This window comes from Mustelus asterias, chromosome 22, assembly GCF_964213995.1.
Source record: "Mustelus asterias chromosome 22, sMusAst1.hap1.1, whole genome shotgun sequence".
Taxonomy (NCBI): domain Eukaryota; kingdom Metazoa; phylum Chordata; class Chondrichthyes; order Carcharhiniformes; family Triakidae; genus Mustelus; species Mustelus asterias.
In genome coordinates, this window is record NC_135822.1 from 57,289,770 (window position 1) to 57,408,349 (window position 118,580).

At 48.4% G+C, this 118,580-nt stretch overlaps 1 protein-coding gene across 2 annotated transcripts; it reads right to left on the reverse strand.

Moving 5' to 3' along the window:
* Window positions 1-2,841: 2,841 nt before the first annotated feature.
* Window positions 2,842-87,391, reverse strand: LOC144510060 (phytanoyl-CoA hydroxylase-interacting protein-like). Of its 2 annotated transcripts, XM_078239287.1 has the most exons (6): window positions 87,327-87,391; window positions 67,844-67,929; window positions 35,413-35,580; window positions 19,780-19,954; window positions 17,676-17,793; window positions 2,842-14,411 (listed from the first exon to the last, which is right to left on the reverse strand). In XM_078239287.1, the coding sequence occupies exons 3-6, from the start codon at window positions 35,575-35,577 to the stop codon at window positions 13,874-13,876; spliced, it is 996 nt and encodes a 331-aa protein (XP_078095413.1). In that variant the 5' UTR covers window positions 35,578-35,580; window positions 67,844-67,929; window positions 87,327-87,391; the 3' UTR covers window positions 2,842-13,873. The 2 variants fall into 2 exon arrangements, with proteins under 2 accessions (XP_078095413.1, XP_078095415.1); XM_078239289.1 differs by lacking the exon at window positions 67,844-67,929 and having other exon boundaries at window positions 13,874-14,411; window positions 87,327-87,341.
* Window positions 87,392-118,580: the final 31,189 nt, after the last annotated feature.

Genomic DNA, 118,580 nt, shown 5'->3' on the forward strand with positions numbered 1-118,580 from the left:
GTTTGCGTGATGGATTGGGCTACATTCACAACCTTTTGTAGTTCCTTGCGGTCTTGGGCAGAGCAGGAGCCCATGCCAAGCTGTGATACAACCAGAAAGAATGCTTTCTATGGGGCATCTGTAAAAGTTGGTGAGAGCCACTTTATGAGTTTGACTGATCATTCTAAACTGGTTCTTACTGTAATTGTTAACGCACTCAGAATTGTTCAGTAAGTGCTGCCCAGTGCCGCCTCTCTATTCAGCAACATTCAAGTTGTGTACTACCAAGCGACTATTGTAAATAGCTGACCGTGTGGTCATACATGGTTTATTGAATTGTTGATTCTTCTACACTCTCTTAATGTGATTACCACTGGTTACCAACTCTTCCGACAGGTTCTCCTTATTTACTCTGATTCCGGGGATGGCGGGACTGATGTGTGAGGAGAGATTGACGAGGTTAGGATTGTTTTCCCTGGAGTTCAGACGAATGAGGGGGGAATCTCATAGAGACTTATAAAATTCTAACAGGACTAGACAGGGTAGATGCAGGGAGGATGTTCCCAATGGTGGGGGGAGTCCAGAACCAGGGGTCACAGTCTGAGGATTCGGGGTAGACCATTTAGGACAGAGGTGAGGAGACATTTCTTCACCCAAAGAGTGGTGAGCCTGTGGAATTCATTACCACAGGAAGTAGTTGATACCAAAACATTGAATGTATTCAAGAGGCAGCTAGAATCATAGAATCCTACAGTGCAGAAGGAGGCCATTTGGTCCATCAAGTCCACACCGACCACAATTCAACCCAGGCCCGATCTCCATAACCCCACGCATTTACCCTAACTTGTCCCCCTGACACTAAGGGGCAGTCTAACATGGCCAATCCACCTAATCAGCATATCTTTGGAGATATAGCACTTGGGGCAAATGGGATCAAAGGGAGGAAGCAGGATTAATTGGATGATCAGCCATGATTGTGGTGAATGGCGGAGCAGGCTCAAAGGGCCGAATGGCCTCCTCCTGCTCCTATCTTCTCTGCTCCTATGTTTTGAAACACTCTGAAATTTGAACACCTCTATCACATCCCCATATGCCCTTAACCTTCTCTGCTCCAAGGAGAACTACCCCAGCTCCTCTGGTCTTTCCACCGTAACCAAAGTCCTTCATCCTTGGTACCAGTCTAGTAAACCTCCCTGAGGCGAATGTTTCCAGGGTCCCGAACTGGCTCCACTTTATGAGTTTGGCTTAGACCATAAGACATAGGAGAAGAATTAGGCCACTCGGCCCATCGAGTCTGCTCCGCCATTCAATCATGGCTGATATTTTTCTCATCCCCATTCTCCTGCCTTTTCCCCATAACCCCTGATCCCCCTTATTAATCAAGAACCTATCTATCTCTGTCTTAAAGACACTCAGTGACCTGGCCTCCACAGCCTTCTGCGGCAAAGAGTTCCACAGATTCACCACTCTCTGGCTGAAGAAATTCCTCCTCATCTCTGTTTTAAAGGATTGTCCCTTTAGTCTGAGGTTGTGCCCTCTGGTTCTAGTTTTTCCTACTAGTGGAAACATCCTCTCCACATCCACTCTATCCAGGCCTCACAGTATTCTATAAGTTTCAATAAGATCCCACCCTCATCCTTTTAAACTCCAATGAGTACAGGCCCAGAGTCCTCAACCGTTCCTCATATGACAAGCTCTTCATTCCTGAGGTAATTCTTGTGAACCTCCTCTGGGCCCTTTCCAAGGCCTTAAATCTGGGGCCTAAAACTGCTCACAATACCCCAAATGGGGTCTGACCGGAGCCTTATACAGCCTCAGAAATACATCCCTGCTCTTGTATTCCAGCCCTCTCGACATGAATGCTAACATTGCATTTGCCTTCCATAAGAACTAGGAGCAGGAGTAGTCCATCTAACCCCTCAAGCCAGCTCCGCCATTCAATAAGATCATGGCTGATCTGATAGTGGGTTCAGTTCCACTTACCCATCCACTCCCCATAACCCTTAATTCCCTTAATGCTTAAAAATCTATCTGTGACTTAAACATATTTAACGAGGTAGCCTCTACTGCTTCATTGGGCAGAGAATTCCAGAGATTCACTACCCTCTGGGAAAAGAAGTTCCTCCTCAACTCTGTTCTAAATTGACTCCCCCGTATTTTGAGGCTATGCCCCCTAGTCCTTGTTTCCATTGTAAGTGGAAATAACCTCGCTGCTTCTACCCTGTCTAGCCCCTTCATTATCTTATATGTCTCTCTAAGATCTCCCCTCAACCTTCTAAACTCCAACGAGTACAGGCCCAGTCTACTCAATCTCTCCTAATAAGCGAACCCCCTCATCTCCGGAATCAACCTGGTGAACCTTCTCTGTACCCGCTCCAAAGCTAATATGTCCTTTCTTAAATAAGGGGACCAAAATTGTACACAGTACTCTAGGTGCAGCCTCACCAGTACCCTGTACAGTTGCAGCATGACCTCCCTGCTTTTATACTCCATCCCCTTCGCGGTAAAGGCCAACATTCCATTCTTGATCACCTGCTGCACCTGCAAACTGAGTTTTTGTGATTCATGCACAAGGACCCCCAGGTCCCTCTGCACGGTAGCATGTTGTAATTTTTCACCGTTTAAATAATAGTCCAAACTGCCGACTGAACCTGCAGACGACTTGGTCATCTCAAACCGGTTCTTCGTGTAATTGTGAACACACTCAGAATTGTTCAGCAAGTGCTGCCCAGTGCTGTCATCCTCTTTTCAGCAGCATTCAAGTTGTGTACCGCCAAGCGACTGTTGTAAATAGCTTACTGTGTGGTCATGGGTGGCTCCATCCGTGCACTGAGGGAAATGATGACCGCTGAGACACGGGGCCTTTGCTGAAGCTTTTATTGATTTGAAATTCACGTGCAGCACAAGCTTTTTCTCCGCTCGGTAATATTAGCTTGCATAGAAACACAGAACACGGATTTGCAACAGGCGGACAGATTCACCTGAACACAGCTTTAAATTTTCTTTTCATGCACGACAGAGCTGGTTAAACGTGAAGGACGGTTTGAAGCGAAAACTATCTTGCGTAATTGTGAAAGCTGCCTGTCGCTCCCGAGCGTCTCGATACGGCGCAGCGGCTTTGACACTAAAACATTGAACAGACTTCCCCTGCCTTTACCGGACCCTCCTGAACTCCCCACCCAGCCGGAGCCCACGGCAGGTTTGACTCCATTTGTCTCCTGATAAGAGGGGGAACGTGTGAATGGATTTTCTTTAAAAAGATGATATGGGACGTGAGCGTGGCCCAGCATTTGTTGATATCCATTCCAAATTGACCTTGAGACGGTGGCCGCCATCTTCTTGAACCGTCGCAGTCCTTGAGGTGCAGTCCTGTCAGGGAGGGAGTTTCAGGATTTTGACCCAGCGGACAGTGAAGGAACGGCCGCTATCTTTCCAAGGCAGGATGGTGTGTGGTGTGGCGCGGAGGGGAACTCGCAGTTCCCCGCGCGTTCTGCTGCCCTTGTCCTTCTTGGTCTAGAGTTTGCGGGTTTTGGAAGGTGCTGGAGGAGGAGGTTTGGTGAGTTGCTGCACTGCATCATGGGTATGGTACACACCGCTGCCACTGTGCATTTGATGGTGGAGGGAGTGAATGCTTGTGGATGGGGTGCCAATCAAGCGGGGATGCTTTGTCCTGGATGGTGTCGAGCTTTTTGAGTGTTGTTGGAGCCGCACCCATCCAGGCAAGTGGAGATACTCAAGGTCCAATGATATTTCAGGAGGGGCTTTGGAATTTGGGTTGCCAACTCTGATTGGACGTATTACTTGTCACATGGTCTCCCATTGGCCTATTCTCTCAACATTCTACTGTCCCAATGCCAATGGCTGATCCTTAACTTCAGTCATGCAGCCTATCACCCACACAACTAACAATAAAGATTAATCTGAGAAGTTATTTTTGAATAGTGTACCATTTTTTGACTGTCCTCATGTGTTTTACCCCCCCTCTCCTTCCTAGTTTTGCTCGGGACTGACCTGGAGTTTGGACTTTAATCCCTAGAAGCTCCGAGATAATCTTGGAGCGTTGACAACCTGATTTCACAGAATCCCTACAGTGCAGAAGGAGGCCATTCGCCCCATCGAGTCTGTACCGACCACAATCCCACCCAGGGCCCAGCCACATAACCACAAATATTTACCCACTAATTACCCTGACACTAGGGTCAATTATCATGGCTAATCCACCAAACCTGTACATCTTTGGACACTAAGGGACAATTTAGCACGGCCAATCCCCCTAACCTGCACATCTTTGGACACTGAGGGGCAATTTAGCATGGCCAATGCACCTAACCTGCACATGTTTGGACATTAAGGGGCAATTTAGCATGGCCAATCCACCACACCTGTACATCTTTGGACACTAAGGGACAATTTAGCATGGCCAATCCCCCTAACCCGCAGATCTTTGGACACTGAGGGGCAATTTAGCATGGCCAATGCACCTAACCTGCACATGTTTGGACATTAAGGGGCAATTTAGTATGGCCAATCCACCTAGCCTGCACATCTTTCGGACTATGGGAGGAAACTGGAGCACCCGGAGGAAACTCACGCAGACGCGGGGAGAACATGCAAACTCCACACAGACAGTGACCCGAGCCGGGTATCGAACCTGGGTCCCTGGCACTGTGAGGTAGCAGTGCTAACCACTGTGCCACCGTGCCGCCCCTATTGGGAGCACATCCAATAACTTTGCCTGGTCCTCAGACAGTGTGTGTGTGTGTGCTCTCTTTCATTCTCAAAATGTATTTGCGCTGCGCAAAGCCCAACGCTTTGCCCCCTTCCCTGTGCTGAATTCAAGATTCACATACCATCCCCCAGTCTATCTCACGCCCTCCGACCCGCCAATCTTCCTCTTAGCCACCTTAGGCTGTCACCTAATCATCGAATACTCGTCCCCCTCACTGTCTCACCTACTTCTCTCCAACCGGGGTTTCTGTTTCTCTGTGGTTATAAACTTGTGGAGGAAATCAGTTTTAAACTTCTCGATCTTGTTTTCCAATCCCTCCGTTGCCCCCTTATCCCTGTCTCCATAACCCTCCTCCAGCCCCTCAACCCTCCAAGATCTCTGCGCAGCTCCCATTCTGGCCTCTTTTATCTTCCCGCACTTCCTTCACTCCACCATTGATGGATGTTCCTTCAATTGCCCAGGCCCCAAGCCAATTGGGGCCCAGGCCCCAAGCCCCTCGGAACATAAATCCCTCAAACCTGCTCCGCCATTTAATACGATCATGGCTGATCTCATCTTGGCCTCAAATCCACTCCCCTGCCCGTTCACCACAGCCCTTCAAACCTTCACGACTTTTAAATCTCTCCATCTCTTCCTTAAATTTATTCAAAGCCCCGGCATCCACCATACTCTGGGGTAGTGAATTCCACAGACTCGTGACCCATTGAGAGAAGTAGTTTCCCCTCATCTCTGTTTTAAATCTGCCGCCCCTTGGTCCAAAAACTATGACCTCTTGTTCTAGATTGCCCCACTACAGGAAACATCCTCTCCACATCTACTTTGTCCAACCGCCTGAACACCTTGTGCACCTCAATTAGATCTCCTCTTATTCTTCTAAACTCCAGTCCAGTTTAGGCCGGACTGGAGTTTAGGCTCCAGTCCGGCCTAAACTGCTCAATCTCGCTTCGTAAAATCACTCATCATAGAATCCTTACAGCGCAGAAGGAGGCCATTCGGCCCTTCGAGTCTGCACCGACCACAATCCCACCCATCTTCATAACCCCATGCATTTACCCCAGCTAATCCCCTTGACACTAAGGGGCAACTTAGCACGGCCAATCCACCTAACCCACACATCTTTGGAGTGTGGGGGGAAACCGGAGCACCCGGAGGAAACCCCACGCGGACACGGGGGAGAATGTGCAGACTCCACACAGACAGTGACCTGAGCCGGGAATCGAACCCGGGTCCCTGGCGCTGTGAGGCAGCAGTGCTAACCCACTGTGCCACCGTGCCGCCCAGGAATCAATCAGGAATCAATCTAGTGAACCTCCTCTGAACCGTCTCCAATGCAACGACATCCCTCCTCAAGTAAGGGGACCAAAACTGTGCACAATATTCTAAATGCGGCAATCCCTACAGTCCTTCTGCACGATAGGGATTTTGTGATTCTGATTTGCTTTTTGTATTTTTCCCATCAAAATGGATAACCTCACACTCGCCCACGTTAAACTCCATCTGCCAAACTTTGCGTCATTCACAGCAACTTCATTGCGGTGTGAATGTGAGCCTACTTGTGACGAATAAATAAACTTTAAACTATCTCTAAGCCGCTCTGCCTCACTTCCCCCCCTTTAAGATAGCCCTTCGATCAGGCTTTCAGTTGCTTGTCCTAATTGTAGAAATGGAACAGCCCAGAAGGAGACCATTCGGCCCATTGTCATGTCTCCTTCTTTGCCTCTGTGGTCTTTTTCTTGTCTAGACAGTGCTCCTGTGAAGCACCTTGGCAAATTGTACTCCACTGGCAGCGCTATGCAAATACAAGTTGCCGTTAAACACTGTGACTTGGAAGGTTCGGATCAATGGACGTTAACCAGAGCAGTCCTTGTTTTCAAGACCAAATAGGTTTGTCCCACAGTGTTGGAAATTGCACAACTCCAAACAGACCATAATCCCATGGGGAGAGATTCAAAAGATTGGCATCCTAAAACCTAATCATCGAACATCTACAATAGAAGAAGGCCATTCGGTCCATCAAGCCTGCACTGGCAACAATCCCACCCATACCCTATCCCTGTAACCTCGCATATTTACCCTGCTTAGCTCCCTGACACTAAGGGGCAATTTAACATGGCCAATCCACCTAACCCGCACATCTTTGGACTGTGGGAGGAAATCGGAGCACCCGGAGGAAACCCACGCAGACACGGGGGAGAATGTGCAGACTCCACACAGTGACCCAAGCCAGGAATCGAACCCAGCTCCCTGGCGCTGTGAGGCAGCAGGGCTAACCACTGTGCCCACCATGCCATGCATGGAATACAGGCGCATGATTGGGGCTAAGCGCTCCATCCCTTCCCTGCACTGGGTGCGGAGCGAGCAGAGATGCAGAACAGCGGGAAAGGATGTGGAAAAGCATAAAACATTACAGACAAACAGCAGCTCAACAGGAGCGGAGTAAGGAACAAGGTGGCGGGGGGCCGGAGGGGGGGAGATAATGGGCAGGATTTTAAAGCCTCGCTCATCCCGGAAACTGTAAAATCTCGCCCGAGATCGACGGATCTTTCCATGGTCTGCCCCTCGCCCCTCATGGTGGGTGGGGCGGTAAAATTGTAGCCATACACACAGAGGGGAACTGGCCTCTGGTATACTTGGGTGGAGAGCAGGAGATGGTTAGGAGATGGTTACAATTGTACTGTTGAGACACTTTACAGCCAATGAAATATTCTGGAAAGTTAAGCACTGTTGTAATGAAGGAAATGGGGCAGCTAACTTTCTCACAGGAAGATCCCACAAACAGCAGTGTGAGACTCATAGAATCAGAGAAACTCAACAGTGTGCAGAAGGAGACCATTCGGCCCATCGAGTCTGCATCGACAACAATCCCACCCCAGGCTCTATCCCCACAACTCCGCAAATTTACCCCGCTAATCCCTCTAACCTACACATCTTTGAACACTAAGGGGCAATTTAGCATGGCCAATCCACCTAACCTGCACATCTTTGGACACTAAGGGGCAATTTAGCATGGCCAATCCACCTAACCTGCACATCTTTGGACACTAAGGGGCAATTTAGCACGGCCAATCAACCTAACCCGCACATCTTTTGACACTAAGGGTCAATTTAGCATGGCCAATCCATCTAACCTGCACATCTTTGGACACTAAGGGGCAATTTAGCATGGCCAATCCACCTAACCTGCACATCTTTGGACACTAAGGGGCAATTTAGCATGGCCAATCCACCTAACCTGCACATCTTTGGACACTAAGGGGCAATTTAGCATGGCCAATCCACCTAACCTGCACATCTTTGGACACCAAGGGGCAATTTAGCATGGCCAATCCACCTAACCTGCACATCTTTGGACACCAAGGGGCAATTTAGCATGGCCAATCAAACCTAACCCGCACATCTTTGGACACTAAGGGACAATTTAGCATAGCCAATCCACCTAACCTACACATCTTTGGACACTAAGGGACAATTTAGCATAGCCAATCCACCTAACCTACACATCTTTGGACACTAAGGGGCAATTTAGCATGGCAAATCCACCTAACCTGCACAGCTTTGGACACTAAGGGACAATTTAGCACGGCCAATCCACCTAACCTGCACATCTTTGGACACTAAGGGGCAATTTAGCATGGCCAATCCACCTAACCTGCACATCTTTGGACACTAAGGGGCAATTTAGCATGGCCAATCCACCTAACCTGCACATCTTTGGACACTAAGGGGCAATTTAGCATGGCCAATCCACTTAACCTGCACATCTTTCGGACTGTGGGAGGAAACCGGAGGAAACCCACGCAGACACGGGGGGGAAGGTGCAAACTCCGCACAGACATTTTTCCCGAGGCGGGAATCGAACCCGGATCCCTGGCACTGTGAGGCGGTAGTGCTAACCACTGTGCCACCGTGCCGCCCCAATGACCAGAAGACCCATCTGGTTTGGGTGATGTTGACTGAGGGATAAATATTGGCCAGGACACCCGGGGAGAACTCCCCTGCTTTTTATTTGTTGGGACATAGCGCCGTGGGATCCTTTCCAGCCACTGGTAATTTAACCTCCCATTCGAAAGGCAGTGCAACGCTCCTCAGTACTGCACAGGGAGTGTCAGCCCAGAAGGGGCTCAGCACGAGAAATTGGGGATCAAAGATGCACTGGGGGCCTGAAAATGGTGCTGTGGGACCAATTTCCATGTTTCTCTGAGTGCGGCCACCAGATGGCAGTGTCTGACAGGGGCCCTGTGCGCTGACCACAATTTTCACTGACGCCCTGTGGGATGAAGGTCCCTTGTACTGCCTCCCACCCCAACTGGTCCTGTCGCAGTGCCGCAGGGAGGTAGAATTCCTCACCCTCTCTCTCTCTCAGATACTCCTAAATTCACAAGCCTGGCACCACCTGATCACCTCCTGAGTTATTTTCATTTTTTACCCCACCCTCTCTAATTCTTTCACCCCATGCGCCCTGTGATTTCTAGGCTTCTCCCAGTTTAGGTGTTCGCCCTTTGACCTGCTGATCAACTCACTGCATTGGCTCAAAACGGGGGACAGAGGGTGACATCCCGAGACAACACAAAAGTCTTGTTTTCTATTCTTGGTGGCACAGTGGGTTAGCACTGCTGCCTCTCAGCGCTGGGGACCTGGGTTCGATTCCCGGCTCGGGTCACTGTCTGTGTGGCGTTTGCACGTTCTCCCCCCGTGTCTGCGTGGGTTTCCTCCGGGTGCTCCGGTTTCCTTCCACAGTCCAAAGATGTGCGGGTTAGGTGGATTGGCCATGCTAAATTGCCCCTTAGTGTCCCGGGATGCGTAGGTTAGAGGGATTAGCAGGGTAACTATGTGGGATTACGGGAATAGGATCTGGGTGGGATTGTGGTCAGTACAGACTCAGTGGGCCGAATGGCCTCTTTCTGCACTGAAGGAATTCTATGATTCTATTCTATGATTCTTGCCTGGGGAGTACTCAACACAATTGGTAGCAGAAACGGGGCAGTGTTTGTGTAGGAGTTCGGGGGGCTAGGGGGGTGGAGTAGGGGGGTGAGTAGGCCATTCAGCCCTTCAAACCAAATGCATGCAGTCATGTTCCTGCTATGAGGGCGTGCCCTCTACTGGGTGATTAAAGGGGTGGATAGAGAGAGGTTCTTGCCTCTCTGGTGGCTGGGGGGGCAATCCAGAATGGGGGGGAAAAAGGGGGGTGGTCAATCGCCTTAAAATCAAAGCAAGGTTGTTCAGGGGTCAAGAAGCACTTCTTCACACAAAGGGGCTTGGAAGTCTGGAACTCTCCTCTTCTCCCAGCCTACCCCACTCGGGGGGCGTCAAGTAAAAATTTCAGAATTGAGATCGAAGAGTGTTTGTCGGGCTGGAGTGTTAACACGATGTGGAGATGCCGGCGTTGGACTGGGGTAAACACAGTAAGAGTTTTAACAACACCAGGTTAAAGTCCAACAGGTTTATTTGGTAGCAAATGCCATTAGCTTTCGGAGCGCTGCTCCTTCGTCAGATGGAATGGATATCCACTCCATCTGACGAAGGAGCAGCGCTCCGAAAGCTAATGGTATTTGCTACCAGATAAACCTGTTTGACTTTAACCTGGTGTTGTTAAAACTCTTACTGGAGTTCTAACAACCAGGGGAACAAAAGCAGATTGACGGGATCAATCTTTTGGCTCAATCAAATAAACTAAATCAAATTAACTAAGGGAGAAATTAAAAGGGGCAGCTCCCAAATGGGCGGGAAACAAAAAAACTTCAAGCATCAAATTTAAATGTGATTAAAGGGGTCGATAATGGACTCCGGCCCCTGCGGTGCCCAGCGGGGCCCAGCGGGCACGGAAGGCACTGACACTGCCCTCGGACAGACACCGCGTGCGCCCTCTCCAGGGACGCCATGCATGTGGCCGCGGTAGAGGGACAGACAGTCAGGCCAGACGACCCCCTCGGTCGCCCACTGCCTGGACTTGTAGATGGCAAGCTTTGCCAGGCCCAGGAGCAGGCTCATGAGGTGGTCCTCCTTTCCCCCCTCCCCCACCACCACCCCGGGTGTCCATAGATCAGGAGCATGGGACTGAAGTGCAAACAAAACTTCAAGAAAAGGCTTTTGAGAAAACGGAAAAGGTTATGCACTCTATAACATTTAACACAGACATGGTCCACGGACTCCACAAAAGGGGCATGTCTCTCGGGAGCCCGTGAACCGCTGCAACCCTACTGTTGTACGGTACTGCTGCGTGCCCCAGCTTCCACCCCAGCTCCCCAAGATAGTGGGGAAGGGTCCCTCCCTAGAGGCAGGACAGAGGTCAGATCTGAGGCGATTGAATGGCAGAGCAGACTGGAGGGGTTGAATGGCCCTCCTCCTGTTCCTGTGATCCTCAGCACGGTCCCTCTTTACCCCGGTGTTGGGCTAGCCTCCCGCTGCTTTGCTACATTAGATGGCTGGGCACCTGGGCTGCAGTTAGTTTGCCTGCTGCTGAAGGTTCGTTGCGAGCCCCCAGTCACAAGTCAGACAAGCTAAAACGACCAAAAGAAAAAAAATGCTGGAATAAATCTCAGCAGGTCTGGCAGCTCCTGTGAGGAGGGAAGAGAGCTGACGTTTCGAGTCCGGATGACCCATCTCCTCACAGATGCTGCCAGACCTGCTGAGATTTTCCAGCATTTTTTTTTTCTTTTGGTTTCAGATTCCCGGCATCCGCAGTCATTTGCTTTTATCCCAAGCTAAAGGAACTGGCGACCTTCTGCGCCTCCGACAACCTAACGACAGCAACAACAACAACAACCTGCATTTGTACAGCGCCTCTCACAGAGTTTGAAACGCCCCCCTCCCCACCTCCAAAAGCAGACGATCGGAGTGGAGTTCGGAAACTGACTGCCCGAGCACAGATAGAGATGGGGATTCTCCATCCTTTTAGAGAGGAGAGGGAGGTGTAATGGGTTGCCTGTGAGATCGAGGGATGTGCCCACAGTCTAAAGCTGGAACACCTACACACTTTATCCATTTGAGGCCGGCCGGATCTCTCCTGCTCCAAAACCGCAGCAGCTCCGACGCGAACTTCCCAGAAGGAAAAGCCAGTTCAACTTGGGAATGAATGGTACCGGGTCTGAACTGGTCATGTATATCTCCAAACGGAGCCGGAGCTCGGAGCAGTGCCAGCCATTTCCCAGTTTTACTCCGCTTTTCCGCCTGGGTTGGATGAATCCCAGTGTTTCGGAGTTGGGAATCAGGAACAGGAGGAGGCCATTCAGCCCTGTGAGCCTGCTCTACCATCCAGTGAGACCCTGGCTGATCCAAACCTCGATTCCATTTTGCCTGCTTCAGTTCCATCTTCCCTGATTCCCTTGCCCAGTGAGAATCTATCCATCACAGTCGGGGAAGCTCCAATTGTGTCTATTTTTCGGGGTTGGGGGGGGCGAGGCGGGGGGGGGGGGGGGGGGGGGAACGAGGGGGGAGCTTTCCAGATTTCTATTCCCCCCTTTGTCCGACAATTAGTTTGAAACTTAATACAAAAACTGGGGATGAGTGTCAGGAAGGGACTGTTGTCAGAGGAGGAGTATGTCTCTGAGTGCGTCTGTGTGTGCGTGTCTGCGTGCATCTGCGTGTGTGTCTGCGTGCGTCTGTATGGGTACATGTGTCTACGTGTACGCATGTGTGCCTGCATGTATGTCTGTGTGTGCTTGTGTGTGTCCGCCTGTGTGCGTGTCTCTGTGTGTTTATGTCTGCATGTTTGTGTGTGTGTGTGTCTGCGTGTTTGTGTGTGTTTGCATGTGTCTGTGTGTTTGTGTATGCCTGCGTGTGCCTGCGTGTGTGTTTGTATGTGTCTGCATGCTTTTGTGTGTCTGCATGCTTGTGTGTGTCTGCATGCTTGTGTGTGTCTGCATGCTTGTGTGTGTGTGTCTGCATGTTTGTGTGTGTGTCTGCATGTTTGTGCGTGTTTGCATGTGTATATATATGTTGTTAAAAAGCACCCATGCATTAACCCCTGGCTGCGCACTTAATTACATGTGTGCAGACACAAATGTGCGCACACGCATGTTCTGCAAGGTTACACAATGCTGGCTGCTGAGAGAGTCTGATTAGAGAGGAAGCGGCGCCGTCCCTTTAAGCGGGTGTTGGCCCCTTTAAGAGGACTCGTAAGCGTTGCCAAGACATGAATCTCAAATTGGCAGCGGGAAGAATGCAGAGTTGCCAACCCTCCGGGAAACCCTCCCGGCAAACTCCTGGGAAAAGTCAGGGGGCAGCACCATAAATTGCACGTCTATTTTTCACCTTCTTAGAATACTGCGATCATAAAAGTGTTAAGGCTGGTGAAGGGGGCTCTTCAAACAGGGGAGAGAGAGGCAGTCGGGAGTTCATAGGACACACTAGGAACGCGTCCAACCAAAATTGGGCCCCCCCAAACCAGGCAGGATGAGTGTGAAGTGAAGGCCCCTCGGACTTGGCCATGGGGACACAATGGGGTGAGGGATGGTTGAAAACCGGTCGAATAGGTCTGAGACTGGAGGATCGCTTCGAGCCCCCATTTCACTAGTAGATGGGGAAACGAGGACCTTTGTGTTTCAGATGGGATTTCATTTGTGCTCGCCAGGTTTGCAAGGTGGCGTTTAATCACTGGTTAAGACAAAGAAAAAATGTGCGCAGAATGTGCGCAGAGAGAGAGAGAGAGAAAGAGAGAATCCACCCGCCCCTCTGATAGATTGTGCTCATCATCGTGTGCTCTGGAACGAATGGGGCTTCCACCCTGTGCAGGTCTAAGGGCCTCTCGCCTGTAAATGTGCTACATGGTCACTTTAAAACTGGCACCAAACACACAAAGCAGAGATGGGTTCGTTGATACGAATGGGAGCACGACGCCGTGTGTTACCTTAGCACCTCTGGATGTAGAAATTTCAAAGCTCCCCCACCCCCCCCCAACTTCCTGCCACCCAGTTGTCTCTGGATGCTTGTCGGCCTCCCATTTCTGGGTTGCAATGAATTAAAATATGTTTTGCAGGATGAGGGTCGGGGGGGGGAGTAATTCGTCCGACAGACTGAATACCCCTCCACTCACCCCCCTCCCCTTTGAAGGCTGTTTTATTCACAGTGGATCTGACACTGGTTTTGCCCCTCCCCAGATTGTACCCGATGATTAACCCTCCCTCCCCCCCCACCCCCCTACGTTGTTCCCCCCCCCCCCACTCCGTTCTAACGCCCAACACTGATGTTGCAGGTCTTGCAGCTGGGGTCCTTCTTGGCGTCGGCAGTGGAGAGGCTCATGAGCTGGTGCCCGCCAATCTCGCCGAGGGTGCCCAGAGCCAGGCTGAGCGGCTGGGTGTAGATCAGTTCCAAGATGAGGTCCTGGGCGTGGTGGAAGAGCAGCCGGCCCTCGGCGTCTTGGGTGCAGGTCAGGAAGGGGTTGTGGGCGCTGTCCAGCAGGGGGAGCCTCTCGCGGCAGAACAGGTCGCCGGCGGTGCCCTTGGGCGCCAGCACCAGGATGACGTAGTGGTAGGCCGTGTACATGCAGTAGAAGTCGGCAAAATAGAGGTTGGTGCCGGGGTTGAACAGCTGCTCGGCGTCCACCCGGAGCCGCAGCCGGCCGTACGGGGAGTCCATCTGCGGCTCGCCGGTGTTGAACTCGGTGTTGCAGCTGAAGAAAATCCCATGCAGCGTCCCGTTGACCGGGGAGCCATGGCTGCCACTGCTGTCCTTCAGGTAGGGCTGCATGACACCATTGTGGTGAGTCCTGCAACAACAAAGGATGAGGGTGAGCCAACCGCAATGCCCCCACAAAGCGATGGAAACCCAACACCTGCATAACAGATCGAGCATGGATCTACACTCCACTGCCCTGTCCCTCATCAAACAATCCCAGGACAGGTACAGGACACGGTTAGATACAGAGTAAAGCTCCCCCTACACTGTCCCCCATCAAACACTCCCAGGACAGGTACAGCACAGGGTTAGATACAGAGTAAAGCTCCCTCTACACTGTCCCCATCAAACACTCCCAGGACAGGTACAGCACGGGGTTAGATACAGAGTAAAGCTCCCTCTACACTGTCCCCATCAAACACTCCCAGGACAGGTACAGCACGGGGTTAGAAACAGAGTAAAGCTCCCTCTACACTGTCCCCATCAAACACTCCCAGGACAGGTACAGCACAGGGTTAGATACAGAGTAAAGCTCCCTCTACACTGTCCCCCATCAAACACTCCCAGGACAGGTACAGCACGGGGTTAGATACAGAGTAAAGCTCCCTCTACACTGTCCCCCATCAAACACTCCCAGGACAGGTACAGCACAGGGTTAGATACAGAGTAAAGCTCCCTCTACATGGTCAGATACAGAGTAAAACTGAGCATTTCCCCGCTGGGCAGCAGCAGGGGGTGAGGGAGCTGACCGCATGTTATCTGACCCTGGATGGGGATTGATGGGGATCGAATCGATTTTTTTGCATCCGTATTTACTGAGGAAACGGGCGTGGAGTCTACGGAAATAGGGCAAACAGGTAGGGAGGTCATGGAACCTTTACAGATTAAAGGGGAGGAGGTGCTCGCTGTCTTGAGGCAAATCAGAGTGGATAAATCCCCAGGACCGGACAGGGTATTCCCACGGACCTTGAGGGAAGCTAGTGTTGAACTTGCAGGGGCCCCGGCAGACATATTTAAAATGTCAGTATTCACGGGGGAGGTGCCGGATGATTGGAGGGTGGCTCATGTTGTTCCGTTGTTTAAAAAAGGTTCCAAAAGAAATCCGGGAAATTATAGGCCAGTAAGTTTGACGTCGGTGGTGGGCAAGTTATTGGAAGGCGTGATAAGGGATAGGATCTACAAATATTTGGATAGACAGGGACTTATTAGGGAGAGTCAACATGGCTTTGTGCGTGGTAGGTCATGTTTGACCAATCTGTTAGTTTTTCGAGGAGGTTACCAGGAAAGTGGAAGAAGGGAAGGCGGTGGATGTTGTCTACCTGGATTTCAGCAAGGCCTTTGACAAGGTCCCTCATGGGAGGTTAGTTAGGAAGGTTCAGTCGCTAGGTATACATGGAGAGGTAGTAAATTGGATTAGACATTGGCTCAATGGAAGAAGCCAGAGAGTGGTTGTGGAGGATTGCTTCTCTGAGTGGAGGCCTGTGACTAGTGGTGTGCCGCAGGGATCGGTGTTGGGTCCATTGTTGTTTGTCATCTATATCAATGATCTGGATGATAATGTGGTAAATTGGATCAGCAAGTTTGCTGATGATACAAAGATTGGAGGTGTACTGGACAGTGAGGAAAGTTTTCAAAGCTTGCAGAGGGATTTGGACCAACTCGAAAAATGGGCTGAAAAATGGCAAATGGAATTTAATGCAGACAAGTGTGAGATATTGCACATTGGAAGGACAAACCAAAGTAGAACGTACAGGGTAAATGGTAGGACTCTGAAGAGTGCAGTTGAACAGAGGGATCTGGGAATACAGGTACAGAATTCCCTAAAAGTGACGTCACAGGTGGATAGGGTCGTAAAGAGTGCCTTTGGTACATTGGCCTTTATAAATCGGAGTAACGAGTATAAAAGTTGGAGAGTTCTGGTAAGGTTATATAAGGCGTTGGTGAGGCCGAATTTGGAGTATTGTGTACAGTTTTGGTCACCTAGTTACAGGAAGGATGTAAATAAGGTTGAAAGAGTGCAGAGAAGGTTCACAAAGATGTTGCCGGGACCTGAGAAGCTGAGTTACAGAGAGAGATTGAATAGGTTGGGACTTTATTCCCTGGAGCGTAGAAGATTGAGGGGAGATTTGATAGAGGTGTATAAGATTTTGATGGGTATAGATAGAGTGAATGCAAGCAGGCTTTTTCCGCTGAGGTTAGGGGAGAAAAAAACCAGAGGGCGTGGGTTAAGGGTGAAAGGAGAAAAGTTTAAAGGGAATATTAGGGGGGGCTTCTTCACGCAGAGAGTGGTGGGAGTGTGGAATGAGCTGCCGGATAAAGTGGTAAATGCGGGGTCACTTTTAACATTTAAGAAAAACTTGGACGGGTTCATGGATGAGAGGGGTGTGGAGGGATATGGTCCAAGTGCAGGTCAGTGGGACTAGGCATAAAATGGTTCGGCACAGACAAGAAGGGCCAAAAGGCCTGTTTCTGAGCTGTAATTTTCTATGGTTCTATGGTATCAGACGCGGGGGAGGACGTATCAGGCGCAGGGAGGGTGTATCAGACACGGGGAGGATGTATCAGTCGCAGGGGAGGGTGTATCAGACGTGGGGGAGGGTGTATCAGACGCGGGGGAGGGTGTATCAGACGCAGGGGAGGGTGTATCAGACACGGGGAGGACGTATCAGTCACAGGGGAGGGTGTATCAGACGTGGGGGAGGGTGTATCAGACACGGGGAGGACGTATCAGTCGCAGGGGGGGGTGTATCAGACACGGGGAGGACGTATCAGTCACAGGGGAGGGTGTATCAGACGTGGGGGAGGGTGTATCAGACACGGGGAGGACGTATCAGTCGCAGGGGAGGGTGTATCAGACGTGGGGGAGGGTGTATCAGACGCGGGGGAGGGTGTATCAGACGTGGGGGAGGGTGTATCAGACACGGGGAGGACGTATCAGTCACAGGGGAGGGTGTATCAGACGTGGGGGAGGGTGTATCAGACGCGGGGGAGGGTGTATCAGTCGCAGGGGAGGGTGTATCAGACGTGGGGGAGGGTGTATCAGACGTGGGGGAGGGTGTATCAGTCACAGGGGAGGGTGTATCAGACGTGGGGGAGGGTGTATCAGACGTGGGGGAGGGTGTATCAGACACGGGGAGGACGTATCAGTCGCAGGGGAGGGTGTATCAGACGTGGGGGAGGGTGTATCAGACGCGGGGGAGGGTGTATCAGTCGCAGGGGAGGGTGTATCAGACACGGGGAGGATGTATCAGATGGGGGGAGGGTGTATCAGACGCGGGGAAGATGTAGACAGTATTGGAGAGGACGCGGGGTTGGGCTTTTAGCGTCAAGCAGGAATAGGCAGTAAATGCATCACCTGATGTATTCAAAGTAATTCTCCTGCTGATTTCGATAGAAGACGGAGAATCTCAGCATCCGTCCAGCAATCACTTCCGCCTTCTCCAGCAACTGCTTCAAGTGGGCAGTGGAATAATCTGGGAAACACATTCACAGCGACTTAGCTTCAACATCGGATACCATCCATGAGGAAATCTTGGAAAGTGTGAATATTCTCAGTATGTCTGGAAGAGTGTTAAAATCTGCAGAATATGTCTCAGAGTGTTTATGTTCACAGGATATCTCTTTGAGGCAGTTCGAAGAATCTCTTTGGGAGAGTGTTAATATTTACAGAATATCTCTGAGACATAATATTCTCAGGTTATCCCCGAGATAATATCAAGAGGTTCCACTCTGTCACCACTGGAGTGACTGCAGCTTAAGAGGAGCTGCTGACTTTGAACCAATGGTTCCCACAGCTCTCCGTCACCTCATGTCGAAGTTTATTTGTTAGTCACAAGTAAGGCTTACGTTAACACTGCAATGAAGTTACTGTGAAATTCCCCTAGTCGTCACACCCGTTCGGGTCAATGTATCTAACCAGCACGTCATTCAGACTGTGGGAGGAAACTGGAGCACCCGGAGGAAACCCACGCAGACACGGGGAGAACGTGCAAACTCCGCACAGACAGTGACCCAAGCCGGGAATCGAACCCGGGTCCCTGGCGTTGTGAGGCAGCAGTGTTAACCCACTGTGCCACCATGGTCTGTTGTGGAAAAATTGACGATTGGTTGCTGAGATTAGTTCACAACTCCATCATCAAACAGTCTCTTGGTGTTACAGATCAAGAACATCACTGAAAAAAGTGACACGCGTCGCAGAAGTTTTTTCTCTTGCACTCAACAGGACAACAGCAACAATGTGCAATTTCAAACAAAGAACAAAGAACAAAGAAAATTGCAGCACAGGAACAGGCCCTTCGGCCCTCCAAGCCTGCACCGACCATGCTGCCTGACTGAACTAAAACCCCCTACCCTTCTGGGGACCGTATCCCTCTATTCCCATCCTATTCATGTGTTTGTCAAGACGCCCCTTAAAACTCACTACCGTATCTGCTTCCACTGCCTCTCCTGGCAGTGAGTTCCAGGCACCCACCACCCTCTGTGTAAAAAACTTGCCTCTTATATCTCCTTTAAACATTGCCCCTCACACCTTAAACCTATGCCCCCTAGTAATTGACTCTTCCACCCGGGGAAAAAGCTTCTGACTATCCACTCTGTCCATGCACCTCAATCATCAAAACGATCGCAACAATTTATACTACAGAAGGAAAGGATGTTGATTGGTTGGTAGGCGACTCTGATCAGATGAGGCGTTGCCATGGAGAAAGCAACAGAGAACTATTGGCTCCCCAAACTCCCGGGTAACTCAAAAAAGGTGCAAGGTTTGAATATCTTCCCTTTATTTGCAGAGGATGGGTCTTTATTTATGAGTGTCGCTATCAGCGCACTCAGTATTGCCCAACAAGTGCTGCCCAATCATGGAATCACATCCAACAGTGGACATTTCGTTCCCCATTGCTTTCTCCTTAGCTAATCGGAGTCAAGTTGCCAGCCAATCGCTTCCCTTTTCTCCTGCCGTATAAATTGTTTAGTTTATTTAATTTATTTTATTATTGTCATGAGTCGGCTGACATTAACATTGCGATGAAATTACTGTGAAAATCCCCTAGTCGCCACACTCTGGCGCCTGTTCGGGTTACACTGAGGGAGAATTTAGCATCTAACCAGCGCGTCTTTCGGACTGTGGGAGGAAGCTGGAGCACCCGGAGGAAACCCACGCAGACACGGGGGGAGAATGTACAGACTCCACACAGACAGTGACCCGAGGCCAGGAATCGAACCCGGGTCCCTGGCGCTGTGAGGCAGCAGTGCTAACCCACTGTGTTGTGATTGTTTGAAATTTGCCATACTTGCATTTGTCCTGATGAGTGCGAGATACAAAACTTTGACAACACGTCCCTCTCTTCAGCAATATTCAGCCCCACTGCGACTCTCAGACAGCAGTCTAATTTATTTTTGGTCCGGCAGTTTTTCAGCTGCTGAATGAGTGTAGCAGTCCACGCTTGATTTTGCACGCTCACCTCCAGTACAGAATTCCACCACCTCACTCCAGTCGGACACCAGGTACTCTCCGTCACTCTGCTTGATGGCAATCTGGACAGCGACGCTGTACTCTGTGCGGGGGCTCAGGAACCAGTGCCCTCGCACCGTCATTGGCAGTGCCACAGCCTTGGCGACCAGCTTGGTAGGGACATCCTGAATAGACAAGAACATCGGAATGAGCTTCACTGACTGGTGTAGGCTTAAGCACATGTATATACAGAGGGTATATAATGATTTATGGGATTTTTAAAGATCAGAATCTAAGGGGTTGGATTACAAAGGGATTAGCATCATGTTCGTTCAGACTCTTGGGTTAAAACCCATCTAAGTGTCCCCCCAGGAAGAATATCTTGTATATAGAGGGGTTGATAGAATCATAGAATCCCTACAGTGCAGAGGGAGGCCATTCGGCCCATCAAGTCTGCACTGACAACAATCCCACCCAGGCCCTGTTCACATAACCCCACATATCCACCCTGCTAATCCCCCTGACGCTCGGGGGCAATTTAGCATGGCCAATCAACCTAACCCACACATCTTTGGATCGTGGAAGGAAACCGGAGCACTCGGAGGAAACCCACGCAGACACGGGGAGAAGGTGCAGACTCCACTCAGACAGTGACCCGAGGCCGGAATTGAACCCGGGTTCCTGGCGCTGTGGGGCAGCAGTGCTAACCACTGTGCCACCGTGTCGCCCATAAACTCAGAAGTTTAGGCTATGAGGACAAATAGATCAAATCAAATAGATTTGTATTCTCTTGAGTAGAGAAGGTTGAGGGTTTATTTATTTGTGTCCACAAGTAGGGTAGGCTTACATTATTTTGATTTGATTTATTATTGTCACATGTATTGGGATACAGTGAAAAGTATTGTTTGATTTATTGTCACATGTACTGGGATACAGTGAAAAGTATTGTTTCTTGTTCGCTATACAGACAAAGCATACCGTTCAGAGAGAAGGAAAGGAGAGAGTGCAGAATGTACTGTTACAGTCATAGCTCGGGTGTAGAGAAAGATCAACTTAATGCGAGGTAGGTCCATTCAAAAGTCTGATTGCAGCAGGGAAGAAGTACATTAACGCTGCAATGAAGTTACTGTGAAAATCCCCTATCGTCACACTCCGGTGCCTGTTTGGGTTACACTGAGGGAGAATTTAGCACCTAACCAGCACGCCTTTGGAGTGTGGAAGGAAACCGGAGCACCCGGAGGAAACCCATGCAGACATGGGGAGAACGTGCAGACTCCGCACAGACAGCGACCCCAAGCCGGGAATCGAACCCGGGTCCCTGGCGCTGTGAGGCAGCAGTGCTAACCCACTGTGCCACCAATCTAATCGAGGTGTTTAAAACAATAGGCCAGCTAAAGAGAACCTATCCATTGAGGGGAGCTCAGAAAAGAAAATTTGGAGCTAGGCCGTTCAAGACCGAGGTCAGGAAACAGTCCTTCATACAAAGGGGTCGTCGAAATCTCGAATTCTCTCTGCCCCCAGAAAAACTTTGGATGCTCGGGCCTAAAATCAAAACTGCTGAAAGAAATTCAAGGGGTTCTCCTCACGTCCATTTTCAATGTATAAAATCCTGAATCCCACTCGACATTGTTCAGGTGCTCCCCAGTCTATAGATACACCCCCCCACCCCCCACCCCCCCTCGATCTTCCTGACTTTCCCCTGCCTCGGGTCACATTCCCTTTCAGTTGTGGCCTCAGCAAATTATGTTGACGTTTTGTCTTGTTAGCTGGCACATCAGCCTGGACCCAGCCTTGCTTCATCGGGTCTGGGCCAAGATCCAGCAAGCCTGTCGCTGACCCGTGAAGGACTGTGTGATAGGCTCTTTGTGTGTGTGCGTATCTGTGTATGTGTCTCTGTGTATGCGTGTCTGTGTATGTGTGTGTGTATGTGTCTCTGTGTATGTGTGTGTGTGTATGTGTCTCTGTGTATGTGTGTGTATGTGTCTCTGTGTATGTGTGTGTATGTGTCTCTGTGTATGAGTGCCTTTGTGTGCGTGTGTGTGTATGTGTCTCTGTGTATGAGTGTCTGTGTATGCGTGTCTGTGTGTATGTGTGTGTGTATATGTGTCTCTGTGTATGTGTGTGTGTGTGTGTGTGTATGTGTCTCTGTGTATGAGTGTCTGTGTATGCGTGTCTGTGTGTATGTGTGTGTGTGTATGTGTCTCTGTGTATGAGTGTCTATGTGTGTGTATGTGTCTCTGTGTATGAGTGTCTGTGTATGCGTGTCTGTGTGTATGTGTGTGTGTATGTGTCTCTGTGTATGAGTGTCTATGTGTGTGCGTGTATGTGTCTCTGTGTATGCGTGTCTGTGTATGTGTGTGTGTGTGTATGTGTGTGTGTGTGTATGTGTCTCTGTGTATGTGTGTGTGTGTCTGTGTATGAATGTCTGTGTATGTGTGTGTGTCTCTGTGTATGAGTGTCTGTGTGTGTGTGCATGTGTGTATGTGTGTGTGTGTGCATGTGTGTATGTGTGTGTGTGTATGTGTCTCTGTGTATGAGTGTGTGTGTGTGTATGTGTCTCTGTGTATGAGTGTGTGTGTGTGTGTGTCTCTGTGTATGCGTGTCTGTGTATGTGTGTGTGTATGTGTCTCTGTGTATGAGTATCTGTGTGTGTGTCTCTGTGTATGCGTGTCTGTGTATGTGTGTGTGTATGTGTCTCTGTGTATGAGTGTCTTTGTGTGTGTGTGTATGTGTCTCTGTGTATGAGTGTGTGTGTGGGTGTGTCTCTGTGTATGTGTGTCTGTGTATGTGTGTGTGTATGTGTCTCTGTGTATGAGTATCTGTGTGTGTGTCTCTGTGTATGAGTGTCTTTGTGTGTGTGTGTATGTGTCTCTGTGTATGAGTGTCTGTGTCTCTGTGAATGTGTGTGTGTGTCTGTGCATGAATGTCTATGTGTGTGTTTATGTGTGTGTGTATGTGTGTCCGTGCATGAGTGTTTGTGCGTGTGTGTCTCTGTGTGTGTTTATGTGTCTCTATCTGTGCATGAATATCTGTGTGTTTGTGTCTGTGCATGAATGTCTGTCTTTGTGTCTGTCTGTCTGTGTGTCTGTCTGTCTATGTGTCTGTCTGTGTGTCTGTCTGTGTGTCTGTCTGTCTGTGTGTCTGTCTGTCTATGTGTCTGTCTGTGTGTCTGTCTGTCTATGTGTCTGTCTTTGTGTCTGTCTGTCTGTGTGTCTGTCTGTCTATGTGTCTGTCTGTGTGTCTGTCTGTCTATGTGTCTGTCTGTGTGTCTGTCTGTCTGTGTGTCTGTCTGTGTGTCTGTCTGTCTGTGTGTCTGTCTGTGTGTCTGTCTGTCTATGTGTCTGTCTTTGTGTCTGTCTGTCTGTGTGTCTGTCTGTCTATGTGTCTGTCTGTGTGTCTGTCTGTCTATGTGTCTGTCTGTGTGTCTGTCTGTCTGTGTGTCTGTCTGTCTGTGTGTCTGTCTGTGTGTCTGTCTGTCTGTGTGTCTGTCTGTGTGTCTGTCTGTCTATGTGTGGAAGTGTCGCAGCCAGGAGACTTTGAATTCCAATTACGCTCAGCAGAGCGTGCCTTTCCATTACAGCCTGAGCTCTGTTGCCAGTAGGATAATGGTCTCCTCACAGCCTCTTATTACTGCAGTTAAATAAGCACTCAGTCAACTCGAGGTGAGGGGACGCTGCCTCTGCTGTGACGCCTGAGCCAATAGCTGACGTCTGGGCCAGGGAAATAATGTCGGACACAGTGAACATTGCTAATGGGCTTCCACTCGCACTGTTTCTGTACCTGTAAAGATTCGATCACCTCACATTCCAACCAATATCTTGCAATTGTGTCTTTGCTTATATATATGCCCTGTTTGTGAATCAAATCCTGCACTCACCTGATGAAGGGGTAGCGCTCCGAAAGCTCGTGATTCCAAATAAACCTGTTGGACTTTAACCAGGTGTTGTGAGACTTCTTACTGTGCTTACCCCAGTCCAACACCGGCATCTCCACATCATATCACTGGAGGTGCTGTGAAATGTGATACTGGGCAGTGTTTGAGTCTGACTAATCATTTTTAGGTTCACCTTCTTTCAGGTTAGACTCAGGAAGACATTTTCTCAGTCGTCTCTCTCTCGAGGTGGGAACAAAGACACCATCGGTGATGCCGTGTGAGTCTGGCTGTGGGTATCTGGGGCTGTTAAACCTTCACCTGGTGGTATGAGTGTCTGAATGTTGAGTGTCTTGGGTTACAGGAAGATATAGACGAGATGGTCAAATGGACGGATAAGTGGCCGATGGAATTTAACCCTGAAAAGCGTGAGGTGATAGACTTTGGAAAGAGTAATTTGACAAGGAAGTATACAGTGAAAGGTCTGACACTGGGAAGTTCCAAAGAACAAAGGGACCTTGGCGAGTTTGTTCACAGATCTCTGAAGGTGGAAGGGCAGGTTAATAGGGTGGTGAAAAAGGCATATGACACACTCGCCTTTATCAATCGGGGTATAGATTACAAAAGCAGACAGGTCATGTTGGAGTTGTATAGAACTTTAGTGAGGCCACAGCTGGAGCACTGTGTGCAGTTCTGGTCGCCACATTATAGGAAGGATGTGATTGCACTGGAGGGGGTGCAGAGGAGATTCAGCAGGATGCTGCCTGGGACGGAGCATTTAATTTCTAAAGAGAAGTTGGATAGGTTTGGGTTGTTTTCTCTGGAGCAGAGAAGACTGAGGGGCGACCTGATTGAGGTGTACACGATTATGAGGGGCATGGACAGGATGGACAGGGAGCAGCTGTTCCCCTTAGTTGATGGGTCAGTTACGAGGGGACACAAGTTAATAGTGAGGGGTGGGAGGTTTAGGGGGGATTTGAGGAAAAACCTTTTTAACCCAGAGGGTGGTGACGATCTGGAATGCGCTGCCTGGGAGGGTGGTGGAGGCGGGATGCCTCACATCCTTTAAAAAGTACCTGGATGAGTACTTGGCACGTCATAACATTCAAGGCTATGGGCCAAGTGCTGGCAAGTGGGATTAGGTGGGCAGGTAAGGGCCTTCTATGCGTCAGTGCAGACTCGATGGGCCGAAGGGCCTCTTCTGCACTGTGGTATTCTGTGATTCTGTGAACTGTGGGTGTGTCACAGACAGTGATCCCCACATAAGGAGGGGAGCACCATAAATGGAAAAGACTTGGATTCAATGACAAATAAATTCAATTCGATGACTTGTTTCCACCTTGGTTTGTGTGTGCCGGCCATGCCACACAGTTGGCAGTACTCTGGCTCTGAATCACACAGTTTTGGGTTTCAGTCAACCTTCCAGGACTCGGACACTGCACTGTTGGAGATACAGGGGGGGGAATTTTCCCATTCCGCCCGTCACGGGAACAGTAGCGGGCGAGGGACGGACCACAGAAAGGTCTGTTGGCCTCGGGTGGGATTTTCCAGTTTTGGGGTGAGCGTGGCAGAAAAATCCCACCCACCTTTTGGACGAGACATGAAGAGGCCTCACCCTTGCCCGCACAGGTGGATTTGAAAGTTCCAGCGACACTATTTCGAAGAAGAGCGAGGGAGTTACACCTGGTGTCTTGGGCAATATTTATCCTAGAACCATAGAATCCCTACAATGCGGAAGGAGGCCATTCAGCCCCTTGAGCCTGCACCGACAACAATCCCACCCAGGCCTTATCCCTGTCACCCCACGTATTTATCCTGCTAATCCCCCTGACACTAAGGGGCAATTTAGCATGACCAATCCATCTAACCTGCACATCTTTGGACACTAAGGGACAATTTAGCATGGCCAATCCACCTAACCTACACATCATTGGACACTAAGGGGAATTTAGCATGGCCAATCCACCTAATCTGCACATCTTTGGACATTAAGGGACAATTTAGCATGGCCAATCCACCTAACCTACACATCTTTAGACACTAAGGGGCAATTTAGCATGGCCAATCCACCTAACCCGCACATCCTTGGACATTAAGGGACAATTTAGCATGGCCAATCCACCTAATCTGCACATCTTTGGACACTGAGGGGCAATTTAGCATGGCCAATCCACCTAATCTGCACATCTTTGGACACTAAGGGGCAATTTAGCATGGCCAATCCACCTAACCTGCACATCTTTGGACACTAAGGGACAATTTAGTGTGGCCAATCCACCTAACCAGCACATCTTTTGACACTAAGGGACAATTTAGCATGGCCAATCCCCCTAACCTACACATCTTTGGACACTAAGGGACAATTTAGCGTGGCCAATCCACCTAACCGGCACATTTTTGGACACTAAGGGACAATTTAGCATGGCCAATCCAACTAACCTGCACATCTTTGGACACTAAGGGACAATTTAGCGTGGCCAATCCACCTAACCAGCACATCTTTGGACACTAAGGGACAATTCAGCGTGGCCAATCCACCTAACCAGCACATCTTTGGACACTAAGGGACAATTCAGCATGGCCAATCCACCTAACCTGCACATCTTTGGACACTAAGGGACAATTCAGCATGGCCAATCCACCTAGCCCACACATTATCCCTCATCCAACATCACAAAGAGATAAGTTTGCTCTCGCTCTGAAATGCCACGATTGCAAGAATAGCAAAGATTCACGTGTTACTGAGCATGAGGCTATTCACTACGAGGGAATTGTGAGCAGAGATATTCTCTTATCTATCATACACAGTAATAAGCCAAGACTGGGTTCAGCCAGTTTCCAAGGCAACGGTTGCTTGTAGAGCCGGTTGCTGTTCAACTAGAATGCAGGTTGAGCCAAGGGAGGGGGTGTGGAGGGGGGTGGGGGGGGAATAGTTGTCAGAGATGACTTGGCTTTGATATCCGCCATAGCCTTCAACAGTTGTTACAAGCCAGGATATTAGAGAGATGCAGAGTGCACAGCTTTCCAACATAGCTGGAAAACAGCAAGTGTCACCTGTGATAACTCTACAGCAAGGACATATGTACGGTGGAACTGCACCGCTATAATGAAACCTATAGAATACATTGCTTCCCGGGGTGAGTTACAGGCTGGAATCTAATCAGTTTTGGCAGGAGGTGGGGTTAATATATAGAAGAACAATATCACGGGAATGGGTCACAGGGTGGAATCTAATCCAGGGGTTCAGGGTGGTTTATATATAGAATAACAGATACCCAGGAGTGAGTTACAGACTGGAATCTAATCGAGGGGTTCAGGGTGGTTTATATATAGAATAACAGACTCCCGGGAGTGAGTTACAGACTGGAATCTAATCGAGGGGTTCGGGGTGGTTTATATATAGAATAACAGACTCCCGGGAGTGAGTTACAGACTGGAATCTAATCGAGGGGTTCGGAGTGGTTTATATATAGAATAACGGATACCCGGGAGTGAGTTACAGACTGGAATCTAATCGAGGGGTTCGGGGTTGTTTATATATAGAATAACAGATACCCGGGAGTGAGTTACAGACTGGAATCTAATCGAGGGGTTCGGAGTGGTTTATATATGGAATAACAGATACCCGGGAGTGAGTTACAGTCTGGAATCTAATCGAGGGGTTCGGGGTGGTTTATATATAGAATAACAGATACCCGGGAGTGAGTTACAGACTGGAATCTAATCGAGGGGTTCGGGCTGGTTTATATATAGAATAACAGATACTTGGGAGTGAGTTACAGACTGGAATCTAATCGAGGGGTTCGGGCTGGTTTATATATAGAATAACAGATACTTGGGAGTGAGTTACAGACTGGAATCTAATCGAGGGGTTCGGGGTGGTTTATATATAGAATAACAGATACTTGGGAGTGAGTTACAGACTGGAATCTAATCGAGGGTTTCAGGGTGGTTTATATATAGAAATACAGATACTTGGGAGTGAGTTACAGACTGAAATCTAATCGAGGGGTTCGGGATGGTTTATAAATGGAATAACAGATACCAGGGAGTGAGTTACAGACTGGAATCTAATCGAGGGGTTCGGGCTGGTTTATATATAGAATAACAGATACTTGGGAGTGAGTTACAGACTGGAATCTAATCGAGGGGATCGGGGGGGGGTTTATATATAGAATAACAGATACCCGGGCATGAGTTACAGACTGGAATCTAATCGAGGGGTTCAGGGTGGTTAATATATAGAATAACAGATACCCGGGAGTGAGTTACAGACTGGAATCTAATCAAGGGGTTCTGGATGGTCTATAAATGGAATAACAGATACCGGGAGTGAGTTACCGACTGGAATCTAATCGAGGGGTTCAGGATGGTTTATAAATGGAATAACAGATACCCGGGAGTGAGTTACAGACTGGAATCTAATCAAGGGGTTCAGGATGGTTTATAAATGGAATAACAGATACCGGGAGTGAGTTACAGACTGGAATCTAATCGAGGGGTTCAGGATGGTTTATAAATGGAATAACAGATACCGGGAGTGAGTTACAGACTGGAATCTAATCGAGGGGTTCAGGATGGTTTATAAATGGAATAACAGATACCCGGGAGTGAGTTACAGACTGGAATCTAATCGAGGGGTTCAGGATGGTTTATAAATGGAATAACAGATACCCGGGAGTGAGTTACAGACTGGAATCTAATCGAGGGGTTCAGGATGGTTTATAAATGGAGTAACAGATACCCGGGAGTGAGTTACAGACTGGAATCTAATCGAGGGGTTCAGGATGGTTTATAAATGGAATAACAGATACCCGGGAGTGAGTTACAGACTGGAATCTAATCGAGGGGTTCAGGATGGTTTATAAATGGAATAACAGATACCCGGGAGTGAGTTACAGACTGGAATCTAATCGAGGGGTTCAGGATGGTTTATAAATGGAATAACAGATACCCGGGAGTGAGTTACAGACTGGAATCTAATCGAGGGGTTCAGGATGGTTTATAAATGGAATAACAGATACCCGGGAGTGAGTTACAGACTGGAATCTAATCGAGGGGTTCAGGATGGTTTATAAATGGAATAACAGATACCCGGGAGTGAGTTACGGACTGGAATGTAATCAAGAGGTTCAGGATGGTTTATAAATGGAATAACAGATAGCTGTAAGTGAATCAAAGGGTTTGAGGGGTTTATATATTTAAATCAAGGGGTTCAGGTCAGTTTACATAGAGAATAACAGATTGCTGGGTGTGAGCTGCAGTTTGGAATATAACCTCCTAACAGCTCCTTCATCACCTGTGCTGGGCTGTTGAAAAGAAGCTTCCCACGTGAATCGTGTGCGATTATGTAAGGAATCAATCTGTGTCAGTCAGACGCCCCCAGAGTGCAAATGATGGTAAGATTGCGGGGTTTGAGTGAGCTGCAAAGTGGGAGAATGCCAGCGCAATTAGACAGGAGCTGATGGTTTTAATTCCAAAACATTACAATAAGTAATGTGTAATAGTGTCAGCGTTCCCTGGGGGTAGCTTCTGAACAACTGTGATTAACTGTTTGATAACACACACCATCTAACGCTGACGGGGGGAATGAGCCGGAGGAGCTGAGAGCTCTGAGGCGGGGGGTCGCCTGGGTTGGAGGTGGCAAGGACGACCAATATTCCTCCGTAATGCAGCTAAATATCCACATCTCTATCCAGCTCTCCATCCTCACCGGCCTCAGCTAAAGTTCACGGGGATGTGAAGGGAGCCACGCTTGCATGGAAGAATACCATGTTTTCAGTGCCCTCTCTCTCTCTCCATCTCTATCAGCCATATGGCTCTCAGTGGGGAAGTGAAAGTCTTCAGGTGTTAATAACACATGCAGAAACTGTGCCAGATCCCTCTCTGCACCTTTCTACTATCTCAGTCTTGCTTATCCTGATTGTTTCCTTTCAGCCCATCTGCAAGCTTCTACTTCAAGGCTCTGCCTCTCCTCCTGAGATGTGTGTGTGTTACAATATACAGGATTGGCAATCTCTCTCACTTTCCCTCTCTATTTCTCTCCATCTCCCTCCATTGCTTTCTCCTTCTCCATCTCTCTCACTCTCTCTCTTTATGTGTGTGCCTCTCTCTCGCTCTCTCTCTCTTTCTGTGTCGCTCTCTCTGTCTCTCTCAATCTGTCACAGAATCCCTGCAGTGCACAAGGAGGCCAATCGGCCCATCGAGTCTGTACCGACCACAATCCTATCTAGGACCTATCCCCGTAATCCCGCACATTTAATTCCTCTAACCTACGCATCCCCAGACATTAAGGGGCAATTTAGCACGGCCAATGCACCTAACATGCACACCTTTGGACTGTGGGAGGAAACCGGAGCACCCGGAGGAAACCCACGTAGATTTTGGACTGTGGGAGGAAACCGGAGCACCCGGAGGAAACCCACGCAGACACAGGGAGAACGTGCAGACTCCGCACAGACAGTGACCCCGAGCCGGGAATCGAACCCGGGTCCCTGGCGCTGTGAGGCAGCAGTGCTAACCACTGTGCTGCCTCTCTGATACTGTTTTTCCTTCTCTGCCTCTCTCTCTCACACATCCTCTATTTCTCTGTTGCCTCTCTTTATTTATTTGTTGCTCTCTTTCTCTTCTGTCTCTCTGTCTCCTTGTTTCTCTCTGTTGTTCTATACCATTCTCTCTCTCTGCCTCTCCCTGCTTACTTTTCTCCACCTTCTGTCTCTTTGCTTTGTTCTGTGTATCTCTCTTTCTCCCCCAGCCCACTGTCTGTCTTTCCCTCTCACCCTAGAGGCCGGAGCTTTACCGTCCTGCCTGCTACGGGAATCGTCGTGGGCGAGGGACGCACATGGAAAGGTCCGTTGTCCTCAGACGGGATTTTACGATTTTGGGAAGAGCGAGGTCGTAAAATCCTGTCCCTCAGCCTCTCTCTCTCTCTGTAATAAGTGAGATAATTCTGTCTGACTGAAGTCCTCTCTGGTATAGTTGCTGTTTAGAGAATATTTTGATTGGAATTTATTTCCTTTTGCTTCAGTCAAAGGTGGCTGTTGATATCTCTGAGCTGTCTTCTTGTCATCGATATACAGTTCCTGCTTCAGTCACCTGGGTCAACTAGAATCAATATCCTATCCTTCTTGGATTTTGCCTTTTGTTCCCGTGTATTCCATTAGGCAAGACAGTTCCCCTTTGATCTTTGAGTTTTACTTCTGCTGATGTGGGAAATGCATTTTGCTCTGCTTAGCTCGGAAGGCATGTCACAAAAGTCACAAGATCGATATGGCTGAGAAAAGTCACCTCGCCATTTTCATGACCAGAGTCCCTCTCTCGACACATTTAACTGGACCTTGCAAACATCCTCTGTTTGAGGAGATGCTAACTATCAGTCAGGCTAACACAAGTAGTTGGGTTTATTTCCACTTAAGGTAATTACACGGAAGTGGATAGTGGAAAGCTGGGAATTGGAGATACTGCAGTCTCATTATATTCCCACTCTCAAGGGTAAGTAAGGATCAGCGATAAATTCTGGCCTTGCCAGTGACGTCAAGAACAAATGTAAAATAATGTCCGTCACTGATACTGCGGTAGACTCAGTTGAAGACCTGTTGGACAAACAGACAATTGTGCCATTTTACAAGAAGGGTTTCCACCCCGAGATCATAGAATCATAGAATCATAGAACCCTACAGTGCAGAAAGAGGCCATTCGGCCCATCGAGTCTACACTGACCACAATCCCACCCAGGCCCTACCCCAATATCACTACATATTTTACCTGTTAATCCCTCTAACCTACGCATCTCAGGACACTAAGGGGCAATTTTAGCATGGCCAATCAACCTAATCGCACATCTTTGGACTGTGGGAGGAAACCGGAGCACCCGGAGGAAACCCAGGCAGACACGAGGAGAATGTGCAAACTCCACACAGACAGTGACCCGAGCCGGGAATCGAACCCAGGTCCCTGGAGCTGTGAAGCAGCAGTGCTAACCCACTGTGCCACCGTGCCGCTGCCGTACCGTGAGATGTTCTTATACTCGAGTGCTAAAGAGGAAGGATGACACTACAGCGACTCACCAAGACTTCTTCGACAGTACCTCTCAAACCCGCGACCTTCACCACCTCGGAGGATGAAGGCAGCAGCGATATGGGAACATCATCACCTCCAAGTCACTGAACATAGACATACATTGGCCATTCCTGCATAGTCGCTGGGTCATAAACCTGGAACTCCCGACCATGAGACCATAAAACATTGGAGCAGAATTAGGCCACTCGGCCCATCGAGTCTGCTCCGCCATTCAATCATGGCTGATATTTTTCTCATCCCCATTCTCCTGCCTTTTCCCCATAACCCCGATCCCCTTATTAATCAAGAACCTATCTATCTCTGTCTTAAAGACGCTCAATGACCCGGCCTCCACAGCCTTCTGTGGCAAATAGTTCCACAGATTCACCACTCTCTGGCTGAAGAAATTCCTCCTTATCTCTGTTTTAAAGGATTGTCCCTTTAGCCTGAGGTTGTGCCCTCTGGTTCTAATTTTTCCTACTAGTGGAAACATCCTCTCCACAACCATTCTATCCAGGCCTCGCAGTATCCTGTAAGTTTCAATAAGATCCCCCCTCATCCTTCTAAACTCCAACGAGTACAAACCCAGAGTCCTCAACCGTCCCTCATACGACAAGCTCTTCATTCCAGGGATCATTCTTGTGAACCTCCTCTGAACTCTTTCCAAGGCCAGCACATCCTTCCTTAGATATGAGGCCCAAAACTGCTCACAATTCTCCAAATGGGATCTGACCAGAGCCTTATACAGCCTCAGAAGTACATCCCTGCTCTTGTATTCTAGCCCTCTCGACATGAATGCTAACATTGCATTTGCCTTCCTAACTGCCGACTGAACCTGCACGTTAACCTTAAGAAGATCTTGGACAATGATTCCCAAGTCCCTGTGTGTTTCTGATTTCCTAAGCATTTTCCCATTTAGAAAATAGTCTATGCCTCCATTCCTCCTTCCAAAGTGCATAACCTCACACTTTTCCACATTGTATTCCATCTGCCACTTCTCTGCCCACTCCCCTAACCTGTCCAAGTCCTTCTGCAGTCCCCCCGCCACCTAACAACACTTCTCAAGCACCTTCATCACGCTGGTTATTCATCTACATCTCAAATGGACCCCCTCACCCCCAGAATAAGGAGGATGATATTTACTCCAGTAAATCGTGATTTGAGCAGTGTGAGGAGGGACTGACTGTCTTGAAAATGGGAATTTAGGAACCTAGGAAGAGGAGTAGGCCATTCTGCCCCTTGAGCCCGCTCTGCCTTTCAATAAGATCATAGCCGATCTGTGGCCTAACTCTATGTACCTTCCCTAGGCCCACATCCCTTGGTACTCTTGCTCAGTATAAATGTGTCTATTTCAGACTTAAACCTAACAATTGAACCAGCATCCACTGCTAGTTGAGAGTTCCAAATCTTCCCCACTCTCTGTGTCTGGAAGTGTTTTCTAATATCTCTCCTAAATGGCTTGGCCCTCCGGGGACCATATCCCTCTATTCCCACCCTATTCATGTACTTGTCCAGATTCCTCTTAAAAGTCACTATCGTATCTGCTTCCACTCCCTCCCCCGGCAGCGAGTTCCAGACACCCACCACCCTCTGTGTAAAAAACTTGCCTCGTACATCTCCTTTAAACTTTGCCCCTCGCACCTTAAACCTGTGCCCCCCCAGTAATTGACTCTTCCACCTTAGGAAAAAGCTTCTGACTATCCACTCTGTCCATGCCTCTCATAATCTTGTAGATTTCTATCAGGTCGCCCCTCAACCTCCGTCGTTCCAGTGAGAACAAACCAGGTTTCTCCAACCTCTCCTCATAGCTAATGCCCTCCATATCGGGCAACATCCTGGTAAATCTTTTCTGTAACCCTCTCCAAAGCCTCCAAATCCTCCTGGTAGCGTGGCGACCAGAATTGAACACTATATTCCAAGTGCGGCCTAACTAAGGTTCTATAAAGCTGCAACATGACTTGCCAATTTTTAAACACAATACCCCTTTTTTTAAAAAATAGGTATATACTCTCCTTATAAGCTATCACCTATCAGAACAGCAGCCTGCTTTTCTCTTCCTTCCCCGGTCCCCCCCACCGCCCCCCCCCCCATCTCCTCCCCTGTCCCCCCCACCCCCCCTCCCCTCCCCAGACAGAATTGAGAGAATAAAGACCTTATTTGTATAAAACATAACCCCTGAAGTCCAGGTATCATTCTTGTAAACCTGTGTTGAACTCCTTCCTATGGTGTGATGTCCATACCTGCTCACAGTACTCTAATTGGGGTCTAACTAGGATTTTGCTTCCCTATATCCCAGCGCTTGAGATATGAATGCCAGCATTCCGTTGGCTTTCTTGATTTCTTTTCTGCAAAGCACCGTCATAGAATCATAGAATCCCTACAGTGCAGAAGGTGGCCATTCGGCCCATCGAGTCTGCACCGACAACAATCCCACCCAGACTCTATCCCACAACCCCACATATTTACCCTACTAATCTCCCTGACACTCGGGTCAATTTAGCACGGCCAATCCACCTAACCCGCACATCTTTGGAGTGTGGGAGGAAACCAGAGCACCCGGAGGAAACCCACGCAGACACGGGGAGGACGTGCAGACTCCGCACAGACAGTGACCCAAGCCACGAATCGAACTCGGGTCCCTGGCGCCGTGACTAACCACTGTGCCAACCGTGCCACGTAAAGGTCCCCAAGTTCCCAACTTCCCGCTACCCGCTTCCGCATAAAGTGGAAATAAACTCAAACGTTGGTGTCATCCTGTTGGAGACAAGATGCTGCCTGATGATGACTAGAATACAAACAACATCAAGCTCATTTGGTTAAAAGGACAAGCCTAAAGTTAATTAAATTATATGCTGGCAGCCCACAGAAATGATGAGTGGTGCCGTATATATCTATCTGGTAAGTGTGGACTGGGTGATCACTTTGCTGAGAACCTTCGGTCTGTGCGCAATCAGGAACCCTGACCTTCCCGTTGCTTGCCATTTTAACACACGATCCTGCTCCCATGTCCACATGTCTGTCCTTGGTTTGCTGCAATGTTCCAGTGAAGCTCAACGCAAACTGGAGGAACAGCATCTCATCTTCCGGCTGGGCACTTTACAACCTTCTGCTCTCAACGTCAAATTAAATAACTTCAGATGATTCGTTCTACCCCACCTCCACCCCCTTTGTTTTCATTTTATTTATTTTTTCTCTTACCTTTTATTTCTTTACTGTCTTTCTTTATATTTCTTCCCCCCTCCCCCACTCTTTCCCCCTACTTTATCCAGCCTTTCCTTACATTTTCTCCCCTTTTGCTTCCCCTTTCCCCCTTTTTCTCAATTTTACCTCTCTCCCATTCATTCTCCCCCCCACATCTTCATCTGTCACAGCTCACCCTCAGCCTCTCTGCCGTGTGGGTCATTCACAACTTCTATTCTCTCTACGGGCTGCCATTAGCAGCCTTTCCCCTGGTTTCTGTGGCTACGACCCATCTTTCATTCCCTCCCCCTGCGGTATAAATATCTTTAACCTGGCGTTGTTAAAACTCTTACTGGATAAATATCTCCCACTTTCTGCGCCTTTGAGTTTTGACAAAGGGTCGTCTGGACTCGAAACGTCAGCTCTTTCCTCCCCTTACAGATGCTGCCAGACCCGCTGAGATTTTCCAGCATTTTCTCTTTTTAGTTGCCTATTTAATAAGCTGCCCGTCTGAAACCCCGGTCTCGAGCTTACTCGGTGCTTGAACTTGTTGGAATCCTTGTTCTCTTTCTTGTTGAGGTCCACAAAGTAGTGCGTGATGCGCTCCCGGTCCTTCGCATCCGTGTCCCAGCAGATTTTGAAAGAGTCGCAGGTGATGTTGGTGATTTTAATGTTGTGAGGTGTTGACAGCAGCTCCATTTTCTGTTGGAGAAAGAAGAAGTGAGAAGATGTCTTGCACAGCAAGGAACAACATTACCCTGAGCAGCATCATGAGTGGCTGCTCCGCCACTGGCCACTGCTTGGGGGATGCGGGGCGGGAGAGTCTTGTTTTACCCATTCGTTGGACACGGGCGTCGCTGGCTGGCCAGCATTTATTGCCCATCCCTAGTTGCCCTTGGAGGGCAGTTGAGAGTCAACCACATTGCTGTGGATCTGGAGTCACATGTAGGCCAGACCGGGTAAGGACGGCAGATTTCCTTCCCTAAAGGGAACCAGATGGGTTTTTCCGACAATGGTTCCATGGTCATCAGTAGATTCTTAATTCCAGATATTTTTTATTGAATTCAAATTCCACCATCTGCCGTGGCGGGATTCGAACCCGGGTCCCCAGAACATTAGCTGAGTTTCTGGATTAATAGTCCAGCGATAATACCACTAGGCCATCGCCTCCCAATAATCGACAATCAACTAGCAACAATTAGCATTTGGGTAGCAACTTTAAGATAATAAAACTAAGGCACTTCACTTGGGCGTTATCAAACAAAAGGGGAGACGGTGGCGTAGTGGTATTGTCACTGGACTACTTATCCAGAGACCCGGGGGAATCCTGTGGAGACCCGGGTTCGAATCCCACCACGGCAGATGGTGACATTTTGAGGCGGCACAGTGGTTAGCACTGCTGCCTCACAGCGCCAGGGACCCGGGTTCGATTCCGCACATCTTTTGAGTGTGGGAGGGAACCGGTTCCCTCCCACACTCAAAAGATGTGCGGGTTAGGTGGATTGGCCATGTTAAATTGACCCTAGTGTCAGGATATTAGCAGGGATATGTAGGGTTACGGGAACAGGGCCTGGGTGGGATTGTGGTCGCTGCAGACGCAATGGGCCGAATGGCCTCCTTCTGCATTGTAGGGATTCTATGATTCTATAAAATTTGGCACTCTTGGTCAAAGCAGTCGGTTTTAAGGAATGTTTTAAAGGGTTGGAGAGGTTTGAAATGGTATTTCAGAGTTTAAGGACTTGGCAAGCCGTCAAAGGTTTATAAAGTATATTTTATTAGTGTCACAAGTACGTTTACATTAACACTGCAATGAAGTTACTATGAAAATCCCCCAGTCGCCACACTCCAGCCCCTGTTCGGGTACACTGAGGGAGAATTTAGCATCTAACCAGCGCGTCGTTTAGACTGTGGGAGGAAACCCACGCAGACACGGGGAGACTGTGCAAACTCCACACTGACAGTGACCCAAGCCGGGAATCGAACCCGGGTCCCTGGCGCTGTGAGGTAGCCGTGCTAACCACTGTGCCGCCGTGCCAGTTAAAATCAGGGATGCACTGGAGAGGAGAATTAGAAGAGCAAACACCTCTCGGAGGGTCGTGGTGCGGGAGGAAGTAATAGAGAGAGAGGGGGGTGGTGAGGCCAGGGAAGGATTTGAAAACGGGTAGGAATTTTAAAATTGAGGTTATTACCAAACCAGGAGCCGATGTGGTCGGCGTCAGATAAAGGGGACCGGTGAGTACCAGGATACAGGCAGCAGAGCCTTGTATGGACTGAAGTTGATGGTTATCTGGTCGGAAGCTGATATCACATCTGAAAATAGCACCAAGGTTAGGGACAGTCTGGTGCTCCCTGGGAGAGAGTTGGAATCAGTGCTTGAATTGAATTGGGACATTCCACCCACCATCTTCACACACAAGTCATTCATCGCAGGCAGAACAGTGCATTCTCCAACCTGTTGGACGTCAACTTGAGGTGATTGCCAGAAGAAGCAGTGGCAGGGTGAGGAAAAACTCTTTTATTGCAGTGAGTGGTTAGGATGTGAGACGGGCTGTTTGAGAGCATCGAAGCTTTCAAAAGGGACATGGAGAATTATTTAAAGAATTTGTAGCTCAGATAAATTAAAGGGAGGGAGTGGGGCTATCTGAATTGTTCATAGAATAGAATACCCTACAGAAGGAGGCCATTCAGCCCATCGAGTCTGCAGTGACCACAATCCCATCCAGGCCTTATTCCCGTAACCCTACACATTTACCCTGCTAATCCCCCTGACACTAGGGGACAATTTAGCATCCACCTAACCCACATATCTTTGGACATTAAGGGGCAATTTAGCATGGCCAATCCACCTAACCCGCACATCTTTGGACTGTGGGAGGAAACCGGAGCACCCGGAGGAAACCCTCGCAGACACGGGGAGAATGTGCAGACTCCGCACAGACAGTGACCCAAGCCGGGAATCGAACCTGGGCCCCTGGCGCTGTGAGGCAGCAGTGCTAACCCACTGTGCCGCCCCCCCCATTCTTGCAGAGAGCTGGCATGAACGTGATAGGCCAAATGGCCTCCTTCTGCGCTCGGACTATTCTGTGGCTCTATCCATCCTGTTCCTTTGCGCAATGTCCCTCTGCCGCAGCTTTCACCTCCTGAATTAAGGTTTTTTTTTTCCTGCTGTAATTCTTAAAAATTCCCCTTAAATCCCGAGTGGGCACCATGATGGTGTGAAATTATCATGATCCCTGCTGCAGTGAAAAGATTAGAGATCCCATCAGGTCTCAGTGGAGACTGACTTAACTGTGCGAAAGTAAGATTGCTATTGATGTTTTCCGATATTGCAGTAATGTTAGCCTTTGTTTTTATAAGTACGGAAATATGATTTAATTTTACAGTATCGATCACTGAACATTTGATCTGTGACTGACCCGTCTTAACGCAAGGCCATCACTCACTCGGCGAAGGAACTTAATTAAAGATCGGCCATTCCAAAGTGCTTCCCAAGGACAGAATCTTCTGCTCTCTCTGGTGGCACGCTCGAGGCAGGATTAAGTCCTGGGTGGGAAAGCCCATGATCGACTTTCCTGTCCCACCACCTATTGGGGCCCTCAGGAGACTAATTAATGTGCTCAATATATATGTAGATTAAAGTCCTCCATGATTACTACAGCACCCTTGTTACATGCATCTCTAATTTTCTGTTTAATGCCATGCCCTACACACCACTGAGGCCTACAGACAACTCCCACGAATGTTTCCTGCCCCTTCTTACTTTCTAGTTCCACTTAGACTGATTCATTTAATGATTGCTGATATTAACGCAGTGGTAGATCCGTTACCATGGAGTCCCTCGATCAAAGGCACTCAGGCCTGAAAGCGGTAACATATTAGGGAGAGGCGATGGCCTAGTGGTATCATTAATCCAGAAACTCAGCGAATGTTCTGCGGGACCCGGGTTCGAATCCCGCCACGGCAGATCATGGAATTTGAATTCAATTTTTAAAAAATCTGGAATTAAGAATCTACTGATGACCATGAAACCATTGTCGGAAAAACCCATCTGGTTCCCTTTAGGGAAGGAAATCTGTCAGCCTTACCTGGTCTGGCCTACATGTGACTCCAGATCCACAGCAATGTGGTTGACTCTCAACTGCCCTCGGGCAACTAGGGATGGGCAATAAGTGCTAGCCAGGTGTGGCTGTTTATGTCTTTGGGTAAACAGCGTTAACTCAGTGCTGAGAGGCATTCCCTTTTCCTTGCTACGACCCCCCCTCCACCCCCCAACCCCTGGCCACCCCACATATGTTGCCTGGATTGAGTGGCATGCCTTATGAGGATAGGCTGAGGGAGCTCGGTCTTTTCTCCTTGGAGAGACGTAGGATGAGAGCAGACCTAATAGAGGTATATAAGATGTTGAGAGGCATAGATCGGGGGTGGACTCTCAGAGGCTTTTTCCCAGGGTGGAAATGTCTGCTACGAGAGGACACAGGTTTAAGGTGCTGGGGGGTAGGTGCAGGGGAAATGTGAGGGGGAAGTTTTTCACACACAGGGTGGTGGGCGAGTGGAATCGGCTGCCGTCAGTGGTGGTGGAGGCAAACTCAATAGGGTCTTTTAAGAGACTCCTGGATGAGTACATGGGACTTAATAGGATGGAGGGTTATAGGTAGGCCTAGAAGGTCGGGATATGTTCAGCACAACTTGTGGGGCCAAAGGGCCTGTTTTGTGCTGTAGTTTTCTATGTTTCTATATCCCACATCCATAAATTAATCTTAAAAAGCTCAAGGGCCTTTATGGCCGCTGCATTGTTATCCATATGGAGAAAACTTGGACAAGAAGTGCAAAACCCATTCGTGCAGGCCTCACCTCCACAGCCCTCAGTTAACTGGTGGTAGTGGCGTTCTATTAGATGCTTTGTAGCTGTTTGCTTCATTCAGATTGCTGTGTGCGTTTTTGCTAAAGGTTCTCCGCCTAACACCCCCCCCTCTCCCCACATGACTTGCCCGAGGCCTGGGTCGCTGTGTGATCCTGGGCCTCTGGTAAATGATCTTCCTGCGGCAGCTACTGCCTCCCCTGCGGCCCTGCTGAAAACAGGAGCTGCCTCCTGACAGACCCTTGGTGGGAGAGACTTCCCCCCTCGGAGTCCAGATTCCCTCCAAGGTCCACCGCTGCCTGGTCACCTCGTGGCTCAGCAAGCCTACCCCAAAATGAGGCTGGCTCACCAGCCAGTTGGCGAGACCCCTGACCCTTCAATAGGATTCTGCCTTATGTCTCATAGAATCCTACAATGCAGAAGGAGGCCATTCAGCCCATCAAGTCTGCACCTACCACAATCCCTTCCAGGCCCTATCCCCATAACCCCAAGCGTTTACCCTAGCTAGTCCCCCTTTCACTAAGGGTCAGTTTAGCATGGCCAATCCACCTAACCTGTATATCTTTGGACACGAAGGGACAATTTAGCATGGCCAATCCACCTAACCTGTATATCTTTGGACACAAAGGGACAATTTAGCATGGCCAATCCACCTAACCTGTACATCTGTGGACACTACGGGACAATTTAGCATGGCCAATCCAATAACCTGCACATCTTTGGACACTAAGGGACAATTTAGCATGGCCAATCCACCTAACCTGTACATCTTTGGACACTAAGGGACAATTTAGCATGGCCAATCCAATAACCTGCACATCTTTGGACACTAAGGGACAATTTAGCATGGCCAATCCACCTAACCTGCACATCTTTGGACTGTGGGAGGAAACCGGAGCACCCGGAGGAAACCCACACAGACACAGGGAGAATGTGCAAACTCCACACAGACAGTGACCCAAGCCGGGAATCGAACCCAGGTCCCTGGCGCTGTGAGGCAGCAGTGCTAACCCACTGCGCCACCGTTCCTCCCATGCTCCCAGGGGAGGTATATTCACTGATAATGGCTGGAGTTTAACCGCCTCGCCCACCATAGAATCGGGGCGGGCGACGCTCGCGGAACGGTATTCTCCGTTGGCCTTGGGCGGGATCTTACGAGTCTCGGGAGGGCGAGACGGTAAAATTCCGGCAAATGTGTTTGAAGACAACAGGTTGTCTTGTGAAAAAACAAAGCACGATTGCTGTCTCTTCATTGGGGGGCCTGCAGAATGAGCTGTTGCTGGATGGCACAGAATCAAACGCCTACTTACAATTGGAAGTTTCACTTGGAAATAGCAATTACATGCAACAAGAGTAACATTATTGATTAAAGTAATGAAGTAGGGGAGTTAGACTGATCGCATTAGCCTGGCAGATAAAGCGTTTGTCGGTAAGACAACCGGCTTATTAACAGAGATTAATGTAAAACTGTATGTCCAATTAAATTCACATTCCACGGAACTGTAATTTAAATTTCGCTGTGCCCGGCGGCAAAACCTGAATAAAAGAAATACATCAAAAGTGTCAGTTTGTTATGAGTATTTGCATTGCTAATGGCTTGTTTGGCCTGGAAGTGGGGGAGGCGAGGGCCTAGTGGTATTATCACTCGACCATTCATCCACAAACTCAGCCACTGTTCGGAGGACAGACGGTGGAATTTGAATTCAAGAAAGAAAATCTGGAATTAAGATGACCCATTGTCGATCGTCGGAAAAACCCATCTCGTTCCCTTTAGGGAAGGAAATCTGCCATCCTTACCTGGTCTGGCCTACATGTGACTCCAGAGCCACAGCAATGTGGTTGACTCTCCACTGCCCTCCAAGGGCAACTAGGGATGGGCAATAAATGCTGGGCCCAGCCAGCGACGCCCATGTCCCACGGATGAATAAATTAAAAATATATTTGAGTCAGCTGTGGCAGTGAAAAATATCTGCCTTTGTTTGGACAAAAAGCATTAATTATTACCATTACAGTCAATTGCAAAGATGTTGATTTTTTCAGAGAAACATAGAAGATAGGAGAAGGAGGAGGCCATTCGGCCCTTCGAGCCTGCTCCGCCATTCGTCACCATCATGGCTGATCGTCCAACTCAATAGCCTAATCCTGCTTTCTCCCCATAACCTTTGATCCCATTCGCCCCAAGTGCTCTATCCAGCCGCTTCTTGAATACATTCAATGTTTTGGCATCAACGACTTCCTGTGGTAATGAATTCCACAGGCTCACCGCTCTCTGGGTGAAGAAATGTCTCCTCACCTCCGTCCTAAATGGTCTACTCTGAATCCTCAGACCGCTGGTTCTGGACTCCCCCACTATCGGGAACAGCCTCCCTGCATCTACCCTGTCCAGTCCTGTTAGAATTTTATAAGTCTCTATGAGATTCCCCCTCGTCACATTAAGTGCAGTAGCTATTTCAGGCTATGTAGTTCGTACCAATGATAAGCATGGATCATCTATCCTTTGATATCTTAGCTTAACAACAATTGAATGCCACAGTCTGGAATGTACCAGTTGCCCTTTCCCTCTTCCCCTTCCCACCTTCATCCGCAGTCTCACCGGGAAGAGAGTTTTACAATGTTCTGTGTTTCCTGATTTCTCTTCTGGAAGACCTGTTTGCAGTTTCAAAGTTACGCCCCCTTGTCATAGAATCCCAACAGTGCAGAAGGAGGCCATCCGGCCCATCGAGTCTGCACCGACCACAATCCCACCTAGGCCCTTTCCCCATAACAGCATGCATTTACCCTAGCTAGTCCCCCTGACACAAAGGGGCAATTTAGCATGGCCAATCCACCTAACCCGCACGTCTTTGGATACTAAGGGGCAATTTAGCATGGCCAATCCACCTAACCAGCACGTCTTTGGACTGTGGGAGGAAACCGGAGCACCCGGAAGAAACCTACGCAGACACGGGGAGAAGACTGCACAGATAGCGACCCAAGCCGGGAATCGAATCCGGCTCCCTGACGCAGTGAGGCAGCAGTGCCAGCCACTGTGACACCCCTTATTATTGAATTCTGCACTGAAATTCTCTCTCTCAATGTACCCTTCTTTGAACACTTTAGACACCTCAATCAGATAGTCCCTTAACCTTCTGCACTCAAGGAAACATAAGTCTAGCCGGCCATAATCATATTGAATGGTCAGCATGCTTGAGGGGCTGAATGGTTAACTGTTGCTCCAATTCCTAAGGTTCTTATGTTGGTGCATCCTAGTCCCCTACCGTTTGTGGCTACAAGAGCAGGTCAGAGGCTGGGAATCCTGCAGCAAGTAACTCACCTCCCAGCTCCCCAAAGCCCGTCCACCATCTACAAGGCACAAGTGATGGAATACGCTCCACTTGCCTGGATGAGTGCTGCTCCAAAATTAGTTAGGATGCTCGACACAATTCAGGATAAAGCAGCCCCGCTTGATTGGCACCCCATCCACAAACATTCACTCCCTCCACCACCGACGCTCAGTAGCAGCAGTGTGGACCATCTACAAGATGCACTGCAGCAACTCATCCTTAGACAGCACCTTCCAAACCCACGACCTCTAACATCTAGAAGGACAAGGGCAGCAGATACATGGGGAACACCACCACCTGCAGGTTCCCCTCCGAGCCACTCACCATCCTGACTTGGAAATATATCGGCTGTTCCATCACTCAAAATCCTGCACTGTGGGTGTACCTACGCCACATAGACTGCAGCGGTTCAAGGTGGTTCAACACAAGGAGTGGCACAGTGGCACCGTGGTTGGCACTGCTGCCTCACAGTGCCAGGGACACGGGTTCAATTCCGGCCTCGGATCACTATCTGTGTGGAGTTTGCACATTCTCCCCGTGTCTGCGTGGGTTTCCTCCGGGTGCTCCAGTTTCCTCCCACAGTCCAAAGGTGTGCGGGTTAGGTGGATTGGCCAGGCTAAATTGCCCCATAGTGTCAGGGGGACTAGCAGGGTAAATGCGTGGGGTTAGGGCCTGGGTAGGATTGTGGTCGGTGCAGACTCGATGGGCCAAATGGCCTCCTTCTGCACTGTAGGATTCTATGTCTCTATAACACCACTTTCTCAAGAGTAATTAGGGGTGGGCAATTAACTTTGGCCTAGCCAGAGGTGCCCACATCCCGTGAAAATAATACATTTTAAACAAATATACCTTGAGTCCAAGGTGGACAATCTCACGTTTCCCACATTTGAACTCCCATTTATCCATTCACTTAAATCATCGACGTTTCAAATTCTCATTCCCATCTGCAGACTGTATTTCCTTACTAATGGAATGAGTATCTACAGAGGTTCCAAATCTGTCACTTACCCTTGCAATTCTTGCTAAAGTAGAACCATGACAATGGCGCTCACCCTCCCCCATCCCCTCTCCTTTCCTGCCCTGACACCATCAGGCCGGACTCAGCAGTTGCTCGATGGGTGGAAGAAGGGCCGGAGTGAAGGATGGTAGGCAGCACAGGGGTAGAGAGGGAGGGTGAGTGATGGGAGGGCAGGAAATGGTAAGAGAATGGGGCGACAAGGTGGCAACAGTGGTTAGCACTGCTGCCTCTTAGCACCACGGACGCAGGTTCGATTCCCGGCTTGGGGTCACTGTCTGCATTCAGCCTCTGATCTTCGGGTAAGCGTTCTCCAAGGCGGCCTTCACGACACACGACAGCGCAGAGTCGCTGAGCAGAAACTGATAGCCAAGTTCCGCACACATGAGGACGGCCTAAACCGGGATGTTGGGTTTATGTCACATTATCAGTAACCCCCACAGCTTGCCTCCTGGACTTGCAGGCTATCCTGTCTGGAGACAGTACACATCTCTTTAACCTGTGTTTAATGCTCCCTCCACCCACATTGTCTGTATCTTTAAGATCTGGTTGGTTGTAGAGATTTGCATTCTAATCAGTATTCTGCAACTTGATTTTGTGTCTCTGTGCACTGTTTGAGAGCACATTTCCACTCCATCTGACAAAGGAGCAGCGCTCCGAAAGCTAATGGTATCTGCTACCAAATAAACCTGTTGGACTTTAACCTGGTGTTGTCAAAACTCTTACTGTGTGGAGTCTGCACAGTCTCCCCGTGTCTGCGTGGGTTTCCTCCGGGTGCTCCCCGGTTTCCTTCCACAGTCCAAAAGATGTGCAGGTTAGGTGGATTAGCCTATGCTAAATTGCCCCTTAGTGTCAGGGGGACGAGCTAGGGTAAATGCATGGGGTTATGGGGATAGAGGCCTGGGATGGGATTGTGGTCGGTGCAGACTCGATGGGCCAAATGGCCTCCTTCCGCACTGGAGGGATTCTATGAGAGAATGAGGGAGTGGATGATGGAGGATAGGGAGAAAGGGAGGGGGGAGGGGGGGGGTGTTAGGAGAATAGCAAGAGGGCGTGAGTTAAATCGATGTGTAAATCCTGTCATGTACCTGCACTGTTTTCGTGACCTTTTTGTGTATTTTAATGCAAATACATGTTGCATTGTTAGTGTTCGAAATATTTCAATTCTTGTTGCCACGGCAACGATACTCCTCGAAAAGGAAAGAAGCTGATTATAAATACATTTCTCTCCAAGATGAGTACTGGCGAGGAAGGCAATTTAGCCTTCTTGCTCATCTCCTTTCTCAACCCCAATCCCCCATCCATCGCAACAACACCTCTATTCCTATTTTAACTCTGCGCATTATTTTATAAACGTCCGAGGCCTCTCATTTGCATCCTTTCATAGCTGAAGCATTCAGTTTTTAACCGTGCCCGGGGACGTGGATTCATAACCCTTCCCTGTCCTTCGAACAGCGCTTCTCCCTCAGTGTCTGTCTTGCAGTGTACATACCATAAGGGGAGGCAATGACCGAGTGCTAGACTATTAATCCAGGAACTCAGCTAATGTTCTGGGGGACCCGGGTTCGAATCCCGCCACGGCAGATGAATTTGAATTCGATATTGAATTTTATTGAATTTGAATTCAATATTGAGTTTTATTGAATTTGAATTCAATATTGAATTTTATTGAATTTGAATTCAATATTGAATTTTATTGAATTTGAATTCAATATTGAATTTTATTGAATTTGAATTCAATAAAAAATATCTGGAATTAAGAATCTACTGATGGCCATCAAACCATTGTCGGAAAAACCCATCTGGTTCACTAAAGTCCTTTAAGGAAGGAAATCTGCTGTCTTTACCTGGTCTGGCCTACATGTGACTCCAGAGCCACAGCAATGTGGTTGACTCTCAACTGCCCTCGGGCAACTAGGAATGGGCAATAAATTTTGGCCAGCCAGTGACACTCATGTCCCATAAATGAATTTTTAAAAAATCGATGTATTTAGTATATAAACAATTCTATCCATCTCCAATTCTCTTTGTGAGTGAGCTACTGTCTTCCTGTGAAATTATATACTTTGTATTTTGCCAATAGTAAATTGGGGACATGGAGTGGTGATTGCATTTTTCCCCACTGCAAGTGCTTTAAGTAACCCATGTGCTCACTACATTACCTTACAGTCATGGGATGAGAACATCTTTGCATTTCAGCATTTCTGCTCTTCAGGGTTAGGTTATGCCGCTTGCCAGAGATTGGGAAAGCAAATTTCACTGGTGCTGTTGCAGACATGAGCCCTCACCATGTGTCCAAGGTGGAGCACATAGCATGTGCTATCTTTTGCCATCATATTCTGTAGCCTACCGCTCTGCTCCTCCCTCTGCGACTGGATCCATGACTTGCTAACCCATAGAACATAGAACAGTACAGCACAGAACAGGCCCTTCGGCCCACGATGTTGTGCCGAGCTTTATCTGAAACCAAGATCAAGCTATCCCACTCCCTATCATCCTGGTGTGCTCCATGTGCCTATCCAATAACCGCTTAAATGTTCCGAAAGTGTCTGACTCCACTATCACTGCAGGCAGTCCATTCCACACCCCAACCACTCTCTGCGTAAAGAACCTACCTCTGATATCCTTCCTATATCTCCCACCATGAACCCTATAGTTATGCCCCCTTGTAATAGCTCCATCCACCTGAGGAAATAGTCTTTGAACGTTCACTCTATCTATCGCCTTCATCATTTTATAAACCTTTATTAAGTCTCCCCTCAGCCTCCTCCGCTCCAGAGAGAACAGCCCTAGCTCCCTCAACCTTTCCTCATAAGACCTACCCTCCAAACCAGGCAGCATCCTGGTAAATCTCCTCTGCACTCTTTCCAGCACTTCCACATCCTTCTTATAGTGAGGTGACCAGAACTGCACACAATATTCCAAATGTGGTCTCACCAAGGTCCTGTACAGTTGCAGCATGACCCCACGGCTCTTAAACTCCAACCCCCCTGTTAATAAAAGCTAACACACTATAGGCCTTCTTCACAGCTCTATCCACTTGAGTGGCAACCTTGAGAGATCTGTGGATGTGGACCCCAAGATCTCTCTGTTCCTCCACAGTCTTCAGAACCCTACCTTTGACCCTGTAATCCACATTTAAATTAGTCCTACCAAAGGAATGTTTTTAAGAGCAGGTTTAAACTTATTTTGTAATGTGATCACCTTCATGACGACTTGTAGTTTTTAGTTATTTAGACCGCAATCAGTTACAGGTAGGTAACAGCACCTCCACCATGCTTATCCTCAACACTGGTCCTCCCAGGCTGTGTCCTCAGCCCCTTACTATACTCCTTATACACCTATGAGGCCAAATCTCCCTCCAACTCCATTCTGAACTTTGCTGATGATACCTCTGTAGTGGGTCAGATCTCAAACAACGACGAGATAGAGTACAGGAAAAAGATAAGAGAACCTAGTGAAATGGTGCAATTATCACTCTCTTAGTGTCAGTAAAACAAAGGAGCTAATCAGCGACTTAGAATCATAGAATCCCTACAGAGCAGAAGGAGGCCATTTGGCCCATCGAGTCTGCACCGACCACAATCCCACCCAGGCCCTTTTCCCGCAACCCCACATATTTACCCTGCTAATCCCTCTGATGCTAGAGTCAATTTAGCATGGCCAATCGACCTAACCCGCACATCGTGGGAGGAAACCGGAGCACCCGGAAGAAACCCACGCAGACACGGGGAGAATGTGCAGACTCCGCACACACAGTGACCAGAGGCCGCAATTGAATCCGGGTCCCCGACGCTGTGAGGCAGCATTGCTAACCACTGTGCCACCGTGCTGACTTCAGGAAGCGTAGTGGAGAACTGTCTACATCAACGGTGATGAAGTGGAGATGGTCGAGAGCTTCTAGTTTCTAGGTGTCCAGATCACCAACAACCTGTCCTGGTCCCCCCCATACCGATGCTACAGTTAAGAAAGCCCACCAACGCCTCTACTTTCTCAGAAGACTAAGGAAATTCGGCATGTCAGCTACGACTCTCACCAACTTTTACAGATGCACCATAGAAAGCATCCTTCCTGGTTGTACCACAGCTTGGTATGGCTCCTGCTCTGCCCAAGACCGCAAGTAACTACAAAGGGTTGTGAACATAGCCCAATCCATCATGCAAACCAGCCTCCCATCCACTGACTCCGCCTACACTTCCCGCTGCCTCGGGAAAAGCAGCCAGCATAATCAAAGGCCCCACGCACCCTGGACATTCTCTCTTCCACCTTCTTCTGTCGGGAAAAAGATACAAGAGTCTGAAAACACGTACCAACCGACTCAAGAACAGCTTCTTCCCTGCTGCCATCAGACTTTTGAATGGACCTACCTTGCATTAAGTTGATCTTTCTCTACACCCTAGCTGTAACTGCAACATTATATTCTGCACCCTATCCTTTCCTTCCTCTCATGTACTCTATGAATGGTATGTTCTGACTGTATAGCGTGCAAGAAACAATACGTTTCACTATATCCCAATACATGTGACAATGATAAATCATATTTGGGGGGTGAGGGGTTCCAGTTACAGAATGACGCCTGTGTCCCTGAGACCTGTTTACATCAACGCAACTCTATCCGGAAGGAAGGACAACATTGATCCTTTCAAACTGTTGATGATAGCTTCACATATCAGTGGAGACTTGAAACAGCAAGCAAAGAAGTCAAGTTGGACCTTTTACTTCAAGTGGATTCTAAATGTGGAATGTTACCTGAGAGGATCAAAGAAGCAGGCGGTATAGATTGAGTAACCGGAGTATTGTATGGGCTTCTGAAGATAGGCCGGATAAGGATATGGGAAGGTGTATAGATATCTGATAAGGAGGTATGTAAATCTGTTAGACAGGCAAGGTGGGTAGGTGAGTGATATGGTGGGTAGGTGGATTGAAGGAAATGGGAGAAGGTAGTTAGGTGGGATTGAGGGCTATGGAGAGAAGGTGAGTGGGATTGAGGGATATGGAGAGAAGATGAGTGGGATTGAGGGATATGGAGAGAAGGTGAGTGGGATTGAGGGATATGGAGAGAAAGTGAGTGGGGTTGAGGGATATGGAGAGAAGGTGAGTGGGATTGAGGGATATGGAGAGAAGGTGAGTGGGATTGAGGGATATGGAGAGAAGGTGGGATGAGGGATTGAGGGATAAGGAGAGAAGGTGGGATGAAGGATTGAGGGATATGGAGAGGAGGTGAGTGGGATTGAGGGATATGGAGAGAAGGTGAGTGGGATTGAGGGATATGGAGAGAAGGTGAGTGGGATTGAGGGATATGGAGAGAAGGTGAGTGGGATTGAGGGATATGGAGAGAAAGTGAGTGCGATTGAGGGATATGGAGAGAAGATGAGTGGGATTGAGGGATATGGAGAGAAGGTGAGTGGGATTGAGGGATATGGAGAGAAGGTGGGATGAGGGATTGAGGGATAAGGAGAGAAGGTGGGATGAAGGATTGAGGGATATGGAGAGGAGGTGAGTGGGATTGAGGGATATGGAGAGAAGGTGAGTGGGATTGAGGGATATGGAGAGAAGGTGAGTGGGATTGAGGGATATGGAGAGAAGGTGAGTGGGATTGAGGGATATGGAGAGAAGGTGTGTGGGATTGAGGGATATGGAGAGAAGGTGAGTGGGATTGAGGGATATGGAGAGGTGAGTGGGATTGAGGGATATGGAGAGAAGGTGAGTGGGATTGAGGGATATGGAGAGAAGGTGAGTGGGATTGAGGGATATGGAGAGAAGGCGAGTGGGATTGCGGGATATGGATTGAAGGCGAGTGGGATTGAGGGATATGGAGAGAAGGTGAGTGGGATTGAGGGATATGGAGAGAAGGTGAGTGGGATTGAGGGATATGGAGAGAAGGTGTGTGGGATTGAGGGATATGGAGAGAAGGTGAGTGGGATTGAGGGATATGGAGAGAAGGTGGGATGAGGGATATGGAGAGAAGGTGAGTGGGATTGAGGGATATGGAGAGAAGGTGAGTGGGATTGAGGGATATGGAGAGAAGGTGAATGGGATTGAGGGATATGGAGAGAAGGTGAGTGGGATTGAGGGATATGGAGAGAAGGTGAGTGGGATTGAGGGATATGGAGAGAAGGTGAATGGGATTGAGGGATACGGAGAGAAGGTGAGTGGATTTTGATGTTGAATAAAATGAACTTGCGAGGTTCCCTACTCTGACAATTTTGACCCGTGCAAAAACATTTATTTGATTTGTGTTTGGGTGAAAGATACTGGTCACACTCCACTGGCCATCTCAGTCTGAATTGGGGGAAGGTGGTTGGGTTGGCCATGCAAATGTTTTGATCTGCATCCTTAAAACATTGCAGACTCGAAACAAGCAATGGAAAGAAAATCTTTTATGCAAATAACAAATTTATATTCAAGGGCTTTTTAGAAGTTAATGAAACCGATTAATAAAATGACATCCCATCTTATAATAGTGATGAATTCAGCAGATTAAAGTGAGGAACAGTCTGGAATATAACACGCCAGGGCAGGGTTGTGGGAGCTGACAGCTGGAATTAGTTAGTGCAATTTTATCATCAATCGCTCACATTACCCGAACGTTAAAAGCTAGCTCACAGATTTAATTGCAACCACTTCATTATCAGATTCTTAACTCTTTGCCACCCTGCCCTGTGTTTGTGGGAGGATAAAGTCTCTTTCTCTATTTGAGGCAAGTGACAATCCTACCCTGTAGCTGCAGACATCACCTAAAGCCAGACCACCAGGTCACCTCAAGGGTCCTCCTTACCTCCCTCACTCCTCAAGATGGCTTCAAGTTTTTAGGTGTCCAGACCTGGTCCCCCCGCCCCATGCCGACACTATAGTTAAGAAAGCCCACCACTTCAGAAGACTAAGAAATTTGGCATGTCAGCCACGACTCTCACCAACTTTTACAGATGCACCATAGAAAGCATTCTTTCTGGTTGTAACACAGCTTGGTATGGCTCCTGCTCTGCCCAAGACCACAAGAAACTGCAAAAGGTCGTGAATGTAGCCCAATCCATCACACAAACCAGCCTCCCATCCATTGACTCTGTCTACACTTTCCGCTGCCTCGGAAAAGCAGCCAGCATAATTAAGGACCCCACGCACCCCGGACATTCTCTCTTCCACCTTCTTCCGTCGGGAAAAAGATACAAAGGTCTGAGGACATGTACCAACCGACTCAAGAACAGCTTCTTCCCTGCTGCTGTCAGACTTTTGAATGGACCTACCTTGCATTAAGATGATCTTTCTCTGCACCCTAGCTATGACTGTAACACAACATTCTGCACTCTCTCTTTCCTTCTCTATGAATGGTATGCTTTGTCTGTATAGCGCACAAGAAACAATACTTTTCACTGTATCCCAATACATGTGACAATAATAAATCAAATCAAATCTTCCTTTCATTGCCACCTTCCTTTCCTCCCTCACTTCCTTCCTTGCTCATTTTAGAAACAGAAGCTTACTTGGTGAAAAAATTAGTGAGGCAACTGAACTCTGATTAAAAAAGAGACTTGCTGTCAAAGCTTATTGTCTTGTACTCATCAGATCAGATTCCCAAGAACACCAAATCTAATTGAAACAACCATTTATACTGCATGGGAAGCAGGTTGGTTGGCAAGAGGACTCTGATTGGTTTAAAGTTGAAAATTTATTTATTAGTGTCACAAGTAGGCTTACATTAACACCGCAACGAAGTTACTGTTAAAATCCCCTACTCGCCACACTCCAGTGCCTATTCGGGTACACTGAGGGAGAATTTAGCACGTCTTTCAGACTGTGGGAGGAAACCGGAGCACCCGGAGGAAACCCATGCAGACATGGTGGCGAACGTGCAGACTCCGCACAGACAGTGACCCAAGCCGGGAATCGAACCCGGGTCCCTGGCGCTGTGAGGTAGCAGTGCTAACCACTGTGCCACCGTGCCACTAATTAGAGACATTCTCATGGAGGATACACTTGGAAACGGTTAAATTCAACTCAATAGAAGCTCGGGGGAACAGCCATTTCCTTGTTTGTTTCCCATGGCAATGTCTCTACCAATCAGGGTTCCCTTGCCAACCAGTCAGCATCCTGTTCTCATGCAGTATAAATTGCCCCTTCGGATTTGGTATTCCTGCGAATCGGTCCTGATGAGTGCAAGCTGAAAAACTCCAATGGCATTCCTCCTTGTGCAGCAAAGCTATTCCATCCAGTGTATCGGCCATGTAGCCATTCCCTTCATAATGGGCAGAAGCGACCGCGGAGTTCACACGGGGAAAGGCTTGGTGCTTTTCACAACCACTGCATGTCTTAAAGCACTTTCCAGCCAGTGAGGTGTAGTCACTGTTGTAAAGCAGGAAATGTGACAGCCAAATCATGGACCTCAAACTCCCAAAATCAGCAATGTGATAATGGCCAGCTAATTTGTGAAATTGATTGAATCATAGAATCCCTACAGTGCAGAAAGAAGCCAATTGGCCCATCGAGTCTGCACCGACCACAATCCCACCCAGGCTCTATCCCCATAACCCCATGTATTTACCCTAGCTAGTCCCCCCTAACACTAAGGGGCAATTTAGCATGGCCAATCCTCCTAACCTACATATCATTGGACATTAAGGGGCAATTTAGCATGGCCAATCCACCTAACCCGCACATCTTTGGACATTAAGAGGCAATTTAGCATGGCCAATCCACCTAACGAGACACATCTTTGGACACTAGGGCAATTTAGCGTGGCCAATCCATCTAACCTACACATCTTTGGACACTAAGGGGCAATTTAGCATGGCCAATCCACCTAACCCACACATCTTTGGACACTAAGGGGCAATTTTCCATGGCCAATCCACCTAACCGACAGATCTTTGGACACTTAAGGGACAATTTAGCATGGCCAATCCATCTAACCGACACATCTTTGGACACTAAGGGGCAATTTAGCATGGCCAATCCACCTAACCTACACATCTTTGGACACTAAGGGGCAATTTAGCAAGGCCAATCCATCTAACCCACACATCTTTGGACACTAAGGGGCAATTTAGCATGGCCAATCCACCTAACCCACACATCTTTGGATATTATGGGGCAATTTAGCATGGCCAATCCACCTAACCCACACATCTTTGGACACTAAGGGGCAATTTAGCACGGCCAATCCACCTAACCCACACATCTTTGGATATTATGGGGCAATTTAGCATGGCCAATCCACATAACTGACACATCTTTGGACACGAAGGGGCAATTTAGCATGGCCAATCCACCTAACCCACACATCTTTGGATATTATGGGGCAATTTAGCATGGCCAATCCACCTAACCTGCACATCTTTGGACACTAAGGGGCAATTTAGCATGGCCAATCCACCTAACCTACACATCTTTGGACACTAGGGCAATTTAGCATGGCCAATCCATCTAACCTGCACACCTTTGGACACTAAAGGGCAATTTAGCATTGCCAATCCACCTAACCCGCACATCTTTGGACACTAGGGCAATTTAGCATGGCCAATCCATCTAACCCGCACATCTTTGGACTGTGGGAGGAAACTGGAGCACCCGGAGGAAACCCACGCAGACACGGGGAGAATGCGAAAATTCCACACAGACAGTGACCCAAGCCGGGAATCGAACCCAGGTCCCTGGCACTGTGAGGCAGCAGTGCTAACCACTGTGCTACCGCGCCGCCCAAAGAAGGATGGATTTTGGCCAGAGCACTGGGGATAACTCCCCTGCTATTCTTCACACCTGCGCAGGCAGATGAGGCCTCAGTTTAATGTCTCAGCCAAAAGCTGGCACCTTGGACAATGCAGCACTCCCTCACTATTGCACGAGAACGTCAGCCTTGATTTTCGTGCTCAGGTCCTGGAGTGGGACTCGAAGCCGGAACCTTCCGATCGAGGTGAGGCAGAGGCCCGCTCGGAGGCTCTTGCTGCGTTCACTTGATGTCCAAACTTGTCTGGAGGGGTCGCCAGGGAGCGATCGGGAGCAGGACCAATTTGCCCCCACCAATCTCTGGGGTACGAATATCAAACATCAGAAATATTGAAAATATCAGTATATTGCACCAATCCAGGGTAAAATCTGGGACTTTTCCTGGTCTGATTCAATATCCCACCAGGAATTGCCAAAACCCGACTGAGCTATTAGGGTTGTAAAAGGAATGACTTAATTTATGCAATAAGTATTGTATGTGAGATTGATTTTCATATGCCAACGTGTATAGAAATCCCTGGTGACTAAAGTCTCATCAGAAAAAAGGAAATGAGGAGAAACTATTTTTATGCAGTAAGTTGTTATGATCTGCCCGAAAAGGGGAGGAATGAAAGATGGCACGGCGGCACAGTGGCACAGTGGTTAGCACTGCTGCCTCACAGTGCCAGGGACCCAGGTTCGATTCCCGGCTTAGGTCACTGTCTGTGTGGAGTCTGCACGTTCTCCCCGTGTCTGCATGGGTTTCCGCCGGGTGCTCCTGTTTCCTCCCAAAAGATGTGCAGGTTAGGTGGATTGGCCATGCTAAATTGCGCCTTAGTGTCCAAAGATGTGCAGGTTAGGGGGATTGGCCAGGCCAAATTGCCCCTTAGTGTCCAAAGATATGTAGCTTAGGTGGATTGGCCATGCAAAATTGCCCCTTAGTGTCCAAAGATGTGTAGGTTAGGTGGATTGGTCATGCTAAATTGCCCCTTAGTGTCCAAAGATGTGCAGGTTAGGGGGATTGGCCATGCTAAATTGCCCCTTAGTGTCCAAAGATGTGCAGGTTAGGAGGATTGGCCATGCTAAATTGCCCCTAAATGTTCAAAGATGTGCGGGTTAGGTGGATTGGCCATGCTAAATTGCCCTTTCGCGTCCAAAAATGTGCAGGTTAGGGGGATTGGCCATGTTACATTGCCCCTACGTGTTCAAAGACGTGCGGGTTGGATGGATTGACCATGCTAAATTGACCCCTAGTGTCAGAGGGATTAGCAGGGTAAATATGAAAGGTTACGGGAAGAGGGCCTGGATGGGATTGTGGTCAGTGCAGGCTCGATGGGCTGAATGGCCTCCTTCTGCTCTGTAGGGATTCTATGATTCTAAATGGAAGACGCATGAATATTTGGAAAATGGAAAATAAAATGCATGCTACAGAAAGACAGCTCTGGTCCGAGACTAATTGAATAGCAGAGCCAGCATAGGCAGGGTTGGCTGAATGGCCTCCTGGTGCTGTGAGATCCCGTGATTCTGGTTTGAAATTCCAGCTTGCTTCTGAGTGTGAAATGTCTCGGTTGCAGCTGGCACCGTGGTGATGGCAAAGGATGGGGCATCGAAGGTTGAGCGGAGCCACTTTCTGAATTCTTATTCATTCATGGGACGTGGGCATCGCTGGCTGGCCAGCAGTTATTGCCCATCCCCTAGCTTCCCTCGGAGGCCAGACCTACAGGAAAGGCAACATGTAGGCCAGACCTACAGGAAAGGCGATGGCTTAGTGGTATTTTCGCTAAACTATTAATCCAGAAGCTCAGCTAATGTTCTGGGGACCCAGGTTCGAATCCTGCCACAGCAGATGGTGGAATTTGAATGCAATAAAAAATATCTTGAATTAAGAATCTACTGATGACCATGAAACCATTGTTGGAAAAACCCATCTGGTTCACTAATGTCCTTTAGGGAAGGAAATCTGCTGTCCTTACCCGGTCTGGCCTACATGTGATTCCAGAGCCATAGCAATGTGGTTGACTCTCAACTGCCCTCTGAAATGGCCTAGCTAAGCCACTCAGTTCAAGGGCAACTAGGGATGGGCAATAAATACTGGCGAGCCAGCGACACCCATGTCCCATGGATGAATTACCCGGGTAAGGATGGCAGATTTTCTTCCCTAAGGACATTAGTGAACCAGATGGGTTTTTCCGACAATGGTTTCATGGTCATCAGTTTAATTCCGGATGTTTTTTATTGAGTTCAAATTCCACCATCTGCCAGATGGCAGATGGAAACCGGAGCACCCGGAGTAAACCCATCCAGAAACAGGGGAGAACACGCAAACTCCACACAGACAGTGACCCCGAGGCCGGAATTGAACCCGGGTCCCTGGTGCTGTGAGGCAGCAGTGCTAACCGCTGTGCCACCCAAACCTATCAAATCTTAAATCTTAAAAGACTGCCATTAGATCACCTCTTGGCCATCTCGTTTCCAGAGAATATACTCAAAAGCGCTGTCAAGCCTTTCTGGATGGATTAAGATGAGGCTGAATGGCTCTGCATTCTATATAAAATAGGACATCCCCTTTCCTCCATCCTTCGCCTTGTCTGCTCCCACTCTATGGATGCTGTGGCCATTTGGATGTCTTAGAGCCCTGAGTTGATTTTGGCCTTCGAGGAGTAAAGAATTGGACCCCATTTGCTGCCGTCATGTGGTGCCGAGCTATGATGAGTCCTTCTTTTATCTCCTGGAGCTGCACCATTGTGCCTTGTTTGACATGGCTTCCACAAGCTGGTAGGCCGACACAGTGGTCCTGTTGTTATCAGGACGCACCGCACTGCATTGTGAAGCACAATGGCAGTGCGGAGGAGGGGTGGCGGTTCTGCAGCCACAATCACCCCTCAGTAAGGGGGTTTTTCAATTGGAGGCTGTGTTAAGTTATCCATTTTATTTGTTCATTTAGCATGTACGCAGTCAGAGTCAAGCAATGGCCTTGTCAGTGGCTGGCTCGAGTCCTGTAAAACCATTTATTTATCTACTTCCTTACCTACTCAGATAGAGTGGTAGGATAAGTTGAGAAAGCTGTTAAAAATAGGATCCTGGCTTTATTAATGAAAAGAAGTCTCACAACACCAGATTAAAGCCCAACAGGTTTATTTGGTAGCTTTCGGAGTGCTGCTCCTTCATCAGGTGAGTGGATTCACAAATATATAGACACAGACTTAAATGCAATGGTTGGAATGCGAGTCTTTACAGAGTCTTTACAAGATTACCTGTAAAGTCGCGCATTCCAACCACTATCTTGCAACTGTGTCTTTGCCTATGTATGCCGTGTTTGTGAACCCAACTCTCCTCTCACCTGATGAAGGAGCAGCGCTCCGAAAGCTCGTGATTCCAAATAAACCCGTCGGACTTTAACCTGGTGTTGTGAGACTTCTTACTGTGCCCACCCCAGTCCAAACGCCGCACCAATCGTCTTTGCTAATTGAGGCACAGAGGTACAAGAGGAAGGAAGTTATACTAAACCTTTACAAAACACTGTGGAGGTCTCAGCTGGACTACTGGATTCACACCACACTTCAGGAAGGGTGTCAGGTCAACGCAGAGAAGATTTACCAGTGATTAATGACTCCAGTTACGTGGAGAGACTGCTGGGCTGTTCCCCGCAGAACGGAGACGGTGATGGGGAGATTGTCTAGTGTTACTAATTGTGAAGGGTTTTGAAAGAGTCGATAGGGAGAAGTGTTTTCAGTGGCAAGAGATTCGGTAACCAGATTTAAGATAATTGGCAAAAGCAAACCCAAGGGCAACATTGTTTTATACACCGGGTTACAATCTGCAATATACAGCCTGAAAGGTTGGTGGAAGCAGACTTGATAGGAACTTTCCATTGGATATATACTTGAAGAGCAAAGAATTGCAGGGATATGGGGAAAGAAAGGGGGGGAATGAGACTAATTGGATAATTCTTTCAAAAGGTAGAACAGGCACAATGGGCCGAATGACCTCATGTATGCTTTATGGCTTGGGGCGGCACAGTGGTTAGCACCGCTGCCTCACAGCGCCAGGGACCCAAGTTCGATTCCCACCGCGGGTCTGTGTGGAGTTTACACGTTCTCCCCGTGTCTGCGTGGGCTTCCTCCGGGTGCTCCGGTTTCCTCCCACAGTCCGAAAGATGTGCGGGTTAAGTGGATTGGCCGTGCTAAATTGCCCCATAGAGTAAGGGGGGACCAGGCAGGGTAAATGCATGGGGTTGTGGGGATGGGGCCTGGGTGGGATTGTGGTCGGTGCAGACTCGATGGGCCGAATGGTCTCCCTCTGCACTGTACGATTCTATGGTTGTATAATTAAGGTTGAGATTCGAGTGTCACTGCCCTCATTGGCTTGCCTAAGAATGTCACTCATACATCCTGTGGAGTTTGCTAGGATTGGTAAAAGAACAAAGAAAATTACAGCACAGGAACAGGCCCTTCGGCCCTCCGAGCCTGCACCGACCATGCTGCCCGTGTGAACTAAAATCTCCTACCCTTCCAGGGACCATATCCCTCTATTCCTGTCCTATTCAGAGGAAGCATGAGAAAGTAGAGGTAAAGGGACCATAGTCTCAGATATCCATAGGCTGCTTTCCCCTTTGAGGGGGCGAATGGACTGGTGGTGATTTTCACCCGAGGATCACTCAGGCAAGGGTGAGAAGGCAGGGTCTTCATAAGTAACCTCGGCTGGTACGGGAATTGAACCCGCGCTGTTGGCATCACTCCACATCACAAACCAGCCGTCCAGCCAACTGGGATTGGTATCCACTCCAACTGTTCCTCATCGCCAGTGAAACAGTGTTATTATACAGAGCTGCTCGGCGGGAGTGCTCCTGTGTAGCTTTTGCGGTTTGCAGAAGAATGGAAGAGAAAGGCCCTTTCTCAAGCCTCTTCCCTATAAACCTACCTTCTTACCATATCTCTCAATTGGTCCTCACTCCCAGGACCTCTCCAGCACCTCTAGAATCCATGGATATCTTCCACCCTCCATATACTCATTCAAACCGCTGCCTGTATCGTAATTCACAGCAAGTCCCATTCAAGACCTTGCTCATTAACCCACACTGGCTCTTGGTCCGGCAATGCCTCAATTTTAAAATTCTCACTCATCGTTTCAAATCTTTCCATGTCCTCACACTCTTCCTATCTCTGAAACCTCTTCCACCATTGAAGGCAGCATGGCGGGAATGCCACTGGGCTAGTAATCCGGACTGGTGCTCCAGAAACACGGGAAGAGCAGACAAGGAGAGCTGGAACTCTGGCAACTTGTACCTGGCAACTTGTGTCTCTAGCAACTTGTAGCTGACAACTCGACCTGTGGATGACGCTGGAGCCAGGTAGCACAGAGCTGAGGTTGACCAGTCGCAGTGAGGTTGTTTGCACAAACTTTTTGTTTGGCTGTGGACTTGCTAATATTGATCCCCAGATGCCATATCAAGCGACAGTTTTCAGCGCAGCTTTCTGGGGATTCTATTGGATATAATCATTGGCCCGGGTCCAATATTGGAAGGCAAACACTGGCAAATAAACCTGTTGGACTTTAACCTGGTGTTGTTAAATCTGTTACAAAGCAACCTCACTCAGTTAAAGGTTTAATAGCTCCCAGGAATGAAGAAACGTGACGCAGGCAGAAAGCTAATCCTTTATTTTTGGAATTAGAGGCTTGATGTAAAGTGATTACAGCAAAGGGAATTCCCATTGTGTTAGTAACATGTAGGTGGATAAGGCTTGTAGTTTGTCGGGAAGATGTTAGCGTTGGTAGACTAGAGGTGGTGAGCAAGAAAATTACTGAGTCTAAAAGCTCATTTAATAAAAGTGCCTGTATGCATTGAAGTGAGGAACAGAATATAGTTATTTAATCATAGAAATCATACAGCACAGAAAGAGGCCATTCAGCCCATTGAGTCTGCACCGACCACAATCCCACCCAGGCCCTACCCCCATATCCCTACATATTTTACCCGCTAATCCACGCATCCCAGGACACTAAGGGGCAATTTTAGCATGGCCAATCAACCTAACCCGCACATCTTTGGACTGTGGGAGGAAACCGGGGCACCCGGAGGAAACCCACGCAGACACGGGGAGAATGTGCAAACTCCACACAGACAGTGACCCAAGCCGGGAATCGAACCCAGGTCCCTGGAGCTGTGAAGCAGCAGTGCTAACCACTGTGCTACCGTGCTGCCCACTACCTATGCTTTGCATAGGAGGTATTGTTGGGTTGGTGCTCCTTTGGTCTATGGAAATCTGTATTGTAGTGGGGTGTTTTTTGCATTGGTGGTGGGAATAAGTCTCTATCAATTTTATTGTCCTGATTTATTTATGAAAGGTAGAGGGAGTGCAGCAAAGGTTTACCAGGCTGATTCCTGGGATGGCAGGTCTGTCATATGAGGAGAGACTAAGTCGGTTAGGATTATATTCACTGGAGTTTAGAAGAGTGAGAGGGGATCTCATAGAAACTGATAAAATTCTAACAGGGTTAGACAGGGTAGAATCAGAAAGAATGTTCCCGATGGTGGGGGGAGTCCAGAACTAGGGGTCATAGTTTGAGGATAAGGGGTAAACCTTTTAGGACTGAGGTGAGGAGAAATTTCTTCACCCAGAGGGTGGTGAATGTGTGGAATTCACTCCCACAGAAAGTAGTTGAGGCCAAAACATTGTGTGATTTCAAGAAGAAATTAGATTTCACTCTTGGGGGTAAAGGGATGAAGGGATATGGGGGAGGAAGGGGGGGATCAGGATATTGAATTTGATGATCAGCCATGATCAAAATGAATGGTGCAGCAGGCTCGAAGGGCCGAATGGCCTCCTCCTGCTTCATGTTTCTATGTTTCAATAAGGTATAGAGAGACAAAAATAAAGAAATTATGATGACCCTGTATAAAACACTGGTTCAGCCTCAACTGGAGTATTGTTTAAGGTTTATTATTAGACTTATAATAACACTGCAATGACATTACTGTGAAAATCCCCCAGTCGTCACACTCCGGAGCCTGTTCGGGTACACTGACGGAGAATTTAGCATGGCCAATACACCTAACCAGCATGTCTTTCGGACAGTGGGACGAAACCGGAGCACCCGGAGGAAACCCGCGCAGACACGGGGGAGAATGCGCAGATTCTGCACAGACAGTGACCCCAAGCCGGGTCAAAGAACCAAAGACGGCAAAGGTGATCTGACATGTTTAGTTTAATTTATTTATTAGTTTCACAAGTAGGCTTACATTACCTGCCCCTGTTGACATCAACGGGGATGAAGTGGAATGAGTCGAGAGCTTCAGGTTTTTAGGTGTCCAGATCACCAACATCACCTCATGTCGCGCTATAGTTAAGAAAGCCCACCAACACCTCTACTTTCTCAGGGGACTAAGGAAATTTGGCATGTCCACTACAACGGTCACTAACTTTTACAGATGTAAAAGTCTGCTTGTTTCCTTATCTTCAGGAATCTAGCAATGTTACAGATGCACCATAGAAAGCATCCTTTCCAGTTGTATCACAGCTTGGTATGGCTCCTGCTCTGCCCAAGACCGCAAGGAACTACAAAAGGTCGTGAATGTAGCCCAATCCATCACACAAACCAGCCTCCCATCCATTGACTCTGTCTACACTTCCCGCTGCCTCGGGAAAGCAGCCGGCATAATCAAGGACCTCACACGCCCCAGACATTCACTCTTCCCCCGTCTTCCGTCGGGAAAAAGATACAAAAGTCTGAGATCACATACCAACCGACTCAAGAACAGCTTCTTCCCTGCTGCCGTCAGACTTTTGAATGGACCTACCTTGCATTAAGTTGATCTTTCTCTAGACCCTAGCTGTGACTGTGGCACTACATTTCATAGAATTCATAGAAACCCTACAGTGCAGAAGGAGGCCATTCAGCCCATCGAGTCTGCACCGACCACAATCCCACCCAGGCCCTACCCCCACATACTTTTACCCGCTAATCCCTCTAACCTACACATCCCAGGACTCTAAGGGGCAATTTTTTAACCTGGCCAATCAACCTAACCCGCACATCTTTGGACTGTGGGAGGAAACCGCAGCACCCGGAGGAAACCCACGCAGACACGAGGAGAATGTGCAAACTCCACACAGACAGTGACCCGAGCCGGGAATCGAACCCGGGACCCTGGAGCTATGAAGCAGCAGTGCTAACCACTGTGCTACCGTGCCGCCCTTATTCTGCACTCTCTCCTTTCCTTCTCTATGAACAATGTGCTTTGTCTGCATTGCATGCAAGAAACAAGACTTTTCACTGTGTGATAATACATGTGGCAATAAATCAAATCAAATTAAACATTAACATTGCAGTGAAGTTACTGTGAAAATCCCCCAGTCGCCACACTCCAGCCTGTCTACAGCAGCACAGGCTGCAGGTAGTGGGGAAACATTGCTAAATTCCTGAAGATAAAGAAACAAGCACACTCTTTCAAAGAGCTGGCTTGCCAGGATGAGCTGGGTTGCCTCCTTCTATTCTGTATTATTTAAGATTCTACAGCCAACAACATAGAACATAGAACATAGAACATTACAGCGCAGAACAGGCCCTTCGGCCCACGATGTTGCACCGACCAGTTAAAAAAAAAAACTGTGACTCTCCAACCTAAACCAATTTCTTTTCGTCCATGAACCTATCTACGGATCTCTTAAACGCCCCCAAACTAGGCGCATTTACTACATCTCGCACAAGGACGTTTCGATGAATCACAATTATTTGTTCAGACACAGATGGAATTGAGATTTGAAACCTCTGCAGTCAGAAAGCTTTCCTCCACAGGGTAACTTCAGGCACGCCACCTGTCCTGTTCAGAGAACCCTGTGATACGAGAATACTGCAGTGACGAGAACCCAACAGCAGCCTTTGGCATGGACGTTCCTTGGCAGCAACATCCTGCTGCCCAGTGGACAAGCTGGCAACTTACCCCAGAGAACCGCAGGACACTGGTGTGGGAAATGGAACAACAGCATAACCAAGCTCATTTTCCATGCAAAGCTATTAGAACTAACAAAGCTATCAGCGGAAGGCTTACTTATAAGAGACCATTGAAACCAAGTCAATCAAAGCAGTTAAAAGGAAGATTTGAAGAGGGAAATTATTAAAGGCTGCAAGGAAAGTGAGAGGCTATAAGTGTATATCACTGATGTGTGACTCGAGTAACCAGGAGAAAATGTTTCTGCTCCCTGATTCCAATCGCTCCCTGGTTCCAATCACTCCCTGATATAGAAGGGATTGAGTCACATTGTTCAGGTAGAGTGGAGTGTGCTTTACTCTGTGCTGTCCCTGTCCTGACTAATAGGACAGTGTAGAGGGAGTTTTACTCTGTATCTAACCCCATGCTGTACCTGTCCTGGGAGTGTTTGATGGGGGACAGTGTAGAGGGAGTTTTACTCTGTATCTAACCCCATGCTGTACCTGTCCTGGGAGTGTTTGATGGGGGACAGTGTAGAGGGAGTTTTACTCTGTATCTAACCCCATGCTGTACCTGTCCTGGGAGTGTTTGATGGGGACAGTGTAGAGGGAGCTTTACTCTGTATCTAACCCCGTGCTGTACCTGTCCTGGGAGTGTTTGATGGGGACAGTGTAGAGGGAGCTTTGCTCTGTATCTAACCCTGTGCTGTACCTGTCCTGGGAGTGTTTGATGGGGGACAGTGTAGAGGAAGCTTTACTCTATATCTAACCCGTGCTGTACCTGCCCTGGGAGTGCTTGATGGGGACAGTGTAGAGGGAGCTTTACTCAGTATCTTACCCCGTGTTGTACCTATCTTGAGTGTGTTTGATGGGGACAGTTAGAGCGAGTTTTACTCTGTATCTAACCCCATGCCGTACCTGTCCTGGGATTGTTTGATGGGGTCAGTGTAGAGGGAGCTTTACTCTGTATCTAACCCCGTGCTGTACCTGTCCTGGGAGTGTTTGATGGGGACAGTGTAGAGGAAGCTTTACTCTATATCTAACCCCGTGCTGTACCTGCCCTGGGAGTGTTTTATGGGGACAGTGTAGAGGGAGCTTTACTCAGTATCTTACCCTGTGTTGTACCTATCCTGAGTGTGTTTGATGGGGACAGTTAGAGCGAGCTTTACTCTGTATCTAACCCCATGCTGTACCTGTCCTGGGAGTGTTTGATGGGGACAGTGTAGAGGGAGCTTTACTCTATATCTAACCCCGTGCTGTACCTGCCCTGGGAGTGTTTTATGGGGACAGTGTAGAGGGAGCTTTACTCAGTATCTTACCCTGTGTTGTACCTATCCTGAGTGTGTTTGATGGGGACAGTGTAGAGGGAGCTTTACTCTGTATCTAACCCCGTGCTGTAGCTGTCCTGGGAGTGTTTGATGGAGGACAATGTAGAGGGAGCTTTACTCTGTATCTAACCCCGTGCTGTACCTGTCCTCGGAGTGTTTGATGGAGGACAATGTAGAGGGAGGTTTACTCTGTATCTAACCCCGTGCTGTACCTGTCCCGGGAGTGTTGCCCATTTTTGGAACAAGGCTATAATGAGGTCTGTATCCTGGTAAAATCCAAAAATCCAGTCACTTAGGTCTTTTGTTGACATTGAATTGACTGAAGGTTGGCAGTTCTGATGATGGGAATTTCTCAGTAGGAGACTGGGATGGATCATCCACTTCAGACTAAAGAGGATTGCAAACGCTGCAGCCTTTGTCTTTTGTATGCTGGGCTCTGCTGTCATTGAGGATGGGGATATTTGTGGAGCTTCCTCCACCAGTTAGCTGTTTAATTATCCACCACCATTTCTAACTACAGGGATGTGACAGGACTGCAGATCTTGGGGCTAATTGATGTTTGTGAGATTGCTAAGTGTGAAACTTTCCTGGGAGTGTTTGATCTAACCCATGTATCAAATCCGCACTGTACATGTCCTGACATTACACAGATTCGTGTGGGGAAATGGTGGCTTAGTGGTAATGTCACTGGGCTAACAATCCAGAGACCCTGGCTAATGATCTGTGGACACAGGTTCAAATCCCACCGGGGCATGGATTTAAATTTGATTAATTCATACAAAATTCAATTAATTAATAAATCTAAAATTGAATTGAAAGTGAGTCCCAGTCATGGTGACCGCGATTGTCATTAAAAACCCATTTACTTCAGGGAAAGAAATCTTCCGTCCTTGCCCGGTCTGGCCTATATGTGACTCCAGACCCCCCCATGTGGTTGACTCCTGAGTGCTCCTCTGAAATGGCCAAGCAAGTCACTCAGTTATACCCAACAGCCAAGTCAAGCCAAGTGGACTGTGGGACACGAGAAGGCAGCTCACTACCACAAATAGGAATGGGCAACTAAAGCTGGCCTTGTCTGCAATGCCAGCATCCCATGAAGAAAAATCACCGGGGCAACGGGGCCTTAATTTTTAAAATGGAGGGGTCTCGACCTGTCCCCACTGACTCTGACAGATCTGCTGCCATTTTACGCTCAACTAAGTGTTGGTTGACAGCAGGCGGGGGCGGGTGTGGGGGGAGGGGGCTTCCATCGCCATTTGGAAGGAAACCCTGCCTTGGAAAGCTGCCAGGACAAAGCAGCCCGCTTCATTGGCACCACATCCACTCGCTCCACCACCTCAGGAGCAGCAGTGTGGACCATCTACAAGATGCACTGCAGCAACTCATCCTTAGACAGCACCTTCCAAACCCACAACCTCTACCATCTAGAAGGACAAGGGCAGCAGATACATGGGGAACAGCACCACCTGCAAGCTCCCCTCCGAGCCACTCACCATCCTGACTCGGAAATATATCGGCCGTTCCTTCGGAGTCGCTGGGTCAAAATCCTGGAATTCCCTCCCTAGCGGCATTGTGGGTCAACCCACAGCACGTGGACTGCAGCGATTCAAGATGGCGGCTCACCACCACCTTCTCAAGGGGCAACTAGGGATGGGCAGTAAATGCTGGGCCCAGCCAGCGACGCCCATGCCCCACGAATGAATTAAAAAAAGCTGATCAGTTTGCCCAACTCTGACTCATCCAGGTACAGCGCTGCAGTGGACGGAAGAGGCACTGCAAGTGACATGCCTGGGACCAAGTTTCGGGACATGGAAGCCGGATACGGGGTCCTGGAGAAGGGAGGGTAGGGGGGTTCCTGGTGGGGCCGCGAGGGGGGCAATTAAAGTATCAGTGGGTAAGCCGGTGGGGGGGAGGGAGGACACCCTCAGTCAGATGGGAGCTACTGATGGAGGCGCCCTCTTCCTCACACCTTCCCTTCAAGAGCTAGGACTTCAATAAATCCTATTCCCTATTCTGATCTTTGTGCCACCGGCTAGCTGGAGAATTGCGGCTGGGAGGGAAAGGGCCCTTAAGAGTGGGTGCTACATGGCCACTCCAAACCTGCTGGGGGGGAGCGTAAAATTCAAGCCAATGTCAGTTTTAGACATTCACACACATTTGCGAGCTGCCAATCATTCTCCATTCTACTCATTAAGTCCAGAACAACCACCCCCACATGACTCACCGCTGTGAGTTATTTTTTAACAAAAAGAATAATTCATCCAGGCTAATTGCAAAATCAATCCGACTTAAACGCCGCAATAAAATGTTTATTTATTTACTAGTCACAAGTAAGGCTTACATTAACACTGCAATGAAGTTATTGTGAAATTCCCCCCAGTCGCCACACTCCGGCACCTGTTCGGGTCAATGCACCTGACCAGCACGTTTTTCAGAATTAAGCAGGGCCAATCCACCTAACCTACACATCTTTGGACACTAAGGGGCAATTTAGCATGGCCAATCCACCTAACCCACACATCTTTGGACACTAAGGGGCAATTTAGCATGGCCAATCCACCTAACCCACACATCTTTGGACACTAAGGGGCAATTTAGCATGGCCAATCCACCTAACCTGCACATCTTTGGACACTAAGGGACAATTTAGCATGGCCAATCCACCTAACCTGCACATCTTTGGACACTAAGGGACAATTTAGCATGGCCAATCCACCTAACCCGCACACCTTTGGACACTAAGGGGCAATTTAGCATGGCCAATCCACCTAACCCACACATCTTTGGACAGTGGGAGGGAAACCGGAGCCCCCGGAGGAAACCCATGCAGACACGGGGAGAATGTGCAAACTCCACACTAAGAAGTCTCTCAACACCAGGTTAAAAGTCCAACAGGTTTATCTGGAATCGCGAGCTTTTGGAGCTCTGCTCCTTCCTCAGGTGACTTTAACCTGGTGTTGTGAGAGTTCTCACCCCAGTCCAACGCCGGCATTTCCACATCAAACTCCACACGGACAGTGACCCAAGCCAGGGATCGAACCCGGGTCCCTGGCGCTGTGAGGCAGCAGTGCCAACCACTGTGCCACTGTACCGTGCCACGTTGAGCGTCTATGCACATGTGGGCTAGAATGTTATCCTCCTGCCCACCACGGGAATCGGAGCGGGCGAGGGGTGGACCATGGAAAGGTCTGTTGACTTCGGGGGGGGATTTTACAGTTTTGAGGTTGTAAAAACCCGCCCGTGGTACAGAATTCCAAAGATTTATAACGTCCTGCATGAAGAAATCTCTCCTCATCTCAGTCCTGAATGGCCAAACCCCTCAGGTCCTACACCCTCCTCTGAAGCCGGCTTAGTGTTAACGGTTGCCATTGGAAATGCATGTTGCTAAAGAGAGCCTACTGGAAAAAGGCAGTGCTACCGTGGGCGGCACGGTGGCACAGTGGGTTAGCACTGCTGCCTCACAGCGCCAGGGACCCGGGTTCGATTCCCGGCTTGGGTCACTGTCTGTGCGGAGTCTGCACATTCTCCCCATGTCTGCGTGGGTTTCCTCCGGGTGCTCCAGTTTCCTCCCACAGTCCGAAAGATGTGCGGGTTAGGTGGATTGGCCATGCTAAATTGCCCCTTCGTGTTAGGAGGACTGGCTAGGATAAATGCATGGGGATAGGTGGGATTGTGGTCGGTGCAGACGCGATGGGCCGAATGGCCTCCTTCTGCACTGTCGGATTCTATGATACCCATAGACAGACCCTGGAGCTTTGCTCATCTTGTAAATCACACCAGCAATTTGTATAGTTTAGCAAATAAATTCTCTAACCTGCAGAGCTGGATAGCAGCCTCTCTCTTCCTGCAGGGCGTGGGGAGTAGGATGATGTTGCTGCGTTCTGGAGTGTATTAGCTCCTCTGTTGCCCACAGCAAAGAGAGAGAGATAGATAGAGAGCAGATTGTTCAGTAACCCAGTCATGTACAGATCTGTACAAATCCAGCACTATCAGGCATGCTGGGCTCCGAGTGCAGCTGTACTCAGGGGCTCTGACTCACCAGTGATCCTGCCAGAGCCTGGCAAAGCAACAGCTGAGTGCACAGTCGCGAGGTTTCCCCTTGAGCCTGAACACAGACCACCGCCCCCCCCCCCCCCTCCCGCCTCCACCCCCGTGAGAAGCTTGCTATTGAGTCAGCAGAGAGCTTTCTAGCATCAATCCACAACAAAGGCACTGCAGCTGTGACAGCAACAGGCAGAGAGAAGGCCATTTGGCCCATTGCACCCCTGCCAGCCCGTTGCAGGAGCGATCCAATGAGCTACACTCCCCCCCCCCCACTCTTTATACCCGTAAGCCCTGCAACGGTATGTGTTTTATCAAATTAGATGCCCTTTTGGAACACATGGAAACAATGTAGGATTTGCAGGTCTCCCATAGACCTGCTGCGCAGTTCAAAAGTTCTTTTTGCCTTCTATTATAGAATCGTAGAACCCCACAGGGCAGAAGGAGGCCATTTGGTCCATCGAGTCTGCACCAACAACAATCCCACCCAGGCCCTATCCCCGTAATCCCACATATTTACCCCGCGAATCCCTCTAACCTACTCATCCTGGGACACTAAGGTGCAATTTAGCATGGCCAATCCACCTAACCCGTACCTAAAACGTGCGGGTTAGGTGCTAAATCCTCCCTCAGTGTACCCGAACAGGTGCCGGAGTGTGGCCACTCGGGGATTTTCACAGTAACGTCATTGCAGTGTTAATGTAAGCCTACTTGTGACACTAATAAATGAACTTTAAACTAATTGATCTCCCTGTAGGACACTAGTAAATTATAAATATTAATTCAATAAAACAGACTGGGGCTGATAGGAGAAACTGAAGTGTAATTTTTAAGGTATCTTATCCACACTCTGGTTTGGAAACAGAAAGGAATTCATTGCACACAATCTGTTTTACAAGGTAATAAAGAAGCTCACAGGGTCCCCCCAATAATACACAGATAATATAATATACAGGGTCATGGGACAAACATGTGGATGATATTGGAATAGTGTAGGTTAGATGGGCTTTAGATTGGTTTCACAGGTTGGCGCAATATTGAGGGTCGAAGGGCCTGTACGGCGCTGTAATGTTCGATGGTCTATGTTCTAGATCACATTTTGAGATCAGAGCACACAGTTCTGGTCTCCAGATTATAAAATGGACGCAGATGCACTGGGGAAGGTGCAGAAAAGCTGGTGCCAGAACGGAGAGGTTTTTTTCCTATCATAGAAGACTGAATAGGCTGGGGTTCTTGGTCGGAATTCTCCCATTCCCGCCCCCCACTGGAATTTTAGTGGGCGGGGTGCGGACAATGTGAAACCCCCATTAACAGTTGGGCGGGAATTTCTGGCTCTTAGACCAGTGCGGCCGGAGAATCCTGCCCCTTTTCTCTCGATTGTAGATCGATCTGGATCGATGTGTAGATCGATCTGGATCGATGTGGATCGTAACTGCTGGCATGCACTAGTTGGGCCAAATGGTCTCCTTCTGTGGTTCAAATGACCTCTAAGTACCTTTTGTAACACAGCAAAGGATGATGTAGAATCGCAGTACCTTTACAGAGCAGAAGAAGGCCATTCAGCCCATCGAGCCCAAACTGTCTCTCTGAAAAAGCATTCTACCTAGTCCCACTCCCCTGCCTTATCCGTCATAGAATCACAGAATATACAGTGCAGAAGGAGGCCATTTGGCCCATCGAGCCTGATCAACCACAATCCCACCCAGATCCTATCCCCATAACCCCACATATTTACCCTTCTAGGACCCCTGACACTAAGGGGCAACTTAGCATGGCCAATCAACCTAACCCACACATCTTTGGACACTGAGGGCCAATTTAGCATGGCCAATCCCCCTAACCTACATATCTTTGGACACTAAGGGACAATTTAGCATGGCCAATCAACCTAACCCACACTCTTTGGACACTAAGGGGCAATTTAGCATGGCCAATCCACCTAACCTGCACATCTTTGGACTGTGGGAGGAAACCGGAGCACCCGGAGGAAACCCACGCAGACATGGGGAGAACGTGCAGACTCCACACAGACAGTGACCCGAGGCTGGGAATCGAACCCAGGTCCCTGGCGCTGTGAGGCAGCAGTGCTAGTCACTGTGCCACCCATCGCCATAGTTGTTTATCTCTGTAGAATGCAGTTGCTGTCACTGTAAGAATGGAAATGCCACTCCCAGAATGTTCTCTGGTGCGCAGGTCAGAAGGTTGTCCCTCAGTCACCATCACAAAGAAACAGATTACCTGGCCATTATCACGTTGCTGTTTGTGTGAGCCAACCACGCACAAATTGACTGCCGTGTTTACTGTATTACAACAGGGACCACTTTAAAACAACACTTTCAAAAGTATCTAGTTGGCTGTTAAAGTGCTGTGGGATGCAGAAATGGTGGAACGGTGCACTCTATAAATGCAAATTCTCTTCCTCTCACCCCTGCCTGACAGTCACATTAACAATGGGACTCTCAGCCAGTCCATCTCTCATTCAGGCGTAACCAGGAACCATCCATCATCATTCTCCACCCCAGAGACCTGACAGCAGCACACAATCAGATCGATGTCTTTAAACCACAGCGACATCATTCACCCGCACAGCTCTGACTTGGTTAATTCCCAGATCGGGCATGGACAGTGCTGATGCTTCCATCATTGCCGTGTGCCAATATTAACCCTGTTCTTGATGTGCACTCCCTAATCACTGCTTGCCTTTCTATTTCAGCTTCCCCCGAGCGCCACGCAGCCAACGGGTTTGCTGCCAGAGCGTCATAGTTCTACTCCATGGTTGGCACGGAGGCACAGTGGTTAGCACTGCTGCCTCAGAGCTCCAGTGACCTGGGTTCGATTCCCAGCTTGGGCCACTGTCTGTGCCGAGTTTGCACGTTCTCCCCATGTCTGCGTGGGTTTCCTCCGGGTGCTCCAGTTCCCTCCCACAGTCCAAAGATGTGCAGGTTAGGGGGATGGGCCATGCTAAATTGCCCCTTAGTGACCAAAGATGTGCAGGTTGGGTGGATTGGCCAGCCTAAATTGCCCCTTAGTGACCAAAGATGTGCATGTTAGGGGGATTGGCCATGCTAAATTGCCCCTTAGTGTCCAAAGATGTGCATGTTAGGTGGATTGGCCATGCTAAATTGCCCCTTAGTGTCCAAAGATGTGTAGGTTAGGTGGATTGGCCATACTAAATTGCTTAGTGTCCAAAGATGTGCAGACTCGGGGGATTGACCATGCTAAATTGCCCCTTACTGTCAGGGGGACTAGCTAGGGTAAATACATGGGGTTGTGGGGATAGGGCCTGGTGGAATTGTGCTCGATGCAGATACGATGGGCCAAATGGCCTCCTTCTGCACTGTAGGATTCTATGATTCTATGACCAGCTATTGGGAATGCTGTTTGGGGAGTCCCTCTGATCCTCCACTTATTTTCTGAGCAAACATCTGCTGTTAACGGGCGGCACGGTGACGCAGTGGTTAGCACTGCTGCCTCACAGCGCCAGGGACCCGGGTTCGATTCCCGGCTCGGGTCACTGTCTGTGTGGAGTTTGCACATTCTCCCCGTGTCTGCGTGGGTTTCCTCCGGGCGCTCCGGTTTCCTCCCACACTCCAAAGATGTGTGGGTTGGATGCATTGGTCATCCTAAATTGCCCCTTAGTGTCCCGAGATGTGTCTGTTAGAGGGATTAGCAGGGTAAATATATGGGGTTACGGGGATAGGGTCTGGGTGGGATTATTGTCGATGCAGACTCGATGGGCCGAATGGCCTTCTGCACTGTAGAGTTTCTATGATTCTTTCTTTGATTCTATGTTAAGCCCTTCCCTGTTGGTGGCTCAGTCAAGGTTGAGTTTGTCATTAATTACAGCTGCTATGATTCATTGCTCCTGTTTCCTTTCCCCTCCTTTGTCACAGGTACAATTGGCCATCCAGCGGCAAAAGCCTCGAGACAGGGCCTTTGTTTCCAGTGTGGAAGTTACTGTGGCTCCCAGCAAAGTCAATGGACTAAGGTGTGTTTTTCTAAAAGAGCAGAAAACCTCAACCTGCAACACCGAGTTCCTGGAGCCTTTAATGCCAAGATAATCGCACATAAGGTGACGCAGTGGTTAGCACTGCTGCCTCACAGCGCCAGAGACCCGGGTTCGATTCTGGCCTCGGCTGACTGTGCTCCGGTTTCCTCCCACAGTCCGAAAGACGTGCTGGTTAGGTGCTAAATTCTCCCTCAGTGTAACCCGAACAGGAGTGTGGCGACTAGGGGATTTTCACAGTAACTTCATTGCAGTGTGAATGTCAGCCTACTTGTGACACAAATAAAATCAACTTAAAAACTTGGATATGATGGACAGGTTTGGGGGAGTCAGGAGGTGAGTTACTCTCTGCAGGATTCCCAGCCTCTGACCTGCTTTTGTGGCAACAGTATTTATATGTCTACATAGAATCTATGTCACGGAGGCAGGCCCTTTGGCCCAAACTGGTCCATGCCGACCAAAAAGCCCATCTAAGCTTAGCCCATTTGCCTGCATTTGGTCCATATCTCTCTAAATCTTTCCTATCCATGTATCTGTCCAAATGGCTTGGTCCAGTTTCATTTCTGGTCAGTGGTACCCCTCCAGGATCTTGTTGATAGTGGGGGTGGGTCCAGTGATGGCAATGAATGCCCAGGGGTGATGGTTGGATTCTCTCTTGTAAGAGATGGTTATTGCCTGACACTTGCGTGGCACGAATGTTATTTGCCACTTGTTAGCCCAAGACTAGATCATGTCATGGATGCGCAACCCATTATATTCAGATCTTATGAAAGGTCACAGACCTGAAACCTTAGTTCTGTTTCTCTTTCCCCAGAACCAGTTCCCCCTTTCTGTGGGTTTGCATATCCTCACACAAAGCAATAACATGTCTTTTCTCTCTGACGGATTAGTGCTATCTTGCTGTGTACTTCCAGTGTTTCAGGTTCCCTAACTTTTCCATTTCTCAAGACGCCGGCTGGGATGGTAGATAAAGTTTTGAACAGTAAAGGAATTAAGGGTTATGGTGAGCGGGCGGGTAAGTGGAGCTGAGTCCACGACAAGATCAGCCATTATCTTATTGAATGGCCAACATTCTGGGGATTGCCATTGACCAGAAACTAATCTGGACCCAACCACAGTGGCTACAAGAGCAGGTCAGAGGCTGGGAATCCTGCGGAGAGTAACTCACCTCCTGACTCCCCCAAAGCCTGTCCACCATCTACAAGGCACAAGTCAGGAGTGTGATGGAATACTCCCCACTTGCCTGGATGGGTGCAGCTCCAACAACACTCGAGAAGCTCGACACCATCCAGGACAAAGCAGCCCCACTTGATTGGCACCCCATCCACAAACATTCACTCCCTCCACCACCGACGCTCAGTAGCAGCAGTGTGGACCGTTTACAAGATGCACTGCAACAATTCACCAAAGATCTTTAGGCAGCACCTTCCAAACCCACGACCGCTCCCATCTAGAAGGACAGGGACGAAGTGGAAAGGGTCGAGAGCTTCAGGTTTTTAGATGTCCAGACCACCAACAACCTGTCCTGGTCCCTCCATGCAGATGCTACGTCTCTACTTTCTCAGGAGACTGAGGAAATTTGGCATGTCCGCTGCAATTTCTACAACTTCTGAGAAAGTAGAGGAGTTGGTGGACTTTCTTAACTATAGCGTCTGCACGGAGGTTGTGATGATCTGGACACATAAAAATTTTACCCTGGGGGTTGTCAGAATCTACTAAGCGCTGCCTGAGCATGCGGTGGAGGCATATTAAATGAGGTATTCAAAAGGATATTTGATAACTAAAGAAGAGAGAAAACTTCCGGGACGACAGGGGGAGTAGGACTAGGTAAGTTCCTGTGGCAGTGAGCTGGCACTGACATGATGGGCCAAATGGCCTCCTGTAACCCTTCTGTACATGAAAAGACATTGTACCATTGTGCATGTCCCTGGTGTCAGGGTTTGCAGGGGATCCTTAGCCTATAGCTAAATGGAAACCACCCGTCAGAGTTTTCTCAATGCCTTCTGGAGTGGGTTCGGAGTTTTAATCATTCCCAGGCCTCGGCTGGCTTGCTTCCTACCTCCCTACGCCAGGAAGTGAACCCATCTGGTGTAACACATAATGCTGGTTTTCTCAACAATTTTTGGATACAGCATATGAATAATTTGAAACATGTGTTGGTGTAGCTTATTCGGGAAGAACAGGTGACTTTGGGGTCATTTGATTCTCAAAGCTCTCCATCACTTTGGGGTTTTCCCACAATGTCTGATCTGTTGCCTTTTTTCATTCTTTCATGAGATGAGGGCGTCGCTGTCCAGGCCAGCATTTGTTCCTATCCTTAATTAAGAAGTTGGTGGTGAGCCGCCATCTTGAACTCGCTGCAGTCCGTGTGGTGTAGGTACACCCACAGTGCTGTTAGGGAGGGAGTTCCAAGATTCTGGCCCAGCGACAGTGAAGGAACGGCCAATGTATTTCCAAGTCAGGATGGCGATTGGCTCGGAGGGGAACTTGCAGGTGGTGGTGTTCCCCATGTGTCTGCTGCCCTTGTCCTTCTAGATGGTAGAGGTCGTGGGTTTGGGAGGTGCTGTTGAAGAAGCCTTGGCGAGTTGCTGCTCTGCATCTTGTAGTTGGGGTGCCAAACAAGCAGGACTGTTTTGTCCTGGAAGACGTTGAGTTTCTTGAGTGTTGTTGGAGCCACACTCATCCAGGCAAGTGGAGAGTATTCCATCACGCTCCTAAATTTTTAAAAATTCATTCGTGGGACATGGCCGTCGCTGGCTGGCCAACATTTATTGCCCATCCCTAGTTGCCCCTTGAGAAGGTGGTGGTGAGCCGCCATCTTGAATCGCTGCAGTGCTGTGGGTTGACCCACAATGCCGTGAGGGAGGGAATTCCAGGATTTTGACCCAGCGACTGCGAAGGAACGGCGATATATTTCCAAGTCAGGATGGTGAGTGTTTTGGAGGGGAACTTGCAGGTGGTGGTGTTCCCCATGTATCTGCTGCCCTTGTCCTTTTAGATGGAAGTGGTTGTGGGTTTGGAAGGTGCTGTCTAAGGATCTTTGGTGAATTGCTGCAGTGCATCTTGTAGATGGTACACACTTGTTTCTTGGAGATGGTAGACAGACTATTTGGGAATCAGAGAGTTTGAGAGTTACTCTCCGCAGGATTCCCAGCCTCTGACCTGCTCTGGTAGCCACAGTGTTTGTTTGGCTGCTTCAGTTCAATTTCTGGGCAATGGTGACCCCTAGATGGTGGGAGATTCAGCAATGGTAATACCATTGAATGTCAAGGGGAGGAGTTTAGATACTCTCTTTGAGAGGGTCTTACCAGGCAATTGTGTGGTGTGAATGTCACTTGCCACTCATCAGCCCAAGCCTGAAAGTTGTCTTGCTGCACACGGGCATGGATCATTTTAGTATCTGAGGAGTTATAGAGTCATAGCATCCCTATGATGCAGAAGAATGCAATTCGGTCCATCGAGCCTGCACCCACCACAATCCACCCAGGCCCTTCCCCCATAACCCCATGCATTTACCCTAGCTCATCCCCCTGACACTAAGGGCCAGTTGAGCATGGCCAATCAACCTAACCCACACATCTTTGGACACTAAGGGACAATTTAGCATGGCCAATCAACCTAACTCACACATCTTTGGACACTAAGGTGCAATTTAGCATGGCCAATTCACCTAACCTGCGCATCTTTGGACACTAAGGGACAATTTAGCATGGCCAATCCAAGTAACCCACACATCTTTGGACACTAAGGGGCAATTTAGCATGGCCAATCCAAGTAACCCACACATCTTTGGACACTAAGGTGCAATTTAGCATGGCCAATCCACCTAACCTGCACATCTTTGGGACACTAAGGGGCAATTTAGCATGGCCAATCCACCTAACCTGCACATCTTTGGGACACTAAGGGGCAATTTACCACGGCCAATCCACACAACCTGCACATCTTTGGTCACTAAGAGGCAATTCAGCATGGAAAATCCACCCAACCTGCACATCTTTGGACTGTGGGAGGAAACCGGAGCACCCGGAGGAAACCCACTAAGACACGGAGAGAGTGTGCAAACTCCACACAGTGACCCGAGCCGGGATTCGAACCCGGGTCCCTGGCGCTGTGAGGCAGCAGTGCTAACCACTGTGCCACCGTGCCGCGCCGGTTGAGAATTGGGTTGAGAGCAGTGCACAGGGTGGAGTCTGCTTGAAAGGCTGTGGTTGTATTGTACCAGAGATCAGAGACTGGGCAAAGTCGAGAGCATCTCCCAGCCTGGCTAGAAGTGCCAGCCAAGAGTTCGGCTTCTCAGCCAGTTATATTTTTAATCCTTTTGAGAGAACGGGCAAGAGGCCCAGATTCCTCAAAACATTGAGATTGTGGAGTAAATTATAAATGGTCCAGGATGCTAAGAAACCCAAGCAGTGCCACCTAACAGTCACGAACCTAAAGTGACACATCAAGGCTGTACATAATGTCAAAAACCTGCAAAACATACGCAGTCAAATTAATCTCTATATTGTAATAATACTTCTTTAAACAGAGGAATACTGTTTATTCTTTCACTAAAGCATAGAATCCCGACAAGTGCAGAAGGAGGCCATTCAGCCCATCGAGTCTGCCCCGACCACAATCCCACCGAGCCCCTTTCCCCATAACCCCATGTATTTACCCTAGCTAGTCCCCCTGACACTAAGGGGCAATTTAGCATGGCCAATCCACCTAACCCACACATCTTTGGACACTAAAGAGCAATTTAGTATGGCCAATCCACCTAACCTGCACATCTTTGGACACTAAAGAGCAATTTAGTATGGCCAATCCACCTAACCTACACATCTTTGGGACACTAAGAGGCAATTTAGCATGGCCAATCCACCTAACCTACACATCTTTGGGACACTAAGGGGCAATTTAGCATGGCCAATCCACCTAACCTACACATCTTTGGACACTAAGGGGCAATTTAGCATGGCCAATCCACCTAACCTACACATCTTTGGACACTAAGAGGCAATTTTGCATGGCCAGTCCACCTGACCTACACATCTTTGGACACTAAGGGGCAATTTAGCATGGCCAATCCACCTAACCTACACATCTTTGGACACTAAGGGGCAATTTAGCATGGCCAATCCACCTAACCTACACATCTTTGGACACTAAGAGGCAATTTAGCATGGCCAATCCACCTAACCTACCCATCTTTGGACACTAAGGGGCAATTTAGCATGGCCAATCCACCTAACCTACACATCTTTGGACACTAAGGGGCAATTTAGCATGGCCAATCCACCTAACCTACACATCTTTGGACACTAAGGGGCAATTTAGCATGGCCAATCCACCTAACCTACACATCTTTGGACACTAATGGGCAATTTAGCTTGGCCAATCTACCTAACCTACACATCTTTGGACACTAAGGGGCAATTTAGCACGGCCAATCCACCTAACCTACACATCTTTGGACACTAAGGGGCAATTTAGCACGGCCAATCCACCTAACCTACACATCTTTGGACACTAAGGGGCAATTTAGCACGGCCAATCCACCTAACCTACACATCTTTGGACACTAAGGGGCAATTTAGCATGGCCAATCCACCTAACCGACACATCTTTGGGACACTAAGGGGCAATTTAGCATGGCCAATCTACCTAACCCGCACATCTTTGGACTGTGGGAGGAAACTGGAGCACCCGGAGGAAACCCACGCAGACACAGGGAGAACGTGCAGACTCCGACACAGACAGTGGCCCGAGGCCGGGAATCGAAACTGGGTCCCTTGGCGCTGTGGGGCAGCAGTGCTAATGCACTGTGTGGGGCGGCACTCGAACAGAATCAGACCTTCTCACTCTGGAAAAAAAAGCTTCATAAGTCTGTCACTGTGTAAAAACAGGCTGAGGAAAATAAATACAAATTTGCTGAAAAGTCTGGCCTCGTGACTTGTTCGTAGTCACAGAATCTGAAAGTCTAATGAGGGACTGTTTTCTCCGGAGCTGAAGAGGCAGATTTCTAATCTGATGGGCGCAACGTTATTCGAGATTTAAACACTCTATTTCCTCTGAACCTGTCTGTTTTAATTTCAGCATCTATTATCGAAGGAAACACCTTCTTATCAATCTCGTTCAGTCATTCCGTAGCAACATTATATCTGAGTTTGTGCATAGAGTCATAGAGGTTTACAGCATGGAAACAGGCCCTTCGGCCCAACTTGTCCATGCCGCCCCTGTTTTTTAAACCCCAAAGCTAGTCCCAATTGCCCACATTTGGTCCATATCCCTCTATACCCATCGTACCCATGTAACTGTCTAACTGCTTTTTAAAAGACAACATTGTACCCGCCTCTATGACCACCTCTGGCAGCTCGTTCCAGACACTCACCACCCTCTGTGTGAAAAAATTCCCCTTCTGGACCCTTTTGTATCTCTCCCCTCTCACCTTAAACCTGTGCCCTCTAGTTTTAGACTCCCCTACCTTTGGGAAAAGGTGCAGTTGGAGTTGAAAAAGCTCTGTGTAAAAGCTCTGGAGGGTGCAAACTGTTATCATCTCCAACATCTGGGGTCGGTTCTGACGTATGATGTATGTCTGATGATCCACAAAGGGACTTGGGAGTCCTTGTTCAAGATTCTCTTAAGATTAACGTGCAGGTTCAGTTGGCAGTTAGGAAGGCAAATGCAATGTTAGCATTCATGTCGAAAGGGCTAGAATACAAGAGCAGGGATGTACTTTTGAGGCTGTATAAGGCTCTGGTCAGACCCCATTTGGAGTATTGTGAGCAGTTTTGGGCCCCGTATCATAAGGCCATAAGACATAGGAGCAGAATTAGGCCACTCGGCCCATTGAGTCTGCTCCACCATTCAATCTCCTCTGGACACTTTCCAAGGCCAGCACGTCCTTCCTCAGATACGGGGCCCAAAACTGCTCGCAATCTTGAACAAGGACCCCCAAGTCCCTTTGTGTTTCTGATTTCCTAAGCATTTCCCCATTTAGAAAAGTATCCAGATTTAGAGTATCTAAGGAAGGATGTGGCTGCCTTGGAAAGGGTCCAGAGGAGGTTCACAAGAATGATCCCTGGAATGAAGAGCTTGTTGTATGAGGAACGGTTGAGGACTCTGGGTCTGTACTCGTTGGAGTTTAGAAGGATGAGGGGGGAGAATCTTATTGAAACTTACAGGATACTGCGAGGCCTGGATAGAGTGGACGTGGAGAGGATGTTTCCACTAGTAGGAAAAACTGGAACCAGAGGGCACAACCTCAGGCTAAAGGGACGATCCTTTAAAACAGAGATGAGGAGGAATTTCTTCAGCCAGAGAGTGGTGAATCTGTGGAACTCTTTGCCGCAGAAGGCTGTGGAGGCCGGGTCATTGAGTGTCTTTAAGACAGAGATAGATAGGTTTTTGATTAATAAGGGGAGCAGGGGTTATGGGGAAAAGGCAGGAGAATGGGGATGAGAACAATATCAGCCATGATTGAATGGCGGAGCAGACTCGATGGGCTGAGTGGCCTAATTCTGCTCCTATGTCTTATGGTCTTATTCTTTGAATTCACCTGACAGCTTTTCTGAAATCTTTCCATTCAAATCTAACTAATCTTCCTTTTTAGCCAAAAGAACTGTCTTTGGAGTAATAAGTCATATCAATTGAATCATCGATGAAGTACTCATCCTCCTTTAGCTGTTCACCTTTCACTCCCGTCATTCCGTGACTAAGTGGGGAGGGCAGGAGACTCCCTCCAACTCCAGTCCATCGGCCCTCCGAGTGTGGCTGTAACTAACTTGAGGGAGGGTTGTGAGATTGGTGCGCAGTGGGGCAGCACGGTAGTACAGTGGTTAGCACTGCTGCTTCACAGCTCCAGGGACCTGGGTTCGATTCCCGGCTTGGGTCACTGTCTGTGTGGAGTTTGCACATTCTTCTCGTGTCTGCGTGGGTTTCCTCCGGGTGCTCCGGTTTCCTCCCACAGTCCAAAGATGTGCAGGTTAGGTTGATTGGCCATGCTAAAATTGTCCATTAGTGTCCTGAGATGTGTAGGTCAGAGGGATTAGTGGGTGGGATATGGGGATAGGGCCTGGGTGGGATTGTGGTCGGTGCAGACTCGATGGGCCAAATGGCCTCTTTCTGTACTGTAGGGTTTCTATGATTCTATGATTTCTATGACTGTTAAAAGCCCTCAGGGATGGGCAATAAATTCTGGCCCAGCCAGCGACTCCCACATCCTATAAATAAATAAAATAAATGACGGAAATTGGGCTGGCGTTTGGAGAGGTCAGGGTAAGAAGCAGAGGAGGTGAAACTCTTCGAATAGGGTTCTGAAAGTGCGGAAAGAGGAGTCAGGGGCAAAGTCGCACTATTTAGTAATTCATTAATTTTTGGAATCAGTTCAAACAATCTTTTTCTCACACCAAGAGGAAGATTTTGGGATGTCTCCCATCAGTACTGAGGGAGTGCTGCACTGTCAGAGGGTCAGTACTGAGGGAGTGCTGCACTGTCAGAGGGTCAGTACTGAGGGAGTGCTGCACTGTCAGAGGGTCAGTACTGAGGGAGTGCTGAACTGTCAGAGGGTCAGTACTGAGGGAGTGCTGCACTGTCAGAGGGTCAGTACTGAGGGAGTGCCGCACTGTCAGAGGGACAGTACTGAGGGAGTGCTGCACTGTCAGAGGGTCAGTACTGAGGGAGTGCCGCACTGTCAGAGGGTCAGTACTGAGGGAGTGCTGCACTGTCAGAGGGTCAGTACTGAGGGAGTGCCGCACTGTCACAGGGTCAGCACTGAGGGAGTGCTGCACTGTCAGAGGGTCAGTACTGAGGGAGTGCTGCACTGTCAGAGAGTCAGTACTGAGGGAGTGCTGCACTGTCAGAGGGTCAGTACTGAGGGAGTGCTGCACTGTCAGAGGGTCAGTACTGACGGAGTGTTGCATTGTCAGGGGGTCAGTACTGAGGGAGCGCTGCACTGTCAGAGGGTCAGTACTGAGAGTGTGCCGCACTGTCAGAGGGTCAGCACTGAGGGAGTGCTGCACTGTCAGAGGGTCAGTATTGAGGGAGCGCTGCACTGTCAGAGGCTCAGTACTGAGGGAGTGTTGCACTGTCAGAGGGTCAGTGCTGAGGGAGAGCTGCACTGTCAGAGGGTCAGTACTGAGGGAGTGCCGCACTGTCAGAGGGTCAGTACTGAGGGAGTGCTACACTGTCAGAGGGTCAGTACTGAGGGAGTGCTGCACTGTCAGAGGGTCAGTACTGAGGGAGTGCTGCACTGTGAGAGGGTCAGTACTGAGGGAGTGCTGCATTGTCAGGGGGTCAGTACTGAGGGAGTGCTGCACTGTCAGAGGGTCAGTACTGAGGGAGTGCCGCACTGTCACAGGGTCAGTACTGAGGGAGTGCTGCACTGTCAGAGGGTCAGTACTGAGGGAGTGCTGCACTGTCAGAGGGTCAGTACTGAGGGAGTGCTGCACTGTGAGAGGGTCAGTACTGAGGGAGTGCTGCACTGCCAGAGGGTCAGTACTGAGAGAGTGCTGCACTGCCAGAGGGTCAGTACTGAGAGAGTGCTGCACTGCCAGAGAGTCAGTACTGAGGGAGTGCTGCACTGTCAGAGGGTCAGTACTGAGGGAGTGCTGCACTGTCAGAGGGTCAGTGCTGAGGGAGTGCTGCACTGCCAGAGGGTCAGTACTGAGGGAGTGTTGCATTGTCAGGGGGTCAGTACTGAGGGAGTGCCGCACTGTCAGAGGGTCAGTACTGAGGGATGCTGCACTGTCAGAGATACACACTGAGGGAGTGCCGCGTTGGAAGCGCTATCTTTTGGATGAGATATTAATCGAGACTCTCACATCTGGATTTTAAAGGTCCTGGCGCTGTGAGGCAGCAGTGCTAACCCACTGTGCTACCGTGCCACCCACTTAAAGGATGGGAATGGGGACAAGGTGATGACCTGCCAGACTGAGAATGTGTTCAGGGAGCTCGTCACCCTAACACACAGACTGTTCAGTGGTGAAATGTAGCCCCACACTGGCGGGGGCAATTGTACTGTGTAATAGCTGAACCCCTTCTGAGATCACGCACGTTGCAAGTGGAGATGATGTGATCATTAATCTCACACTCTTGAGACTCGTGATCATTTAGTGTTCCTGTTCTACAAGTTGCGATGTTCATCAAGGTGAAAAGTGGGGGTAAAAATATAACTCGCTCTTTCACACCCTCTGTACGGCGATACACGCACCGAGTGAGGTGCAGTTGCCGCTGCAGAAGGATCGGTGAGCTGATTTTGTTGGCTATGTCTCGAGAGGAAATGAGGCCAGGAGAAGTCCCCGCTGGTCTTCAAATAGGGCCATGGGATCGGTTAACAGGAGGCAATGGCCTAGTGGTGTTATCGCCAAACTATTCATCCAGAAACTCAGCTCATGTTCTGGGGACCCGGGTTCGAATCCCACCACGGCAGATGGTGAGATTTGAATTCAATAAAAAATATCTGGAATTAAGAATCTACTGATGACCCATTGTCGGAAAAACCCATCTGGTTCACTAAGGACCTTTAGGGAAGGAAATCTACCATCCTTACTGGCCTACATGTGACTCCAGAGCCGCAGCAATGTGGTTGACTCTCAACTGCCCTCCCAAGGGCAACTAGGGATGGGCAATAAATGCTGGCCAGCCAGCGACGCCCATGTCCCAGGAATGAATTCTAAAAAAATTACCACACTTGGCATGATGGGATCTTCCCTGAAGGACGGTACATCTGGCACTCCTTCAGAACTGCACTGAAGTGTCAACCTTGATGATGGTATTTTTCATTCATGGGACATGGGCGTCGCTGGCTGGGCCAGCATTTATTGCCCATCCCTAGTTGCCCGAGGGCAGTTGAGAGTCAACCCCATTGCTGTGGCTCTGGCATGACATGACATGCAAGGGGACTAGCTAGGGTAAATGCATGGGGCTATCGGGATAGGGCCTGGGTGAGATTGTGGTCGGTGCAGACTTGATGGGCCGAAAAGCCTCCTTCTGCACTGTAGGATTCTATGATTCATCCTCGATAGAGGACTTAGGAGCGTGGATATCATAGAAATCATCATAGAAATCATAGAAACCCTACAGTGCAGAAGGAGGCCATTCGGCCCATCGAGTCTGCACCGACCACAATCTCACCCAGACCCTATCCCGATAGCCCCATGGCGAGGATACCTCCTCTTTTGGGGGCTAACTGGACCTAGGAGACACCATTTCAGAATAAGTGGTCTTCCTGTAAAGACAGCAATGAGAATTTTTTTCTCTCACGGGGTCGTTAGTCTATGGAGATCTCTTCCCCACATTGCAGTAGAGCTCTACTGAATTTTCAAAAATTTATTTTTGGTAGACTTTCGAGATGTCCTGCGGGCGCTAAATAGATGCAAGTCTTTGACATTCACCCTTGGGAATGTTGCAGTGCGAGCTTCCGTCGATGTGGGAAGAGTGCGTTCTGCCGAACCAGTATTTATTATGACGGAAAGGACATATCGATCACACAATGTCAAACCACAGGGTCTGTCCATGACACGGTGATAATGTTGCAACCAAGTCACTTTTTACAAAGGTTAAATCCTACACTGCTGATTTACCAAGACGTTGGGGACTGTTGAACAGTGACTATAACAGCATTAAGCACAGGAGCCAGTGGTCTTGAAGTCAAAAGCAAGGCTTTCACAAGAGGATTCACCGCACCCTGTAGATTTCACCAATTCTGAATGGAAGTACAAACCATTAAACCTTTCCACTAACGCAGCAAATACCAGCAAGAATCAATCAACAACTAACTTGAGAGCATGTGTAAAGTTAAAGTAAAGTTTATTTATTAGTCACAAGTAGGCTTACGTTTACACTGCAATGAAGTTACTGTGAAAATCCCCTAGTTGCCACACTCCGGCGCCTGTTCGGGGTTACACTGAGGGAGAATTTAGCACCTAACCCGCACATCTTTGGACCGTGGGAGGGAATTTAGCACCTAACCAGCACGTCTTTCGGACTGTGGGAGGAAACCGGAGCACCCGGAGGAAACCCACGCAGACACGGGGAGAACGTGCAGACTCCACACAGACAGTGACCCAAGCTGGGAATCGAACCCGGGTCCCTGGCGCCGTGAGGCAGCAGTGCTAACCCACTGCGCCACCGTGCCGCCCCACTAAGTTGCGAGTGTGCTGAGCCTTGCAAGCAGTCTGCATGGTACGGCGCAGGCCCAGTTCTGGGTTGAAGAAAAACGTTTTTTTTTTATACTGGTGACAATAACGCTACAAGGGACACTGCCAGAGAGTAGTTGATGATCCCGTTTGTAATAACTCCAGGACTCGGCTGTAAAGGAAAGTAGAGTAATACAAAAACCGCAAGCCTGTGGTGAACACAGCACGGTGGCACAGTGGGTTAGCACTGCTGCCTCACAGTGCCAAGGACCCGGTTCGATTCCCGGCTTGGGTCACTGTCTGTATGAAGTCTGCGCGTTCTCCCCCCGTGTCTGCATGGGTTTCCTCCGGATGCTCCGGTTTCTTAGAATCTTAGAAACCCTACAGCACAGAAAGAGGCCATTCAGCCCATCGAGTCTGCACCGACCACAATCTCACTCAGGCCCTATCCCCATCTCCTTACATATTTACCCACTAATCCCTCTAACCTACGCATCCCAGGACACTAAGGGCAATTTTTAGCATGGCCAATCAACCTAACCCGCACATCTTTGGACTGTGGGAGGAAACCGGAACACCCGGAGGAAACCCACGCAGACACGAGGAGAATGTGCAAACTCCACACAGGCAGTGACCCAAGCCAGGAATTCCTCCCACAGTCCAAAAGACGTGCTGGTTAGGGTGCTAAATTCTCCCTCGGTGTAACCCGAACAGGCGCCGGAGTGGGGGATTTTCACAGTAACTTCATTGCGGTGTTAATGTAAGCCTACTTGTGATGCTAATAAATAAACTTAAACTTAAAAAGGAACCATGGACCCGCTCAGGGGCCTGCTTTATACAGGGCTCGGTGCACGAACTGTTGAGTTAATTACTAGTCCTCAAGGAGCTCGTACTCAACGAGTCCTTACACGGAGCTCAAACAGTGATTCTCCCCATGCAAGACATGGGGGAAGAGGGGGTTATCACACTGTTAAAATGCACTGGTGAGGAGTGGGCTTTCCTGCTGAACACATGTCAAGAGAGAACGTTAGCTGAAGCATTAAGGTGGAACATCTAGCATCAAACCAGCAGCATACGTACTGACTGACCATGTTGATCTGCCTATCCTACATTCCTCTGAGCCCTGGTGCCACTGATCTACTAATAATGGCGTGGCCTGTACTGGAAGCGGAAACACGGGGCATTTAAATGTACAGGGAGACCATTTTTGTGGCCGAACAATCTAATTGCAATCAATCTTCTTCCACTGACAGTTCAGTGTAAAGTAAAATAATATTTTACTCTGGGAAGAGCACAAAAAAAGGGCTTTGTTTTTGACCATTGGATGTTTTTGCAAGAATTGTCCGTGGATGGGTTAATAGCAGACAGTGCAGCTGACGTGTGGTGGGGGGGGAGAGTGTCACCTGACCGGGTAAGAACTGTTCTTAATGCTGACTCACGCTACCAGATTATACAACGACTCTCTCACAGGTTAACTCACGCCAAACTCTTGTTAAATCGCCGCACTTCACTTGTTAAACAGTGAAGCACGGTTTCGGCACACTCCCTGAAACACAACCCATCTCGCCCAGAACATCCTGGAGAAACGCCTTGCCCTTTAAGTCATCTTGAGATGCTCACATAGGCATCCCATCTGAGCACCGCAGACAACAGAACACGTCACAAGCCCGTGCAGGTCATGATGCCCTAACTACATTTTTTAAAAATCCTTCTCCCCTTACTCAGTCCGTATCCCTCTATTCCCTCCCTATTCATGTACCCATCCAAATGCCTTTTAAATGTTGCTAATGTGCCTCCTTCCACCACCTCCTCTGGCAGCGCGTTCCAGGCACCCACCACTCTCTGTGTGAAAAACCTCCCCCGCACATCTCCCTTAAACTTTCCCCCTCTCACCTTGAACCTGTGCCCCCTTGTAATTGACACTTCCACCCTGGGGAAAAAGCCTCTGACTATCCACCCTGTCTGTGTCTCTCATAATTTTGTGGTTCTCTTATCAGGTCTCCCCTCAGCCTCTGTCTTTCCAGTGAAAACAATCCCAGTTTATCCAACCTCTCCCCATAGCCGACACCCTCGAGACGAGGCAACATCCTGGTGAACCTTCTTTGCCCTCTCTCCAAAGTTTCCACGTCCTTCTGGTAGTGTGGTGACCAAAACTGCACGCAATACCCCAAATGCGGCCTAACCAAGATTTTATATAGCTGCAACATGACTTCCTAACACTTGTGGCACGGTGGCACAGTGGTTAGCACCGCTGCCTCACGGGACCCGGGTTCAATTCTGGGTTCGGGTCACTGTCTGTGTGGAGTTTGCACGTTCTCCCCCGTGTCTGTGTGGGTTTCCTCCGGGTGCTCCGGTTTCCTCCCACACTCCAAAAGATGTGCAGGTTAGGTGGATTGGCCATGCTAAATTGACCCTAATGTCAGGGGGATTAGCTAGGGTAAATGTGTGGGGTTATGGGGATAGGGTCTGGGTGGGATTGTGGTCGGTGCAGACTCGACGGGCCGAATGGCCTCCTTCTGCACTGTAGGGATTCTATGATTGTACTCAATGACCCGGCTGATGAAGGCAAACATGCTATATGCCTTCTGAATCACCTTAGCAACTTGCGTTGCCACTTTCAGGGAACTGTGGACCTGCATGCCCAGATCCCTCTGATGTGATGTCCTTTTTGTTGATGACTACACAAGGCGCTGTTTCAAATCTGGGCGTGCAGTGTAGCAATTCACTAACACATGCGATAACTCGACTCTCACAAGCAGCCGGCCAAAAACACAAGTAATATGCAAGCCTGGCTCAAAGAAAAGGCATATCTCGAGCACAAGGTCCCTGACCAGAACCTGTCAGCAGTGGATAAGTTCACTTATCTCGACAGCACACTCTCTGAACCGCACATATCGATGAGAAAACACATGCAAGAATTGTCAAAGCGGGTATAGCCCTCTTGGAGACTTTGAAGATCAGGCTGAGAATGACGAGGGGGGGGCTGTGGATTTCGGCATGCAAGTTGGTAACAAAAATGATGTATGCACAGCCGACACCTTCCCCCGCCTCCCCAACCTTTTCGGTCGCGACATGTTATACTCACGTTAGTAATGAGCCTCAAATTTACGAATGCGCGTTTTACTTACCGGTTTAACAAATTGAGCAGGCGTTACTGGCTGTGTTGCGCAGATGCATGGGAGTTTACGACACGCCCACACAGAGTAGACCCTATGCGGTGAATGAGAAAAGTGGCAACCACCAGCGCCTGCCTTTCACTTTTATACTCCGTATTTAAAGGGATTTTTCAAAGCTTCAGAGGTCAACTTATGAGTCATAGAACAGAATCATAGAATCCTACAGTGCAGAAGGAGGCCATTCGGCCCATCGGGTCTGCACCGACCACAATCCTACCCAGGCCCTATCCCCATAACACCAGGCATTCACCCTAGCTAGTCCCCCTGACACTAAGGGGCAATTTAGCATGTCCAATCCATCTAATCCGCACATCGTTGGACTGTGGGAGGAAACCGGAGCACCCGGAGGAAACCCACGCAGACACGGGGAGAATGTGCAAACTCCGCACAGACAGTGACCCAAGCCGGGAATCGAACCCGGGTCCCTGGCGCTGTGAGGCAGCAGTGCTAACCACTGCGCCGCCCTAAATTTTAAATTTTTTGTCCTAGAACTGTGACGGTTTGGTTTTGAGACTCCTGATTTTCTACCCAGATCGGCTAATATGCAATTCCAGCCGCTCTGTCAGTGCAAACATCTTTCCAGCTGGGGGTGCCCCGTGTGGCACACCAGTGAAAGAGGTCATCGGAAAGATAGGCGGCACGGTGGCACAGTGGTTAGCACTGCTGTCCCACGGTGCCAGAGACCCGGGTTCGATTCCGGCTTCAGGTCACTGTCTGTGTGGAGTCTGCACATTCTCCCCCCGTGTCTGCTCTGGATGCTCCGGTTTCCTCCCACAGTCCAAAGATGTGCAGGTTAGGTGGATTGGCCATGCTAAATTAACCCTTAGTGTCCAAAGACGTGCAGGTTAGGTGGATTGGCCATGCTAAATCGCCCCTTAGTGTCAGGGGATTAGCAGGCTAAATATGTGGAGTTATGGGGATAGGGTCTGGGTGGGATTGTGGTCGGTGCAGACTCGATGGGCCGAATGGCCGTCTTCTGCTCTGTAGGGATTCTATGAAAGATGTCAGCTGTTCCTCCGTGGCAGGAGAGAGAAGATTGGAAGCTACGTCACTCAGGATGTTTAAAGAGAATAACTTTGCCCTTTACTTTTAACTCAGGCAGTGTTCACACAGGTCTCTGCTGAGCACTACCGAGGCCAAGCTCCTTACTGGAGTGTACTGCTACAGGACGCAGCACCCATGCCTCTACACCAGATGTTCAATGGTTCAAATGGCACGCTGATAAGTGACAAGTAACATTTATGCCACAAAAATGCAGGGCATAGAGTCAGAGAGGTTTACAGCATGGAAACAGGCCCTTTGGCCCAATTTGTCCATGCCACCCAATTTTTAACCACTAAGCTAGTCCCAATTTCCCGCATTTGGCCCATATCCCTCTATACCCATCGTACCCATGTAACTGTCTAAATGCTTTTTAAAAGACAAAATTGTACCCGCCTCTACTACTGCCTCTGGCAGCTTGTTCCAGACACTCACCACCCTCTGAGCGAAAAAATTGTCCCCTGAACCCTTTTGTATCTCTCCCCTCTCACCTTAAACCTATACCCTCTAGTTTTAGACTCCCCTACCTTTAGGAAAAGATGTTGACTATCTAGCTGATCTATATCCCTCATCATTTCATAGACCTCTCTTAGATCACCCCTAAGCCTCCTACCCTCCAGGGAAAAAAGTCCCAGTCTATCCAGCCTCTCTCCTTATAAAACTCAATCCATCAAGTCCCGGTAGCATCCCAGTAAATCTTTTCTGCACTCTTTCTAGTTTAATAATATCCTTTTGATAATAGGGCGGCCATCTCTGACCAATAATATCCAATGGCATTAACATTTCCAAAGCCACTACCATTTACCAGAAACTTAACTGGACCAGCCGATATAAATAAAAGCCAGCCCAAATATTGGGTATTCTATTGCAAGTGACTCAACTCCTCTCTTACCCAAAGCCTGTCCACCATCTACAAGGCACAGGACTGAGAGGATACTCTCCACTTGCTTGGATGAGTGCGGCTCCAACAACACTCAAGAAATCCAACTCTATCCAGGCCAAAGGCATTCCCTCCACCACTTTAAACATTCATTCCCTCCACACCAGTGCATAGTGGCAGTAGCGCATGCTATCTACAAGACGCACTGCAGCAACTCACCAAGACTCCTTCAACAGCACCTTCCAAACCCACGACCTCCACCATCTAGAAGGACAAGGGTAGCAGACACATGGGAACACCACCAGGTTCCCCTCCAAGCCACTCACCATCCTGACCTGATTTGATTTATTATTGTTACATGTATTGGGATGCAGTGAAAATTATTGTTTCTTGGGTGCTATGTAGACAAAGCATACCATTCATAGAGAAGGAAAGGAGAGGGTGCAGAATGTTACAATCATAGCTAGGGTGTCGAGGAAGATCAACTTAGTGCGAGGTAGGTACATTCAAAAGTCTGACGGCAGCAGGGAAGAAGCTGTTCTTGAGCCGGTTGGTACGTGACCTCAGACTTTTGTATTTTTTTTTGGAACTATATCAGCTTTCCTTCACTGCCAATGGGTCAAAATCCTGGAACCTCCTTCCTAACAGCACCATGGGTGTACCTACCCCACATGTGCAGTGGTTCAAGAAGGCAGCGCATCACTGGGTAGAGATGGGCAATAAATGCCATCCATGCCAGCGTTCGCTGTGTGACAAGAGCGAATTTAAAAACAAGTGTGGCACTGGATCTTTGCTGCCACTCCAATGCAGTAATGAGGGAGCTCTGCACTGTCAGAGGTGCTGTCTTTAGGGTGTGACGGTCAAATAGAGGCCTTATCTGCCCTTGGTAAAAGGTCGCAGTATTTGAAGAGTAATAGGGGGGTTCATGCCAATATTTTTATTTTGCCCAGTGTCCAAGAAGCAGGTGATCTGGTTGTTGCAGTTTCTGGGATCTTGCTGTGCTAAAACTGACTGTTGCATTGTTAGAACACAGACTACATTTCCAAAGTCTGTCATTGAATGTAAAGTGCTTTGGGTTGCCCTGAGGTGGTGAATGTTGCTCTATGCATGCAAATTTCTCTTTCTCTGCACAGTGCTGCACCCGTCCACGGTGATTCGTCGAGTGTTTATACTGTGGTGTGCACTCAGCACTGAAAAAAATGACGTGAGAATGTATCTCATGGTCATTCCCCTAAGTATTCAAAGCCCTGAGTTCTGGAGAGACGGTGATGTGACTATCTTCGGTGCGATTGCACCCGAGTACAAAGTTCGCAAGAAAGGACGGCACGACGGCACAGTGGTTAGCACTGCTGCCTCACAGCGCCGGGGACCCGGGTTCGATTCCCAGCCTCGGGTCACTGTCTGTGTAGAGTCTGCACATTCTCCCTGTGTCTGTGTGGGTTTCCTGCGGGTGCTCCGGTTTCCTTCCACATTCCAAAGATGTGTGGGTTAGGTTGATTGGCCATGCTAAATTGCCCCTTAGTGTCCCAAGATGCGCAGGTTAGGTGGATTGGCCATGCTAAATTGCCCCTTAGTGTCCCAGGATGCGCAGGTTAGGTGGATTGGCCATGCTAAATTGCCCCTTAGTGTCCCAAGATAGGTAGGTTAGGTGTATTGGCCATGCTAAATTGCCCCTTAGTGTCCAAAGATATGTAGGTTAGGTGGATTGGCCATGCTAAATTGCCCCTTAGTGTCCAATGATGAGCGGGTTAGGTGGATTGGCCATGCTAAATTGCCCCTTAGTGTCCAATGATGAGCGGGTTAGGTAGATTGGCCATGCTAAATTGTTCCTTAGTGTCCAAAGATGTATGGGTTAGGTGAATTGGCCACGCTACATTGTCCCTTATTGTCACGGGAATTAGTCGGGTAAATCCGTGAGGCTGCGGGATAAGGCCTGGGTGGGATTGTTGTCGGTGCAGACTCGATGGGCTGAATGGCCTCTTTCTGCACTGTAGGGATTCTACGATTCCACAAGTTCAGGCTGCAGACTTTGAAAGCTGGTTGAAGCTTTCAAATCCATGGAGTATTTGTCTGTATGATCCCCATTCCTCCCTCAGCCCCCATCACACCGTAACCATTTCTCCACACTTTGTTGCCATTCAGCTCAATATATCCAAGCTGCTCTTGGCTGGACTTGCGCTCTTTAGCAACCTCAACTATCTCAAAACCTGGTGCCTGTATCCTGTCCCACTTGTTCATGGCGCCCGTTCTTCCAAGAGCATTGAAGATCTTCTTCAATTCCCCCTACATGGTCTCATCTCATTCCATCTCACCTCCATTCTTACGTTCCCTGTCACCCCTCCTCACCTACTCTATCCTCCATCTTTCCTCCTGTTCTTTTAGCCCACCATTGGAGGCAGAACATGCAGTTTCCTTACCCATGTCCCTCCATATGCCATCCCCAAATCTCTGTCTGCCCCTCCACTGCTCTCTCCCTCTTTAGAAACTCCACTTTAAGATGTGACCTCTTTGACAAGGCTACCCTAACTCAGGAATTCTGTCTGCACCGTGATTCATTCTGTCTCCTTCTCCAACCCCCACCCTTGGAATATTTTCTATCTTACAAAAAGGCGCCGCAACAATGCAACTTCTTGTTCTATCGCCAGACCAGTCTCTGATGCCCAGATAGAAAGCAATCCAGAAAAACCAGTTTATTCTTGTCAGGATGAATGCTGTTGGTGACTTGCACATCCCACGCTGGGGTTTCCATGGTAACGGAGAAGCCGTGACAGCCAGCAAAGTACTCTGGTCCATTACAGTCACATTTACCATGAGAATAGAAGGTGGGTAGTGTGCGGAGAGACAGTGGTTAATGAAAGGGTAGAATTGAGCACAAACCCCTATTAACACTGACAACCCATCAACATGGGCCAGAGAAGTGGGCGCTGAGGTGAATGCCCTCCGACAGCACTTCATTCAGCCATTTTCTTGTCACTAACACAGATCTGGTTTTATCTGATTGCGGATGAACCAAAGCTGTGTTGGCGTTCGATGTGTTACAGAACACATTGCTGGTGCTAATAGGTGGCGCGGTGGCACAGTGGTTAGCACTGCTGCCTCACAGCGCCAGGGACCCGGGTTCGATTCCCGGCTTGGGTCACTGTCTGCGCAGAGTCTGCACCTTCACCCGGTGTCTGCGTGGGTTTCTTCCGGGTGCTCCGGTTTCCTCCCACAGCCCAAAGGACATGCTGGTTAGGTGCCAAATTCTCCCTCAGTGTAACCCGAACAGGCGTCGGAGTGTGGCGACTAGGGGATTTTCACAGTAACTTCATTGCAGTGTTAATGTAAACCTACTTGTGACAGTAATAGATTTTTTAAAAACTAGTGCATGTCTAGTGAAGGGAATGAAGGTTAAAATGTCATCCAATCTGTGCGCTAAACAGTTCAACTGGTGATATTCGCAAGTGCGACTCGAGGTGTGTGTCTGTGTTAGTGTGAGCATGCACCACAGTGTATTAGTATGTGTATCAGAGTGTGATAATGTGTGTGTGTGTGTGTGTGTGCCAGTGTGTTAGAAAGTGTTCATGTGTGTGGACAAGAGTAGTAGCTTGCTTGTGAGTCAGAATATCATAGAATCATCGAATCCTACAGTGCAGAAGGAGGCCATTCAGCCCATCGAGCCTGCACTGACAACAATCCCACCCAGGCCCTATCCCAATGGATTTACTCTAGCTAGTCCCCCTGACAGTATGGGGCAATTTAGCATGGCCAATCCACCTAACCTGCATGTCTTTAGACACTAAGGGGCAATTTAGCATGGTCAAAAATCCTAACCTACACATCTTTGAACACTAAAGGGCAATTAGCATGGCCAATCCCCCTAACCTGCACATCTTTAGACACTAAGGAACAATTTAACATAGCCAATCCCCCTAACCTGCACATTTTTGGACACTAAGGGGCAATTGAACATGGCCAATTCACCTAACCTACACATCTTTGAACACTAAGGGGCAATTTAGCATGGCCAATCCACCTAACCCACACATCTTTAGACACTAAGGGGCAATTTAGCACAGCCAATCCACCTAACCCACACATCTTTGGACACTAAGGGGCAATTTAGCATGGCCAATCCACCTAACCTACACATCTTTGAACACTAAGGGGCAATTTAGCACGGCCCATCCACCTAACCCACACATCTTTGGACACTAAGGGGCAATTTAGCATGGCCAATCCACCTAACCCACACATCTTTGAACACTAAGGGGCAATTTAGCATGGCCAATCCACCTAACCCACACATCTTTGGACACTAAGGGGCAATTTAGCATGGCCAATCCACCTAACCTGCACATCTTTGGATGCTGGGAGGAAACCCACACAGACACAGGGAGAACGTGCAAACTTCACACACACAGACAGTGACCCAAGCCGGGTATCGAACACGGGTCCCTGGTGCTGTAAGGCAGCAGTGTTGGTATGTGTGTGTATGTATTAATATGTTCAGGTTAACATGTGTGTGTCCGCAAGTGCATGCCCGACGCAGCCTCTTGGCAGCTGGTCTGACGATATAAATGATTCTTAAAGTCTCATGACATATTTCTGAATATGAAACATTCTGTTCACACTTTGGCCTTACAACCCAGGTGTTTGTCTATCTTTCAGGGGAATTGTCCGTCCCTGTCTTTTTCATTGCGGACAGCAGACATTTCCACAGGAACTGCACCCCCCCCCCCCCCCGCCCCTCCTCCCCTCCCCTTGTCTCATCCTGGTGACCTTTCTCTCAAGTTGAATCCAGTCGGCCCAAAGGGAGATTGTTCCATGTTGGGCGGATCATTCAGCATCCGCAATGTCTGTGCTTTCTGGTAGGGTGACTAGAAAGTGGTCACGGATGGCTGAATCAACCCTCCTCACTCGCAACCAGAGTATTACCGAGGCAACACCCAGGCTGCTGGCTAAGTTCTGATCAGTAAACTCTGCTGTACATGGTTTATGCCAACACAAATGATTGAGGGAGTGTTTCTGCAAGGTATGTACCTCCTGGTGCTAGTGGGAACATAGAATTATAGAATCCCCACAGTGCAGAAGGAGACCATTCAGCCCATCGAGCCTGCACTGACAACAATCCCACCCAGGTCCTATCCCCGTAACCCCACATATTTACCCTGCTAAACCCAAGACAATAAGGGGCAATTGACATCACTTTCACATCTTTGGACACTAAAGGAGCAATTTATCAGGGCCGATCAACTGAACCCACACATCTTTGGACACTAAGGGGCAGTTTAGCATGGCCAATCCACCTAACTTGCATATATTTGGACACTAATGGGCAATTTAACATGACCAATGAACCTAACCTGCACATCTTTGGACACTAAGGGGGCAATTTAGCATGGCCAATCCCCCTAACTTGCACATCTTTGGACACTAAGGGCCAATTTAGCATGGCCAATCCACCTAACATGCAGATCTTTGGACACTAAGGGCCAATTTAGCATGGCCAATCCACCTAACATGCAGATCTTTGGACACTAAGGGGCAATTTAGCAAGGTCAGTCCCCCTAACCTGCACATCTAAGGACACTAAGGGACAATTTAGCACGGCCATTCCACCTAACCTGCACAAATCATTGGAGTGCGGGAGGAAATCAGAGCACCCGGAGGAAACCCACGCAGACACGGGAAGAACGTGCAAACTCCACACAGACAGTCCCCCGCGACTGGAATTGAACCCGGGTCCCCGGCTCTGTGAGGCAGCAGTGCTAAAACGTGTGGTGCAGACTCGACATCCAAAGGACCGTGCATGTGCCAGTGCCTTGGGATGGTGCAAGAGGGCTTACTTAACCGAGGAGGTTAACTCAAGTCAAGCAGACTGGGCGCAAGTCTACCCTCCCGCTTCCAGTAGGATGGGTTTGGACGCCTTGGCTGGTTGGCAAGCGGGGAAGCAATTGGCACTGTAATTCTAATTGAGAGAGACTGGTGGAGATATGGTGCCATAGCGCAGAGGGGTTTTGAGTTCTCTACTAAATCTGATATTCACACACACATACACACACACACACAGAAATCCAAAGGAGCAGCCAGCAAAAAAAAAATTCAACAAATGAACGAAACATGTAAAGAACCATATATCTAGAAGCTTGGCGGGGGTGGGGGGAAGCAGATATTCCTCTCTGGCTCTGAAGGAATTTCCTCCATCCTCAAGCCTGCCTGGTCGGAGGGACCATTCCCAGAAGGTGGGCAAATATTTCCAAAGGGACGGGTGAGTGCTGGATCCACAGACTTGTGGACCCCCGCTCCCCCCGCCAGCTCCCAGCCTGCGACGCCCCTCTGTCCATGGTGCTGAACTGGTTAAGCGCGCTTCTTTCCCATTGATAGCTGGAACGCTGGGGACCCACCGTCCCTCCTGCCCAGGTCTTTGATCTATTTGTCCTGCTGCATTTCCAGGAGCCCCCAACCTTGGGTGTTTGGATGAAAGGGAATTTGCCTCCCCCCCCCGTTTCTATGCACCATCCCCAGGATTACTGGCTGCTTAGAAATGCCCTCTGTATGTGTGTGTGTGTGTCGTCCTGGTGCTGTATTGCAGATGGACCCCACTCCCTCCGCACACACAGATCCTTATCCCAAAGAGCCTGGGCAAAAAAAGCACCGAAGTATTAAATTGCATAACAACCCCGGTAGCCTCCCTACCCTGGAATGAATGAATCCATTCAACCGAAGATCCGACAGTGTGTACCCACCTGAAACTGTACCTTCTCAATTCTTCAGCCTCGTCTGAACGTTGAGTTGCAAAAGGTTTTGGGGAGGGTGGGTTTTTTTTTGGGGGGGGGGAGGGAGGGGGTGGGGAAAGGGGGGGGGGGAAGGATTACGATGGCTGAGTTTATTCCAGCTGCATCCTTTTTTTTTAAAATGTTCACACACACCCTTCTTTTTATCCCTTCTGCCTTCGTTTCAGACACTGCTCTGTCCTCGGTGGATCTACTGCCTCTCAGCAACAGCTGACCCTACGTCAAGTCGCTGCATAATGCCCACATTTACGCCGTCCCTGGAGGATCCTGCAGGTACACACGCTCCCCCCCCCGCCCTCCTCCTTTTAAAGGAGACCACACCATCCCCAGGCTGTGCCTAGCTCTCTGCTGTGTGTGTGTAAGCAGTATGCAACAAAGAGTCCATTCATCCCCTGCTTTAACAGTTGGGAGTGACATTATTAACTGGGCAATGATTTCATCTGGAAGCTTGTTCTCCCTTTTTGCTTGCACCCACATCTTGTCCACCCCAGGAGAAGGCTGAGAGGAGACCCAGAATCGTGGATGGGTTACCAGACAGAAACTGAGGCCGTTCGACCCATCATGTCCATGCCAGCTCACTGCGAGAGCAGTTTTAAAGTTTGTTTATTAGTCACAAGTAGGCTTACATTCACACTGCAATGAAGTCACTCTGAGAATCCCCGAGTTTAGTCAATCCAACACCTCTCCATGCACCCTCCGCTAATCTTTTCTCTCTTCAGATAATCATCCTATTCACGATGGCACAGTGGTTAGCACTGCTGCCTCACAGCGCCTGGAACCAGGGTTCGATTCCCGGCTCGGGTCACTGTGCAGAGAATCATAGAATCGCTGCAGTGCAGAAGGAGGCCATTCGGCCCATCGAATCTGCACCGTCAACAATCCTATCCCAGGCCCTATCCCCATAGTGCCACATATTTACCCCACTAATCTCTCTAACCTACACATCTTTGGACACTAAGGTGCAATTTAGCATGGTCAATCCACCGAACCTGCACATCTTTGGAGACTGCATGTTCTCCCCGTGTCTGCGTGGGTTTCCTCCGGGTGCTCCAGTTTCCTCCCACAGTCCAAAAGACATGCTGGTTAGGTGCTAAATTCTCCCTCAGTGTAACCCGAACAGGCGCCGGAGTGTGGCGACTAGGGGATTTTCACAGTAACTTCATTGCAGTGTTAATGTAAGCCTACTTGTGACACTAATCAATAAACTTTATTTCCCTTTGAAAGTGCAGTGTATCCGGGTCCTAATCGCTCACTCATGTCGCCTCTGGATTCTTTTGCCAATCGCTGTAAAGCTTTGTCATCTTGAGCCTTCTGGTAATGGACACAATCCCTCCCCCTCTACTGTGTCCAGGCACCTCTAATCAAACCTGCTCTCAACCTTAAAGTAAAATTTATTTATTAGTCACAAGTAAGGCTTACATTAACACTGCAATGAAGTTACTATGAAATTCCCCTCGTCGCCACACTCCGGCACCTGTTCAGGTCAATGCACCTAACCAGCATGTCTTTCGGACTGTGGGAGGAAACCGGAGCACCTGGAGGAAACCCACGCAGACACGGGGAGAATGTGCAGACTCCACACAGACAGTGACCCAAGCTGGGAATCGAACCCGGGTCCCTGGCACTGTGAGGCGGCAATGCTAACCACTGTGCCACCATGCCGCCCAATGAACCTTCTCTATTCCAAGGAAAACAACACCAGTTTCTTCAATCTCCCCACGCAGCTGAAGATTTTCAAGCCTGGAACTGTTCTTGTGAATCTTTTCTGCACCCTCTCCAGTGCCTTCACATCCTTCCTAAAGATGCCAGGAATTGGACACAGTTCTGATTTGATTTGATTTATTATTGTCACATGAATTGGTATACTGTAAGAAGTATTGTTTTTTGCGCACTAAAGTTATAGTTTATTTATTAGTCACAAGTAAGGCTTACATTAACACTGCAATGAAGTTACTGTGAAATTCCCCTAGTCGCCACACTCCGGCACCTGTTTGGGTCAATGCACCTAACCAGCACGTCTTTCAGACTGTGGGAGGAAACAGAGCACCCGGAGGAAACCCACAAAGACACGGGGAGAACGTGCAAACTCTGCACAGACAGTGACCCAGGAACCGAACCCGGTTCCCTGGTGCAGTGAGGCAGCAGTGCTAACCACTTGCCACCATACCGCACTATACAGACAAAGCATACCATTCATTGAGTACATAGGGGAGAAGGAAAGGAGAGAGTGCAGAATGGAGTGTTACAGTCATAGCTAGGGTGTAGAAAAAGATCAGCTTAATATTTGATTTATTATTGTCACATGTACTGGGATACACTGAAAAGTATTGTTTGATTTATTATTGTCACATGTATTGGGATACAGTGAAAAGCATTGTTTGATTTATTATTGTCACATGTATTGGGACACAGTGAAAAGTATTGTTTGATTTATTATTGTCACATGTACTGGGATACAGTGAAAAGTATTGTTTGATTTATTATTGTCACATTTATTGAGATACAGTGAAAAGTATTGTTTGTTGCGCACTATACAGACAAAGTGTACTGTTCATAGAGAAGGAAATGAGAGAGTGCAGAATGTAGTGTTACAGTCATAGCTAGGGTATAGAGAAAGATCAACTTAGTGCAAGGTAGGTCCGTTCAAAAGTCTGAAGGCAGCAGGGAAGAAGCTGTTCTCCAGATGAGGTCAAACCAGTGTTTATAAAGGTTCACTATTACTTCCTGGCTTTTGTACTCTATGCCTGTAATTATAAGCCAGGATCCGGTGTGCTTTATTAACTGCTCCCTCAACCCGTCCTGCCACTGTCAAAAGATTGAGGTTTTTAAAGATTGGGAAAGGCTTCGATAGAATGAACGTGGAGAAATTCCCCTCACTATGAGTGCGTCCAGAGAAGGTGGTACCATGATAGCTACTCGTGATCAAATAGAGAATTTAGAAGGGGTTTCTCAATGAAGGGTATTTTGAGAATGTGCAGCAAGTGGAACATTGAAGAGGAGAGCTTGGTGCTTATACAGGAGAGAATGGAAAAGAGGAATATGTGGCAAAGTGGGAAGAAGTCCCTAGACTGGGAGGAGGATTAGTTGAATGAACGAGCAGTAGGCTGACTGGACTGAATAGTCTATTTCCCTGCAACAGATTCCACATGCCTCTGTGGCTAACCAACATGTAATTATTTTTTTATTCACTCGTGGGACATGGGCGTCGCTGGCTGGGCCAACATTTATTGCCCATCCCTAAGGGCAAAGAACAAAGAAAGTTACAGGCCATTCGGTCCACCGACCATGCTGCCCGACTGAACTAAAGCCTCCCACCCTTCCGGAGACCATGTCCCTCTATTCCCATCCTATTCATGTATTTGTCAAGACGCCCCTCAAAAGTCGCTATCGTATCTGCTTCCACTACCTCCCCCAGCAACGAGTTCCAGGCACCCACCACCCTCTGTGTAAAAAACTTGCCTCGTACATCTCCTTTAAACCTTGCACCTCGCACCTTAAACCTACACCCCCTAGTAATTGACTCTTCCACCCTGGGAAAAAGCTTCTGACTATCCACTCTGTCCATGCCTCTCATAATCTTGTAGACTTCTATAAGGTCTCCCCTCAACCTCCATTGTTCCAGTGAGAACAGCTGAGAGTTAACACATTGCTATGGATCTGAAGTCATATGCTGGCCAGACCAGATAAAGATGGCAGATTTCCTTCCCTAAAGGACATTAGTGAACCAGATGGGTTTTTCCAACAATTGACAATGGTCATCAGTAGATTCTTAATTCCAGATATTTTTTATTGAATTCAAATTCCACCATCTGCCTTGGCGGGATTCGAACCCAGGTCCCCAGAGCATTAGCACGAACAAGCACTATAGCAGTAGGGAAGGCAGACTCACGGAAGAGAACCTGGATCCCCTGAAAGGTGCTCATGTGGGCACATGTGCACCAGTGGAGATAATCTGTAGATCTCCTCCACATGCTGTCTCTCCCCAACAGTGAGACACACCAAAGTCACTCCATTGGGAACCCAGCCTTCCACACTGCTATACCATGAAAGATATTACAGTATAAGAAAAGGGCAGAATGAACATCACTGTACATCACAGATTCTGTATAATTTGGATAACTGTGAGGTTATTCACTTTGGAAGCAAAAACAAGAAGGCAGATTGCTACCTGAATGGCTGTAAATTGGGAGAGGGGAGTGTGCAGCGGGACCTGGGTGTCCTCGTGCACCAGTCGCTGAAGGTAAGCATGCAGGTGCAGCAGGTGGTAAAGAAGGCAAATGGTATGTTGGCCTCATTGCGAGAGGTTTCGAGTACAGGAGCAGGGATGTGTTGTTGCAATTATACAGGGCCTTGGTGAGGCCACACCGAGAGTATTGTGTGCAGTTTTGGTCTCCTTTTCTGAGGAAGGATGTTCTTGCTCTCGAGGGAGTGCAGCGAAGGTTTACCAGGCTGATTCTGGGAATGGCGGGACTGATGTATGAGGAGAGATTGACGAGGTTAGGATTGTTTTCACTGGAGTTCAGACGAATGAGGGGGGAATCTCATAGAGACTTATAAAATTCTAACAGGACCAGACAGGGTAGATGCAGGGAGGATGTTCCCGATGGTGGGGGAGTCCAGAACCAGGGGTCACAGTCTGAGGATTCGGGGTAGACCATTTAGGACGGAGATGAGGAGACATTTCTTCACCCAAAGAGTGGTGAGCCTGTGGAATTCATTACCACAGGAAGTAGTTGATGCCAAAATATTGAATGTATTCAAGAGGCGGCTGGATATAGCACTTGGGGTGAACGGGATCAAAGGTTATGGGGGGAAAGCAGGATTAGGCTATTGAGTTGGACAATCAGCCATGATGGTGATGAATGGTGGAGCAGGCTCGAAGGGCCGAATGGCCTCCTCCTTCTCCTATCTTCGATTTTCTATGAATAGATAACATGGTGAGGTCACATCCTATGGTGAAAGAAGGCGAGCGACACTCTTAAAGGGACATTGTACTGGGATGAAAAATGTCCCACTTGGGAAGTACCTTTGGGTTTTTCCAAGTCATATTCCAGAACAGCGGACGGATACGTTTTCTTCATTTGGCTTTTCCAGAGTGACCGCCCCTCAAAGATAGGGCCGGACCACACATTGCCCTAGAGGAACAAAAAAAATCAATACAAAAGATGGAATATTAGCTTTTATAATGAGAAGGCTAGGGTTCAAAAGGGGCAGTGGTGGTGTAGTGGCCATATTACTGGGCTAGTAATCCAGAGGCCCAGGCTAAAGCCGTGGAGACATGGGTTAATAGAATCATAGAATCCCTACAATGCAGGAAGAGGCCATTCGGCCCATCGAGTCTGCACCGACCACAATCCCACCCAGGCCCAATCCCCGTAACCCCATGTATTTACTTACCCTGGTAATCCACGTATTTACCTCGATAATCCCCCTGACATTAAGGGTCAATTTAGCACGGCCAATCCACCTAGCCCGCACATCTTTGGACTGCGGGAGGAAACCAGAGCACCCGGAGGAAACCTACGCAGACACGGGGGAGAACGTGCAGACTCCCCACAGACAGTGACTCAAGGCTGGAATCGAACCCGGATCCCTGGTGATGTGAGGCAGCAGTGCTAACCACTGTGCCACCGTGCCACCAGGTTCAAAGCCTGACATGGTAGCTGGTGGAATTTAGATTCGATTAATAAATTCATTGAATTTATTAACAGACTAATTGAAATTCTGGGCGGGATTTTACAGCCCTCGCTCATCCCAAAACCGTAATATCCCACCCGAGGTCAGCGGACCTTCCCATTGTCTGCCCCTCGCCCGCTCCGATTCCCGTGGCGAGTGGGCCAGTAAAATTCCGGCCTTGGTCTCAGTAATGGAGACTGTGAAACTGTTCACAATTGTTGTAAAAAATATATGATTCACTGATGCCCTTTGGGAAAGGAAATCTGCCGTCCTTACCCGGTCTGGCCTACATGTGACTCCAGAGCCCACAGCGATGTGGTTGACTCTGAACTGCCCTCTGAAATGACCGAGCAAACCATTCAGTTCAAGGGTAATTAGGGATTGGTAACATACGCTGAACTTGTACACCAATGAAAGATTTTTGTTACAAGTTTTGCTGCAGGCTATTAAAGCTCTTGTGAGATCCCACCTGCAGTCCTGTGCAGGAGCCCATACCAAGCTGTGATACAACCAGAAAGAATGCTTTCTCTGTTGCATCTGTAAAAGTTGGTGAGAGTCATAGCTGACATGCCAAATTTCCTTAGTCTTCTGAGAAAGTAGAGGCGTTGGTGGGCTTTCTTAACTGTAGTGTTGGCATGGGGGGACCAGGACAGATTGTTGGTGATCTGGACAACTGGCAACTTGAAGCTCTTGACCCTTTCTACTTCGTCTCCGTTGACGTAGACAGGGGCATATTCTCCACTACGCTTCCTGAAGTCGATGACAATCTCCTTCGTTTTGTTGACATTGAGGGAGAGATTATTGTTGCCGCACCAGTTCACCAGATTCTCTATCTCTTACCTGTACTCTGTCTCGTCATTGTTTGAGATCCGACCCACTACGGTGGTGTCATCAGCAAACTTGCAAATCGAGTTGGAGGGGAATTTGGCCACACAGTCGTAGGTGTATAAGGAATATAGTAGGGGGCTGAGAACACAGCCTTGTGGGGCACCGGTGTTGAGAATGATCGTGGAGGGAAGGTTGTTGCCTATCCTTACTGATTGTGGTCTGTGGGTCAGGAAGTTCAGGATCCAGTCGCAGAGGGAAGAGCCGAGGCCCAGACCACGGAGTTTGGAGATGAGTTTCAAGGGTGTTGAAGGCTGAGCTGTAGTCAATAAATAGGAAGATTAAAGGATAGTAGAATTGTGGATCTCCCGGAATAAAAAGCATTAGATGCGAGCTCAACTCATAGCTATAATTTTGAGATGGCTAGATTTTCAGTGATAGCAGGTGAAGGAGCAAAGGTGAATGGATAGAGTGAAGCTATTTATCAGCCACGATCTCAATGAACGGCAGAACAGGCAGGAGGGACTGAGTGGCCTCCTCATTCTATTGACCAACTCAACACAGAGACCACCCCGATCTGAATCACTCGGCAGTGATGGCACAGTGAGAAACAGCTTGTTCATCTTGTCAAGGACTGATGATTGCAAGCTGCTACAGTGAGGACATTGCTGGCAACCCAAATGCCAATCTTTATTGTGCACCCGCCTGGGTTACATGCGGCAGTTTATAGTTAAATGTTCCTGCCCTATAATTACTCCAGGTTGCTCATGCGTGCATCTCCACCTCTCCTTATTTGAAGTTTATTTCTGCTGTGTTATTATCTGAGCTTCCAGCTTCCACTGGTGCCTCTGCTTATTTTAACACTCTGCCCGTTCTCCGCGAATGGGTCCCTCTTTGAAACAGATGGCAGCCCTGTCTTCATTTGTGTTTCTCCTTTTTCCTTTAATAGTCGCAAATTATGAGTCATTTGGCTTACATGCCACATGAAAAGGTGACATGATTGGATACAACACCAAAACCCAGTTAAGAAAGCCCACCAACGCCTCTACTTTCTCAGAAGAAAGTTGACATGTCAGCTACGGCTCTCACCAACTTTTACAGATGCACCATAGAAAGCATCCTTTCTGGTTGTATCACAGCTTGGTCTGGGCTCCTGCTCTGCCCAAGACCGCAAGGAATTACAAAAGGTCGTGAATGAAGCCCAATCCATCACGCAAACCAGCCTCCCATCCATTGACTCTGTCTACACTTCCCGCTGCCCCGGCAAAGCAGCCAGCATAATCAAGGACCCCATGCACCCCGAACATTCTCTCTTCCACCTTCTTCCATCGGGGAAAAGATACAAAGTCTGGGGTCACGTACCAACCGACTGAAGAACAGCTTCTTCCCTGCTGCTGTCAGACTTTTGAATGGACCTATCTCACATTAAGTTGATCTTTCTCCACATCCCAGATATGACTGTCACACTCCATTCTGCACTTTCTCCTTTCCTTCTCTATGAACGGTATGCTTTGTCTGTATAGTGTACAAGAAACAATACTTTTCACTGTATCCCAATACATGTGACAATAATAAATCAAATCAAATCACTTACAGACGGATGCTGTTTTCTGAGCTTTGGATGAGTTTAAAGTTTATTAACTTATTAATCACAAGTAGGCTTACATTAACACTGCAATGAAATGACTGTGAAATTCCCCTAGTAGCCACATTCTGGTACCTGTTTGGGTCAATGCACCTAACCAGCACGTCTTTTGGACTGTGGGAGGAATCCAGAGCACCCGGAGGAAAGCCACGCAGACACGGGGAAAATGTGCAAACTCCACACAGACAGTGACCCAAGCCGGGAATCGAACCCGGATCCCTGGCGCTGTGAGGCAGCAGTGCTAACCACTGTGCCACCGTGCCGCCCATGAGGGAACAAAATGTATCATGGAAGCAGGTAACATGGCAACATGTTTCCATGCTGTAAACCTCTAAGACTCTATGACTGTAACATCTCAAAGTTTGGGTGGGAGGGTGAACTGTGACGAGGATGTAGAGATCCTTCAGCACGATCTGGACAGGTTGGGTGAGTGGGCAAATCAATGGCAGATGCAGTATAATTTGAATAAATGCGAGGTTATTCACTTTGGAAGCAAAAACAAGGCGGCAGATTACTACCTGAATGGCTGTAAATTGGGAGAGGGGAGTGTGCAGAGGGACCTGGGTGTCCTTGTGTACCAGTCGCTGAAGGTAAGCACACAGGTGCAGCAGGTGGTAAAGAAGGCAAATGGTATGTTGGCCTTCATTGCGAGAGGTTTTGAGTACAGGAGCAGGGATGTGTTGTTGTAATTATACAGGGCCTTGGTGAGGCCACACCTAGAGTATTGTGTGCAGTTTTGGTCTCCTTTTCTGAGGAAGGATGTTCTTGCTCTCGAGGGAGTGCAGCGAAGGTTTACCAGGCTGATTCCGGGGATGGCGGGACTGATGTATGAGGAGAGATTGACTTGGTTAGGATTGTTTTTGCTGGAGTTCAGACAAATGAGGGGGGATCTCATAGAGACTTATAAAATTCTAACAGGACCAGACAGGGTAGATGCAGGGAGGATGTTCCCAATGGTGGGGGAGTCCAGATGTGGAGATGCCGGCGTTGGACTGGGGTAAACACAGTAAGAAGTTTAGCAACACCAGGTTAAAGTCCAACAGGTTTATTTGGTAGAAAAAGCCACACAATCTTTCGGAGCTCCAAGCCCCTTCTCAGGGGTCACAGTCTGAGGATTCGGGGTAGACCATTTAGGACGGAGATGAGGAGACATTTCTTCACCCAAAGAGTGGTGAGCCTGTGGAATTCATTACCACAGGAAGTAGTTGATGCCAAAACATTGAATGTATTCAAGAGGCGGCTGGATAGAGCACTTGGGGCGAATGGGATCAAAGGTTATGGGGAGAAAGCAGGATTAGGCTATTGAGTTGGATGATCAGCCATGATGGTGATGAATGGCGGAGCAGGCTCGAAGGGCCGAATGGCCTCCTCCTGCTCCTATCGTCTACGTTTCTATGTGCTGCTGGGCAAGGCTCAGCCTCCTGTTGTATGATACAAGTGTGGTGGGGCCCTGCATTCACAGGGGAGTGTTGTCCCCAACTAGATACTTGCTCAGTGGGCAGGAGACCTGGCTGACTCTCCCAGCCAAGAAAGATTGTTCCGCACTCCTCACAAGGTCGAAAAGCCCACAGATTCACACAGTAAGAGTAGCCTCCTGGGGGGAAGAGCGCCCAGAGCGATACCTCGGCGACATTGAACTGCTGGGAGAATACCAGCGATGGGCCGAATGGCCTCCATCTCCACTGTGAGTTTGTGGAACTTGATGGCTGCGTCGCGGCAGTGGGTGGGACCATAAAGATTCTGCCCAATGCGCCCATGACAAACAAGGTTCGAAGCAAACTGCTGATGGTATTTTATTGTCACATGCTCCATATCGCAAAACGTTAACCTGCGTATAAAGCACTAGCTTATCGCTGTGTCGCACTTAACGCACAATGGGTTCCTTTCCAATGGGGGGGGGGAGACGGTGACACGGGGCAGCACCCTGAAAGCTCTCATAGAATCCTACGGTGCAGAAGGAGGCCATTCGGCCCATTGAGTCTATACTGATCACAATCCCACCCAGCCCCTATCCCCACAGGTTAGCAGTGGGTTAGCACTGCTGCCTCACAGCGCCAGGCACCCAGGTTCGATTACTAGCTCGGGTCACTGTGTGGAGTCTGCACATTCTCCCCGTGTCTGTGCGGGTTTCCTCCGGGTGCTCCGGTTTCCTCCCACAGTCCGAAAGACGTGCTGGTTAGGTGGATTGGCCATGCTGAATTGCCCCTTAGTGTCAGGAGTACTAGCTAGCATAAGTGCATGGGGTTATGGGGATAGGGATTGGGTGGGATTGTGATCAGTGTAGACTCGATGGGCTGAATGGCCCCCTTCTGCTCTGTAGGATTCTATGAGAGTTTTCATGGAAGCTACTACAGCGTAAAGAGAGGTTACCCATGTTAATATTTCTACTGATGTCCTGGACTCAATTTCATACCCTGTTCCTTTTCAAAAGAGCATCACAGAATCTTTTACAACCACTCAGGAGGGCAGAGGTTTAATGCCTCACTGGAAAAGACAGCGCCTCTGACAGTGCAGTGCTCCCTCAGTACTGAGTGGGACTTGAACCCAAAACCTTCTGATTCAGAACCACAGCCAACATGCTTTAAATTAGATTAACTTCAGGTCTGCAAAGTAGAGGTTGCCAAAGGGACAGGGGTTGATACAGAGCAGTTTGTGCTGCCAAATCCCTTGCCTTCCATAGGATATTCACACACAAAGTTGCAATCCCGCGCTGTCCTACCTTCAGATTATGATCATAAGCACATCTTAATCATGATGGTAATCCCCAGCTTACTGGCAAGCAAGGAGGACTTGCAAAATGGCACGGCTAGGTAGGACGGACAGGGAAAAGGAGAAAGACAGCGAATGGAAGACAGAGTTGAGCGGAGCAAAGCGTTAAGGTATTCCTTAAAAGTGAGACATGTAGGGGGCACAATGGTTAGTGTGCTGCTGCCTCACAACACCAGAGACCCAGGTTCGATTCCCGGCTCGGGTCACTGTCTGTGTGGAGTTTGCACGTTCTCCCTGTGTCTGCGTGGGTTTCCTCCGGGTGCTCCGGTTTCCTCCCACTGTCCGAAAGACGTGCTGGTTAGGGTGCATTGACTCGAATAGGTGCCGGACTGTGGCGACGAGGGGAATTTCACTGTAACTTCATTGCAGTGTTAATGTAAGCCTTATTTGTGACAAATAAATTAAGTTTTAACTGTTGCAGAAGCTTTGCACCTTGGCCTCATCAGGACAAACACAAGAATACCAAATTTCAAACCATCACAATGATTTATACAACAGGAGAAAAGTGTGTAAATTTGTTGTCAAGTTAACTTTTACAGATGCACCATTGAACGCATCCTTTCTGGTTGTACCACAGCTTGGTTTGGCTCCTGCTCTGACCAAGACCGTAAGAAACTACAAAGGGTTGTGAACGTAGCCTAGTCCATCACTCAAACCAGCCTCCCATCCATTGACTCCGTCTACGCTTCCCGCTGCCTCGGAAAAGCAGCCAGCATAATTAAGGATCCCACTCACCCCGGACATTCTCTCTTCCACCTTCTTCCATCGGGAAAAAGATACAAAAGTCTGAGGTCACGTACCAACCGACTCAAGAGCAGCTTCTTCGCTGCTGCCATCAGACTTTTGATTGGACCTCCCTATATTAAGCTGATGTTTCCCCAGCTACGACTGTAACACTATATTCTGGACCCTCTCCTTCCCTTTTCCTCTTTTCCTTAGGGGGTGATGGCCCAGTGGCACAGTGCGTTAGCACTGATGCCTCACAATGCCATGCACCCGGGTTTGATTCTCAGCTTGGGTCACTGTCTGTATGGAGTCTACACATTCTCCTCATGTCTGCGTGGGTTTCCTCCGGGTGCTCCGGTTTCCTCCCACAGTCCAAAAAACATGTTGGTTAGGTGAATTGGCCATGATAAATTCTCCCTCAGTGTACCCGAACAGGTGCCGGAGTGTGGCAACTCGGGGATTTTCACAGTAGCTTCATTGCAGTGTTAATGTAAGCCGACTTGTGACACTGATGAATGAACTTGAACTTTGTCTGTATAGCGCAAGAAGCAATACTTTTCAGTGTTTCCCAATACATATGACAGTAATAAATCAAATCAAAAACTCTGGCAAAGTGTTGCCAATCCTTTCACCATTGCCTCGTCCATGGCAACGCCACTTGGGATAGATGCAGCTGTCACTTTTGACAATGTTTAAGTTTTGGTTGAGTGTGTGTCCCTGGCTTACTGTTGTGGTATTATCGCTAGATTATTAATCCAAAAACTCAGCTAATGTTCCGGGGACCCGGGTTCGAATCCCGCCACGGCAGATGGTGGAATTTGAATTCAATAAAAAATATCTGGAATTAAGAATCTACTGATGACTGTGAAACCATTGTCGAGCGGCACGGTGGCACAGTGGTTAGCACTGCTGCCTCACAGCACCAGGGACCCGGGTTCGATTCCCGGCTTGGGTCACTGTCTGTGTGGAGCTTGCACATTCTCCCCGTGTCTGCGTGGGTTTCCTCCGGGTGTTCTGTCTTCCTCCCACAGACTGAAAGATGTGCTGGTTAGGCGCAGTGACCCGAACAGGAGTGTGGCGACTGGGGGAATTTAACAGTAACTTCATTGCAGTGTTAATTAATGTAAGCCTACTTGTGACTAATAAATAAACTTTAGATTTTCGTAAAAACCCATTTGGTTCACTAATATCCTTTAGGGAAGGAAATCTGCCGTCCTTACCCGGTCTGGCCTACATGTGACTCCAGAGCCACAGCAATGTGGTTGACTCTCAACTGTCCTTGGGCAACTAGGGATGGGCAATAAATGCTGGCCCAGCCAGCGACGCCCATGTCCCACGGATGAATAAATAAAAACTCCTTGGATCTGTTGGCTCTGGTTGACACACAGGCATCGATTCTGGAACTGGCCGGCCGCATTCTGGGACGGAAAAGGAGAAAAGTACCAGCCGCTTCTGATTTATAGATTGTGGCAGACACTGAGTAAATGAGAAATACTCACCAAGCAAATCCCATGATTAAGGGGCCTGTGCTGAGAACAAGGTGTTGGGAGTTGAAGATGGATTGTAGCAGCCTGTGGAGCCAACACACAAAACCGGGCAAACTGATGAATGCAATATGATTGAAAAAGTGATCGCGAGGAGTAACAGATTGGATCAGGCAATGCTGAAACTATAGCCAGTGATAAATTATGTAGCTATGTTATTCTGCTCTAGAAATATTTCAATGTGTGATGTTAGCTGTAGACGTTACCCTCGCCAACTAGGCTCACTGATGAGGAATAGCTGTACTGAAAAACACCCAGCGTCTATGAAACTCTTCCCCAACCAAAGAATTGGCGCGCCTGTCAAAGAAAATTGGTAGACAAGAGAAGGTTAATATTTGCATGGTACGTCCGTGAATCACTGAGTACGCGGAACAGATGCAAGGCACTCATCAGCCAGTGGGTGAAATATTCGACACTTGCCTTCTCGAATGAGGCAGCACCAAAGGGGGAATTGGCTTCATCGTGACACTTTGAAGAATGAAGATGATGCGACGATGCAATTTGAGGCTCTGTCCTTCCAAACTTGGACTGCAGCTGGCGAGGGTATTGTAAGCTGGATGGCACTGGGGTGAAGTACAGGAGGGGACTGGCATTAATGGGCAAAGGTGCTGCCTGGTGTATAACCTCGGAGAGGCGGATTAAACGACAGCAAACGAAAACAGTTTCAAGTTTATTTATTTATAGGTCACAAGTAAGGCTTACATTAACACTGCAGTGAAGTTACTGTGAAATTTGCCTAGTCGCCACATTCCGGCACCTGTTCGGGTCAACGCACCTAATCGGCACGTCTTTCAGACTGTGGGAGGAAACCAGGAGGAAACCCATGCAGACACGGGGAGAACGTGCAGACTCCGCACAGACAGTGACCCAAGCCGGGAATCGAACCCAGGTCCCTGACGCGGTGAGGCAGCAGTGCTAACCACTGTGACACCGTGCCGCGCTGCACAGACAGAAACACGGAAGCCAAAAGCTGGAGGAGGCCATTCAGCCCTTCGAGCCTGCTCCACCATTCATTTTCAGCCCTTCGAGCCTGCTCCACCATTCATTTTGATCATGGCTGATCATCAAATTCAATATCCTGACCGCCCCTCCTTTCCCCCCTCATATCCCTTGACACCTTTAGCCCCAAAAGCTATATCGAACTTCTTCTTGAAATCAGTAAGACGTCTCACAACATCAGGTTTATTTGGAATCATGAGCTTTCGGAGCACTGCTCCTTCATCAGGTAAGCACTCCGAAAGCTTGTGCTACCAAATAAACCTGTTGGACTTTAACCTGGTGTTGTGAGACTTCTTACTGTGCCCCACCCCAGTCTAACACCGGCATCTCTACTTCTTCATCTTCTTGAAATCACACAACGTTTTGGCCTCAACTACTTTCTGTGGGAGTGAATTCCACACATTCACCACCCTCTGGGTGAAGACATTTCTCCTCACCTCAGTTCTAAAAGGTTTACCCCTTATCCTCAAACTATGACCCCCTAGTCCTGGACTCCCCCACCATTGGGAACATTCTTCCTGAATCTACCCTGTCTAATCCTGTTAGAATTTTATAGGTTTCTATGAGATCCCCTCTCACTCTTCTAAACTCCAGTGAATATAATCCTAACCGACTTAGTCTCTCCTCATATGACAGACCTGCCATCCCAGGAAACAGACATGCTACAACTGATGGTCAGCCATGGTATCTATACTTTCCACAACCACACTAACATGACCCAAACTACAATTTTTCTTTCACCAGCTTTATTCCTAAAATTTGTAAAAGTGCATTACAGTTCAAATTTCACGTTACATTAAGTGCAACACAGCTCAAATTCTTTTCAGTGGAGTAAATAAGCTGCCTCGCCACACTTGCTATTACAGGTTATATGTACCACGTATTTTATGCCACATTCCCTGGCGCATGCAGTTCGAGAGTACTAGCCCCTCTATGGTCTTAGTAGCCAGTCCTCACTTAGCATTTGCAACAGCTGCCCCAGGCTTTAGTACATCCCTCAGCAAGGATCTCAGTCTCTCCCTGTCTGCAACACTCAGTCATCAACAGCTACTTAGGCTGGAAGTGCAGTAAGTTCCGGACGGACCTAAGAGCATCTCCCATTGGGTTTAAAGTTCTCCAGCTGCAGTTTTTTATTCATTTGTGGGACATGGGCGTCGCTGAGTGGCCAACATTTATTACCCATCCCTAATTGCCATTGGCGGGCAGTTGAGAGTCAACCACATTGCTGTGGCTCTGGAGTCACATGTAGGCCAGACCGGGTAAGGACGGCAGATTTCCTTCCCTGAAGGACATTAGTGAACCAGATGGGGTTTTTCTGACAATGGTTTCATGGTCATCAGTAGATTCTTAATTCCAGATATTTTTTTTAAAATTCAAATTCCACCATCTGCTGTGGCGGGATTCGAACCTGGGGTCCCCAGAACATTAGCTGAGGTTCTGGATTGGTAGTCCAGAGATAATGCCACTAGGCCATCACCTTCCCTCAAGATTATGCTTACCTCAGCGTGTACTCCCGGGAATGGCCCATGGAGCATGGAGTCCTCTGTTGCAGCGCTGCTCAGGGTAAAACTCAACAAAAGCCATTGCACCTCTTTCCAGGTCTGTTTTGCAAAGGCACATTCCAGGAGGAGGTGGGCGATGGTTTCTTTCCCACTGCAGACACCTTGTGGGGCACCCATGTGGAGTGGAGGAAGACTCCACTCTGTGCAAGGATGAAGTGACAGGGAGGGAACGGGAAGGCCTTCCTTCCGCCAGTTAAACTACATCTTGGTGCTTGCTTGAAAGTTCTGGAGATGAGCCATTTTGCCACATTATTTGGACAGCCTGGTCAGGGAACCATTTGACAGGATCGACCATCTCCTGTGACTACACACAAACTGCAAATTACAGTACAGCTGGAATCAACAAAACCCCCAAAATAAACAAAACATCGTGAATGTAGCCCAATCCATCCCGCAAACCAGCCTCCCATCCATTGACACTGTCTACACTTCCCACTGCCTTGGAAAAGCAGGCAGCATAATCAAGGACCCCGCGCACACCGGACATTCTCTCTTCCACCTTTTTCCGTCGGGAAAAAGATGCAAACGTCTGAAGTCACGTACCAACCAACTCAAGGACAGCTTCTTCCCTGCTGCTGTCAGACTTTTGAATGGACCTACCTCACATTAAGTTGATCTTTTTCTATACCCTAGCTATGACTGTAACATTACATTCTGCACTCTCTCCTTTCCTTCTCTATGAACGGTATGCTTTGTCTGTATAGCGCGCAAGAAACAATACTTTTCACTGTATCCCAGTACATGTGACAATAATAAATTAAACAATACTTTTCACTGTATCCCAGTACATGTGACAATAATAAATCAAACAATACTTTTCACTGTATCCCAATACATGTGACAATAATAAATCAAATTAAATCAGTTCATTATTGTTAATAGTATTCTAATGTAAAGACCCTTTTGTAGTGGCACTGGCATTGTATGATTCTTTTTGAAAATATTATGTTACTAAGATACGTCTATAAATTGTGTGGATTTGTTTTTTTAAGGTACGTTGACTCCATATGTTTATGAGTTAAAAAATAGGAGGGATTCATTGTAAACCCATTATAACCCCCAAGAGCCCTTTGGCTTAGCTGCCAGTGTTCTGCTCTATTCTCTCATTGATTTGTTGCAGTCCTACATATAATGAGGGGTGGCATGGTGGCACAGTGGTTAGCACTGCTGCCTCACAGCGCCAGGGACCCAGGTTCGAATCCCAGCTTGGGTCACTGTCTGTGTGGAGTTTGCACGTTCTCCCCATGTCTGCATAGGTTTCCCCCGGGTGCTCCAGTTTCCTCCCACAGTCTGAAAGATGTGTGGGATCAGTGGATTGGCCATGGTAAATTGCCCACAGTGCCAGGGAGATTAGCAGGGTAAATACATGGGATGATGGGGATCAGGCCTGGGTGGGATTGTTGTTTCGATGGGCTGAATGGCCTCCTTCTGCACTGTAGGGATTCTATAATGAGTTGTATTCCGTTCTTTTTGGCAGGATGCTGGTAATTTAAGTTAAATAAATACAAATAATTTCTGCTCTTGGGAACTAAACCATTGCAGAATAATATTCAGAGGAATCAGTGCTCAGTTACTATTGCTTTCACACTACCTGTGTGTGTTTGTGTGAGTCTTTTTGCTATTCCAAATCCGTGGGATCCTCACGATGTATTTAGACTATGAAACACACTTCTCGAATTCGACTCAAAATCTTGCTCACAACTCCAAGCCTAAAAGCTAACAGCAGCTGCAGAAGCGGACTATAGAGAGCACTTTTATCACCTTTATTATGTCTTAGAACACAGCATTCTGAATACAAGGAATTGTTATGAAGTCAGGCTATGCACCGGGGCAGCACAGTGGCACAGTGGTTAGCACTGCTGCCTCACTGCACCACGGTTCTGGGTTCGATTCCCCGCTCGGGTCACTGTCTGTGCGGAGTCTGCACGTTCTCCCCGTGTCTGCGTGGGTTTCCTCCGGGTGCTCCAGTTTCCTCCCACAGTCCGAAAGACATGCTGGTTCGGTGCTAAATTCTCCCTCAGTGTAACCCGAACAGGCGCCGGAGTGTGGCGACTGGGGGATTTTCACAGCAACTCCATTGCAGTGTTAATGTAAGCCTACTTGTGACACTAATAAATGACCTTTAAAAACTTAGGTCCCAGAAACAGCAATAAAATACTCATTCATTTATGTATCCATTCATCCATCTTTTCACCTCTGTTTATCCAGCTTCTTCTTATAATATATGGAATCTCAAAACTGGATTTTGATCCTATTGTCCCTAAGTTCTTTCACCCTCTTGCTGTATGGATAAGACATGTTTTTGTTCTTCCCCACTCTTTCCTCATCTCATTTGAATATGCGAAGTATTAAGTGCTAGCCGCATATTAAATGTTTCTCACTTAGCTCTGCTTCAGAAAGGTTCAAGTCCCAATCCCGGACTTGAGTATTGTTACGAAGGGGAGGTTGACCTCTCTGGGAACTAACATTCAACCACTCAAAGAGAGTGTGACACCGTGGCACAGTGCTTAGCACTGCTGCCTCACAGTGCCAGGGTTCGATTCCCAGCTTCCCAGGTCACTGTCTGTGTGGGGTTTGCACATTCTCCTCGTGTCTGCGTGGGTTTCCTCCGGGTGCTCCGGTTTCCTCCCACAGTCCTTAAGACGTGCTGGTTAGGAGCTAAATTCTCCCTCAGTGAACCCGAACAGGCGCCAGAGTGTGGCGACGAGAGGATTTTCACAGTATCTTAATGTACATTAAGTATCTTAATGTAAGTCTACTTGTGACTAATAAATAAAATTTAATTTTAGAAGTACCTCCCTCTTGACCTGTTAAAACGTGTGTGAGAAAGAGGGATTATCTGCACTTCAGCAACTCCTGGTGATTAAATCAAAATGACTACCTGAGACTCTCTGCAAAGCAACAAGTAACACTTTATTTATCTAACTAACAGTGAACAGGTTAACTGAACTATTAACAAACCGAATAAAACATGATTCTAATGGAATCCTGTTTAGATAAATACAATTCTCACTCATTAACAAAAAAATAGAAGTTTTCGTCACTCTCTAAATTACAACCAGGTTTGTCGTCTTCCGGAATCTTCTGTCTTCATAGAAATCATAGAAACCCTACAGTACAGAAAGAGGCCATTCGGCCCATCGAGTCTGCACCGACCACAATCCCACCCAGGCCCTACCCCCATATCCCTACATATTTTACCCACTAATCCCTCTAACCTACGGCTCTCAGGACACTAAGGGGCAATTTTAGCATGGCCAATCAACCTAACCCGCACATGTCGGCACGGTAGCACAGTGGTTAGCACTGCTGCTTCACAGCTCCAGGGTCCCAGGTTCGATTCCCGGCTCGGGTCACTGTCTGTGTGGAGTTTGCACATTCTCCTCGTGTCTGCGTGGGTTTCCTCCGGGTGCTCTGGTTTCCTCCCACAGTCCAAAGATGTGCGGGTTAGGTTCATTGGCCAGGTTAAAAATTGCCCCTTAGAGTCCATAGATGCATAGGTTAGCGGGATTAGCGGGTTAATATGTGGGGGTAGGGCCTGGGTGAGATTGTGGTCGGTGCAGACTCGATGGGCCGAATAGCCTCCTTCTGCACTGTAGGATTTCTATGATCTTTGGACTGTGGGAAGAAACCGGAGCACCCGGAGGAAACCCACGCAGACACGAGGGGAATGTGCAAACTCCACACAGACAGTGACCCAAGCCGGGAATCGAACCCAGTCTTCTGTGCTGATTTTCTTCTGTCTTCTGTTTGTACCTTTACGATTGAGATGAAGCTTTCTTGATAAACATAAATGTGGCTGTTACACTGGCAGAGAACAGTTACTGTCTGTGTCCCCCTCTCTCTGGCTATGATCTGTGGTAGGTGCTCTCTCTCTCTCTGTCCCTCTCTAGCTCTGATCTGTGCCAGGCGGTCTTCTGGCAGTTTGGAGCTGGGAGCTGTGGCCTTTATGCCCCCTCCCCCCACCCCACCCCTGATGTCATACCAAAAACTCCCACAATAGGATTGGTTTACAGATTATCAAAACATCAAATTCAAATCTGATAGGCTGCTGCTATTCAAATGCATATTTCAAATTGACTGGTTAAAATTCAAAAACATGTTCTGATTCAAAATGCTTGAAGTCTGTTGCCAAGGCAATCCTGTTGTTCTTGCCTCTGATACATTGTTCCAGTCTGGGTACTGGATACACCTGTATTTCTTTTAACTCTCTAAGCAAAGCAAAAAACTGATTTGATTTAATTTAATTTAATTTGATTTGATTTATTATTGTCACATGTATTAGCATACAGTATTGATTGTCACATGTATTAGCATACAGTATTGATACAGAAAAGTATTGATTCTTGCGCTATACAGACAAAGCATACCATTCATAGAGAAGGAAATGAAAGAGTGCAGAATGTAGTGTTCCAGTCGTAGCTAGGGTGTAGAGAAAGATCAACTTAATGCAAGGTAAGTCCATTCAAAAGTCTGATGGCAGCAAGGAAGAAGCTATTCTTGAGTCGGTTGGTACGTGACCTCAGACTTTTGTATCTTTTTCCAGAAGGAAGAAGGTGGAAGAGAGAATGTCCGGGGTGCGTGGGGTCCTCGAATTATGCTGGCTGCTTTCCCGAGGCTGTGGGAAGTGTAGACAGAGTCAATCGATGGGAGGCTGGTTTGCGTGATGGATTGGGCCACATTCACAACCATTTGTAGTTCCTTGCGGTCTTGGGCAGAGCAGGAGCTGTGATACAACCAGGAAGAATGCTTTCTATGGTGCATCTGTAAAAGTAGGTGAGAGTCGTAGCGGACATGCCAAATTTCCTTCGACTTCTGAGAAAGTAGAGGCGTTGGTGGGGCTTTCTTAACTATAGCGTCGGCATGGGGGGGACCACGACAGGTTGTTGATGATCTGGACACCTAGAAACTTGAAGCGCTCGACCCTTTCTACTTCACCCCATTGATGTAGACAGGGGCATGTTCTCCACTACGCTTCCTACTCTATCTTTTTTATTAACAGACAATGCAATTTTGCAACTCTTAGCATTTTTACAATTTTTTATATTTTTACACTAACTTCACAACAGTCTAATAATAAAGGCCTATGACACTCCAGAGTGGTACTGAGGGAGTGCTGTATTATCAGAGCTACCATCCTTTCACATTCATGACCACCGTGAATGCAGATGAGACATTTAAACCGAGGCCCCGGCTGCCACCCTTCCAGATGATGTAAAGAAGATCCCAGGACACAGTTAAAAACCCGGATCCTTGCAGGTGAAGACAAATTATTATTAAACATTATTCTGCAATGGTTGAGTTCCCTGGTGTCCTAGCCGATATATCCTGGCTTGGGCCACTGTCTGTGTGAAGTTTGCACGTTCTCCCCGTGTCTGCGTGGGTTTCCTCCGGGTGCTCCGGTTTCCTTCCACAGTGCAAAGATGTGAGGGTTAGGTGGATTGGCCATGCTAAATTTCCTCTTAGTGTCAGCAAGGGGGCGGGGGGTGGGGAGAGGGGGGGCTAGCTAGGGTAAATGCATGGGGATAGGGCCTGGGTGGGATTGTGGTCGGTGCAGACTCAATGGATCAAATGGCCTCCTTCTGCACTGTAGGATTCTATGATTCTACATATGGGGTTACGGGAATAGGGCCTGGGTGGGCTTGTAGTCGGTGTGCTGACTCGATGGGCTGAATGGCCTCCTCCTGCACTGCAGGGATTCTATGATATTTATCCTTCAATCAACATCACAAAAACAGATTCACTGGTCATCATCACATTGCTGTTTGTGGGAGTTCGCTCTGCACAAATTGGTTGCTGCATTTCCTACTTTGCAACATCAGAAAGTTCTGCATCGACACTTTGGGACACACTGTAGTTCAGAAAGAATACTCTGTACTTTCACATCTTTTTTATAATTGCTTTGCCTCCTGTGGCACTTATTTCCCTATATTCTTCAGGTTAGTTTGGGCCATTCATGCACCGATGTTAATGGAAATGTTTATAAGTTTCCATCTTTAAGTACATAATAAGTAATGTGTGATATTTAAGTAATATAATGTGTCTAGCCACCGCTTCACAGCACAGTGTAGCAGACGGAAGTGCATTGGAGCTCAAAACTAACCAGTGGCTTAGTTAGGGTTTATGATGATGGGAATATGAGTGCTGTTTAATTTTCTACACTACTCTTGGGACCTCATTACCTATTGCTACCAATACATTATTTGTAGGACTGCAGCAAATCAATGAAAGAATAGAGTAGAACGTTGACAGCTGAGCCAAGGGACTCTTGGGGATTATAATGGGTTTACACTGAATCCTATCTATTTTTTTAACTCATAATCATATTATTACATATTTGATAAATGTGGTTGCACGGTGGCACAGTGATTAGCACTGCTGCCTCACAGCGCCAGGGACTCAAGTTCAATTCCTGGTTTGGGTCAATGTCAGTGTGGAGTTTGCACATTCTCCCCGTGGGTTTGCTCCGCTTTCCTCCCACAGTCCGAAAGACGTGCTGATTAAAGTTAAAGTTTATTTTATTTGTTACAAGTAGGCTTATATTAACACTGCAATGAAGTTACTGAGAAAATCTCCCAGTCGCCACACTCCAGCGCCTGTTTGGATTCACTGAGGAAGAATTTAGCACGGCCAATGCACCTAACCAGCACGTCTTTCGGACTGTGGGAGGAAACCAGAGCACTTGGAGGAAACCCACGGAGACATGGGGAGAATGCGCAGACTCCGCACAGACAGTAACCCAAGCCGGGAATCGAACTCAGGT

Bases quoted from the DNA above. Each gene is read 5' to 3' on its own strand.
- LOC144510060 (XM_078239287.1), bottom strand. From the start codon at position 35,577: ATGGAGCTGCTGTCAACACCTCACAACATTAAAATCACCAACATCACC. The intron at 19,955-35,412 runs GTAAGCTCGAGA...TTGTCTATTCAG, and splicing joins CCAACAAGTTCAAGCACCGA to GATGTCCCTACCAAGCTGGT. The intron at 17,794-19,779 runs GTGAGCGTGCAA...TGTGTTTCCCAG, and splicing joins GGTGGAATTCTGTACTGGAG to ATTATTCCACTGCCCACTTG.